This window comes from Melozone crissalis, unplaced genomic scaffold (genome assembly GCF_028551555.1).
Source record: "Melozone crissalis strain CALT ecotype California unplaced genomic scaffold, PUWL_Pcris_2 ptg000045l_1, whole genome shotgun sequence".
Classification (NCBI taxonomy): domain Eukaryota; kingdom Metazoa; phylum Chordata; class Aves; order Passeriformes; family Passerellidae; genus Melozone; species Melozone crissalis.
In genome coordinates this window covers 17,095,395-17,239,573 of record NW_026535823.1, presented here as the reverse complement: position 1 = coordinate 17,239,573, position 144,179 = coordinate 17,095,395, and the positions used below count along the sequence as shown (strand labels likewise).

General features: G+C 39.7%; 2 protein-coding genes across 8 annotated transcripts; both read right to left on the bottom strand.

Moving 5' to 3' along the window:
• Nucleotides 1-23,858: 23,858 nt before the first annotated feature.
• Nucleotides 23,859-94,935, bottom strand: ZNF644 (zinc finger protein 644). Of its 7 annotated transcripts, XM_054285578.1 has the most exons (9): nt 69,830-69,870; nt 50,497-50,552; nt 41,279-41,384; nt 38,016-40,059; nt 37,031-37,586; nt 36,254-36,859; nt 33,583-33,705; nt 26,191-26,293; nt 23,859-25,695 (listed from the first exon to the last, which is right to left on the bottom strand). In XM_054285578.1, exons 4-9 carry the CDS (start codon nt 40,026-40,028, stop codon nt 25,503-25,505), a joined length of 3,594 nt encoding a protein of 1,197 aa, XP_054141553.1. In that variant the 5' UTR covers nt 40,029-40,059; nt 41,279-41,384; nt 50,497-50,552; nt 69,830-69,870; the 3' UTR covers nt 23,859-25,502. The 7 variants fall into 7 exon arrangements, with proteins under 7 accessions (XP_054141553.1, XP_054141550.1, XP_054141547.1 ...); XM_054285575.1 differs by lacking the exons at nt 33,583-33,705; nt 69,830-69,870 and adding an exon at nt 94,865-94,935 and having other exon boundaries at nt 37,031-40,059; XM_054285572.1 differs by lacking the exon at nt 33,583-33,705 and having other exon boundaries at nt 37,031-40,059.
• A 12,410-nt stretch (nt 94,936-107,345) lies between these two features.
• Nucleotides 107,346-137,595, bottom strand: HFM1 (helicase for meiosis 1). The gene is made up of 38 exons (XM_054286031.1): nt 137,525-137,595; nt 137,105-137,226; nt 135,342-135,639; nt 134,321-134,586; nt 132,793-132,840; nt 131,573-131,643; nt 130,968-131,100; nt 129,562-129,713; nt 129,129-129,206; nt 128,824-128,985; nt 128,193-128,393; nt 128,023-128,111; nt 127,335-127,378; nt 127,143-127,244; nt 125,641-125,786; nt 125,132-125,226; nt 124,225-124,358; nt 123,270-123,317; nt 121,236-121,316; nt 120,517-120,608; nt 119,592-119,698; nt 119,457-119,504; nt 119,169-119,266; nt 118,949-119,080; nt 115,997-116,082; nt 115,014-115,097; nt 113,850-114,007; nt 113,049-113,152; nt 111,433-111,588; nt 111,094-111,189; nt 110,589-110,707; nt 109,679-109,761; nt 109,480-109,586; nt 109,274-109,372; nt 108,756-108,846; nt 108,400-108,505; nt 107,877-108,034; nt 107,346-107,613 (listed from the first exon to the last, which is right to left on the bottom strand). The coding sequence occupies exons 1-38, from the start codon at nt 137,593-137,595 to the stop codon at nt 107,547-107,549; spliced, it is 4,332 nt and encodes a 1,443-aa protein (XP_054142006.1). The 3' UTR covers nt 107,346-107,546.
• Nucleotides 137,596-144,179: the final 6,584 nt, after the last annotated feature.

Sequence of the window (144,179 nt, the reverse complement as noted above, 5' to 3'; positions counted from 1 at the left end):
CCCCATTTTATGGAAAGGTATATATCACAAGTTTGTTCATCATTAAAGATATGATTACCAGTGAAAACCCTCCGAAAGTGGCACATTTATGATTCCAGGAACAGATGGGGACATCCATTTTCCTTGCAAATACTTTTGAAATTGCTCTACTGGTAGCAGTATAAAAATGATATACAGATGCCAGTGCCAACGAAGCCGGGACAAGAGGTCCAGATTTACACAGTAAAAGCTTCACATGCGCTCTGTCAGCTTTGATTGATCTGCGCCATACCTCAGAAACTTGTTGACTGGGAAAGGAAACAGCGCAAATAATTCACTGCAACAAGGCAGATAATTCACCCGGCCAATCGCTCCGCTCCGCTCCTCCGGGCGGTGACATACGAGTCCTCCTGCCGCACAAAGAAGCATCATTCTCCAGCGTGAACAGCGTTCCGTGTCACGGGGGGGGGGGGGGGGGGGGGGGGGGGGAAAGGGGGAGGGAGAGAGAGAAAGGTGGGAGAAGTGAACACAAAAGGAGAGGCGAGAAAGGAGAAGTTGCTTTTGGGCAATGGGCACAGCCGTCTACCTTTTCCGTGCTGAGCACAGGCCGAGCCATTCAGCTCCAATTGTCATTATCATATTGATTAAGTTCATCAGAGAGCAATTTTAGGTTTAACGCCAGCGGATTGGGAGAGGGAGCAAAGAATTATCTAAGAAAAGCACAACATTCTTACCTCAGGGACGTTTCCCTGTTCCAGTTCATTGAGGGAGTTGATTAAGTTTAAATGAAGCAGACACTGGATAAAAGTAAGGGTATTGACCACTGGGCAGCGCGGTCTGCGCTTGAAAAGGCCTGATACATGCAGAAAAGCAAGATTTGCTAAATGCTCTAATCTTCAATCAAATCTTACATCAATACAGACAAAGTTTGGTAATGAGAGATTCAATGAAGCATGCGGGAGAAAGAATTAATCCTCTTGGTCTAAACTGGGTTCAACTTTGAAGCCTGCTCCGAAGGAAAGACAGTTATCTAAATGCTAAATAAGAAACTTATTGTACTTTTCATGGCATGCTAATCTTTTGTCTATTTCATCTCTATTATTTGTATGCTTATAGGCAGCAGTTGTCATGGTGATTATATCAAACCACTTCTGTGCGGATGGCTGCGAGGGATCGGGGCCTCCCTCCAGCCGTCCGCCGGGCCCGCCCGCTGCTCTGCGCGCCCGCGGCCGGCCCGCACCCGCCCGCGGGGACACGGGCGGGCAGGAACCGCTCCCTGGCACCTCCCTGCCAGCTTCTGGAAACACCGGCCCCTTCCTCCCTCCCCTGCATCACCCAAACCGCAGGGATCTCCCTCCATGAAAAGAGGTACCTTTTTCTCTCTCTCTCTTTTTTTTTTTTTTTTTTTTGTGAGCTTGCCTTGATAAGCTTTTGATGTCACAAATCAAACACTCGCCAGGAGGTAGATAATGGGGAGTGTGATCTCCTCTATTTGTACACAGACAGCGCTTTCGCACCGGCGCTGCCTTGAACCTGTGTCAAACTCCGCGGCTTTGCTGGGCCGTGCCCGCCGCCCCCGGCCCGGAGCCCCGACACGGGGAATCCGTATTCCTGTTATGCAAATACCGAGGTGAGCGCAGACACTCTGATCGCGGAAAGTCTGAAGAAAGAGAAGAGGGGCAGGGGGCGGGAAGAGCGCAAGGATTTATCTTTTTTTTTTTTTTTTTTCCCTAGCGCACGTTGCCGGCACTTGGGGCAGTAGCCGGCCCGAGGGCAGCGGCGGCCCCGCAGCCCACGCCCAGCAGAGCTATCGTGGCAGGGGGTGGGAATTCCCAGGGTATCGATCTAATTTGTCTCCCGGTACCCACGAGGCACTCACAGAGGCTTTTTGCGCAGCTCCTGAGGCGAGGGAACCAACTCAAATGCGTGGGTGCGGGATAGAGGGGGCCTTCCCCCACCTTGTTCCCCGCGACATTATAATCTGAGCGCACAAGGGTGACACCCTTGAGCTTTTATGTTTTTTACAAAAGTTGCCAAATTAAGGTCGGATTAGGGCTCCATTCAGGATTTGTGGGCTCTTTAGAGGCTGGGAGCTGCTCGTATAGCCCGCTAGTGCTTATGAAAAGCTTAAAAAGTAATAAAAGGGGGAGTGATCCCGAGAGAAAGTAACATGTATAACTCTTATTAAAGGAGCAGCGAGCGGGGCTGTGAACTTGAATAACTGTTTGAACTTTAATTTGTTCATTAACAGGATTTGCCCCTGACTGTGAATGTTATTACTTGTCTTAAAAGCGAGGTGCAAATGAAAAGCCATAATGAAAGAGCCTGGCAAAAAGTTAAACGCCTCGTAATTACACTAGCCTCATTGAAAACTTAAAGTAACACAAAAGTGAAGAAAACGGGAGCCGGGCTGATACTCTACCAGCGCCCCAGCCTTGATGTACGGTGCCGTTGAGCTCCAGGCCCCAGCTCCCGACCCTGTCAAATCCCGATAGCTCACTAAATCGGAATGCACAACAGTTGTGTTGAAACAAGTTTTAATGCCCTCAAAACATTAAAAGAAAATTCCATGTTTTCGTCGGTGGGGGAAACCCGGTTTATTGACTGTCCTGAGTGAAACACGGTGTCTGAAGTCTGATCTAATCTGCATGTTTGTATCCTAAACAGGGCACATTAGCTCCTCTCTACTCCATCACACCGATCGGAGACTGAGCTCTGGAGCACCGGAATAAAACAAACTACTCCTCCTCTCAGAAGGTGTCTGACTTTGTACCGGTGCGCTTGCCAGTTAGCTCCGCGCTGACTCTCGTTTCATCTGTCACTTATCCCTTTCCCGGGCTTGTCAACCGCGTTTTTATGGATTCGCTTGTGATCTGCATCCTTCCTCAACAGGAACATGCAGCCAGGTCGCAATTAAATATACAGATACACGAGCTGTTAGCAAGATCCCACCCTCCCATCCGCAGCCGAGCCGAGGAGATGATTGCCCTGTCACTTCTCCTTTAGACTTAAAGCGCCTTAGAAGTGGCCGGCGGAGCTCCGCGTCCGGCAGCCCGGCGCTGGCTTTGTCCGCCCCTTCTCGGCTTTGGCCGGCCCTGGGGGCTCCCCGCGCCCCGAGCGGGACAAGGATGCAGACAAGAGCCCTGGCCAGGCCCAGGGGCAGCGACACTCTGCCAACAGCGGCGGCAGCCGCACCTCCGGCCGAGCGGGCTCTGCGGGGCAGGTGCACCGGACACTCCCGACCGAACCAGGTCTGCAGTCGTGCTTAAGACCAGAGGAAAGGCAAGACGGCGCCTCGTTGAGGAAGCGAGTGTGAAAACCCCGTCTATTAGTTTAAAAAGCTTTCCTACTTCTAGAGCTGCCTGCAGCATAAGGAGATTATACTAAACACTAACAACTGGAGCTACTTCAATTAGACCACTAAAACAAGCACCCTATTTTATAAGTCTAATTTTACTTTTTATGTTTTAAGCACCATTAAATTCAAAAAACAACCCCCACAAAACTATTTAATCGAACTGGTACTCAGAAAAAAAAAATTATCATATTACTCACAAAGCAAGTAACTTCAACTCTATTTGCCAATTCCAGCGTGGACAGTCAGCACTGTCTCCCCAGAGAAGATCTCAAAACCCGGCAAACCTAGCTACCATTTGAGAAGCAATAAATACAGCCTAGGCTTCACCAAGAAGACATCAGGCAGGACGGGGATACCATTTTCTGTACTTCCAACTCATCAGAAATAATTGCATTAACTTGGAATTGGAATGAAACTTTTTAAAATAACCAGGTCTCAAGACAGTAACATCTTAACCAAAAAAACCCACCCTCCTTCTGCACCGTAGGTGAAGCAGCAGGCTGGGCAGGGCGTGAAGCATGGGTGGAGCATGTTTCCTGCAAGAAAGAGGACAAACTCACTCAGGGCCATTCAGTGCCACATTTGAGTGGCCTTCAGCTCCTATCGTTCTGCCACCGTATCACAAAAACTCTGCACGCCAGCAACAGGACAGGACAGTCTGAGAGTGTCCTTGAAAGAAGAGTCCCAGCCTTCTCCCCACGCACATGGAAAGTGTCCTTGGCAAGGGTTGCTAAGCAAAGCCTGCCCAAACTGTAATCTGTAATAGCAAACAGTGCCAGAGCGTTCTGGGCATGGGAGCCTCACCTTGGCCTGGCAATGGCCACAACCAGTGCAGGCTGCTGTGCTCCTGTGGCTGGTGTGAGGCACCCACACAGCATTCCTGCCGGGATCAGGGCAGGAACTACCGCTGTGCTGTTAGTTGAGCTGTTAGTTCCTCCCCGTCGGGGCTGTAACTGCTTTGGATTTGAAGACAATTTGATATACCACAGATAAACCCAAGGCTTCATCAGGCACTGAATAAATTGTTCAGCTTCACCAAGTAGGCTTGATTAACCACAAGCTTGGAGCTGGATGTGACCTTCCTACGGGCACCACAAGCCCACCAATGCACAGGAGAGCCCACCTGCAGGTTGGTGGGAGGGTGGCAAAGCGGAGCCTGCAGGAGCCCCCTTGGGCACAGAGGCTGCTGAAGCCTCTCAGAAAGCAACCACTTATGAGAAAGCAACACCCTCAGAGGCTCACAGGCCCGAGGATGGGTCACCTGCTGGTCCAGAGCCCGTCAAAGTCAGAAAAGATTTTTAAAAATGAGCAGGCATCTATTTGGCTCGCAGGAGATGTTTTTCACCAGGGCAGGGCAGGGTGCTTACCGCTCCCGGCAAGGCTGCACTGAGGGTTAGGTCTTGGGGTTTGTTATCGGGGTAGGGTTGCTCTGCCACAGCTTCTCCAGGCTGGGGTGGGTTGGAAGATGCTCCTTCTGGCTTCTGCTCCCGTATGTCTCTGGCACCCTCACCTTTAGAGACAACATGATGCTTTAAAATAAGCACTGGCACATTAATCCTCTATGTATTTCTGATCATATAATGCATGCAATTCGACCTGCAAGATAAACAGATTGTAACACTTTTATAAATCAGCATTTTACACAACACATCCTGCTTCTGTGAGCTAACCTTGTCTTCAGAGCTGACAATTCCCAGCACCATCGCTTTGAAGCATTGCAATGGTGAGACAGCAATCTACTAAGCCAGAATGTACCTCTGAAAATAAGTATTTTAAACTGTACATTGCATCTGGAGTTGATTTATGAAATAGTCAGGAGTTAAAATCTTGATACATTAGCAAAAATAACTAAACCTTTAAAGCCAAGAAGCCCTTAGGCTGTAGTGAAAAAATCATTGATGTAGGAAAAGCATCTGTATTTTGATGACAGTACTATCACACACAGGAAAAAAAATCATAACACTGTTTTCCCTTTCCCGTAGATAAACAATAAGAGAGAAAAACCTTGCAATTTTGCACCAGCTGCGTGAAATGCTTTCTAGTAAAGCGTTTGCATTTTAACTTCCAGTTATTAACGACCCAGCTTTACATTGCGGCATGAAAACGCCCGCTTCTTCGCAGAGAAAATAAAGAGAATAATGACAAACAAAAGCAAGTCCGCGGCCGGCAGGGTCTGCAGCCTCTGCGGGGGCTGCCCGTGCCCCTCGGAGCGGGGCCCGCGGTGCCGCTCACCTGAGGGCCAGGGCGGGACGGCGGGCCCGGCATCGCCGCTCGGCCACGGGCTCACCCCAGCGCCCTCTGCGCCTACAGCCTTTTTTTTTTTCCAAATAAAAATACTAATGCGCTCGGTTGTATCATTAAAATTATTTTTTTAATGGGAAATCTTTTATTTCCCGGCAGGAGCTGCAGTCCGCAGGTACCGGTAGCGGCAGGGTGGCACCTGCGAGCATCGCCGGCGCTACCTCGCCGTGGTGCCGGGGTCGTGTCCGCGGCCATCCGAGTCCCCGCTCTAGCTGAACAGACACACAGATTTATATATGTTTTATAAGGATAATTAATCACTCAATCTCTCTCGTTAGCGAGGCTCCCCAGCAGGTTGCGAGGGGCCGGGAAGCCTGGCGGGGCGGCGATGCCGCCTCAGCGCCGAGCGGCGGGGCGCAGGCAGGGCCGGGCCGGGCCGGGCGGGGCGGCGGGAGCGGCACTCGGTTACGGTACTTACGGTGCCTACGGTACTTACGGTGCTTGCGGTAGTTGCGGTGGTGGCTGCGGTGGTTGCGGTGCCGCCGGGCCGGGCCGGGCCGGGCCCTGCTGAGGGCCGCGCAGCGCGGGCACAGCGGGGCCGGACGCGCGGGAGCGGCGCCCCCTGGCGGCCGCGGGGGGAGGCGTCGGTGCCGGGTCCGCCGAGGCGGGTCCGTCCCGCGGCCCGGTGCCCTTCCCGCGCTCCCGGTGCCCTTCCGGGGCCGCCACTCGTGCCGCGCTGTCCGCGGGCTGTGGTGATCAATCAGCGCCGCCAGGGCAGCTGCCTCACGCCGCGTCGTGGGGGAACGCGCCCGCGAGGTGCCGAGCCCCCGGGCCCGCCGCTGTCCCCGCTCCCCGCCGGGATCCTCGCCCCGCCACGGCCCTGCTCACCCGGCCTCGGCTCGGCTCGGCTCGGCTCAGCCCGCGCAGGGAGCCGCCCGCTCCCCCACCCGCATCTGGAATCTGCAATCAAGAGCTCAATTTTGTAATTTGGAAACACTAATTATCTAATCACGCCACGCTGCAGAGCGTACTTGTCTGCCCAATTAGCTAGGACAATTATTAAAATTCGGGGCCCTAATTATGTCTCAATTTAATGCTGGCAAACTCGCGCACAGCGCAGTAATTAAAATCCTCCCCTCGCCTCTGCCTTTAGGGCAGCGGCTGATGGGACCTGTCAGGGGCCGCGCCGCGCCGAACCAGCCGAGCGGATTGTGCTACATGACCCCGCATTGTTAAGTGTGTCAACATATTAACCTGAATTCCCTTCAGCCCCCGTAATCACATTTGGAAGGAGGACGAAAAGGGGCTAAAACATGAAGCATTTTATTAAAAAAACATAAATTCTTTTTAATTAATGCTGTAAGAGATCTGACGCAGCTTGAGCTACCAAATGCTGCGAGTCATATAAGACTGGTGCTTCTAATTACCAGTAAAGGAAGGTTTGCTCTTCTCTGTTAAAAAGACTTCCCTCTCCTCTCATTTAAAGCAAATGATCTTTCTTTTGGGTAGTGTATTTTTTAAAACCCAGCTAGTTGGCTTCCAGTGATAAAGTTGATTACCAGTTTTTTGTTTGATGATGGAGCACAAGTGAATATTGACTTCTGTGAGAATCAAACAGACGGCCGGAGGCATAAATAAAACGGTCAGGATTTAACACTTGAAAGAAGTTAATAAAGTTGAAAATTAAAAATCATAATATTGGGATAATTTCCAAATATTTATTTTTGCTCTGCTCTCAAATTTGATAGGAAGTCAGTGCTAAAACATAGAGAGGCGATGGAGTTAACCCTATCATCTGCATTCCTGCCCCTGCAGCACAGGCACCTGCCAGGACAAGAAGCCCTGAGCCCACATCCCTCAGCAGTGGCCAAAGGCTGCTCCTCTGGCCTTGTGGAGCAGAGTCCCTTTTAGCATGTCTCCTTCTGGCTGGAAAAACCCAGTGCTGGGGAAGGTGGTACCTTCACCTCCCCTTGGTGAGCTCTCTGGTGTTTGGGACTCGGGAAACAAACCTTGGTTCCCTGTCTGAGCAGAGGCAGGGAGGGGGAAAGGGGCCTCTTTTCCCACAGTGCCTGCCCTACATCTCGGAAAAGGCCTGTTCCAGCCTTCTCAGATGGTAAACCGAAGTGCAAATCTGTGTTCTGGCTTGTTCCAGTGGCTGTCAGCGTGTTTTCCTTTTGTCAGCAGCAATTGACTGGTCAGGTTCACCCTTGTACAGCAATTGTAACAGCTCATTGACAGACTAGTGACCCAGCCGGACCTGATAATGGAAAACTATTGATTTCTGTGGGCTCAGCAGTTCTAAAATGAATGCCCAATATAATGTCATCAGCTGTCTTGGACTCAGATATCCCTTGGACTTGGATAAAGAGACAATTGCCCATCCTGACAATTTGCTTACAAAAAACATACTGGACACAAACAATGAAGTCTCTCTCAGTCTTCCCCCTCTCCCAATAAGCAACGAGGAATCAATGTCCAGGAAAATGTCCATTAACCAGCCCAGGTGTGGTGATGGCTCCAGCTGTCCCTTTGACCAAGGAGACCCGTGACAGCCTCTCCAGGTGTTAACCCTTGCCACTGAAGAGCAGGCATGTGGGTGAGTGACACCACATGCACACCATCCACCAGCCCCAGAGAGAGCTAACAACAGGCACAAGGCTGCCAGGAGGTGTGACCCAGCAGGGACCACAGTCAGCTCCCACCTGCAGGAAAGCAAAAAGGCCCGAACAAGTCCATGATGCTAAAGTAAATCATACCTCATTGTGTGTCACAGCAAATGCTCTGGGCTGAGGAGGATGTCAGGCAATAATAATAAATTATGACTAATAAAAATCCAGTAAGGCAAGGTGGAATTTAAAATTTGTACAGCAGCCCTCATAGAGTTCAGATGATTTGGGATAAAAAAGTACTGCAAGTCCAATTGAAATTTTGGGAGGGAGGAAATCAAAGTTTAAAGATTTGCTGAATTGGATGGACTGTTTGCCATAAGATACACCATGTATAATTTTAAAGGGGAAGAGTCATGAGTATAGCAGCCTTCCTGGAAAAGGTTTAACTCAGGGGGAAAAATCAATAGCTCAAAGATTCAAAAACACAAAGCACTTTTGGTCTGAGAGAGCCAGAGTCTGTCCTTCCTTAGTAGCTCATTGCACACAGATAAAGCAGCTGTCACTCCTGTGTCCCTGACAGAACCCAAATCTCACTGGCACACTGGCACATCAGGAAGACAGTGGGACATTTACCAGCACAAGGTCTATGGAAATTCAGATCAGAGAGATACTGGCTTTCTATAGGATAACAAGAGCTTGCAGGAGAAGTTTTACTGTGCCCCAAATCTCTTCCTCTGGGGCTTGGGGCCTTCCAGAACTTAAATTCTTCCAGATGAACCAAGCTTCCTGTAAGGGGTGGGAGGAGGAAACAAAGATACTTACCCTGGCAGATGTCAGCAGACATTTAATTCAAGCTTGAACACCAGAGGAGATTGGAACAGCTTTGTGATCCTGGCGAAAAAATTCAAGTGACCTTGGGGAAACATATTTTTAATTATGAACAACTGGTCAGTTTTATCACAAAAATACCAGCCCTTCTCGAATGCACTTTCATGTTTTGCAGCCTTTGCTCAGTGGCTGCTCCCCATGGGTGCCCCCTCCCCTGGCATCACTGCTGCTGTCCGTGACAGGCACACGAGTGTGCTTTGCTTTGCCTTCTCCTGACAACAGGCCCGGCTCTGTGATGTGCTGCATACACTCGTCAGGGGGAAATGACTGCACGGATTATGCTGACATGACTGCTGCTGAATGCCTTTCAGTTTCTGCACACTTCCATTTTCTGCACCCTTCCACTGCACAGCCGTGGCTCCTTCTCCTGAAGACAGCTCCCAAACCCACCTCTCTCCACTCGAGCTTTTGCTTCGTGTTCAATTTCCATATGTTGCTTTCAAGCATTTCTCTTCTTAGCATCCCCTCAGGGCCTGATCCTGTGAGAGTAACTGTGCTGCACCTGAGAAGTGTTAAACAAGGCTGTGTGAATTGCCAAGTATACTTTGGGGTTTGCTTTTTTAGCGATCATTTTGAATTAAATTAAATGTAAATTTTTTCATGTCTTTGTCTTGTTTATCCAAAGCAACCCCTGAACTTTTCCCATTAGCTAGAATGAGAAGACCAAATCTCTCTTAATCACCTTGGAGAAGAATTTTTCAGAGCACCAGAACCTCATGGGTGATGCTCAGACCCAGATGTCCTGTCCCTGGAGAGGCTCAGGTCTATTCTGAGCTCCTCTTCCTGCCCATTTCTTAGAACCCCAAATCTCATGTTAGGCCAAGCGTGGCTAACATCCCCACACTACTCCCTCCCTGAGTATCACAAATATGTTCAGGCCTTCAGATAAGAAGCTCCTGAGGCAGGGATTATGCTCTGTAGTATTACTGTTGTCATATTTTCCCTGTTGTAATGTTCCATGTACATTTATGTCACTTATAAAATACAATTAACAGACATAGTGGAACCCACAATGGCCCAAAGAAGGGAATAACAGACGTAGAATAAGCATGTACATTTTCTTCCTACAATTATGCTGGCTGTGGTGACTCCCAACCAGCAGATGAGTAGTAAAAATGAAACACAATTCTAAATATTTAAAAAGTATAGCAAAGTTGTCCATACTTCTTTTTCACTTAGCAGAGGCTCCATAATGATGTTCAGCTTTTCTCTGCCTGAAGACACAGAACCTCACTCTGTCCTCAAGCACACCTCACCTCCTTCCAGTGATTTATAGTAACTCAGAACTCCTGTGACCTACTGTCTTGTCCAGCCACCAAACAAGCATCCAAACAGTCATCCAAAATGAGCCACAGGAAGGATTGCACCAGGCATTATCTTTCCCCAAAAAAGACCACTCCAATGTGGTCCCTACTGTACTCCTGAATCACTATGGGACCAGCTGTCACCTGTTTTCAATTAAAGGCGTCAAGGGAAGACGTAGTGTCTCCTATTTACTAAAGTTTCTAAATCAATGTAAGTATATATTTACAGTGTGAATTGTATTTACAGTGTTCAGTATTTCAGTAGTGTGCACACAAACCCATCTACTCACAGGTTCATGCCTCTTGTGCCACCTCAGTGAGCTCTGCTCTGCTGGAAGTTGCTGTCATTGGGGTCACAGTCTGCCAGTGTAGGCTCAGATTTTGCAGGCAAATGTCCTCCAGCAAAGCCCAAATTGTGTTTTTTAACATTTACAAATTGGTTTGTGCAAATAATTGATTATGCTTTCAAGCAATGGAATGAAACTTAAGGGAGAAAAAAAACCCATAATCAGATCGATCTGAAATAGTATTTTCTGGTTTTCTTTGCTGAAGCTAAAACAAATCCCATACATTTTGCAGTGAGGGAAGTGCTTTGTTTCATCCAAAATGTTTCATTTCAGGCGCTTGAAACAGAAAGAAAAAAAATCCTCTAAGATATAAGAGGTTGGATTCACCACAGCTGCTGTCATTCCCTTCTTATCTCCTAACCCAGTAATTAGGGCAGTGACCCAGGATGTGGGAGATCCATGTTCAGTCCCTTTTCTGCCTGGAGGGATTTGAACCTCCATCTCTCTGTCTCCAAGGAGAGTTTTAGAGCCGCAGTGCTGGAGGGGCCCATCCCTGCTGTCTCCTTTGGGGCTGTCCCTGCTGCACAGGCGTTGGGCATGGCAGGACAGCGTGTATCCCTCGCTGGCTGCAGCCGGCTCACAGCCTGCCCTCCCTGCCCTGTGCCTGGGGAGCAGAGAAGCCTGTAGCAGGTGCAGGGGTTTCAGAGGCTCACACAACTCACAGCTACACCGCACCAAAATGTTTGAGGTGCATCCACAACCAGGGCACAGAGGTGATCCCAGGCCTGGGCATCAGTGCTGTATGCAGGATGCGAGCCCTTCCTTGTTCCAGACCATAATACCAGGGCCTTCCCCCAGGAAATGAGAAACAAGCCAGTATTCAAAATATTAAAAATATATCATTTACATAAATATCATATTCCTCTAAGCCTAAATCTCTTCCCACATTTCTAATCACATTTTGCTACTATTTCAATTACTGACCTAATGAATTTTTTCCCTATTATTGCAAATTGCCCATGATGACTGACCCTGACCTTAGAAGACTTCAGTAATGTGAACTTATTACTTTCTTGCACCTTTTAACCATAATTAGCTTCATAAGCAGCTTACACTCACCCAGAAATTAGTTGCAGAGTATTGAGTAAAGAACTGAACACATGAAACATTCGGCCTTATGCACATCTTGCAGGGAAGCTTTGCACATAGTAGTTCACATGCATCATTTTCATGTCACTGAGATCATCTGAAGTTCTTACTTTAATTAGGAAAAATTGGTACCTCAATGCTACAATTTTGCCAATTTTTAAATTAGAACAATTTTAATAATGGTATTTAAAAATATTTTCTACTACGTATTTCTATTGAAAAGATTATCCTCCTTTATTTAGGTTTTGCTCTATTGTTTCCAGAAGATAAATAAATTATCTGGCACTCTTAGGAGCATACTTTGATTACTGAGAAGCCTATAATTTCTTGGTATTTGATAACCTTTTATTAGGGCTGACCTCTGGGGACTCTCCAGACAAGTGACCACACAAAGTCACAGTCAGAGAAGGGGATTCACCCATCCAAGTTGAGAAGGACTCCTTTGTAATGAACATTAAAAAAACCCCTCTACTTTCATCTTGCTGTAAGAGCCTCTAGCACAGCATATTTACAGAATAATAAAACAGAGCTTCAGGCCTTTTCCTCTCATCCATCAGTAACAGGATTCTCATATCACACTCACGTGCTCTGTATGCTGCAGAGTTTTTTGCATCCCGCTTCTCATGGTGAATACTCTCAAATACACTAAATGAAATAAATGCTCTGCTACTGTTCTCACACAAGAATTAAATCAGGGCACAAAAGTGGCTGAGAATATCCCTGTGACAACTCCTGTCCCTCCTCCTCTGTGAGGTACCCAGTCCTGCCATGGCACTCCTGCTTGCGTGACTCATTTATTGTAGCCCAGAACAAACCATTGCAAGATTGCTATTTATTCATGCTATGAAGAAGAAACTTCAAATGAAATCCCCAGTATCAAAAGCTATACAGATACAAAGCTAAGATGCTTCCCCTATCAAAGAGCCAGTGCTCTAAAGAGACAGGAGGTGGGAGGAAGGAGCAGGGCGTTTTCAAGTACAGTCATCAGAGCCAACTGTGTGCACAAATAAAGGGAAACCACTGCTCCCTGAATTAATGTTTTCTCTCCTTTGCACTGATTTTAGAAATTATAAAAAACTGTGGAGTTACTAGAGTTAGAAATGAAAATAGTGAATGAATGGCTTGTTCTGGGGAAAAGCATGAATCACAGTCCATCAAGGTAAACTCAGACTTTCATCTCAAAAGCAAGAAACATCCTGGATTTTGATAACCACTTATGTTGTTGGGAAAATGCTGTTGAAAATTATCTGCATCTGATGTGCGTGTGTGAATGGGTGTGTCGGTGTGTATATATATGCTCATTGTTTCATTCAAACTTTATATCAATCAAAAATATCTTGAATGCTACAGAAAAATAACAATACTTATTCTCATCATAATTTTAATCTGAGTTTGTACAAGAGAGGAAAACCCAGAGTCTCATGCTATTTTGGATTAAATAGAGGGTGGTTTTTTGTAATGAAGGTTCAGAGAGGCTGTGAACACTAAAGGAAGTCACTGAGCTCAGGCACCCTCAAGCCCAGAGATGTAGCCCTGGCCTGCAGACACCCAAAGCCCAGATCAAGGAGGGTCAGCACCAGCTGTCAGCACAAAGCCTACAGCCCCTGCCTTCTCTGGTCTGCAGCACCAAACCTGCCCCAAACACAGCTCTGGCTCTCCTGAGCCCTCTCCAGAAAGGAGGAGTCAGGGCACAGATTCAGAGCAGCCTGCTGCCTGTGTCCCCCCTGGCCAGGAATGCTGGCCAGGCTCCTGCAGCAGGACTGGTGCTCCATTGCAAGCTGCCCTACAAACAGACTGAAAAAGGAGGGAAAGCTCCTCTCTCTCTGCTCTCTTGTGTCTCCATCCGTTAGCTCACATACAGTTCTGAAGTGATTCAGAACCATGACCAGGAGTCCATCCACAGAAGGATGGGCAATGCATTAGTGTGATCCATCCTGCTTTGCAGAGAAGTGTGAAATGAGAACACCTTCATTAGCCACTGGCAATCCCTGCCAGGAACACCCCTACTCCTAAGCAGTACAGGGCACTTTCAATTTAGTCCCACTTGGAGCACCAGATGCTCTAATTACATCATCCTGGTCTTCTGTAAGGAATTTCAGATGAACAAATGCCGTATCTGTAACAGTGACAAGTACTATTTTTAACCACATCCACGGTGGTTTTGTTTCTAAGCTCAAGAATCCTTTCCCAGCAGACCCATTTTATGTTTTTACATGACCCAGGAGTCTCAGTGAGGAACTCTTGAGATACATTCACTTGTATCTGTTTACCAAAAGTTGAAGGCACATAAGGCTATGAGCATTTCTAGCCCATCTGCTCCATAAATTTTTTTGTAAGGCTTATTGCAGAGTGCAGTAAATGAGTTATAGGCAGCCAGCTTCAGCTGCTGCTTTCCATTTTTGCTCCATTTGTTGCTCAGCAGGCTGCAGGTAAAGCCCATACCTGCATCAGCCTGCTTGATACAATCTCTGTCCCAGTGAAACTCTTAGATCCAGGATCCAAATTACTGTACCTGCATCATCTCTTAATTAGTCACCTACCCTGGTTGTATACAGCTGCTGGAAATGACCCTGAGCTCTGTAAGTTATTTTATTAGAATATTATAGAAAACAGATGTTTTCCCCCTAATCCTGATGACATGTTTAAACACAGCCTGGGACAATTAGAAATACAATGCCCTGGAGACTAATTATCCATCACTGACAATTTTCCAGATTATCCATTTTTGTTTTCACATTTGATACTTCTATCATTACCTACCTCCATCCTCTTACAGTGTAAAGAAATCTGAAAAGCAGTTCTCTCCCACATTGCTTCAACAGCAGTAACATCCAACCTGATGAGTGACTGTTCAGAAATAATGGATCAACTTAAATATTCAAATTAAAAATATGTAATTTACAGAAACTGCTTATGTAATAGTTATTCCTATAAAATATTAGTTGACATGTTTACAGAATAATTTCAACGAACAAAACCGTGTGGTCCAAGTAGAGTCCTACAAATAAGGCAACAATTATGCCTCTCTATTTATGACATGCAAGGAAAAAAACCGCCAATTTTTTACATAGTGCAATCAGAAGGAGGAGAGAGATGTAAGCAGACAATTCCCTTCCGAGCCAAGACAGAGAGAGAAGTGACTGAGATGGATTCTCACAAAAGTTGTTTCCCGGAGGAGCACAGCGCAGCTTGGGCTGGGAGCTGCCCTGCCTTCTGTTGGTGACAGCCTCTGAGGGACAGCGACAATGAATCCATGGTGCTTTAAAGGACAGTGACACGCGCCACCCCACACTCGGAACACACACAGTAGATGGCACGGGAGGTTTACAAGTGCCGTGTCCCGTGTCCCGTGTCCCCGTGTCGGGCACAGGGCTCTGCGGGGGACGCTGCCCCGCTCCGCTCGGTGACCAGCCTGTCACCGAATGCAACTCCGTCACGGTATTTAAATCACATTAAAGCTTTCTTTCATTACCTATCCCCTTGCGGTTTTGCCCGGCTGCGTTCTAATTACCGGCCCTGCTGCAGCACACGTGGGTCCCCGTGCTCGCTCCTCCTCCCATTTTATGGTCAATGGCTTCTCTTGCACAATCCTAATGGAAATATTGCAGCGAGATGACGCTCTCCTTCCATCTTGCAGTTCCCACTCTAAAGTGTAAAATGTTTTTTGTGGGGGAGAGACCACAAAATATTCAAGGTTTAATGCACTTTTAGAAATAGCAGATACATCTGTGAAGGCTCCCCAAAGTAGTTTAATAATTTACTATTCTCTTACATAATGTCTGATCTTGAAGTCTCTACATTTTTCCATATCAGATGCTAGCTGTGCCTGTTTTTTAAAGATTTGCCAATTCTTCTTTTCTTTTACTATTTTTTTTAATTTTACTTTTCTTTTACGCCATCTATTAACTTCTCAAATAAAGTATTTTAAAGGAGATGCATCTCACTAACTTCTCATGACTTATAGGTTTTTTCTGAGCGATCTTTTTAGCAGTAGGTACAAATCCTCTCTCCTATTCAATTAGCTCCCAGCACTAATCAGGTCAGAGATCATGTGAATTTTAATGGAGAACTTAATAATGTTCAGGAAAGCTTAAGAACTGGGATGTGGTTTTGTTTGGTGAGTCCATAACTGCATCCTTGTCCATGGCTCTGCCATCCCCCATTTTCCAATTACAGCACCAGCAATGCCTAAACAACACAGAGTTTTTATACTGCCTTTCTCTCGAGTAAGATCAAAACAATTTTGACTGTAATCAAGGCAAAGTACTCATATGGTGAAAGGCTACAATTATCCTTGCTATTTCATTTGATTTAGCACAGTTCCAGATACAGATCCATACTTCCTGGGTACTGGAGATGGGTCTCATTAACCTGTGTGCAGAGACCACCTTCGGGTAGGGCAGCGGTTCAGAGCTGCAGAGTGAAGAGGGGTAAAAATCTCACCTTGGCAAGTCTTCTGGAATTAAGAGAGAATTTTAACAAGAACCTTCCCGGTTAAAAACAACACAACTAACACTTTCCTGAAGGCAGGGGAAAGGAACTGAGAGAGAAAGTACATGCAAGGAAAGTTAAAAAAAAAATTGGGAATTGCTCAGGTTTGCTGTGATAATAAATGAGCTCCCTGTGACAGCAGCAAACAGCAGCTCTGGCTGCGGGCAGCACGTGCTGCTCTTCCCTGGCAGCACAGACATGAAGCACTTGAAGCTCTGAATACATCTGGTCCAATTTTCTGTAACAGCTCAATTTTTATTGTGATTCCAAACCTGTCAGGCTTTCTCTCTGTGCAACAGTGGTAACAGCAACAGCAGAACATATTTTCAGCTTTGGTCAAATTCTCAGAAACAAAAAGCTGAAATAAAGTGCCTGCATGGTGGGCTGACCCTGGCTGCACAACAGATGCCAACAAAAGCTGCTCTGTCACTTCTCAACTGGACACAGGAGAGAAATATAACAAGAGGCTCATGGGCCAGAATAAGTATAGGGAGAAATCACGGACCGATGGGCAAAAGAGACTTAACTCAGGGAAATTAGTTGAATTTATTACCAATCAAATCAGAGTAGGATCGTGAGAAATGAAAAGATAAAACTTAAAACACCTTCCCTCACACCCGCTATTTTTCCTGAGCTTACCTTTTCCCCTATGAGGACTGCAGTCAGTGCATCACAGGTTCTCTGCTTTTTCTCCCTCTGCAGAGGCAGGACTCCTCACACTCTTACCTGCTCCAGAGTGGAGTTCCTCCCCTGGGAGACAGTTCTCCGTGAACCTCTCCATCATGAGTCCTTCCCAAAGGCTGTAGTTCTTCATTCATTAACTCCTCCAGCACAAATCCTTTGTGGGGTCACAGCCTCCCTCAGGCATTCACAGGATCCAGTGTGGGGTCCCCCAGAGGCTGCAGGTGGAGCTCTGTCCCACCCTGGGCCTCCCCGGGCTGCAGGGGCACAGCTGCCCCCTTGGCCTTCACCAGGGCTGCAGGGGAACCTGCCCTGGCACCGGGCACCTCCCGCCCCTCCGGCACTGACCGTGGTGTCGGCAGAGCTGTGCCTCTCACGTACTCTCTCTCCTCCCTCAGGCTGAAGGTGCACATTTTACACCCTTGAATATGCTATCCCAGAGACACTGCCACCATCACTGACGGGCTCAGCCTTGGCCAGCAGCGGGACCATCCTGAGCCATCCAGTATGGCTCCATGGGACATAAGCGAAACTGCTAGTGCCTTCTCACAGAAACCACCCCATGACCCCTCCTGCTACCAAAAGCTTGTCCTGCAAACCCAGCACAGCACCTAAATTCAGATGCAGCCTTCACTGCTTGGGAATTCTCAGAGGCCATTCAGGAATCTCTTTCAGACCAGGACTGTAGCTCAGCGAATAGCATCACACAGCCAGGACTGACATTCCTAATCTGTTAAGGTGGGAGGGAAGTTTGAAATCTGTAAGACACAGCAAGGTAAGCATCTTCAACTTCAGAAGAGGAAAAAAAAAGCATCCACTGTAAATCTGGGTACTACAGCAGCAAGTATCACACACATCGAGATTGTAAATACTCTCCTGCAACATACACACACTGCTTTCAATTTCTAATGCAGCAAGAAGAAAGGTCTGGGCCATCATACAACTTCCACAGCCCAGCACACAACATACACTGCAGCAGGAGCAACTGGAAAGCAGGGCTGACCTCTCCTCCCCACCCTTTATGAACTGGGTGCCAACTGCTCCTCAATGCAGGAAATTACAGAAACCTGTAGGCTGCTGATTTTGCTGCTGGTAGTGGAGAGGGCTGCTCACATACTTCTTGCACAGTTCTCCACCTGAATCTGAAATCAGTTTAACTTCCTAAGAATTTGATGCCATCTATTGCATTTATGTTTTAAAGTAAATGGGCTGAGATTCTATCTCCAGTGTTTTTAACAATTTTTTATTAATACCCCTGTTTTGCTTTGCTCAAAGAACCCAGCCAGCTGTGTATTCACAAAAAATCATTCAAGCAAGTGCTCCATTTTCTAAATACTTCTGTGATTTCAGAAAGGCTGCCAGAAAAAAAAAAAAAAAAAAAAAGAAAGAAAGAAAGAAAGAAAGAAAGAAAAAAGAAAAGACAGTAAATTCAGCCCTGTGCAGACCAAACAGAAAGGTAACTTACGATTTCAGCTTCCAGCAGCAGTATCAAGGGTTGGTACTGTGTAACTTGGGATTTTTGGTTTGTGTAACCCAAAATCACCCTAAAACTCTAAACATTTCCTCCTCCATTTGGGTACAGAGGGCTACTGTCTCTGTATAAAATAAATCATAAACCAGGCCAATAGCTATGCTTTTAAGAACACTAAGCAGTACTCTGTTTTCACAGTCATATAGGACTTTCCCAAAAAGCTTCTTCACTGCAAGCCAGCAGTAAAATAAAGTCCTAAAGAAAAAGAGAGATGAAAAATGAAGACAAAAACCCAGATGTGCATATAAGCAAAAACTGAGGAAGGGGAAAACAAACCAAGCTGGGAATGAAGATAATGAAAACGGTCAGGTTAGCACCCAGTGAGACGCGGCTAAGTGCTGCTCCCAGATGGGAACCTGGGCCTGAGGGCAAAGAAATGAGTTTGGGATCCTGCAAGAACACTCACATTCTGGGTCAGGGTCTTCACTCATTTATTAGCACTCATGGTCAGCTGCAGTCAGAGAACACTGGGTTTAGCAGTGGAGGTTATTTCAGTGAGAAGAGAATGCTGCAAATTATGGATGCCAAATAGGAAAGGAGAAAATTTTTGGAGGCAATGAATGGCAATGTGTCATGAACAGAACCTGAAAAATCAGATTTCAGTAGCAAATTTGTAACTGAGGCTATACATGGGAACAGCAGTTAATGTTATTTTATGACTGGACTAAGTGTCTATGGATTTATATTTGCCCTAGCCTCCTCTGTGCCAGGAACCCAAGTGCACCCCTGAAGCTTTGGAGGCACAGCAAAGGCAGCCATCAGCTAGATTTCAAAACAGGTGCCAACCCCAGGCTCATACTGTCTTCTCCTCTTTGCAGTTTCTCTTTCAACCTATGGGGTTTTTGTTTGTTTTTAAAAGATTTTTATCTCCTGCTTTTTTATCCAAATAAGGCTGTTTTCTTTTTCCCACTTTCACACAATTAAGTTTTTTCAGGGAAAAGACAGATGAAAGAATTACTTCTTGTCAGCAAGACTTGCACCTGGGTGACACACTATTCCTTATTTGGTTAAAACACAGACTAATGGTGTGTGTTTTCCCTTTATCAGTCTACAAGTTTCCAAAGCTGTTTTAAAGAGCACAATGGGATTCAGAGCTCCAGCATTTGTTCCTACAGCAGTGAGGATGGATTTGGCTAAGTTTCACAGAGAGATAAACATGCTGCTGCTGACTTAAAGATACATAATCAAAGGTTTACATGTGAAGTTTTCAGTTTCCAATAAACTGATTTTTAAAAAGAGGTAGATAGTATTTAGGAACACTTACCATGAGTATCATCTAAGCATGTTTCATGTTGCAGGTCTCTAATACAAAAGCAGAAGGGTTATCATCACTTGGTAGACAAACCTCAGACCTTATGAGTTGAAAGTGTAGTTTTGAGTGAAAAAATAGTGCAGAAAGCCCAGAAGTGTTGTGATTTATACAACATAAGGAGTACAAGCACCTTGGAAGGTCTGAAAAGGCTCCAAGGCTCCTTTGTTCCCTAACTGTACAGTAAGAGTTGGAATTTTGGAACCTCTGGACTCACTGTTAGTGAGAATGCCATTTGCTTGGGTTTTAATTGCAGTGAAAAGAGCACGGGAGCCTGCATGAGAAAGATCTTTTAGGGCTTTTATTAAAAAGTTTGCATTTACTTAGAGAAGAACATTCCCACAGGAATGCCTTTATTCCAGGGTTTGGTTTTTTTAGCCAAAATAACTCCATGTTTGTCCTCAGGAAATGTGTGCAAACCACCCACAGTCAGTGACACACTGCCCAGATCCCTCCACTGCCATTCTGGAGCCCATGAGCCAGGGCAGCCAGGACCACTTCCCTGAGGGGTAAGCACTGCAGCCACCCACCAGCTACTGGACCACAAGGTTCCTCTACTTGATGTAGAGGAATTAGTATTACCAAGTAGTTTTATAAAAATATTCAGTATTACCAAGCAGTTTTATAAAAAGGTTGTTGGCTGACTTGTGCTCAATCTTAATAAGGGCACTAAAGTTAAGAGACTTCTTAATTGCTTTTTAAAATACAAGTTTATTAGCCTATAGTGCAACTAGAAATGAAAATGAACAGTGCCAGAGTTCAGCCTCAGCAAAACATGGAAGGGATCCCCACTCCAGCCCTTATTTAAAGCAAACAAGTCCCTCAACAGTCTCTTATGCTGTGTTTGATCAACCTCTGCATTTTTCTCTTACAGTGTGTGTGAATGGCTGTGGTATGGCAATGGATCCTCTCATGCTGCAGGAGGAGCCCAGGACTTGCAGAGCACCAGGCAGACTGGGTTATTCAGTGTGCTCTGTCCAGGTACATGTGGCAGACACTGCACAGCCAAAGCTGCAAGGAAAAACTGCTCTTAACTGTGGAGAAAGCAGCAGTGAGACCAGACTGTACAGAGTGAAAAGTGGGCAGATGGGCACAGATGAGAGCCACCATCATTTGGGACTCAGCTTCAGATTTGGGTCCCTGGCTCTGGTGGCATTCCTGGCACCGATTTTCATCCCTAGTCTCAACCACTGGCATGTAAATAGCTCCCCTTGCTTCACCTCTCTGAATTCTCAGGTGGCTACAGCCAGCAGATCTGCCCTCTGCTCTGGCTGGGGGGAACTCCCCAGTGAAGTGACACGTGCAGTGCAGCTCACCTCCGAGCAATGGGAAGAACACCAAGAAGCCTGCAGTGTTAGAAAGGAACATTTTATTGCAAGAGATTACAAACCTGGCACTATGGCCAAATGTTTCCATTACATCACAATTGCTACCCATGAATCAGGCAACAGCACCTACAAAGCACGGTGGATTGAAATATCAAATCATAATGCAGTCAGCTTTTTAAAGTAAGTACCACCCTAAAAAGTTTGGGGTTTTCTTTAAACAAACTCAAAACTATATAAATCAATTTTTAAAATATGAGACTGGTGTTTAAATATCCAGGCCACTAACTACTGTTATAAAAAGTGAAAAATTTTGTTAACCATAGTGCTGAACTAAACAGGGTTTGTTCACAGCCCATAACCATTTAGTTAAAAGCAAGTCCTTGTTATTCACTGCTAATATTTCCACATTTGTTCAGCCCAATTTATCTTCTGCAGGTTTTCAGAATCAGGTAGATTTAATGCATAACCCCTCTTTAAAGCACTGCAAGAAACCTAGAACTGTAACTAGCCCAGGAAAAGCATCACAGTCAAAATAACATTGCATCTTCCCATCTCAGCCCTGTGACACTGACCTTTAGAAACTCTGGATGCTCTTCTCTGAGCCCCAATTGATAATTCACGTTTCTCCTGTGATCACTTACCTCAAACAGCTCGCTGATTTCCCTGAGCATGGCTGGGACAGCAGGAACGAGCGCAGGCACACAGCCCGGGACTCGCTCGCTCCCCCCTCCCGGCAGCTACGGCCCCTACGGTCAGTCCTGCCCCGGCCAGTCCCTCCCCTCGGTCAGTCATTCTCCGTGTCAGTCCTGCCCCGGTCAGTCGTTCTGCATGTCAGTCCCTCCCCTTGGTCAGTCCTTCGTGTCAGTCCCTTCCCTGCTCAGTCCTGCCCCGGCCAGTCCGTCCCCTGTGGGCGGGAGGGCCCGCAGCTCCCCTCTGGCACTGCTGCCTGCAGAGGGCGGGCCCTGAGGAAGAAGTTGGATCTGCAGGCAGAGCCGGATCCCCTCGGCCCTGGGAGCAGCCCCCCTCACACAGCTCCCCAGGACACACGGACAGGACCGGGCAAACCGCAGTAAATGCCCAGCATGTGCTGCCTGCTCACCCCCATGCTCCATGCCTGAACACACCACCCCTGGGCAGCAGCTACCATGGGCGCTTGCATCACCTACCCAAGGTTCTGCAGAAACATCTCTTCAAGGAATGCAGAGTTTTACTTTTTGAAGAGGATTGATTTGGAAATATCACTGGACTAGGGAATATAGGCCATCATCTTATGAAAAGTGTATGGGGGTGGTCTACAATTTTCCTGAGGCTACTACTAAAGAGACCTTTACCAGATACTAGGATAACTTCAGAAATGAGTAGGACTGTGATAAAGAACCAAAATCAACCCAACAGAAATCACTGTGCCACTGCAGCCTTTACCCCAACCTGAACAGACTAACACTGGTGCTTAGATGAGCAGCTCTGCAGCCCTTTAGCACAGACTGCCAGAGCCCCTCAAGCCACACAACATCAGACTGGCATCACAAAGTGACCCATTTAATTTACCCTCTTCTACTACATTATTTAGAATTTTGGTAACTCCAGAGAGGGGGATTTATAGTTCCTTGTAGATAATGATAAAAAATACCTGTATTTCCACACAACAGAAACCAGGAAAACAAATAGCCCCACTTGAGGACTAGAGGCTAAGAACAGCTAATAGTACTCTATTTTTAAAAAAAGATTATTCAGCCTGTTATCAACCACATAAACAATTAATTTAATAATCAGAAGAGTTCTAGAACTCCTACTTATTTTTTTAACTATACCACAAGGATCTGATGCCAGCAGGGCACACAGTCTGTTGCTGAAAACTGTTCATCATCAATAGAATCTCATTTTGGACACTGATCAGCCTAGAGCTCACTGCTCTTCAGACACAACCTTGCATTTTTATTTTAGTATTACATAAAGTAGCTCACAACTGGGGCCTTATTAATTAAATAGAATTAACTAGGGTTTTAAAAATTATTTTTATGAATCTAGTAAGAGTCTCTTGCTAATGCAAAATTCTGCACGGTATGGCTTCACCTTACAAGCATTCTTAACAACACTAGATAAATATCATTTGCACTTAATTGATTTTTTCATTTGCTAAACAGCCATAAAATATGGTGCTCTCACAAGCACCTTTTTTGGTGAGAAGGGTAAACAAGCACTCTATTAAAGCATTATAAACATTCAAGGTGATGTGATCACTTCCCTCTGTTCTGTTTCAACACACTGCTTTAAATCTCCAGTTTTCACATCGTATAAAAAAGCTCCACATGTATCCACAAATTCAGAAATTTGTTAGTCTGCATACACTATTTGTTTGCAGTACACTTCAACATCCCAGTTATCTTTTCTAAAATCTCTAAAGTATTTATTCCTCCAGACTTTAAATGTAATGATGTAGATTTTTCCACTTACAAGAGAATAAATTTCAACAAGAAAGCTAAACTTAACTGTAGCAATTTGTACAGTTAAATGCCTGACACCACTAATTTAATGACAGCCTTGACAGAGCTAGGATGGCCTTGTCTGAGGCCTCTGTCTTGCACAGTTGTGCATTTTTAGCCCATCTATTCTATCAGAACATTAACAAGCCTCATGTGTTAACTCTGAACTCTGTGCATCCAGGAAGACAGACATTTATTCATACTTTCCACCAATCAAATGTAATGCATCTGTGAACAATTCAGTTTATTGCAAGTAAATGTACTTTTACTTAAGATCATGAGAAGGTTCTAATCTCAAGCAAGACAAACCAATTCCACAAACTTAATTCACACAATGCAAATAAATGCTTCACATTATAGACATTTATATTTTCTTTAAACCTTTTTATTTAGAGATTTTTCTGGTAAGGAGATATACCATAGGAAAGCAATTTCACTGGCAGTGAGGTATGTATATACTCTACCAAAATACTCCTCTTGCTTTAACTGCTTTTAACTTTATTTACATATAAAGAAAATATCAATGCATATCCTTGGCTTAACTACAGTATCTGTTACCCTATATGAGTAAAATGAAATGTTACTTGCATACAAAATTGATTTGTAGAGGAATCTAATTTGATTTAAACAAAAATCATGTTCTGAAGACAGTTTAAATGAACAAACACAATTCATCATGACCAAGACACCTGCACCATATTTCCATCCTCACAGCACATTTATTTTAATAATTCTGTAAGTAGGTCCTTAGCATGAGCATAGTGTTACAGTTTTCATACATATAATCACATCCAAAACAAGCTCTAAAATTTAAGTTGTAAACATTCTCTTCATATGTGGAAACATTTCAATCTGTGTTTGAATTCTCTAAAATTATCAATCTTTTAAACAGAATTATAAATGAAAAGCCTACTCTAACCGTGTAGTGAGCAATGCTTATTAGTACATTTCTACAGTGTTAAATAAAATAGTAGAGGCAAACTTCTGTAAGCAAGTCAGACTTTAAGTAAATTGTCATAAAAGTAACAAACTTGTTAACAAAAAGATGCTTTGTAATAAAGAAAGTTGGATTGAATCTACTATGATACAAAAACATAAGGGTAAATACCATCTTTGTTGACAAGTAGGAGGTAGCATGGATGCACCACTTTATTGTCAGTGAGAAATGCAACTGAAGTAAAGAATATTTCCTTACCACAAATTTCCAGTATTATGTACATATTTCTCTTAGAAATTTGTTTAAACAAGTTTCCCTCCACTTTTTAGTACAAAAAGCCTCATGTGATTTAAAAAAAACACTTACACACCTAGATAGAATAGTACTAATTGCCCTATTTGAACGAAACAGTCTCTCGAACTATGAAGTACATGGTATTTAATGCCCTAAGTTGAGTAAAATGTATTAGCAGTTCTTGGTATTATACAAAACACTACATACATACAAACAAAATATAATAGTATCTTATTTTACTATGTAATTCTTTTTGGAATAAACAGAACCTTGATTTGGGTAACACTGAAGAGAACGTGGTTTCTTTGTTTTATTAAAATCTGTCCTTTAAGTACCCATGTGCAACAATTTAAAAATGGCTGCCATACATATAATGGTCTTGTATTGATAGTGAACACAGTAACTGACAAAAACATAATAAACCTTAAAAACACATCTTCCACCCTATATAAAATATAAAGACTACTTATTGTAACTGTTAAGTATTCAATTTATTTTGATGTTACTGTAATCCACTTCCTCTATTTTCTCTCTTTAGCATTTATAAACATAATTTAGTGTAGCCATTTATTTTAAAAAATGATGAAGTATTTCAAATTTACATCCAATTAAAATTTAAAATGTTTCTGTGTTCTATGATGCTGCTTCTGCCATCAGTAAAGAAAACGAAGTTTCAGTAATTGAAGCAGGCTTTTTAAGTAGAGATGTGACCTCAACCATGCCAGCTCCAGTCCGTGGAAGATTTGCGTTGACAATGTGTCGCTGCAAGTGCTTTATCCAGTCTTCTTGAACAGACAAAGGTCCTCGAAAGACCAGACCACAAAACCTATGCAAATATTAAAATTAATCCATCAAGATACATCTATCTCTACTGAAAAATTATAAAACAAAGACAGTAAGAGGAAAAGTCTTAATTTTCTTGAAGTTTGTTTGTACATGTTTTAGCTGAAAAACTTAGTAATTGAGTTCATTAGTAGTAACTGTGAGCACAAAATCCTGCAGCTTATACAACTCACATTCTCACACTCAATACCAGTAATAACAATCTGTTTTTCTTATATAAGGTTTCTTTTGAAGGACAGAATATTACTCAGACACAACCAGCAAGATTTTAGCTGGCAGAGAAACTACTGGCAATCTAACACCCAGGTGTGACTGAATCAAATCCTCTCGTTCAAATTAATAAAAACAGGCAATTCCTTTCCCCCGTTATTATTCAATTTAATCACAAACATTTATGGATACAATAATGAAACTCTTTATGACTAACATTAGTAAGCTCTTAAGAATGTATTCTTCCAGTTAAAGCAACACTATGTACCTGCATCTGAGTATGTAAACTTCATCAGCACTATGAGGTAACGGCAGCATTTTCTTCTTGCTTCCGGATCTTGACCTTGACTTCTTTTGTTTACAGTCTAAAGCTAAGAAGAGAAATTTTCATATGTGAAAGTAATACTTCAATGAGTGTTAGTCAAACAGAGATATTCATTAAGTATTCCCTATGGCAATAATGAAAAGACATCTACCTCCTTGTTTTTCTGTAGTTAATTATAACATAAATCCAAAAGAGTTACAGTGTATTTTAAGAAATATACTGGCAGAACACATGAAGCTGTTTTTTTTAGGTTAGCATTGTGCTTGCTCTTTTAAAGACCAGATAATTGACATTCAGCATTAAACTGTTGTTTTAGTATCAGCAAGCACCTACAAACCTATTGCAGAATTATACAGAAGCAAAGCACCATTGGAAATTCCCTTTCATGCATAAAACACTGTCAAAATCTCAGAACTTGTTTTGTAGTTCAAGTCCCATCGTAAGACCACTCATGTTCAACCAAGTTACAACTTTATGAAGTTGTAGCTTCCAGCTAGTACAATCAGGAATTTCTAGTTTGAATAAAACACCTGCCATTTGTTTTCAACACAAAGCAAAAATTTGTCCTTTTGTTCTAAGAGTTTCAAAGGAAGCTTCCCTTTCACTCCTGTCTGAATTCTAATGAAGCATACAAAAACTATGTATTAGCCCTTGGTAGTGGGAGCTGGTATTAGGACAATCAACAGGGATGGCAAGGCCACTTTTTAAATTCAGTCTAAGCATTTGAAACTGTGTATGAAAGTAACGTGTGTGAACAGGAAACATAGCAAATGAGTTCAGATAGCTCTGAGGTCTGTATCTCCCATAAACAAATGTAATGGAAATCTGAAACAAAACCTGGAGGTTCTAAGAAACAGCTGAAGTGGGGGATGAGTGGATTAAACTGAATTAATATTGTTATGATGCAAACAGCTGACAAAGCTCAAGAAGTTTGTGACGGCTTGAACTGAGAAGTGTATCTAGCTACACTCTATTCCAAAACACAAGACACCAACAATGTAACTCCACACAAAAACTTTTGCAAACAACCAGTTACACCACTTCAACAAAAACTCCACAGAAACCATAAAGACAGTACCAGGTGGTATTCTTGATACCAAGAAGGCATAATGTTATGCTACTGAAGCATCTTAACAGTAAAATGGGGAAAAAATTTGTTACACTTGGCTAAAGTTTTGACTCCTAGAACATGAAACAGAAGAATTAACCTCTTAGCATTCTGAAGCATAAGACATTGTCTGGTGAGGTAAAACATGTTGATTTAAAGAACACACAGTCTTGATTGTATCCTTAATTTTTCTCATGCCCTCCAAATCAGCACCTCTCAAGCTTTTACCTTGTAGCCCAACTTTCAACTTGGTAGACATACTAGATGTTTTCCATTTCTATCCCCGACTTAAGGATTCCTACCTATCTAAAATTCAGAATGAATATCTAAGGTTTGAAGGTATCAGAGAACCAATACAATAAGTGGAAAGCAGACACCAACCTAGAGAGACTTCTTCAGATCAACATTAGGAAAATGAGGCTTAAGAGCATTTTTTTTCTGACAGCAACAACAAAACCAGTCTGCATAAAAAGGCAGTAACCCAAGGTGGCATGGGGGAGAGAGAGAGAGAGAAATGGCCAAGATGCTTCTGGAAAAGCATCAAGGGATTCTTAATACTTCATTCTCTCAAAAGAAACATATTCTTCATTTAATTAGGAAGAAAAAAGCTAACTATCATATCAGGTAGGAACTACCACATGTATAAGTGGTAGTTTTACATACCACAACTTCAGTAACACCATCAGCAACATAAGCAGATAAAACACTGGAACCCAGACACCCATGCTTTGAAGAGAACTGTTTGTAAGAGGCACAACTTATCTGCAGCAGTTACTGCAGCAAAAGCTTTGCCTTTGCCATCTCCTGGAACATCATGGGGAGAAGGGAAACAGAAGCTGGTATTACCTGAATGCAAACGTGTCCATGAGCTGCACCTGATGACAAGTTAGTTGATGTCAGTTTATATGAGTGGAAAAAAAAAGAAGCAATAGTGACAACAGACTCCTCCTAGAGAGGCCAACCTGCACTTGGAACAAGAACTTGCTGATTTCCTTGAGGTTGGCAAAGACATTCATTCTCATCAAGAAATTTGATTCTACTCACATGCATCTGGAGCATTTCAGAGAGCTTTCTCTTTCCTACAAGACCTGCGTTGGTCTTCTGCAACAGATTGCTGACGCCTGATGGGGGTGTGTGTGTGTGTATAATCTTCTAAGAAAAAAACCCCTCTGAACTACTGTGCAATCAAACAACAGCAACACTGACAGAAATTGCCATAATGAACCAGGAGAGGCAGTTTCTACTTCCTTGAAAGCTACCTTTTCTATGAACATTGAGAAAACAAGAAAAACAAAAGCAAGGGCATGTTCCTTCAGCCATTTATGATGGAGACTCCATATAAGGAAATTTTACAACAAAGAGAAGAAAATACCACAGTAAAAGATCACGAAAAAGGACTCAGATTATGCTATGAATTCTCACAGCAAGTTAGCTAAATTTGAAAGTAGATTTGCCCAAGGAAGAAGCTGTTATAAAAGACAGAAAACACTAAGAACACAAATCCTGGGTTCTGCAAGGGTCATTTTTTTTTCCCTTCATCTTCTGAGATAGTGAACATATCCTTTTACATTTTAGGGAGCTCAAAGCAGCACCAGTATGTTTTGAAGTTACTCCAGTGAAGATGGAAAGTGAGTGAAGAAGGAGGAATATCTGAGTAAAGCTCATTGAAAACTACAATTCAAACAGCAGTTATGAGGCATGTGTACCAGTAACCATCACATTAATTTCATTTTGTCTATCCAGAGAACAACAAGTTTAAATACAGTCACATGCACAGACTTGAGTACTCTGTTGATACAATGCTTACAAGAAGTTGCAAACATCAACTAAATCACACAATTGCCTCAGCCATTGCCTCCCCATAAAGTAGCCATGTTCCGACCAAAACTCAGTTCCTGCTTTTTCTATGCCTTTACTGTAACAAAACATGACCTCCTCAGAAAGTCCTTTATCATGTCTGGGAAGAGACCAAGGATAAATTAGATCTAGTACGCTGCATGGAAACTGCAGCAAATTGCTATAGAGAGGTAGGAACTACTGATCATTAACAGCTACTCTGTAGTTATAACAGCTTCCAAACTATCATTCCTCACTCTCCACAAAGGCCTACTTCTTTTTGGAAGAACTCTTTCTTTCAAGTTTGGCCACCTGGTGTTTCCTAGTTGATAACTGAAAAGCTTCTTGCAAACAACTAGTCACACAACATCCTCAAACTGCTGATACAACATGGTGGAGAAACAACCCATTTAAAACAAAAGACTATCAAACTTTGGAGCATTCTACTTGAGATACTTACGTACAATTTCAGAGCACACTACTTTGAAAAATATATGCTAGGTAAAAGCACTGCATACAAAAACCTCTGTGATGACTTATCAAGAAAGACTACAAGCAGATGGACACGGGAAGTTCCAATGAGCATGCCTAAGTGAACTAGACAGGTCACAATTAGATGCCCTTTCATGCCATGACATTTGGTCTGCAGTTCCAAATTAAAATGCTCTGCTTCCTGATGTCCCCAACAGGAAATGCTTCTTATTTCAGGAAAACTGAAGCTGGGTCTTTTATTCAGGCTTCATTACTTTTGTCAAAGTGTACATAAGCTAAAACAAGTTGAATAATTTGACACAGAAATGGAACTAAAACATTTGAAAACACTGCCAAGTAAAAAATAACGAACTATCTTTCTTGTACATTTAGTCACTAACTTTTCAAATTCAATCACTTGCTATCTATCCTCATCACTACTGCACAGTGAAGTACATTAAATAAACCCCTCCTATCATTTGCTCGCTGTAGGATTTTCTAAGATGCTGAAAATGAGCTCATCATGCCAGTTGATTAGTTATGGCTGTAACAGCACAGAACAATGACACACAAAGCCAGTGGATCTCAGATTCCTGCATACTTGATATGCTTCCACCACAAACATCCCAAAGCTATAAGTTTGACAAAACAACATTTGAAATTATCTGAACACGTAACAGCCCTCATGAACCACTACCTCAGTCACACCATTGGCTTGAAGGCCAGACTCCTTGCTCTGTACTTTACTGTTCCCTCCCAAACTTCTGACAAAGCAGTCTCCACCTATAGAAGCAGAGACCAAAGAAGAAAGCGGTGATTTCCAGAAGATGAAAGCCAGTAAGAAAAGACTGAGTATGTGAACAGGGTCAACAAAGAGAAGATGTAAAAAGCCAGGGTTCAAGAAAAGAATCAAGAGACTTGGGGAGAGCCAGGGCAGGAGGGAGCAAGAGAAGCCCAGAGAGAAAAAAAGAAAGGAAGCTGAATATACAACTGTACGAAGAAGAGTGAGATGCATTTTGAAGATTTTGTGTCGGTTTGTTCAATGCTCTGAAGATACTCAGAAGAAAGAAACAAGTTGATCACCTGCTATGAGAAACACCAATGTGTTGCTATACATCAAAATAGGCATAAAAGGAAATTTAACATCTATTCAAGATGAGCAATTACACTGTTAAAAATTGGACTGAATAACAACAACAAAAAAAATTCCAGCCAGACATCTGAAGACACAGGTATTTGTTCTACAGTGGATCTTATGCATTGGTATAGGCACAAATAAAGTTTAATAAAGATTAACCTCAAACAGCCAACAGCCTAGGAACTTGCACTTCTAGGACGTTTTTCTTCAGTCCATTCTCCAAAGCTACCATTATGCTTAACTATGTCTACTATACTGCTAAAACTGTCGAGTTGCATTTGAAAAGAAAAATAGGCTAAGATTTAACTAAATATGATGACATTGCTGACTGAAGAAGCAGGACACCTGCTGGAAGAGCAATATGGTAACAGTCAATATCAAAAACACGTGCAGACAAATGGAAAATCTGAGACTAGTACATAAGCTAATGTAATGCTGGGAAAGGCCTCACTTTGGCGGCATGCAGGGATCTTGTATTTCTCATGTTATTTCTCCTAATAAATAGTAGTGCCTAGACAGGTCCCATATCAACTGCCAGATAATCAAGTGTTCATGTTTAGACATTATTTTATTACAGCAAGAAACAGAGATAATTATTCAACTGATGTGATTTATTTTTGGTAGTTATGTTTGCTTTAGAAGACGTAAGAAAGGCTTAATGAGAAGCAACATGTATAAATATGTTCTCAATGTCTCCATACAATGGTTGAAGACCACTGAAGGTTTAGCTGTAGCTGAGGCCCAACTGAAGACATCTCAAAATTGCTCTCAACCACAACCATCTTTTAATAAGAAAACCTGAGATCTAATCAAGAGTAACACTCATAACAAGAGTGTAGTTGTGTGTGCTTTAAAACTAGTGTGTACTAGTGAAATCTTGCATTAAAATAATTCTCTTCACAAAACTTGTATTATAAAGTGGAATAGCAAACAGAAGAACTGTTTAAAGCATAGTTTTTGGTCTGCAAGCCTTGCATTAAGCTTGCCTGAGTGAGAAGTCACTGAGCAAAGCTTACAAAGTTCACAGAGTTGCAGCAGAGTAATGACTATGTTGCTGCAGATAAACATTGGTTGCATGATGTTACAGCTAGAACTCAACACTGACTCCTTAAGTCAATGGTTCCAGCGAGAGGCCTTTATCCATGGTATAAGTTATTTATCTGGCTTAGCTCCAGCTTCTGAGAGCAAAACATCTTTTCCCCCAAACTTTTGTTTCTAACCTTTTATTTAAACCTCGTTTCTAACCCCATTTTGTTTCCAACCTAATTCAAAACAAACTTCTAGGTCCAATGATAGAAGACTCATGAGTTTTCTTTCCATTCTTGTAAGAAAAGTGGCATCTGTTCCCATGACTATGCAACTACTTCACTAGCAAAATACGTTTCTTAGAGAAAACAAACAAAAATACCCTAAAGTACCTAAACCAGCTTCCTTCACTTTTCCCACTCAGCAAAAGGGAAGCTAGGTACAAAGTGCTTGTCTAGGATTCAATCTCTGTACTATCCTATTTGCCAGTGTCTCCTTCAGTGATTCACTGTTAGTAATGTGCAATTTAAATATACAGCTATTGAAAAATACTTCCTCAGGAAGTCTATAAGAAAAGGAACTTACCACAGGACTAATATAAAATCACAGCAGTGGTAAATGAAGTTCACTACTATCAGCCTTCTACTGAATAAATATGAAAATTTTCAGAATCACTGACTAAAGGCATATTCTTCTACATGTTAGGTATTACTGTATCTGCTGACTTCCTTCCAAATCTCCTTTGTTATGGCACTAATGTAAAGCAACAGAAGACCTGGCAGCCACAGGCCTGTGTTACAAAAATATTACTTTTAGCCTTTTACAGAGAAAGCCTGCTACTCAGTTTGTCATTCTTAGCATAATGAATTACATTTGCAGCTCAAAAAAGGATTACACATTTTCCAAGAGCATTATGTCAAAGTCTGTGTTTGTTGACACAGAAAACTGAGGGTTGCCCTTCTTAATTACAGAATATTTCAGGCTTCATATCTCCAAATTTTCCTCATTATATTGCATCTCTGCTCCTCAATTTGCTGTTGACCATGTGAAGTCCCACTAATCTCAGCAATAATCCAAGTAAACTCAGAAACTGCCTACAGCCAAGCAAGCTGCAGGTCTCTGAAAACAAATCAAAATATGGCATATTAGAAGAATTTCAAAATGAAGTGTGTTTTAATAAAGAATATTAATAGCAGTGCCAAATGCTACTGTACTACCCTCACTCAATGGCAGAGCAGGTAGTTTTTGGATTGTGAGCCAAACAAGATATGAAACCAACTGCATATGATATGTTGTTAGAAATATACAGAGTGTAAAATGACTTGCTTTTCCTATTTTACTGAAGTATTCTTTGTAACTGTATGTACTAGACAGTAAAAACTACTTGTTGTATCGTTGCCTTTTTCCTCCCCACTGCTCTCATTTCTGAGATACTTTGAAACGCTTCATTTGAAGGCCAACTATCTGGTTGGGAAGTTGCGATATCATAGGATAATGAATTTAAGCAACCATCTCTTAGTTTTGCTTACATACCTTAAATGTTGGATCCAAAATCAAAGACTAAGAATGAAAATCAGACATGAGAGTGGACAACAGCAACATACGTTTTCTTACAAGTTGCTGAAGTTTTATGGCAAATTAATTGTTTACCGGCAGAGGCTTCAAAATTATTTTGAATTAACATATGCTTTTGTCCAGTCTGATGAAGAAAATGTATCATAGACAGACTTGCTTTTACATCTGTAACAAAACATACCTGTCCCAGTCAAAAGTCCAGCACTCTTCTTTCGTGCATAAGCGCGTAAGTGGTTGGACAGGCTAACAGCACTTGTAAACGTCGTATTGCAATGCACACACGTTCTAAGCTTCACAGGCATACCTATCATTCAAAAGAAAACTATAATCCAGTTCTCTCTTCAAAAAATGAAATTCTCAAAGCGTTGTAAAAAGTTTTCTGCAATAAAGATGGTTTAAAATATATTCACTGCATTGACGCAATTGTTTAGTATATTAGAAGGATCCAAGTTAACCGTTATTAGTTTTCCACCTACAGCTTTAAGCCAAACCATGTTATTTGAAAAAGAACAGAAAGGAGGCAACTTGAGCCCAGTAGGCTACTCTGCATTTAATACCTACTACCAAGCTCTTACAGATCTCCACATAATGAAGCTCTAATTCCAAAATACAGTCCTGCAATTTGAATAGCACAATTCTGTTGAGAAATTTCAGAGCTTTCAGAATTTCCAATAAAGAGAATTTGAAAAGTCAAGTTGACAAAGTGGTAATTAAAGTGTTTTACCCGTAAGACTAAAGCACTCAATGCTAAAATTAGGCTGCTGTTGAAGGCTCAGAGAAAAAGGTGGTAAAACACACCAGTGAGCAGCTGTTAGGCAAAACATTTGTTCAGTGCATTTTCTATTCATTACTTTAGATGCACAATTGATAATGAAACTAAATGATTTGAATGGTTTTTTTGCCAAAATCTTTGTGCTAAATAAGTATCAACAAAGCAACATGCTATTTATCACACGAAAACAATGAAATGATACTGAATTCCTCACTTACAGACAAAGAAACCATTATAACTTATCTCCTGCTCAACTTCACCATATTTCTCCCTGCATTTTATAAAAGATACATTGTTTTGGTGAACTAATATTTCAGGTTCTCTACTAATAAATTAGAAGAATAAATGAAAAAGCTAAAACTACTCAGCTGAAAAGTCTCTGCAGGAAAGAAAGAATGCTATTCTCCAGCAGCCCACAAAAGACATGCTGTTTTTCCAGGCAAGTTACAGAAGAAGAACACCTGTTGGTAAAAGCTTTTATAAAACTAAAACCAGAATTAGGAATATTTGCCTTTTTTAGGAAAAAAAGAAGATTTTCAACTTGATGTTAAACATTTTCTTATTAACTCAACTGGCACAGTGCGTTAGTCATCAAATTCTGTTACCTCAGCCACAGAAAACTATCGGGCCCCATTCAGAACTGTTAGTACTACGCAAGCATATGTTTATTTTTACTTGGTTGTTCATCATAACCAAACAGGTTCTACCTAGTATTGAGCAGTAAATATTACACAGAAAGCAAAACACAGTGTCAGGTTTGGCAAACTAGTCTTGAGCATTATTTTTCAAATCATTAAACCTGTCAAAGATACACTTCCTTTATTAAGCAATCTCCTGTCTTAAGGGACAACCACAGACATACAGAAGACATAAAATGCAATTCTTTTCCACTTCTACTATGTCATTTTAGAAAGCCACTCTTCTTAAGAAATTTATTGCCACACACTTTTATAGCCCCTAAAAGAACTTCTGAGCACATCAGATTGTTGGGATTTTTTGTTTAAAGAAAAGAAAAGAATACAGGTGAAAAAGTAATAGGCACTGCCAGTTTTACAAACCTGGTTAATAAAAAGAAAAGAAACAGCACAAAAAAAAAAGTCAGGAGTATAAAAATAAGATCCTGCTCTCAAGTCTTGAGAATCCTGCAGCATTGGTGGTGTCCAACAAAGAAACCGGTAAATGCAAGCTCTACATACACATTAAAAGGGATGTTGTAAGAGTTCCCCAAGACTAGAAATAATTCTCATGTGACAAGTAAGTTAAAAACATCACCCTAAAAGCCTGTTCTATTAGTATACAGAGTAGCTAGGAAGTTGATTGCAGAATTGTTTCATTAGCACAGTTCTCAGTGGAGGGACAATCTAGGTCCTTATTGGTCAGAGGCCGTGCATTGGAAAACTGCTGGCTACAACTGCATACCAGCAAAGCTTGACCCAGCACAGGTTGTCACTCAGGATGGACAGGCCCTAAGCAAGCATGAGTTTCTCACAGCAGCCACAATTTGCAACAAACAAGAATCAATCTATGTTATAAGAGTATCTTTGCCTAAAACCATCAAAATTAGTTGACAGTGATTTACCAATCTGCAGTATTATGCATTTATAATGGTATCAACAGTTCTGTTAGTTTGAGCAAATGCTGCCTTGCACAAACCTTGAAGACTTAAACGCAGTATTCCTAAACCAGCTGTTTTACCACCCAAAAACAGGGTTGCAAGCCCAAACATTTCAGAACTGTTAGTCTACCAAATATGCATAGACACTTCAACTTGTTTACTGCAGGATGTGTCTTCTTCCTTTACTGAGGCTCACTTTGGGTTCACTTTCAATTTGCATGCCCAGGCATATGCAGAACAGGAACTATATTCCATGCAAAAACCCTTCAGTGCTGCTGATGGGTTTTTTCACTTTAGGAAAAACAAGTCAGAAAAATTTGCTGTGCTACCTCTCGCAGCCAAGTGTCCTCTGGAAATGAAACAAGAATTAAATGAACAGAATCCCAAATAAAATACTCTGCAGTTGTACATTTTCTATGAATTATATGACTTTTTTGGAAATGTTGTCAAGAAACACCTTCTTACCTGACTGCATAGTCAAGTCCATTTTTTGTGGCTGATACATCAATGGACTGTCTTCATTTAATGGAAGAACACATTTCTGAACAAACCTCTTTCTTGCAGTTTGATTATGAATCTTTTGAGGGGAAATATCAGGATTCCTTTCTTCTCCTAACCTCTTGTTTTTCAGGAGTTCTATCAGTGTAAGTGACTGATTTCTTTTTTCATCATGCAGTACTGCTTTTGTTTCATCACATTCATTTAGGAAACTCAGCCCTTCTTCCTCTGATGCAGACACAGATATATCTTCAGTCTTTAAGCCATTATGGTATGCTTCAAGAGGTATAACATTCTGAGATAAAAAGTCATCATTTGATGCAAATTTCTGAGCAACAAATGGTCTGGGAATAATACGGCGACTGTTCAAAGCCTTTAGGATTTTTTCATACTTCTCTTCATTTTGCATCATCTCATTCAGAACACAGATGGGAGACTTGTGTGCATCCCACTTGGTTTTGCCAAGCCTCTTCAGGTGTCCTCGCACATGATTAGACAATCCAATTTTAGTATCGAACCAGCCACCACACAGCTGACATGTATGCTCAGAGGAAGTTTCAGATTTCTCAATCGCTACAAAGAAAATAATTACAATGTTTTTTGACAATTATATACAGTTAAACATGACAACTGCAAATCACAAGAAGAGAGGCTTGACAAGAAGCTAAAGCGAGCCTTGTTCAGTGCTCAATAAATCCCTTTGTCCACCCAACTTCGTACCCACATAAAAAAACCAAATCTTACCTTTTCTAACACGTTTAACTGGAGTCCCTGTTCCAGCTCTTTTAAAATGCTGCATTTTGTCACTTGTTGCTATCTGTTCTGGTGAAACAACATGACGGGCTTCATAGCTTAGTCCAGCTCTGTGAAGATGTCCTCTTACATGATTGGACAAGCCAACACCTGTTTCAAAGGTTGCTGGACAGTATGGGCACGATTTCTTTTCAAGCGACAAATCAGTCCAGTGGAAAACTGAATTATGCTTTGGCAATGCTGATCCTACATTTTCTAAATTCTGAGGATCATGCAAATCATGCAAGAAGTTACTACCCTCAGCATCTTCGTAATACTCAAAATAAAAGCCATCATTCTGCTCATAACCAAGTGAAGATCTATCACCAGCTTCATTATCTTCCATTTTACCTTTGAATATGGGGAATAGGTTTACATGCTCCTGATTAATATCACTGTAAGATTCATCCTCCACAGACTGTGTAGTGTAATCACATAGTTCAACATTATCCCATGAACTTTCATCCTCCGTTTCATAGCTGTCTTTTTTTTCAGCAGAGTTTAGTTTCTGTAAAACAACAACAGTCATTTTATGCAGAAAATCTGGATAGCAATCCAAATCATCTCCTGTAACAGAGCCTTCCCTCTTGGATTCTTTAACCACTCTTTTTACAGCTACATGCCTATGATCTTTACAGCCTTCTGCCCTTTTGCAATCAAGGCTATTTGAATCCATGACCAAACAATTATTACTTGATGAAGAAAATAAATGCAAAGCATTGACAGATTTGGACTCTTCCTTTTTTAAATGCAAAGGGTAAGAGTCACTAGATTTTTTAATAATCCTGTAGTTTTCATATTTGTGTCTATATAAATAATTACTTTTTTTGGCACTAGCTTTCTGCTTTGCTGCTTGATGAAAACATTTACGTTTTTGGTCAATGCTATTTCTAATAAAAAAGTTCTTGTTTGTAGAATTTAGATTGCACACACTTACAGATGACTGTGAAACGCTTTTCCGAGCCTTCTGTATCCTGTAGGGTCTCTTGTGAAGTTTTGCGAAGTTACTGGATTGTGAAGTAGAGCCAAATGATCTTTTTGCATCCTGTTTTAAAGCAGAGTTCTTTGGAAAAGTAGAAGAATGTCTGATCAACTGTTTTGTCCTGCTACGAAAATCTAAAGATTCTTCTATTATACTGCCTTTTCTTTTCTCTAGTCTAAGATGGCTACCAAAGGGATCAAGGCATGATCCTGAATGCAAATATGCCATGTGTTTTTTTAAAATGCTTCTAGCTGAAGTAGCAAATGGACACAGCTTACACATATAGGTCGATGACTTTCTTGAGGATCCTAAATAAGGATCTTTCAAGGATGCCTTTTTCTGAGTTTTTCTCTGGGACAAGTCACTACCAATAATTGAACACTTGACTACTGCTCCATGAGCGATCCCTCGATGGCATTCCAGTTCATTTTCTGTCACAGCCATGAAATTGCATTCCTCACAACAGTAATATCTTTTATCTTTTTCATGGGTCTTTGCATGCTGCACAAACGTTTTGGGACAATTGGTACCAAATACACACTGTGGGCATTGTAACCGTGCACTCCTACCCTCATCCTGAAGTTCTTTCAGCTCACGGATTTCTTCCATCAGTTTCTGCCTTCTTTCCTGGTGAATTATCATATGTTTAAGAAGGGAATTACGATCTCGGAATGTCCTTCCGCATTCCCTACACGCATAGGGCCTGGGGACATTGAGATGCCGAAAATGACTGTTCCCATCTAAATGGTACATCATATGCCTATGCAGATGTTTCTTCTCTCTAAAATTCACATTGCACTTTGTACAGGGATAAAACGATGGTTCATCAGTACTGAAAGTAGATGGTGGTTCAGAATCATTCTCTTCACATTTGTTTTTCAAAGTATTGGATAGAAAAGTGCTAGTGTGAACAGGAGAAGTATCTTCTGCACAGTTACTAGTGGGACTATAAATGAGCTGCTGGATACCATCAACAGTTTCCAGCTCTTCATCTGTAGATTCGGGCTTTACTTTACTCAGTGAGTATTTCTGTGGTTCTACTATTTGTAGCTCCTCATTCTGCTCTAAGAATTCAACATTTAACAGTTTTGATTTACTAGGAATACAACTGGTATCATCAAAACAGTCTTCAGTATAGCGTGTTATTTTACTAACATCCATTTTCCTTTTTCGCTTCTTTTCTAGCCCTACCTTACAGTGAACGGGAGACTTCTCTGTTGTTTCTTCATTAGTCATAAGAAACTGTATAAACTCTTTCTGTGGATCCCAGCTGGGATCACATCCCGATCCGAAGCCACCTGTACCTGAGGAAATGCTTGTTAATGTATCGACACAATCATCTTTTAATAGTAAATTTTTATCATCCTCACAAACTTCTACTTGGTCTACTAAAGTGCTATCTACACTATTTCCTACTGTTTTCTGTGAATCACAACCAATTGAAGCAGAGGTAGGTAGATTTTTAATGGAATGAGTCAGGTTCTTAGCATGTGCTACATCAGGTAACAAAAATAAAACCTGGTGCTGATTGGATTTCTGTGTTGTAGTCTTCGCAGGCAGCTGCAGATCATGAACCATTGTCAAAGTTGAGCAGGAATCTGCAAGATGACCTCCAGGCTGTCCAGTGGTTAATGAAATGCTGCCCTTATTCATATTGGAAGTCTTTGTTGAGGTGGAGTGTGAAACTGGTCCATTAACAGCAGTTCCTCTAGACAACATAAAGTTTTCACTAGAAACAGTAGGAGCACCAGTGTGTATAAACAGAGAAGCCTGGCCTCCACTTAAGGCTTTTTCAGATCTGTCCCTTGATAGCTCCTCAGTCAGAGTCAATGTATTGTTCTGAAATGATGTGTCACTCTCTTCTGGTTTGGGAATGCCACCTTCTTCCTCAGATACAAAATTATCATCACATAGGATTTCTTCTTCTTTAGCACCAGTGACTTCGGTATTTGTCTCTAAATCATCCATATTGCTGGTCTATCCATTAAGTACATTTACACTAAAAACAAACAAGAAAAAATCAGGCAATTGCAGAAATAAATAATGACAACATTAATTTAGAGCTCTTCTTCAGGATCACTCTTCACACTGTATTCTAAAAAGATGTTTTGAACTTGTCAAAAATCTACTTTTCATTTAGGATATCCAGAATATTTATAGTGAACCAATGAAGAAAGAAAAAAACCCACTATTTTTTGCTATGCAATATGAATAACCATACAGCAAACTAGTCACTGACAAATATCCCAGTTCAAAGAAACCTGAGACCTACACACAAGCAAGATGGGGAAAATCAGATTGCCAAAACAAAAGCAAATGCATTCTATATGTACGTAAATATAGATTATCTTCAGTTGTTCTCCAGAAGTAAAAGTAAGCAGTAAAGGCTACCCAGACATCTACTAGCAATTCTGTTGTTTTTTTTTTTAACATACTTTCTTTAGGAAACTAAAAGAGTCTTTACATTTCTCAAGGTAGCACTTTTTTTGAAGTACTTCCATACAACTGACCTGATGCTGCATGGAAGCCTGCAGAAGGGAAAAACACAATGAAGCGGATTTTGAGTATCTGATTAGTGACACAGACACAGCAAAGGATCAAACTCACTGAGGAAACTAGATGTCTTCCATTTCCCTTCTTACAAAAGGACCCTCATTGCTTTAAAACAAATAAATCCCATTTGCTTAGAAGGCTATTTTAAATGATAAGCAAATTAAACAACATCTTATCAAAGGTGGGGGAAAAATACTGTAAGAACAAAACATTTCATTAGGATCTACCTACCAGAAGAAGTCACTGTGTTGAATCCAGAGCATGACACTAACAATATCTTCCAGTACAGAGAACTACTGCATATTAATTCCCCATGGGTGGTCTTGTCTTTCTACAAGTGACTCTTACTCATACATCTAATCATCTATTCAATGCTTAGTGAGCACAAAGGAGCTGCCTACACAAGAAAATCAATGTGTGACCAACAGAAATGTAAACTTTAGTCTACTCTGGCATTCACTTTTTATACAGGTCCTCAGAACACAGTGAGCATAAGGCATTACAACACCTGGGAGTCAGGACATGTATATTTTACAGAAATCACATATTTTACCCTTAGAGAGTACTACTCACTTTGATATTTTGTGAGATTTGATTCCTGCAATCACATAGTTTCAGTTACTAATTAACATTTTGAATGGAACTCAGTTAAAAGGAGTTATTACCTAGACTCTTTGAATTAAGATGTTATAACTCACAACTAATATCCATGGCTTCCTGCAATGGTCCTTTATCGAAATCCAGGAAGACCACTTTGGACATCCTTTTTTCCTAAGGAGAGAAAACAACCTAGTTAAACAATTTTCATCTCCAAACATAACATTTTAAAATATGTCCAGTATTTTAAACCCAACGGAATGACAGCTATCCACACAATTCAAAGCTAAGTACAACATCACAGAAATTCTATTTTATTGCACTTGTTTTGTTTCAAATCAGCAAAAGGACAAAACAATCACTTAACCTCTTCTGAGTTTGTAAAAAACAAACCTTAATGTAAGGTAACTTACTTTTGCAGATAAAAGTAATTCTATTTGGAGCACAAATACAATGAAAAATTAAGTAATTACAAAAGTATTTCCCTTGTTACTCCACCACTGAACTAGCCAATTTAGAAATGCAGCAATGCTCACATCAGAGGCATAATAAATGTTTGAAGTGTGTGAAATATTTCATTGTATTATTATCTATAACATACCTTTACGCAAATGTTCTACTGGACACCCAGTTCCTCATCTTGCCAAAAAATCTTCTTAGATTTTTTTTCTTTGCTTTGCTGTTTTGAGACTGGTCATTTTTCACTATAATAACGACTTCCAATAAGATCACATCCAAAGCTATCACCCTAAAATGGTGATAATGCACCACCCAGCAGGAACCTTTATATCACCTCCTTAAGTTAGAAATGGGCAATGCAAACATGTGCTAAGAATCAGTAATGCAAAAGTCAATTAAAAGAAGTGAAGCCTACAATGATGCACAACAGCTCCAGCAATTTTTCAACTCAGAAATGTAGGCTTCATATAGTATCAGGCAGCAAAGTATAAAACTGTTCACAAAACCTTGGTAAGAAATTGAGTAAGACAATTTTGCCTGGAAGATGTGCATTTTCCTTGGTTTATTGCTGCAGAAGCAGACAAAAGCCTGCTCAGTCAACCTGAGAGCCTGTATTAGCTTTGCTCAACAGGAAGCAACGTTGCTAACGAAGTGGTAAATTCAGTGTTAATGAGTGGCTTCACTGTTACCACCTCTGAGGTAAAACCTTCCATGTTCCAAGTTCCACCCATCTGTTGTGGTGTGAGGGGTTCAGAGGAAGAACAGACGCTGCCCATTTAAAGCAACTTCACTGGTACCCCTGAACAGCGGGGAGGCAGACTGAGAACACCGTGCGGCTTGGAGCCTGCAATCCTCATTATCAGAACGTCGTCTCAAAACTGCTCACAGGTTTACAAGATGAAGACAAAATTATGTTGTTCTACATACAAAATCATACTGCTAATGAATATTAGTATTAAAGCTGAAGTGAAGAAAGGGCTAAGACACCCTGTGGTCACCATTAAACTGAAATTCTCCTCAGAGTTACCAGAGATATCTAAAGCATTACCTCATGCAATCTTATAAGAGACTCCTCTCCATACTGTGTATTTATGGAGATTGGGAACTATTGATGATTAGAAGTCTTCTGTGATAAAACAGGTATCCCTACAGATTTCAGTCTTTGAATCAACCCTGAAATGCTTACTGTATCAATAATATCACTGCTACATTTTAATAATTTTCAGCTAATTATCACTTTTATTCTTATCATCATGTATTATTATTTTTCCAACTATCAAGTTGGTACAATTAACTATTTTTTGTGCAGGACAACAACAATAAAGTTAACAGTTTTAACAGTGTGGCATTAAAGAAAACAGAAAATGTACTTTTAAATTATAATAATTTGGTCTTGTGGTAACACTGAACTAAGACGCAATAATTCAGTTACATTATCTACTCCACATGCCAGAATTTATGCAGTAACAATGACAGGTATACTGAAGACACAATGCCATGTTTTTTGAGGAAATATTATCATCTAACTTGTCTCTTGAGAAAAAAAAGAAAAATCATTCATTGTAACTAAGATGTAACCAAGGCTATGCAAGACACTTCGCATGCTTCCATCAGAGTTTTAAAATTATCTTCTCTATACCATATCAGGAATACAAAATTATTAATTGTGTCAAAATATAGAGCATTTAATACTTGGTGTATTTGAAAAATTAAAAATTGAGATCAAACTTCCAATTTCTTGAAATACTGCTTATCATATCCATTACCAGGACTATAGTACCTCAACTAGACGTTTGAACTAATTTTTATTTAAGCATCTAGTGCAATATGCCTAGGAGATATATACATGTAAAAATGGTGATGGAAAGTGTATGGTAAAGCCTACACAAGTATACACAATTCCAGCTCCTACCTTTGAAACACACTTTATCTAAAGCCTAGGTTGAATTCAATTATTTAAATTCAATTATTCAGTTAAGCCTAAGAATAACTGCAATGCACTTAACAGCGTTATTCTTGGTTTACATGCTGTGCTATTTACTATACAGAAATTATTTCATATTCAAAAGTAGAAAGAAACCAATTATTTATTCAGCTAAGCCACATTCCACTCTCTATTAACTGATTTGAAATCTACCTAATTTTAAATACTGTTTTTATTCATAAAGTATCAGTTCTAAAAATCATAATGTGTTCTGCAGATATGACTGCCTGTGGCCAGACAGTCTGAGCATTAAAAAAGTGTAAGGTCAGATCTATCTTCAAGCTGACAGATCATAATTTAAATGCCTTAAGCTAATCTTATTGTCTTAAAAAATCTTGAACATCAGTATTTTTGCAAACTATCAGCACTTGCTATAACACCCTTACTACACTACATCTTGAGGTTACTACAGAAGAAATGAGGTGATAATTGCATATTAACATAATTATTTGGTAATCCCTCCAAGCAGGCTTCCTAGGTCACTCAGTAATTCAGATTAGATGCAACCCTCCTGTCATCAGATCTATGCTGTCCACTTTCTGTTCATTAATAATTCTTTTTGATAGGAATGTACTTAAATCCATTGTTCTATGTACATTATTAATTGTATTTATTACCAGTAGGTTTACGACCTTTCCAAGTTCTTATTTCATAACTACAACCTTTACTATGCAGTAGGGTCACACACCAAATTAGGAGCACTGCCTTCATGCAATGCTAGCTCAGTAAAGCTTACACCTCAGTGCAAGCCCAGTGTCATTTCATAGGGATTTACAATAAATTTGAAAGCACACTGGAGCCGAAAATTAAGACAGAAGAATTTGGCTGAGTTTGTGAAAAGCATTTAGTGCCTTTATGTGCTCTGATGTCAAGTTTCTCACTAAATTCATAACTGTGAGCCAATGAGTTAAAAGCACAGAGCAACTATTAAGCAGCACAAACACTTAGAAGCCATCTCCTAAATGGTTTGAATTTCATCAGCCTAATTAAAGAAACTGAAGAAATCCAGTGTCTTTCAGCAGTGCTGTAACAAAGGCAAAAACATACTTGTCCTGTGCTAAATAACTTCTCATAAGTCTAGTTCTTTAAGCAGATATGTGAATATTCAGGACACTCAAGGGATTGTTCAAATATTCAAGACAGAGGAAAGGTGCTTCAGGTTTGCACTGCTCCCATTTAGATTCTTCTTTGAGACTTCATTACGTAAATAGAGAAAACTAACAAAACCTACCATTTTTCCACAAGTGTCCCTGTAATAAAGCTTTCTCAAGTGATAGATTGTATTAAAGGTGATGGAACCAAAGTCACAGATTTTTAGACAACAAACAGAAGACCAGATAGAGTTTAAGTACATCATGGTACAGGACTAAAAAAGCATCTCCTTCCATTTTGCACCATCAGTCTATGCTTTAAAACCTTAATCATGGCAAACATCAAACACAGAACTTCTGCCAAAAGAGGAAGGTTTAAGAACCTCTGGAAAACAAAGGTTTGTACAGAGTAATAGAGGAACTGGTAGTGTACCAGCACAAACCAGCCACATCTTGAGAAAAAAAGAACAACTTTAGAATTCAGCTGCATAATATTTTTGCCTCCTCCATATAGTAATGCACAGAGTTTATGCCTCTGGGGCTTTGGGTATTATCTAGCAATATTAATGGCCGAAATCAATAAAATCATGATACTCTGATAATTAGAAGAATACCTATTACTTGTTTTCCAGTTTATTTTTTTTTAAAAAGCTATCGCACTCCACCCTCCAGATGGAAATAAAACCACAAAGCCTGACAACTGGAGGTGAGTCAGTGACTCACCTTGCCTTCCCTCAGCTTCCGTGTTTGCAAATTCAGTTGTTGAAAATACATTTCTTTCTGCACAGCTGAAACATTATTTGTAGATCACCTTACTTAAGCTTTGAAATCTACAAATGAACACTTCTGCATTTTTTCAAACCTCTGCAGTGAAGAGACAGCTTGTTTAATATGCCTAACACCACGAGTACTGCCCTCCCCACCTACTCTACACACAGTACACAGTTATTAATCTAACTACAACATGAAGAGTTCCATTCAAAACTAGTTATCTTCAATACAATTCAAATCCACAGCTGTTCACATAACAATACGAACACTGGAAAACTCCTATAGCTAACTAGACCGCCATATAAAATTTTTTTTAAGCAGTATGAAATATTACCAATACAACATTTGTATTATACCTAAATAAATACAAAGTTACTGCCATCCACAGTATAACCTTTTATAATACTGTTAGAAAGTTCACTGAGTTGTCAAATATCTGTGGAAAAAGGTGATCACAGAGAAATTCTCAGTTATAGAGCAGTCATGACAAAAGCAGCTTATCTTTTCAGTGAGATTATAATTGGGAAGATCAAACCCAAAGCACACTTTTTCAGAAAGTTATTTTCCTTAAGTCTAGTTCCTAATGCAACAATGTCTTCAAAAGCTGTCAGGAACAGTAAGGAAACAAAAAATTCCTTTAAAATGTCAAAATTTCAGAAAAGCGATTTCTGGTCTAAAACATCTAAGAATGATATGTTAACATCTCATGCGAAAGAAAACTGAACAAAACTTAAGAATAACCATCATACAATTAGAAATCACAAAAGAGAATTCCATTATTGCCACCAACCACTCTTAATCTTACTCCTCTAGTATTGATTTGCTTGGGGAAATAACCAGTTTTTCACAATGGGGGGCATCATGATAAAATTCAATACTGAAATCAATAATAATAAATGACAGTACAATTTAAATGTGACAAGAACCACATGTATCACTATAGAAAATACTCCTCTGGTTTTAACTGCTCATGCAGCAGTTTAAGACAGTTTAATGGGCAAGTGAAAATGAACTAGGTATTTCTAAAAGATGACTAGCCAGAACACAAAGCCAAGATGTTGAATCTGGTAACTTAAGAACAGTCACCCACTGCCTGGCAACCCTACAGGCTTTGTAACTCCTGCCCAGAATACCACAGCCCTGTTCACAGACGACAGCCAGGTACTTGTCTTCATGTTCCTGCAGCTCTCTAGTTTGGATTTTTAATAGTGCAACATAGTTTGAATTGTCCTAAATGCAGACATACATGGTAATGACTAGCAGGATTCCAATAAAGACAAAGAAGTATTAAAAATACAAAATTATTGTTCTGTGAAAACACACACTATTTCTCTTCTTAACTTCAATATAGGTATGAAAGTATTTTTAAAATGGTTTCCAACTACCAACTTTGAATTTATCATTCTGACAGCTGGAGAAAATGACACAGAAATTATTAGGAATACGGTAAAAGCATGTTCTCTCTATCCCTAGTTATGTAGAATATATTGACAGCAAATTTAATATATATAATTTAATGCTCTTCTCCCTTCTACCTCTCTTCCAAGGGATCCTGTTTTCCAGAGTTCTCTCACTAAATAAAATAACATTATTACTAAGTAGAGTGCTATAATCACACTCAAAATTATGAACACGCATTTTCCAAGTCCCACCTCATTTTCTAGTTGTATTTCTACGATTTTAGATTTTACACAGGAAGAATCCTTCTTCTTCACCACCATATACTTAAATACCTTCCTGATGTGTCACACCTCAAGAGTGGCTTCTTCTCAGTGTTGGCTCTTCAGGCAATACAATAAAAGTATTTCCTCCCTACAGAACCCACAGCCACCAGCAATGCTCCTCTCCAGTCACACCAAGTGAGACATTTCACAAAGACACCAGGTGTAGGAAAGTATCTGCACTCTTCCAGACTTCAAGATCACCACTACAGTCCTTACATGGGGCATTATACTAAAATTAAAGGACCTGCTGAGCACTGCAGATTTTGGCTTACAGAGAAGAGGAAGTATTTTCAACATGGCACCATATACTGTCAAATTACTGGGTTATTCATTGGAATTACATTGGAATTTTCTTTGAAGCAAAGCCAGTTTAAATAATTGCTTCCTTCTTCCACTCTCCCAAGTTCCTCCATTCACACTTCATCAACCATTTCACTATCCAGTTTAAAAGGCTGGGGACCCAAACACCAGTGAATCAGCACAGTCACCAGGCGACTATGGGTAAGGGCACAAGCTTTTACTAGCTTTGTTGACAGAAAAATCCACTGGGGAATCTTTTCCTAAAATTTACATGAATAAATAAAAAAGTAAAAATGTAGAGAATGTTTCATAAGGCAAAAAAGCTTTGACAGTTCTCTATTAAACTGGAGAATGCAGCACTATAAAGAATTCTACCATGAAGCAAATTTTATGTTCTAAAATTATTTGAACGAAACTACTCAACTGAAGCAAAATGCTAGAAGTAAATGCTAAAATAATTCAACTGGGGAACATTAAATACATCTTCTGAGAATACTATTAACACAAGCAATACTCTTAAATTGTGTATTAGACATGATAGCTAGATTTTCCATAGAGACATACAAATGCAAATCCTTCCAGTGGGTTAAATAAAAAGTATTTTCATTTCTAAAACACATAACTAACTTTCAGAAATTTAAAAACTAATCTACCCCTCATTAACCTATAGTTTTACGGGATCAGCCACCTTATCTGATCAGAGACAAGTCCTTTTGAAGCCAGGTACTGCCACCAAGTGGTGGTGAAATTTGGATTTGCAAATCCAGTTATTCCCCACGTGTCTAACATACAGACTGAAAAACGTTCCTGCAGCTGCCAAATATGAGCAATGCTTGGGTAACACAAGACAAACTCTTTCAGACATCCCCGCTGCCCCTCTCTGAACCTTTTTCAGCTCTTCTATTCTATGGGTTTTTTTCAGTCACCTGACTAGAAGAAGCAATACACATTGCAATGCAACGCAGCTGTGGTACACTACAAATTCACAGAACTGGATCTGGGTTGTGTTCTGCTCCCTAATAAAGCACAATAATTTCACTGACTTACAGACTATTCAGTTGTCATTTTTACTGAACTCTGGGAACCTCAAGATCTCTTCCAAGCAATAGCAATACTGATCAAACATCATTACACTGTTTCCACTTATTCTTTTACACATTTTTCTGCCCTCTTGCTGTGAATGCAATCCTACAGGTGTTCTCCTCAGAGACCAGCTTTTCCCTACCAAACACAGATAACCACCATTAAGATGAAAGGGCTTCAGAGTTTCATTCAGAGGACTTCATGCTTAAAACACACACTCAGTTATTTATACATCACACTTTTAAACTAATTTTTTGTATTTAAATGAGCAATTAGATAACCACACAAATTAAAAAGAAACAGAGCATAAACGGCAAGCTTTAAGTACTGAAAGCATTAGAAGGCACAAGGAACAGTTTACTGAACTGAACTTTATTGAATTTTACTATCAATTCAAGTCTCTTTTCTAGCCATAATTCTGTTTTACACTCATCCTTAGATGAAGTATTTCCTTTTGCAGAGTTACATTCATTTGTTTTCTCAAAGCAGCACATTTCAGAAGCCAGCAAAGTCAGGCTAAGGCAGAAAACATCTTCTACACGTAAGTATATGCATAACACAGTGGTAGAGCTTATTTTTAATTGTTCATAGATCAGAAGACAATTCACAATAAAAGTCCTGAATCAGTTATACATTATACAAAAGATCAGCACTCAATAGAAGCTATTTTAAATTCCCCACAAAGCACTCTTCTATAATCAGTATTTTAAAGTTGACAGCAACAGCTCTGAAGAAGTCTTAGTGGAACAGAAGATATGAACAAAGCAGTTCATGTCTATTTTAATATGTACATACTACAATTTCAAGGCAATATTAAGTCTACATAATAATTGAAGCTTGGAATTGAGGAACAAACTCATTTAAGCAAATGGGATCTCCCTCTCACCTCTTCAAAATATCAAGTCACTGCAAGCAGCTGCATTCTGAGACGGCACATAAGTCAAACAGCAAGCAGGACACTTGAGGAGACAGCTTTGGTTTGTTACAGAGATCTCTGCAGCTGAGTCCATCATGCCATGTCTCCAAAGGAGAGAACTTACTGACCTGTGGGGCCTTACCTAAAGATTCTCTTGAAAGACTCAAGTTAAAATGGATTAGAGTTCATTGTTACATGTTTCACATAATTATACGGAGACAAGATTAATTTTATAGTTCTAATTATTCCTGGAGTAGCAAGTAAATGGGAGAGAAAAAGATAAGCCTCTTAATTCTTTTTCTCAAAATAACAGAGAAAGGTGGTGGGGGGAAGGAGGAAAATGCTAGTTACAAGAAATTTTTCCTAAATGGACACTTTGCAATTGCAAATGAACACTTAAGTTCTACCAGGAGTAAATCTCCATAAACTTTGTCTTTCAAATAGCTTGCAAATGGGTTCCTAAAGACAGGAAGGGAGGACAAAATTCCAACACAATTTCATTGTTTGAAACTTGAAATGCTATTCTGATAGTTGGTCAAATTTCCCACGCAGTTATTTATTAATACATTAAGTGCAAGTTTAACAGGCTGCTTTTACAGTGCAAAGTACACTTTCAGTACTTTGAAACGAGGATAGTATGTCGAGAACTAATTATTTAAAGTGCTCATAATTTTGTCTCAACAGCTAGCAGAACATCTTGATAGCTTTTTAACTATAATAATTTATGGAAGGAAAACATTATTATCATCATAATATTAAACAATGGGGGAAATGTCTTTTGTTCCTCTTTCAGTTTTGTAGAAGTAACACTGCACCATTACAGCACATACACATACATTATATTAATCAAGATACAAATTTCAAGAGAATTGTCACTGACCACTTTTCTGCAGGTTTAGCAGTATATGCAAATGGCATTTTTGGGGAAAAAACCCACCAACACAAAACTCCTACTCACCTTTGCTTGTTTGATTTACATTATGCTGTAGGATCCACTTCCACATTAAAACAAACCTGCAAAATAAAACAAGAACTTACTGTACAACTGTCATTGTTTTCTGCTTATGTCCTACGCTATGAGACAAGACAGGCAAAGCAGGGAGGTAAAAACATCCCCAGCAATAAATGTATTCTATCTTTTTTATCTCAGGGTGAAAGTATCAACATTCCAGTGGTCTTCTCTCAAACATGTGTAAATTCCAAATAACATAGCTACTGGCATTTTAATTTTAAAAATCTACCAGGAAGTTGTATCAAATATACACTTGCTATTAAATTAAGTGGCCAGAACAGGGGAAAAGGAAGTTGAATGGGAAGAAAAGCTCTGAATTTGCTGATAGCGCCTTCAAAGTCAGCTATCTCAAGGTCCTTGAATAAGGAATGATGCATAGAAGGGGAATTGTTACAAATGAATGCTTTAAAAAAATCTTTTTAGCAAAAATGATCAACATATCTGAGATTAAGTATTGGAGGACTTGAAGCCTGGGCCTTTCTAATCTCTCACCTTTTCTAAGGCAAAGCTGCATTTGTGATTCTAAGGTTAGCTAGCCCACTTAAAAATTATCATTTATTTGTCTGCATGAAAGCTGATCAATGTCAGATGAACTTGTTTTGCTCATGTATCTTTAGAACTAACTATACAAGGTCATTTTTCACTTCCTATTCAGAAATTTTGAAGAGACTCCAAAAGCAACTGAAGCTGCACAAAAGCAAGAATGGATTTGGGTATGGTATCTCTACAGAACTGGGTCTACTAATGAAGACACAACTACCAGCACAGAGCTTTACAGAAAGGGTAGGTTGTTCTTATCTAGACTGAATGTTTAGGGCATCATCAGAACTGACTCTGAATGAAGTAACTACTGTCACACACCGTCCTTATTTTATTCACACACAGCTTTTTGATTCAGAGTTACCCAATCAATCTGCAACTCTCTCAAAGCCTCTCGCCTAAATTACAAAGACAGAGAGTAAGGGAGGACAGACCTTTCAAAAAAGCCTGACTGGAAAATATAAAGCAACAGAAGATAAGTGAGCTCCTCTTCCTAGCCCCAGGATTGTGTCCCAACTATCACATTAAACTGTAGCTTTATGCATGAATGTTACTCAATATACATGCTCATTTCTCAAATAAGATTTATTACAGAAAAAATACAATTCTTTGGTCAGATTTTAAAGCAATATTTATTCACCTAGAGAAGCAAAGTGTTACTTCCAAACAGCACTGTAGCTCCACTGTGTGTTACAGAAAGTAAATGTAAAGCTATAGTTATATTCCCACAAAAATAACAGCCTCCATACACGAAGAGCCAAAACACCTTTCAAAAAATGAGGAAAACAGTCAATGGTCATGGCTTTACATGATCAAACATTATGATGAGCACTAAACCAGACATCTCAGTAAGCCTGTGCTGGGGAGTGACAACCCCAGTCTAACACTTCTTTAATTAAGAACTACAATGATTCTGCCCCCATGCAAAATCGCCTTAACACCTACATCTTCTAAACTTTGCAATGAATTAAACATTAGTAATAACTGTTCTCAACATAGATTTCATGGCTTGTGACTCCAGTGCAGACAGAATCTTTCAGTCAAAGGAGTGAGCCCAGACAACTGCAGATCACTGGGGTGATACAGCAGCGCAGTGTCACACCACCCCCTACTCTGTGGGAGCCCTTCAATAGGAACACTTTACTCTGGATCAATCAATTGACTTAGCACAGGCTATTTTATGTGAACAATCTATCTAGAGGATACTCTTATACTCACTGAAGGTGCACTTGGCAGAAAACTCAAATGCAAGTATTCTTGCATGTCAGTATTCTTTGGATGACAGGGAGCTCACAAACCACACTGGGGATAAATCTGGGGTTATTCTACATCTGCCACAGAGGGAAAGAGAAGGAAAAAGAGAAGATGGGCCATCATAATTTGGATATCGTTCAGCTGAAGAAGAGGTGACAAGTTTCACAAAGAGATCACCAGCAAGTAAAGTGCTGAAGGACCAAAGGGCTGGTCACTGTAGCCCTGCAGCAAAAGCTTCAAAGGGCCCTGGAGAATTAACTCCCCTTTTTGGGATTTCCAAGCCTCTGATGCACAAAGCTCCACCCAATGCAAGACGGTACTTGCAGTGTCATGCAAACATCTTTGTGAAGGCAACACAATCCACAGGACACCAGATCTCAGCCCAAACTATTGACAGCATGAGACTGTTTAAAGCCACCCACCTACAGTAACCAGCACTCACATCTCCTCTCAAAGGTCTTTCTGCAGTCAAATAAGATTTCTCTCACTCCACTACAAACTCTAACACCTACTATTAATTTCAAGGGTGATGACATTTGAAATAACTGAGCACCTGACATTCTTTACCAGCAGATTTGAGAAAGGTAGTTCTCCAAAAATTTCCTTAAGGAAAGGCAAAGATTTCAACATCATAAATGCTTTTGCTTCAATTTGCCTGTCTTAATTCTCATTATCAGGAAAGGAAGTGGGAATGAAAGTCACTCTCTCATACCAGGTAATAGAAGGCGGCACGAAAAGGGTGACAGAACTGAGTAAGAAATGTAGTTACAGAGCATTCACCTGAAGGCCCTGATATTCAGAGTGAGAAGGGGGACCACAGCAGGGAAAAAGAACTGCTGTAAAATGGTCAGGCTTCTGATAAGCAGCTTCCTGTTCTGATATGGGCAGTGAACAGGAAGTGGAAGAAAACCGAAATGGTGGAGATGAGAGATCACAAATGCACCCCCAGTGATACTAACCAAAAAAAGATGGACTGAAAACTCTTGCTACAATATCTCCTAACAGCACATCCCCTCTCTCTCTGAGGAAAAAGTTTAAGAAATACTAGAATGCAAAGGTGTACAATGACTAAGTAAAGTTTGTTTTAATCATAACAAGAGTTTTGACCCATTTGTTTACTACGCAGCCCTTATTTCGTAACAGATCTGCATTGTAACTGACATTTCCACATCCATCTGGGAAAAGACACCATCACCTTTAACTACCACCTTCTCCTGGGATGACTGCAGCTAGGAATGTCATTCATATGGAAGCCTCTTAGGTGGTTTATTCAACAGGTTTTGTTTTGCTGTGTGTTGCTGTTTAACACAAAACCAGTTCTGCCCCTATAGCTGATTATGCCTGTGCAGGAAGAAATCAAGAGGAAAAAAAAAAGAGTAGAATAACTACACTACACAAACTACTGTTGTTATAAACTGTGGCTAAACAGTCAATTCCACCAGCTTGACATAACATAGCAAAAGGCCTGCAATTGTAGACTTGACTTCATGGCTTAGAAAATTTGATAATTAGTCCAGAGTGACAGCTACATTTACTAGGGTATGATCATCCCAGCATTAAATTCAAATGCAGGGTGTGGGCTGTGGAACAAATTTCATTCTAATATCTGTTGCAGCTCTGGAAAAAAATCTATATTCTTACAAAAAATCTAAGAATCCTAAATATCAATGCAGGAAAAAACAGCCAGCAGAAAGCAGAGATTACTAAGAAAAGGCCATTACAAGAAAGCCAGAAGTTCCTGCCACAATTGTACATGCAGTATCAGGGATAAAGTAATTTCAGAAGATGACTGAAAGGCAAAACCTCAGCTGATGGGAGTTCCTACATCAGTTGATACAGCTGAAAAGCTCTTTAAATACAAGCCTATACTGCCATTTTCCAGACAAGCAGTCAGCAATGACCTTGTCTGTACAAAAATGTAGTTTCCTGTTTTCTATTTGCAGGAGCTTCGATTGTCTTTGATTTCTATTTAAAAAGTATAAAAGCAACTTAATCTACATTCTGTACCCACAAATATCTAGAACTAACAGCCAGTGTAGACTACATAATAATTTGAATTTAAACATGAGGTTTTCTAAAACCACAAAATTAATCCCTTTCGAGAATTTGTAGAACCTCTCAATCTATGCTATTCCAACTGTAGTTTAACCAACTGAATGATCTATGCCACAATCCCGTTCACCGAAATTAAATTTGTAAAGAAAAAATAATAATCACTCTTCTTAAAATAGTTAATGAAGAGCAATACTTAAGAACAGGCACTATACCAGAGTCTGAATTACCCAGAAGCCAAATTAAGCAAAAGCTTAACATTTTATAACCTGAAGAGACAAAATATTAAGTCTTTACTGGAGATGCTCCTGACTTCAAAGAATCTGCAGTGAGTGAACAAAAAGCAAGCAAGAAACTGCAAGAGAGAAGACTGCCTCTTGCATTTTGAATCTCCTGCTAGATTTTGAGAGTTATCTGAAAAGTAGTTCAAAGAAGTTACAGTTCTTCCTTTGTCTGTTCATCACAGTAAAAGCCACACGCACAGTTCCCAAAGCTGTGGTAGGGCTTTCACGTGGAAATGTTGAAATCTCTCATTTTTCTACTTGTAGAAAGTTTTGCTTCTTGACAACACTCCATATGGGACAGTGAAGCACTTCAAGGGAATGTGTGACAGCATAGGAAATGAACACAACTGATCATACCTCAGACTGGGAAGCTCTTTCAGTCTAAACAACATTACAAGTACTTGGATGCAACATTAATAGGAATATCACAGTAGGAAAAAAAGTAGTCTCATAGAGTAGCTTGAATGGGAAAAAAGGAACCTCTGTTTATATCATCAATTAGGTCTAACGAGTGATTTAATTATTATTTCAAAAATGGGCATGCCATAAATTTAAAAAAATTGAAAAGTCATCACAGCAGAAAGCATTCTGGCAAGAAGGAGTTTGGACTACCAAAACATACTGGCTGAAAAGGTTATTTTTCCCCTCTATCAGTAAAGAGAGCAGATGCAAACACTCAAAGATGTACACAACAGACACACAATAAAGATGCAAAGATGTCTACAGAGAATCAAGGGGAAACAAACAATTTGAGAGCTATCTACTTTGAGCATACATTATCCAGTAAGCAAATATGTAACAATGAACGCACAAATGAAAGCATCATAAAAGCACTAAACTGAAGCATCAGTTTGAAGATGTGAGTCCTGAAAACACTTAGAATTTCAAGACCTTATGAGAAAATACTACTGTGTTGTTTCTGAAGGTTACTTACCAATGCAGTTTCTCCCCTCAGCTAAGATGGGTGCAACATTCTAAGTATCACAGATATTAAAAAGTTTACAGTCCATCAATACCCTACTAAATTGAATGGCATTCTTCACAATGAGATTTACCATAAGCAATAAACTACAGGGAAATAATTCACCATCTTCATAATTTCTCTGCCCATTTAAGCTACAGATCAATTTACCACTTGCATAATAAACATCCACACATTTTCAGTTACCCTTCAGCCTATTCATTTTGACCACATGAACTAGCTCTTCATTCACTGCACTTATATACCTTAAATATAACAGATTTTCTTAAATGGGGAAGCCTAAAGTCCAGAATGACATCATCTCTCCGCTCCACTCCAAACTACTAATGGCACTGTACACATCCTTGGCATCATCCTTGTCTCTGAACTCATCTCTGTTCATTTTGCTAGCAGCAAAATCTCGTCAATACGTTACCTGTACAGGAACTGCCTCTACCCTTCTATACAATCACTCTGTGCCCAGTAATATACATATATATATGTATATATTCCTTCACCATGCATCATCATGTAATCTCTACACAGAGCACCTAAAATACAGTGACATACCCTAGGACTATAAGCACTGCAAAAAAGCATTCCAGTAGATATTTACACAAAATCTTCCTTACCTCATAAGAAATTGGATTATGGTTCCTTAATAACTTTTAGTCCAAGTTTGCATCTCCCATTTCTCAGCTGAAAAGTAACTGAAAATGCAAACCAGGAAAGTCTGATCACTGAAGTGCTTTCAAAGGAACCAACAGCTTTAAGCAAAAAACATGCATTTTGTGTCATAAACAAAAAAGCAAGCTTTTAGAAACATCTGAGGCAACCTCTTATATTTCAAGGTTTGTTTGCACAGTGATGTTACACATTTGTAGTCTTGTCCTCTCCTTTCTCCAGAACTCAGAATTTTAATAAAAACGTGAAGTTTTTATTAAAGTTAAGCATAAAAGTAAAAAAAAAGTTTAAACTAAGATTGTGTCCATCAAATTAGTGCATCCCCGTTAGTGTACCACTAAGCAATACCATTCTACAGTCCAAACATCTGTCTTCACATACTACTCATTTTTCTACAACTTCCAAGATTTCTCTTACACATATTTGGCACACATTACTGTAAACAGTTTATCAGCCACACCTCTTACTGAATCAATCCAGTGCCTTTTCAGTCAAACAAGTCTGAGAGAGAACCAAAACCCCAAAAATGAAAAAAGTACAGAAAAATGGGATCTTCTCTAGGTATAAAACACATCACATCTATGGGACTCTGAAGAAGAGCAGACACAGTTTACTGTCAGACCATACCTGTCTGGCACCTGTGGAATCCTGATAGAGACAGAAATTATCATTCACACATTCACTGAACTTGACATATCCCTTTCCTGATGTAATGCATAAAATAACTCTGAAATCCCTCAATGTAACTGCAACCTATTAATCAAAAACCTGCAAGAAGTTTATGACACAATGCATACACTGATGTCCTTATCAAACAAAGTACAATACCATTTCCCAAGTGGATTCCAGTTTATAATCTGACCCTTATTTATATATCTTGAACCTTATTTATAAACCTTCAAACAGAATTTAGGTTGGGCATTTTTATTTCAAACTCAAAATATAAAAAATCTTTAAAAAAAAAAGCTTTGCACATGCTGAAAAAACACTCAGGGCTTAATTTTAGAAAGCCAGAATTATGTTACCATATACAACATATTTTGTGAAATAGTATCTCGTTACTGTGTTTTTTCCGGCAAGTTGTTTTATAAGGATATTATGTTTATTATTAAAATTTAAAACCGTTAAGCAATTTTTTTAGTGTAGAAAAGGCAGTAATGAGGTTTTAAAAGATATTTACTAGAAATTAGTTTCTCCACTAAGCAGACTGGCATTCTAAAATAAGAATGCCTGATGATATCCATTATATCTAAATGGATTAAAAGATCTGCTCCCTTTAATGACATTTTTACTTCAAGGCAGTATCTCACACAACATTTCTAACAGCAGTTAAAGCAGCACATTAATAATCACGCCATGTTCTTACAGTAGAAACAATAATTTCTGGTAGCCATTTTCTCTCCAGCTTTAGCAGTGTCTCAAAGCCAAGAGTCCTTCCTGCAAGCTCAGTACCAACCCAGAGGCAGCAAACTGCTCTGCGGTCTGCCCTGGCTGCACTCTCACTGCCTCCCTGCAGGCACCTCCAGCGCGGGGCACTCACCCAGCAGCATTCTCTAGCGCTGCACCCCACTCAATTGCAGTTTACACCAATGGAAATGTGACAGCATGGCAGTTCCCTCTGTAAAAACCCCAAACGACCCAAGCCCCACGTTTAGGGGATGGAGCAGTGGGCTACTGAAGGATACTTTGAGGGGAGGGCAGCGCTGTAGTCCATGACTGTCACCGCAGGCGCTGAGAACAGAGCCCAGCACAGAGCACCAAGCCGCAGGCAGCGCCCCGGTCACCGCTCCACTGCAGCCAGCAACCCCCGCAGATCACAGATAACCACACCAAAGCCGGCGCTGCAGCCAAAAACAATTTCTTCATAGACTTATTCTGAATAGCTCTGAATTTTCTACGTTGTAAGGCAGACTAGTGCACACGTTCATTTCCAAATCTTCTCTGCGTTTCTAAAGTCTTAAAAATGACAAAACTGGAAACACTTTCTTGAATTAAGACTGCAATGCAGATTTCAAAAAAAGGTAGAGCCTAAAGTCCTACAGCTCAAAATTAGTGATAAATTACTATTTTCCTCTTTCCTTAAAAAAAACAAAAACCAAAAAACCTCCTCTTCTTGCTATCATGACAGTTTGAAAAAAAGCAGTAGAGAGCAGAAAGTAAATTACATAAACATTTGTAACAGCAATGGCAGGAAATAGTGAGCCGGTATTAGCACATAAGTACCCCCAACAGAACAGGATCCTAAGCCCAAATTCAGTTCCTCACAAGTTTGTTCCAGTTGAAAGGGCAGCTATGCTGGGATCACGAGCTCTAATGCCTGCTGTTGTCTGTCTAGACAGCATTTCTGACAGTTCCTGACCATAGCAGGAAAGGGAATCTCCTGTTCCTAGCCTCAGAGGAAGTCTATTTTCTGGGCCCATGAAAATGTAAAATCTAACAAAAATTTCCTAAAGATTTCATGCACACTTTCCATAAGTATTCATAAAGATTTGCTCATTAAGTGCTGAGAAATATCTCATTAAGGGCTTACACTAAAATGAAGGAAGGCTTATGGTGAACTCTGAATTGGTGCAGCAGAGATTTTATTCTGATATCCCTATGACAGTACCTTCCAGCAGAGGACAGAGCAGACACTCAGGAGTATCACTCCCTGTAAACAGCACTGCTAACTCTCCAGCAGCCTTCTTCCTTATCAGAGGACTAAGCTGTGACTACAATGAATGTTCCAAGATGAAGAAAATAACCATATAAAACAATTCCTAAAAAATGCAAATTCCAAACCAATCACCTACAAATACAAATTTCAGCACCGCCATTCTTCTAGAAAAATCTTATTCCAAATAAAATGTACGCATATTTCATACAACAGGATTCAGCCACTGCTTATCAGATTTGAAGTGAAGCGACAAAATGCTTCCTAATTGGGTTGATATATAAGGTATAATCTTTACAATCTATGAAAAAGCACTTTGGGGAGCCACACATACTTAGCCAGTAACATAAGGACTTCCCTTCATTTGGCTGGAGCCTGCTTTTTGGTAACACAGGAATGGTTTTGGTGAAGGAAAGTTATAATATGTTCTCAACACCTTAATAGCCAATGAAAACACAAAAAATCCATTCCTCACTGAGCTGCTCAGTGTTCATTTTTGGTTTGGTAACACTCTAAGTTTTCAGCATTGTCTGTGGCCTACATAAATAGGTAAAAACTATTTCCTACCTTAGATAAGCTGTAGCAATGCAACATAATTGAGCCAGTTGTGTTTTATTTTACACCTTCAGGTCAGCTGCATTAGTGTTTTTGGAATAGGAACAACAGTCATTTTACAACTGAGGTTATTCTACCAGACCTGGCAAGCAAACTGGGACAAATGCTTCCATATCCCTCTTTGAAATGTAGTTTGTGACAACTGTCATGAACACTCAATCGAGACAGTCACACACCATCAGCACCACAACCACAGCTCAGGTCTGACACAGCATCCACATCTCTTTAGTAAGCTCCTATTCATGGTCCCTGTGTTCAACTGGACAGGGTCCACAAGCTTTATTACTAATATACTCATCATACAGGAGTGCTTCCTGCCGTGAAATGTCACAGAGTTTACTAAAGTTACTGCCTTTGCTACAAAATTATTCCATGAAAAGCATTTTGCTGTGAAGCAAGTGTTTTCAAGATCTACCCCAAGGACTCTAATCAAGTTATGCAGTACCTTGAGGTCTACTTTCTAAACTGTTTAATACACATCCATGGAGTCTCCATGCAAGATTGCAAGAAGATGCAGCAGTTCTATGCAGGCTTCACTTCAAGTTCAGGGTTTAATTAATATTTTTCTCCTCAGCATTGAACCCTTTCAATGCTTGTGGACTTATTCAATTCCTTTTGTTTCAGGGAAAAGTTTAAAATCTTTGATTCTTTTGCTATTTTAATTAAGTTCTTCCAAACACATGAAAGCAAATGGCAAAACTTGGTATTTCCAGCATGCCACACCAGTTATCCTCACCTGTGCATATCCAGGCCATTGGCTGTCCTTGATTTGTCAGTTTTCCTAACCAGAGCAGGTTTGCCAACCAAACTTGCAAAAGTAGCTCAAGAAACAGGAGAGACAAGACAGATACTCTAAGCCTATTTCATGTGCTTTACAGTAGCATATGTACAGTAGGATAGCACCAAAAAACTGGATCTGCATGGGCTAAGACTGCATAAAATCCAAAAGTATAAATGGAACAAGTCATTCACATCACTATTCAGTTTCAGAATACAGACATGGTTTTTAAATTGAGGCAAAGAAACCTGTATGTTTCCCACTCTAAACATGACATAACCCCAAGACAGAAATATTTTCTTCTAGCAAGTAAACAGCTTATGTTATTTGCAGTAATAACAAAGCTTCTTAAACCAAAGTCAGCACCAAAGATAAAGGAAACTTTGCCATTGTCTTGGACATTCCATTCACAGTTAAAATAAAAAACCTCTGAATACCTTGTTCAAAGGCTTCATGATTTCCCAATGAGTAATATGTCCCAAAAGCTTAGTGTTGTACATCAGCAGAGGTTCTGTGCCTTCTTTTGGGCCCCTAAGCACAGCTGACTATTTCCCTACTGCCTGGCCCCAGAGCTCCTATGTTTCATCATCACCAGGAGTTTCGTAAGCATACAAGTCACATTTCAAGACCTCCTGTTTGTTTGCCACTGAAACACTGAAGAAAATATAACCAATACTTAAATGCTGAGAGAATATGTATGAATATGAAATCTGGTTTAAATGGACAAAAGGAGCAAGAGTAACTTTTCCTCAAGTTCAAGGACAACATATGGAAGAACACTAAATTAAAGCAATTCTGATAAAAAAGTTCAGAACTTACTTAATACTTACTTAACTTCTAACAGCTTCAGAGAAAACAAGAGCCATGAATGACACTGCAGAACTCTGATAAAAGTACAGAAATACATAAGGGATTGTTAAAAATATAAGAAATAACCTGTCTTTATCCTCAGATTCACAAAACTAAAGAAATTCCAAGAACAAATAAAACAGAAAACAAAGGAAGCTACAGAACAGGTCAACTTCTCCAAAATTAAGCCTTCAGAATGTCCTAACCAAAGCTCTTCCTTGAATCAGAAAGCTCTTTGGAATTTACGATATTTAGAAGAAAACAGAAATATTTGTATCCTTGATTTTTTAATGAGGTATAGGCAGCCACAAAGCACTCAGATTTGTACTTTGGTCTTAAAAAGCCAAGAGGGTTTTGAGGTGGAGTTTTTTTTTTTCTGGTCAGGTTTTTTTTGTGGGGGAGGGCTGAGAAGTGAGGTGGGTTTTTTACACTAATAGGATTGTCCTGTGGAAAAGTACTGGTAACTTTAACAGTTTTGCATTCTTTCAAATAGCTGCCGATTTAACATCACACAGGTTTGGGTTTTATTTCTGAATGCTAAAATCTCCTTTAAGGACAGGAAGAAAGCTAATGAATCTACAGTGGCAGAAAACATGAAGAAAAAGAACACCCTCAAGCAGGTAAAAACCAGAGCACTCTTTCCTGCTGAAAATGGTATTCTGGAAAATTACTTTAAAAAATGGAAGGAAAGTTAAGGTAAAACTGTCTGTCATAACAAAAGTGAAATCACAGAGGTATTTCTTTGAACAAAAGCACCCTAGCTCCTAGTATTAGTATCACTAAGTTGGAAGAAAACTTTGATCAAAGATGATCATGGAAACCACAACCCTGGTGATCTCTAATTAATCCTCCCTCCTTTATATTTACATCCTTTGAAAACAGTATGCATCAGCACGCTTCAGGAGCAGCTTACTAGATGGACCTAAAGCCAAGTTACTAGAAATATATTAAATAGAACTTTATTTAAGACAGCACCCAGTATCCTAAAGATCAAAGCAATCCCTCGCAGAAGTCAAACAAACCTACTTTTCTTTAAATGGCTCCACAAGAAAAAAAAACCCAAAACAACCAAAACTCAAAAACCAACTCATCCATATGACATGAAGGAAGGTCCTGCTGTGATGCTGCAGTACTTCTTATGCAAAACTATCAACTCATCTCTCTAATTTCCTTATGGACATAGCTGAACTTCTGAAAAGACTAAAGAATCTGGATGCCTTCAGTTTTACTCAATGTGAGTACATTATCCTAAATACTGCCTTCATTTAGAACTTTGTATGATGTTCCAAACCACAATATTCCAACTCTAAATTGTTTGTCTATATACAAATATTGATAAATATCTGTAAAGATATACAAACAAAGAAACACAACTGCTTATTTGTTCTTGACATAACTCCTTACTAGACAAGTCACCATCTCTGCTCACCTCTGGTACTATTTCACTGGACTAAAAAAATGGAAGGCAAATTCCAAAGTTGTTTTTAGTGTCTAAAAGACATTTCTAAAAATGAATTATCACAGTACCTGTAGGGTATTTTTAGAAATACTGTGACATTTCAGCTATATAGGAACCTGGATGGCTTCTCCCAAGCATAACTTCTATTTTTTGCACTCTCCTTTGTGCAAAAATACATTATACCTTTTAGTGCTCATTACTGCTCGTAAAACATTGAAAAGCAGTAGCACTCTTACCACTGTAGTAGAGAGAGATACCTGGAGAACAATTTTTTTCAGGACAAGCTCTTCTTCCTCCTCTCCAATTCTTACACATGCCAGGAAAGAAACAATTTCTCTCATTCACCAGCTCTTTCAGCCACATGGACAGCACTGAATCACAGTGAACATCCTCAGCAAGGATCCTCACCACCTCCAAAGCCTGGGAACAAGGGCCTGGCACTTGGGGGAACATGGCACAGACCACTAGTGATGTACTTATTCCAAAACAGCAACAAGAGGAAAGGTCTCTAAGAATCCCTGCTAAAGCAGCTCACCAACAAGTCAACGACTTTTCATCACCTGAGTCACTACTGTCCAACACAAAAGGACACAGGAAAAGCCAATCACTATCCTAAACCACTTCTGTAAGAAAACAAGTTAAATAAAACAAATATTCAATCCTTTCCCCAAAACAAAGACCTAGAAAGACCATGGACAGTACCTACTATTGGTTTATGTAACACACGAGCAACCTTTCTACCTCTGTTTCTGCAGCATTTCAGCTCAACTTGCATTCCAGACATTCAAGTTCTACTCCCTCCCGTTCTGTAATTGCTCCAAACCCTTCCAATTTTTTCACTGTGGCTTATCTAGGTTAATTCACCATCACATGTCTCCCCAACTTATTTTCTCCCTTTCACCCCAGCAAAAAAACTGTCACAACCTAATATATTTTGTTTTGTTAATAACTACCTGATTAGGGAGTTCTAAGTGCCATTTTGTTTTCAACTTTCTACAAGATGAGAAACTGTTTAAAAGTAATTTCAGAATACTAATATTCACTACAATTCATACATAGTGCAGTTATTTTCATTACATGCCACAGATTCTCAAAGTTTTGCCCAGGAACACAAAAGATCAGGTGATTTCAGTAGGTCAGCATGCTATGAAAAAGGAAGCAAAGAGGGCAGAGTACTTACTTCAGTGTGGGAGAGAACTGTGAGGAGCCAGCTGCAGAACTGACACTTCCCCCTCCCTGTGATAGCACACACAATCAAGAATTTCTCACAGAGGATACACTCACAGCTATGGTATTAAAACAAAAAACCCAGCACTTCTGTGTGAAGGAAAAAAGTTATTTATATTGGAACTTTGCAGGCAGAGCCTGTCCTCTGTTGAAAATATTGTTTCTAATACCAAGCTGACTGGGTAGCAACAACAAAAATACAGCTGTTGGAAAAAACCACTCCCCTCCTCTGCCCTCCCTACCAGTTATCACTGGGAGAACACAGAATCTGGTGGTTTTGGTGAAGGCTCCTAAGAACATTCATAAGAATACACAATATTCTTATATGCACAAATACAATGACCTACATAAGAATAAACACAATAATAAATACAACAACCTGCAGCCACTGTTTTGGTTGTTGGGAGCCTAATTTTAGGATACAAATTCTATAGATTTCCAAACTCTTCTGACTGAAAAGGATAATTTCAGAAAACTAAGTTAGTATCAAAGACAGTTCCTGAACCTCAACAGGCACAAAACTGTTGTATATGTGCACGTTTGAAGATGAAGAAGGGTATCAGCAACAAACATTATACAACAAACATTGAGGGCCTTTAAAAGTAAGCATCAAAAATTACATCACATAGTGCTTCTAGGAGGGCTGAGTAGAACCAAACAGCAGAAATATACAGAGGACAACCACTCCAGAAAATAAAAACTGAAGCTAAAATAGAAAAAAACCCAAACCATCAGCCTGAACAGCCCAACCAAACCAATGAAAACCCTAAACCAAAACCAGTGCCCATCACCCACTGACTGCAGCCAGGCCAGCAGCAGCCACAGCCACTTCCCACCAGCAGCAGCAAGGAGCAGCTTCAGAGCTGCCACACTCTACCAGCTCACAGAAAAGGATCAGTTTTCCAAAAGCAGTCACCTGACCTCCTGCTGTATGCCTTTTCTGGAAAACTCAGCCCTGTCCCTACCAAAGAGCCACGCTGGGAAAGTAGATGGGATAAAGCACAATCCAATGCCATCAGTGTACTAAAATATTATTCTGTGAAAAAGCAGGCAGAAGGGACTCATTACTACATGTCAATGATTACATTTGCTAAGGAATTCCTTGTCTTTCACTCAAACTAAAAATGGATGCATCAGGTGAAAGGCTGTAAATAAAGGTAAATTACACAAGAGATACTTTGCTGTGAAAAGTATTTTTACAAATGAGTGCAACAGTTGGTCCAGAGAACAGGGAAGGTACAATGATCTCGATTAATGACTTCAGCTACAATTGGACCAATCAATAAGGCACCTGCAATTCCTCCCATCCTGTTCCCCAAAATGCACCCTCTCCTGTTCTACTGCTTTGTAAAAATGAATGTTACCAAGTAGCCATTTAAGGCAAGCAAAAAATACAAGCATTCAAATAGTTCCAAAATAGTGTCCCTTTATGAAGAAAAAAAAAATCCAATTAAGTATGAAAAGTTACAACACACTAACAAGGGGCCTGAAATATTCCTAAACCCAGCCATCTGACCTTTATTCTGATTTAAGCATGAACTTCACATAAACTGGATTAAGTTTCAAGAAACACTGAATTACTAAACAGCCCATCATCCTTAAACTAGTTAATTATTTGTAAGACAAAGCACTCAATATCAATCAATAAAGATCAGCTAGAGAATTCCATTTCCAGTATCTGGATTTAGTATGAACCATCAGTGCCCATTCCAAGAGCATTACAATTACTTCTCCTGGAGTGAGAGTCCTCTGCAATCCAGGTTTGCCCAGAACTGTTATGTCAGTTAACATTTAGTGCAACCAGAACACACACACACGCTGTTTAGCCACTGTCTTCCCCCATTTAACCTCACTGGCAATGGAAGGGCCTGGCTTTTGTGAACCTAACAGCTGCTGAGTACAGCTGAACAGTGACAGGAAGGCAGCACAACTGGATTTAAAATAAATGATTTTATATGAAATTATTATACAATATATTTGATTTTAAAAAGCTTGCTCTCCTCTTCCTCTACCACTAAATCCTATAGATTCTGGGTAGACTTTGTACCAAGATGAAATATTCACTACATGACACTGAACTGCAGACTAGGTAAGTAACAGAGCCTATTGTGCTTTTTCAAATCTTGAAAACAATGCATATCAGAAGTTTATGCAAACTCATTACATGCTCTTTCTTGATGGTAAACTTGTGATTTGAGCATCAAATTACATCCCATAGGATGACTGCACTACAGAGGTGCACAGTATTTGCATCTGGTCTTACATGGCCATTTCACATCCTTGCTATCCAAGAGCTTTTCTACAATTCTGTGAACAATGTGGGCTATCACTGCTTGCACAAAAGGTTCTTATTAATTGACCTAAGGGACACGATGTATACAGGCTTTAACGCTTATGTGAGCTGTCTGGGTTTTTTGGGATTTTTTTTTTTGATTAGGCATAAAAAGAATACTTTTTCATGATACTATAAACTTAGGAAATCCTTTAACTCATTCTGACAGTATCTTTATCAGCCAGAGTGACCAACAACCACAATTTCCACAGGTAACTTAAGCTCTTTATGCAGTGCCAATATGAAATTTACATCTACCTTGGTAAAACTGCAGCAAGGAAAAGTCAATTAATTAATTAACAAAAATCAGATTATAGATTTGGCTTATAGGCAGAGTGCTCAAGGAAACAAACAAATACATTTTCAGAGAAGACAAACTGGTTTTGATTCATTTCACCAGGGATTCCTTTACACTCTGAAGCAGGGTGGACATTATTTTCATCTGAACAAATCCGGTTTTGGAGGTTATGCCAAGTTTACTCAGTCTCAAAATCAATTTAAATGAGTGCAACATTGTTTAATTTTATTGTCATTTTCCCAATCTCTGAATACATAATACAAAATGCTGTGCAATCCAGAGCACAAAGGAAACTAATTGAATGTGTCTTGTAGTAACTAACACTGGAGCAATGCATTTGGAACTAAAAGAATAAGGGCATAAAACAAGTATCTTAAGGCAGCCCCCTGACAGCCACATCACTTGGACTTCGCTAAAGATAAAAAGTTGCTTGAAAATGTAAAAAATATGAGGACAGTGAATCAGCAGCTGTTCAAAAACCTTTAATTCAAACCAACTTCAGGTGAAGCTGCTGAGCAAGTGACATGACCACTCTGTACTTTCTCCAGTTTTAAGTTCTCAGAGCTTTTAAAAACCTGAAGGAGTTTGAAACTTATAACTGTGCGTGAACTTGTGTGTGCTTTATTACTATTGAGAATTTTATTCATTTTTTAGTTCCATTTACACCATAAATGACTTGAAAAGGCATGAATTTAAAAAGTATACACACAGGTAGGCTGTGCTAATACTTGCAAGCTTAAGCACAAACTACTGCTCAAAAAACTTCATTAATAACCCTTGACTTCAGTGTCCATATGAAACTCAGTTTAAGTCAAAGGCAATGCCATTCTTGTTTAATGTAATGTTTATTCAGCTGCTGATGCTCCTACTTCAGTCAACCTTTTCTGCATTAAATAACATCACAAAGATGCCCCAAGTGGTCAGTGCCTTTTTCTCCTACTAGCCAGGTCACCTGTTGAGAGTTCAACTACCTTTTTGCATTAAGAACTTTCATACTTTCCTAGGCATACTCCTCCTAGTGCTACTAAGCATAAATGAGACACTGGACTCAAAAAAAAAAAAGGTCAGAGTAGTACACCTCGGTTGTTTGGTAGGTTTTGGGGGATTTTTTTTACAGTGATATTTGCCCAGAGCCTTTTTTTAAATTTAAAAAAAAATCATGCAGACTGAACAAAAGAAAAAAAATGTATAAAAAGACAAGTCAAGTCTCTTTAGTGACATTATGGGTGTTTTCCTGTACAAAATTTCTCTTCCTTGGATAGGTCTTTTTATTAATAATTAAATCTGTAGGAATGAATATTAGACATCAGAAGAAACTATTCCAAGAAGATATTATGAAGATTATTAATTTCAATTCTCACTGTATTTCCTGTATAACTCTGCACCATATTCCTCTGCAGTTACTTTAAGCAGGTTTGCAACATCAGCTCTGACTCCAAGTCAGTGTAACAGGATTGTCACACTGCACTGCTCTTTGATGCACCCTGCTTAAACTCCTCTCCAATAAGAAAACTGCTGCATTTTCTCTGCACCTAAGTGACCCACTAAAACCTTCCCCAGATTTATCCTGCATTGTCTAATCAGTCAATTTATTCTGTCCTCAAATCATCAACCTTGCACAAGTCAGGTAGTACAGAATTCTACATAGAAGAATCACATGAAGTTACCAAAACTCTGAAGCACTTGGCTGTCCACTATGAAGAATCTTCTCTTTAAAATTTGTTTGATGTTTTGAATCAAAAATTATGTTGCAACTTGTATTAAAAACCCTGTCAAGTAATTAATATGTTAATCCATTACTCTATACAAGATGAAATGACTTCTCACTCTCAAATCTGGTACACATTCATTCTTCATATGAAAAGTAAAGTTCCATGACACAATCTTCATAATTAAATTATGCACTGGAAAGGGAGGCAGGAATCAGAATACCACTGCAAATGAGGTTTTGCTAAAAGGGCTACAGCTGTACAGCACTGATGGAAGCCTATTTTGATGTATCATACTGGTTTTCCATGACCACTTGACTTGTCAGTTTACAGACCACACGACCACGACAGAGGTACTGCCAACAGACTGAAGGTTACACATAAGCCATAAGAAGAAATAAAACTTTCTACATTTCACACCCGTTCCATTTGTCAAGATGATGCTCATCACTACAAACTGGTAACACAAACTTTGTCAGAGAAACCACCAGCTCCTGAAGCTGTTGGGAGCCCGAACACACGGCTTTGGTACCCGAACTGGTAACTTTTCCCTCGCTGTTGCAAACCATCTCTGCGCCGGGTGCTCTACCCCCGCTCCCGGAGGGCACACGGCGGCGGGCCGGGGACTCGCCAGCCCTTCGTACCGACACCGGGCGTTTCAGAGCCTGCCCGCTCCACGCCAAGAAGGGAAGAGAGCGAAGGGGACGGTGAGGAGCGCACGCTCCCCCTGTCCCAGGACGGCAGCGCAACCTTTCCCGGGCGGGCCGCCAGCAGAGGGGGGCAGCGCGGGCGGGACCCGCACCGAGAGACGCGCGGCGGAGCACAAGCGGCCCTGCGGGACCCGCCGGGGCGGGCGGCGGCAGGGCACGGACGCCTGCGGGCCCCCAGAGTGACCCCGGCCACCCTCGAGCGTCGGCGCTGTCCCGGCCGGCCGCCCCCGCCCGCGGGGCATTACCTGGCTCCCGCTGCCGCCGGCCCGGCCCCAGGCCCCGAGCGGCGGCCCCGGGCTGCCCAGCTCCTCCGCGCCTGGCAATGGCGGCGGCCCGGCTCCCCCTCCCCTCTCCGCGCTCACTGGCTGCGCCGCTTCATGTGACCGAACAAAACCCTCCTCGACACAGCCCTTTGTGTCCCGCCCGGCCGGGGCACCGGGAACGCCGCTCGTCGGCTCGGGGAGGTGGCGAGGGGCGCTTGTCGGGGCGGAGAGAGGCCACAAGGCGGGCTGGAGAAGGAAGGGCCGAGGAGGTCGGCGCCTGCCGCGGCCGCTCGGCCTCCGCCACGCCACCGCCGCCCCGGCCCGGCCACTTACCGCGGCGCGGGCAGCTGCGGCCGAGCCGCGGTGCCGCACCAGGTCGGAGGCGGCCGCCATGTTCCCGATGCGGCAGGATGGGGCAGAGCCGCCCGCTCCGCCACCCGCCGCTAGGGCGGGCGGCCGGCCCGGCCCGGATCGGGTGGGCTCCGCTCGGCCCCGGCCCGCGTCCCCCGGCCCGCGGGGCCCTGCGCCTCCCGCTCTCCCCCTTCACTCCGCGGCCGGGCGGGGGTGGCGGGGGCGCGATACAAAAAACTAAATCGTAACGGGAAACTCACGGGCTCGCCGGGCTGTGCGTCACGCCGGGGTTACGTCCTGCGCGCGCCGTCGTGACGTCATCGCGCAAGCCTCCCGACCGCCCCGCCGCTCCGCGAGCGGCTGCACGCACACGCACACACGCGCGCACGCGCCCCGCCGTGGTAAAGGGCGCACGCGCACGGCATCCCCTGCCTGCCCCCGCCGGGAGCGCGCCCCCGCCGTGCCCGGTGCCGGGAGCGGCCCCGCCCGCTCGGAGAGAATGCCCGTCCCCCTAAGGCTCAGAGGGAATGTCCCCCCGGGGCTGCTCCCCAAACGGGACGGGCGCACAGCGTCGGCTGCCAGCGCGGCCGCCGTCCGCCCTGCGGGCTGCCCTTCGCACAGGCCTGGGAAAGCGGGTCAGGTGCGGCAGGATGTGCGCGGGGCGCTCCCGAGGCAGCGGGGAGGCAGAGCCCGACTTGGGCTCGGCCTCGGGGAACCTGAGCGCAGCGGGCACTGCCCGGGGAGCGAGAACCCATGAGGTGACAAAAAGACTCGTTCGGTGCCATTCTCTCCTCAGACTAAGGCTGCTGAAGTGAGCCCCGGCTCACAGAGGGAATTCTCCCGGAGTCAGGGGAGAATGTTAAGTGCATAGAGACTGCTTAGATGAGTTAATTTTTTCCCTTCAGACTTGCCGGGCCCGGGGGATTTCACACTCGAGTGAGAAGCTGATAAAGGCAACATGAGAGGTGTGAGCGGTGGTCAGTGTGCTCAGGGACACGACAGATGTCGGGAGAGAGGAAGAGGAAAAACACGGCGCATATAATTCAAAAGAGGGGAATAGGTAGAGCCAAGCACTGTCAATCATTCCCGCCTCTATTCCCAGAAAAGTACTGAAGCAAATAATCACACATCTTTAGGTACATGATATCTAATGAAGTGGTAAGCTACAGCCAACATAGATTCGTCAAAAAAATCACATCGAGCCAAACTCGTCCCAAGCTGTGACAGAATAACAGGCTTTGGATGTGAGTAGTGCCCGATCGGTTATGGCTTAAGTCAGGTTTTTGACACCATCTCAGAGAAGTCTTCATTGAGCAAGCAAAAGACATAACATAATGAACTGACTGCAGTGGTGCAAAATTACATCAGCGACGTTTCACTGTGACAAATAGCAGGACAGCAAGTGCGGTTCCCTGGAGGTGGGTATGTCATGCCTGTGGTCCCAAGTCTAATTATGCATGTGACAGAATACAGTTTACATGGATTGGATTTGCCAACAATGCCAAACTGGCAGAGCTGGAAGCATGTTACAGCACAAGAAAAGAATTCAAAACTTTCCTGAAAAAAGAGTTGCAGAATATGATGCAATTGAATAAATACAAGTGCCAACTTCAACATTTAAGCAGGAAAATAACAATTGCACAATTGCAAGACTGGGAACAGATGAATAAACACCAGGTTTACAGAAAAGGGGCTGGGGATCAGAGTAAATCACAAACTGAACATGCATCAACAATGTCACAGCGTTGTGAAAAAAGCTGCAGTACAGAGAGATGCGTAAACAGAACTGTCATATCTAGGACATAGGAAGAATTCCTCATCTTTACTACTGATGAAGCCTCATCTGTGTGTTCAGATTTGGCCTCTGCATTTCAAGAAAAATTTCTTTCAAAAACTCCTAGTAGAAGACAGTACAAGGAAGGAAGGGTGAAAAAGTCACTATTTTAAAAGATGTGACCCTAATTGAAACTAGGAATGTGTGGGATTTTTTAGTCTAGAGAATAAAAGACCACGGGGAGAAAAATCCATTGTTGCACAAGGCTAAACGTAACAGCTTTAAACTGTACTGAGAAATTTCAGTTAGAAATTAGGAAGAGTTCTATTGCAATATGGATAAGTAAAACTGGCATATCTACAGGATCCTGGAAATGGTATTTGTATTTTTTTAATATTAATTTAATTATCTATAAGGAAAATATAGAAGAATTTGACTGCTGTGAAGTAATGGAGGCACACTAGGTTATAATTGCTTTCAGCATAATTTTCTGTAGCTGCAGTTACTATCCAGATATCTGTTCTGATCCTATTTTTCCCTGACAAAAGTGAATCCCAGAGGCATTTAAACATTTAATGTGTTGTCATGATCTTATGCACAGGTGTAGATATCCCCTTTGGGAGTCTTTGTCATGTTACAATCAGAATAGTTGTGTGGCAACATATGTCACATGCTCAGCTAATTTGCTAATTTATAAACTTTATGTATCATTATAAATTCCACATTTAAAAACAATGTGTGTGTTAGTGCTCATGTAACCATTGTCTATCACAGCTTTTGCTTTTCTTTGCTTTTTCTCCATGGTACCAGAGGCTTATTTTCCCCCAAATCCATTAAATTCAGGGGTTTCTCTGGAGCTTGCCAGTTAGGAGAAGGCAGTGTGAGTGGTTTATGTTGCAGGACTGAGACCCACCAAACTCAACTCATTAGAGATGACTAAAAGGCCATTAAATAGGCCAATTTTCAATCTCCACTGAGTCAGACTGAATTCAAACTGATAGCCCACAGGCAAAAGACTATGAATTTCATTAACAGTACCCCAAAGCATTCAGTCCCCTAATGAGTGCTAATATTATTCTTCTGAGAATTAAGCTTGTTTTCTGAAAATATACATTTATAAAATTGAGTTCTAATTATTTTGGAGCTTGTAAGGACAGTTTTTCCACTGCTCTTAAACAAAAGAAACATTATCATCTTGTGCAATCCACAGATTCCTTCTAAGATTCTTACATGATATGTGCTCCACATTAACCAAAATACAAACAATAAAAATGTGAAAAGCAAATATTAATACTATCCCTATGCTTCTCGCTGAAAATCATATATTTTATTGCAAACAATCATTTTAAGGTCATCACACTTATTTAATTTAAATATATGTTGCCTAATAGAAGGTAAGATTTAAGGAACAGCAATTCTTGCTTCAATTCTGCAATTAATAACTGAAGGAAATCCCCAAATTCCATAAAAGTATTAACTTATAGAAGATGAAATGTTTTATTAGATTTCACATCTATTTGTGAACAAGTAAAATGCTTAGCTTAACAAAACCTGAACTTCAGTTCTAATGCTGCCAAATCCCACAACTTATTAATAGTTTAAAGATATCTAGCAATTCTTTAATCTCTCAATACTTGAACTAAGAGGCCCAATTCCATTAGCACTAGTGGATTCTTAAAAACGCTTACGATTCACACAATCTGTGGATCAAAAAATCCACATTTGGTGTGAATGAATAAAGAACATAAATTCAGTATTTCATTAAAATGGCAGTGTGGTAAAAGGTTATGTCCAGTGGGGTCAGAAGTCTTTTTTGATTTCTAATTCCACTTCTGTTGCCATTTTAGTATGTTAAAAGTAGTAGATGATCTTAAAGGTTGCCTGATGGATTAAGAAGACTTGAGAAACAGACACCAAATGACACAAAATTGGGATTGCATGTCTGCACAAAATAGAAACTTTAGGACCAGTGAAGCATTCTAATGTCAGTAAAGGAACATGTAATGGCCAGCAGAGAACAACACAATAGGATCCTTGAAAATCAAGCCAGATCCTGCACAGCTGGCTTGCTGTTTGCAGGAATTCTGGCTGTGGCCTGGATTATTTCTCCACCAATGCAGACAAAGCCTAATAATGGTTAAAACAGCATTTGAAAATCTCTTGAGAGAATGATGCTCCTAGTTCCTCCTGATCTTCAACATGGCTATAAAAAGCTTAAACCAAGGCAGGTTCTTTCAAGTTAGCAGCAAAGTATGATTAACTGGAACCAATTTAGTAACTGTTTCTTCATATAAACGTTTTTGTAGCTGAAGCTGCAGAGGGAGAGTTGGAAAATGTTTAAGCTGAAGCATTTTGAATGAAAGAAGACTGCAAATGCCTCCTTGTAACACATAGCAAAATCCCAAATGCCTGGAGGGAAAAACTTTTTAATGATAATTTCTTACATTTATATAGCACCTTTAATTCCCTAGGACCCCAAGCACTTCATTAACTCTATGCAAAAAGCTTTACCATGGAAATACAGCCACTATATGCATCATTCCTTGAACATTTCATATTCAGTTGACATATATTCTGGTTATCCTGTGTACAGCAAACAAAATAACAACAGATAAAATATTAAGCTACGTAATTTTGAGTTATAGAACAATTTAGGGCTGTATGGTTTACAAAATGCTGTCATGTAATGGATACGTTACATTTAGCCCATTAATTTTCCTTCTCCATTTACTATTTCAATCTCATCTTTATACCATAGCCCTTGGTAGAAAATTTTGTCTTCCATAACATCTTCAAAATTGAAATGATTCTTGATGTCTGATTTTCAGACAAAAAAGGTCTCTTTAGGAAAAAGTAGCATCTTTTATGAAATACACTACTACAGCCTGAAAAAGCAGAGTTTTTGAGTACCTGAGATATAGTGATGGGATTTTTTTAAGGTGAGATGGTTGTACTAATAAAATCCCTTATCTTTATGTATAAAGTTTGTCTTGTCTTTGCCTTTAGACCCTTGTAACTACAAAAAGAAGCACACAGAAACATGATATGAAAGATATCTGTGTTTCATTGCTCAACTTGCCACTGAGTTTTTCTTTACACGCTCCTGAGATGTTTCTGGTTTCTTGGCCTTTCTTACAATGACATAATGCAGATTTCACTAATATCCATGCATTTAGGAACTCAATGTACTGGTTGTTTCAACAAAGAGTAATCAACATTATTTCAAGTGAAATATTAGAAGAACTAATAAAAGAATTATATGGAGCAGTTTAATTTATTTCAACATTGTAAAAACAAAAAGTGGAAGGTGACTTTTCCTAATATTTTTTTTTTCTGCTTGAGCTGTTGATTCATGTTTTGCTGGCTTGCTTCTTTCACAGGCCCTTTGGAGTTACAGTTGTCATGTTAATTAAAGAGGATTGTCTCGTCTATTTTTCAGACAGAAAAAAAAAGTATTTTATTTATAAATTTAGTCTCTGCCATAAATCAAGATATTCTAGTCATCTTTGTCAATATGAATTAAACTTTTAAAATTACCAGTAAAATAATAAGAGAGCAGTAAGAACATATAGATAAAATGAAAACCATTAAGCATTAAACCTATGTCTCTCTTAACAGTGATCCCAAGATAAGATTAGTCCTGAAATATTTAAATATTTTGCAACAGAAGGGTGTTTAGACAGCGTGCCTAGGGAAACATTACTGCTGTGCACTGTGGATTGCCTTTAGAACTGTCCTACTGTTGTGTGTGTTTGAAATCTCAGAGAAGATTGCTCAGATTACATAATAAAGACAACTGCCACTGTTTTCTCACTGCTCAGCCTCTGTCCATAGGCAATGGTACGAAAATTTCCATGGCTGTTGCTCAGACCTGCTCCCCTTGGCTAGGCCTGTGCTTGCAATTACAAACCAGCTTTTGTCAGGACAGCAGCTCGTGCCCAGCTTGCCACAGTCGTCTCCTGTTCTCAGTCTCACCACTATGGAGTGTTCCTGTCATCTGCCACCCATCCGAGGGGAGCAGCTGCTGGGGCAGCACTGCCTGCCTGGCACACCAGGCTCCATTCTTATCTGTTCTACAGGTACCACCACTGTAAACATTACAAATCCTGGATTAATTATCAATAGTCATTGTCTAACCTTAGCCCTTATGCTCATTTTATTTCATCACATGTTATATTCTAATTGGTCTTCCATTAAAAAGACAATAGCTAAGCCTACATCTGTGTTCCTTTCAGGAGGATCTGCCATCTCTCTTCTCACATTTGAGTTACTGAGCTCAAGTTTCACAGAATTCAAAGATCACAAGAAAGCAGATTAGCGTAGGAAAATACCACCATACATTATAACACTGACCTTCTTAAAAACAATGCATTGCCTTGGAGAGTTGCCATTTGCATCACACACAGGAAGCATTAATATATGAAAATATGCTATGAGCAACGAAACCATAACAGGTTGCTTCCCGAATCTGTTGATTAATAATAATTTACTGTGAGGGGAAGAAAGCAGTGGCAATAAACTGGCCTTCAATAGATGATGGAAAAGGACCTAGATCTAATAGGTATAAATTATCATAGCTCTGCTTACCTGATGATTCAGTTCACATTATAGTGCCAAAATGATACTCAGGGAGAAGACAGACATAGTGATTTCAAGATCCTTGTTTCAAGTGTCACACTGATAGCCTCAACATCCCCCTGCAGAGGTCATAGCATGAGGGAATCCAGCTCCTACCACTTTGGGCCAGACCTTTGTCACGACTGTGCGATGCTGGCAGAGTGCTACTGACGAGAGGGAAACTGCACTAGGCCTGAGAGTGTCACGTTCTGTCTCCTTCAGGGTGTGTCACCCCACGTCCCACATCCACCTGTGACTAGCATCGGGGTCACACCCGGGGCTGCAGCATGCATCAGAGACCAGAGCAATGTCAGTGTGGAGAATTGTGACAAGAATCCTTTCAGGCACACTCCATATCCAAAGTTGTGACTTTTCTATGTCCAGTGAGGGACGCAGGTGGCACAACATGGGGAAGTCACCTCCCTCAGACAAAGATCATTTCCACACCCTCCCCAAAAGGAAAAGGCATTGCCAGCCAACCCCCACCACTTCCGTACTTCAAAGTCATCTGGCCAGATGGAAGCCAGGACAAAGATCCAAGTGAAGACATCTTCACCAAAACCCTTTGCCTTAAGAAGCAAGTTCCATATGTTTTAGCAGCACTTGAAAAATGAACAGTGTCTCTCAGTCGTCAAAATCATTGCCAGGCAGGATTTCAAACTGCCTTCTTTTCCCTGCAATTTCCTACTCCTCTGCCTGGTAGGCAATTGCTACATCAGCAATTCTGATTCCTCTCACCATTCCATGGACATCCACACCTTCCTCTCCTTATGCTTGACACAATTGCAAAAAGCTTTATTACTGTTTGTTTGTAAAGTGCTAAAGGTTTGTGTATGGGAAGACATAGCAATTGCTTTTAAAGAAGAAAGCAAAAAAACATCCATTTTACTATTATTAATGTGGAAGTACTGCGGATCTTATTTTGTGTTTAGGTAAGATCACAGCAGCAGAAAGTCTGTTTGATATGCCATACCTTCTGTTTGTTTCTTAATTGTAAGGAGTTTGGTTTTGATCAAGACAATTAATTATGAATATACCTGAGTTTTCTAACATCAGGGATAAAGCTTAAAAAAAAAAACTACAAAAGCTTTTTTAGACTATATTGTAGTGTATAGATAAGTATATATCTTCAGGGCATAAAACCAGACATCTTTGTAATTGATTCCTGAAAAGAAGGGGGGGGAGGGAAACTACATAAAATTGTGATAGTTCTACACAGTCTTAGAGTTAATATGCAATTGTGAAAAATGATTTATTAAATTTTGTTGTTGCACAGAATCAGTATATGGCATGGTTTGTTAACAAAAAAGACCAAGGTACAACCTAGGGTTATTATAATGACAGCATTGTTACCCAGGAACTTTTTCCTTTCCAACTTCCCTGCAAACCCCTTTTTATGCCAAAGGAAGAGGAGCATCTCTTAGCTCCTCACTTTGACCCACATCCATTACCACTCATCTGCTAAAACATATCTTCAGTGCAATGATCAAAAGCTATATTAAAACTTTTGCTTCTCTCTTGTCCAGCCAGTATTTCCATATCACATCCCACTTAAACTCTCAGGTGAATTATTTTGAACAGCAGTTCATTTGCCATTATCTCATTCAGGAAATACTGTCAGGTTTGGGATTTGCAGGCAGATCTTGTATTATACCACTCACTACTGGTTTTAGTGTGAAGCTCATATGAACATAAAGTGTCTCGTTATAAGCTCATTGAAATAACTGCTCATTGAAAGACTTTAATGAGCTTTCAACCAGGCTCTGGTTGAAAATTCTAGCACTAATTTTCCTACTAACAAAAATCTATGTATTTAAAATAACTGCAAAATACTTACTTCAGTATCCTGGAATGCATGCTAAGTAGAGGTTTCTCACACAAAAGAATGAGTGAGGAAACTTAGAAGAACAGTCAGGTTCAATTTTAAAATTTGTCCCAGTTTCACAGGCCTTGGCTCTGGGTTCCAACAAAGTGTGTGGAAAGGGACTCAGATAAAGCTTTGGAAGTGTATTTTTAGTTAGATTGTGCAGATAATTCACAGAGTAAAAATGGGGTATCTGTAAAAGCAGAAATAGCCAGCAGTGTAATTTTGGGAATTTCAGCAGAAGAAGCTATAGCTGAACATTCAGGAAGCACTCAAATCTGTCTATTAGTGTGTCAAACGTGTCCTTCTAATTTCATCCCAAGCACATTAGAATTTCTTCTTAAGACATTATGTGTGAATTGTCATTCAAATATACCTCTAGCTTTTACTTACTACATTTATATTGTACTCTAAAACAGCATAGAAGTTTTTACTTAATCTGCACAAAAGAGAATCCTGATTTTCAATTTTAACAGGAGCCAGATAATGGCAGTTTAATATTTCATGCAGATGTCTTAATCAGCAAGTCATTTAACCCAATCCATGTAAGAGAGTACTTTTTAAAGGATCCCACTTACAAATAAGCAATAATCATGTTTTGTCACATTTTATCAATTATGCTTTCCAAAAGAGGAGGGTGTCATCTCATTTTTGATAGTTTTAGGAAGCAGAGCTCTCCACAGTGACTGTTAAAATGGCACATGCTGGGGGAAACAGTGCTTATTAAGACAATGGGTACTCACTAAGCCTGACATGTATATGATCAATTCCACCATTAATGCATTACAGTTTATCTTGTCCTTTAAAAAGAAGTAATTCTATATTGAGAATTCCTTTTTTTCCCTGACAGAGCTGACAGGATTTAAATCTCAGGCCCAAAGGAGGAGAGCAGTGGCTTGAGGCGTGCAGCCCTCCTGTGCTGCAGCAGGACAGTGCAGAGGGCAGTTCAGGCCAGCAAGGGCTGCAAGGAACAGTGACAGCCCATCCTTTCAGGAGTTTCAAGCAGTAGGTTGTGGAAAATTAATGATGCCTGACTGTCAAAGCTTGTGTTGATCAAACAGCTCTGCAGCCTGCTGAGAGCAGAGGTGGAAAACGCCCTCTGAGAACACATCCTGCTTTTGCTGCACAGGACCCAGAAACAGGAGATACAGGTGCTTCAGAGCAGGTCAGGGAGCTGATACCTGCTGTTAACAAGAGGCCCAGGCTGCAAACAAGGGTGAGCATTCAGGACACAGAGCCACAATTTCTAACCCTAGGCATATGTGAACTCTGCCCCTTGTACCTCTTGTGCCAGAAAGGCTCACTGTGAAGCACAGCCTGGGGAGCTCCTGAATGCAGAGGTGTTGGGAATCAAGGCAGGACAACCATGACACGTGCACAGGGGCTGGCTATAGGTACCCCTATCCCACAGCAGCAGCACACCACGTGAAGCCTTTCCAGTACTCATGTGACACCAGAACACACGTACCACATACAACCCACAACCTACACAGCCCTACCTTTGTGTTCAAAACCTCATCCATGACCAGCCTTCTGATCCTGCTGCAGCAGCCACTTGCTGTCCTCCCTGGGATGGCGAGCACTGCTCTGGTCCTTCAGTCCATTCTGAGACAACCACTCAGGCCTTCACTTCACAAACAAAATCTGTAGTGCTCCCTCCTTTTGCTTTGCAAACAATTTAGAGAAAGAGGTGGGGGGGGGAGGTCACTCTTCCTTCAGGGAAGGACGATAGCTGATCCTCCTCTGGGTTAAGAGATGCAGAAAAGGCCTGGCATGTAGCTGTGGCCTCCCAAACGTGGAAGAAGACTGCGAGAAGCCCAGAGTGTTTGCAGATGGCAGCCAGGGCCAGCTGGAGGGGTAATGAAGAACACAGCACTGTTAAGCAGAGGGCCACGTGGCCAGCTGGTGCTGCACAGGTGTGGGCAGGCATGGCACACACAGGTGCAGAGCTCAGTGTAAAGACTAAGCCACATGGCTCTGTTGGACAGGTATGGGGGTGCTCCAGGGAAAGTCACTTAGTGGAGATGATCCACATTCTATGCATGTGTGGGGCAAACTGAGAAGGTTTCTGAGCAATTTTCCAGTAACATCCCAGCTGGAGCACTCCCAGGGAGTCTCAGAGGGCACATCATGCTCAGGCAACACAGCCTTACTGGTAACTCAGGAGCACTTTTACTGGACAGAAGGACAAAACTATTTGGTCTGCCTACACCTGGCAGTTCTTTCGTTCTGAGAAGGATGAGGATATTTTACTTGCAGGGAGGGGAGGCTGACTGAACAATTTTCCAGCAGGAGCAGGAAAATTAAATGGCTTGGGGAATACCCCACTGGAAATGTCATGTGAGTGATTACCTGTGCATCTAAAAGGAAAAACAGCCTAGTATAAAATGTAGTATGTATCAACCTCAACTTAAAATGCCTCCTAGATAGGGGACCTCAAAAAAACCCCACAAATTCAAGCCTTGAGTTTCATTTAATTTAGAAATTAAAATTTTGATTTTTTTTTTTCTTACACTGGACTGAGTTTGAAAAGAGACTAGAAAAAGCACCTACCACAAAAGAACTTGTAGAAGACCCCAAAATTTTTCCTTATTTTGTATTTTACTTCAATGGAACTGTAAGTATAAGAAGACTGGCCTGGTCCAGATTTGATCATTCTTTTCCAGAGCCTGGGAGACTCGCAGGAGTGCCTGTGCTTTACATTCTGCTTCATGGGAATGTTATTGTGATTTTTATTTTACTAGTATTTAAAAGCACTCACTAGAAGTTCCTGCAGCTGTTTGGCCACATAATAACAGACAGCCTCTAACTCCTCATGCATGGCACTCAGCATGGTGTAATCAGAAAAAAGGCCCCAAACCTGTTTCTGCATTCTAATAAGTGTGTGTGTCACTTTGCAGGAGATCAGAATCCTGTCCAAATTCTGCAAAGTCTAACAGAACAACAGTTGCCAAATGACAAAACCTATCAGAAGACAGAGTAAAAAGGCACATCTTTGTTTCTGATCCTCACAGCACCAGTACTGGCAAGAGAAACATCAAAGTTTCCAAAATAAAGCCAGTTAACCACTGTAACTGCTATTAAATGTAAACAAAGACATAAAAGTAGGGTCCTTGGAAGCCAGTATATGAATGTTTGAAACAGTGGCTATGTATACAATTAGTGCTTTGTTAACATTACGTACTCCTGGAGCTGTGCAGCTCCACTGCTGTGCTGGGAACACAGGCACAGAGTTCTGGGGCCTGCAGCAGCAATCCCGAGAGCAGAATATTTGTGCAGCCACACTGTGGAGTGGTGGGAGGAGAACAGGCACTGCAGAGAGCTGCAGCTTCTTCCCCTTTCCTGTCAGGCAGGACACACTGCACAAGGCAGCAGCAAGAGTACCTTCACTGTCCTTCTCCCCAGTAACTCCCTTCATCAGCCAGCCAAATTCCTGACAGCAGCTAGTTGTTTTAAAGGCTCTGCCACTGTGGTAGTAAGAAAGTATGTGCTGGCAGCCTAAACCAGGTAAAATTACTTGGAAGATAACATAACAGTGAGAACTTAATGGGTATTAATTAGTATGTTAAAAATACAGCCATTTTTCTTGCATTGACACAAAACCTGTATCCATTTAATTTAATCAGTAAAGAAATGGATGCAGTACCATCAACATGTAGACAAAATGCAGGCGGTAAAATGACATTGTATGGGTCTATTCAATACTTACAATTTCAGTAACCTTGTTTTCTGCAGGTACAATGCTGGAATTTTTCATCTGAGCACAATCTATAATGATCCAGATTCTGGATGTGAGGAACAAGATTCTGATCCACTATCCACCGGAGTAAAAGCTGGTCTTTTGGGGAACTGCTAGAAGATTCCAAACAGAACTCTTTGTGCAGAATTGGACTGAACTGCTGTCTGAGACATGGCCATTAATTGCAGCATTCCCGGTGCTTCATTATTATAAAAGAAATACACTAAAATAATTAATAGATGTCATTAAACTGCTGTGGTGTTGAACACGTATTGCACTCAAACATACCGAATGTTGACAATTTATTATTTCAGTTTTCATGACAACACCTCTGTGGTAATATTTCTGCAAAATCTGTAATATATAGGAAGGGGAAGTCTGCACACTATAAAGTGCCACAGAACTGAAGACTTGTCAAAACAAAATGAGCTATAAAAACAATAATATTCAAGCAACATCACTCTCATTAAACACCTAATGATGCCACAGGCATATTAGTGGGGAAATGCTCATGAGGCTCATGAAGAATTAGGAGAAAAAAAAATAAATAAAACCCCTTCTCCTAAAACTGCTTGCCAAGCTGTTTGAACATTCTGCCGCAGGCAGTTTCTTGAAAAAGATGGAGATGTGAATGGAGACAGGCAGCGACTATCAGATGCTGATGATGGTGAGGGCAAGCAGAAGTGATGCTAGAGATTAAGGGCTGCATTTTGCTTTCAGTTGTCTCGCCTGTCCCAACATTTCACAGTATTTAAATGAATCTGTTACATAAGGCATTTCTCCTGTCTAAGCTGCTCAGCAGCCATATTCTCCTTTCTGGTATGGATTGTCTTGGGAAACTTGCCAAGCTGTGACAGAGCAGTGCATAAAAGGAAATCATGCTCATAAGCTGGGGGTGGGGAGAGCTGCAGGTGAACAGATTCAGCGCAGCAATATATATACACTCTCCTGTCTCAGAAACTGAGGGCTTAAATGAAAGGGGACCCACAGTGCTGCTTTAAAAAAGTGCATAGGGCTGCTAAAGACCCCAAATATCCCATTCATTTGCTCCAGGGAGGGTGTGAGCATAGTGGAGCAGAATTGCTCAGAACTTCATTGGCTGTTGCTTTGGCAGATTGGAAGAACAAATAAGTACTTTCTCTTAAGACACCAAAAAAGCCACATCTAGTTTTGGAGCACATTCATGATACACAATACCTCCTTTACACTAAGGAAGGCGCTAGATCTTTTAATTAAAGACAGGGAATCACAGGTGGACACTGTCTCTTGTAGGAGTAAGTTATTACCTGCCTGCCAGGACCTGTCTGCAAGGTTTGGCATTTCCTATAGAATGCAGGAAATGCACTCGAGTTTAATACTGATTATTTATTAATAGTCAAGCTCTCAGGTAGCTGCTGGCTTTTTATCTCCATTCCTCAAAATGCTTTATAAAGGAGATCATTACCAACAAAAGAACACAGACATCTACATTTGGGCTTTGGCATGGAAAGAGTGTCACAGTTCACCTGTAAAGCAGATTTGCCAGCTCAGCTTCACTCTGGCCACCTGCCCTGGAAACAATTAAATTATTGGGGGCAGGTGGAAGGATTCATAGCTGAACTTCAGTGACACAAACATCTACAGGAGATAAGGCAACCCTACACAGTGTTGTGCCTGGCTGGAAGATGTGGAGTTCAAGGAGACTCAGCTTGAAGTCTGCAACACCGCAGCAATCTCCAGGCATCTCCAGGTCAAATTCACTAGATTACTGCAAGGTACTGCTGTGGATTACTACACTGAACACTTTCAACTGCTCCGTCCCCGACAAAGATTTACTGTCCTTTCACCATCTTCACTTGTTATAGTAAAAGACAGGTAAAGAAATGTGTTTGAGCTGATAAAAGTTTGGCGGTTTTGCACTGCACACAGACTAGGGTTTTTTATCTTAATGACCTGCAGCTGAAACAGATGTTTTGCTTTAGTGTTTTAAAGAACTTCACAAAACTTAACACTAATTTATTCTTTCACAGTGTGTGTGTGTGGGGGGGAAGCTTGATATCATTACTCACATAACAGAACAATGTGAAAAATGGAAACAGATGTGTCTCATTTAAGCATGAATAAGAAGGAAGTGAAAGATTAAGAGAAATACCATGGCTTGGTAAAGTCAAGACAATTTCTTATGGATATCCAGTAAGTCCAGAAAGATCTTCCTAACAACTTGGTCCCTGATTCAGCAAGCACATGGAAGTGCTTAACTCCAGCTGTGGAGGTTGTCTCACGTGATTCATTTATAATACTTTTAAAAGCTGTATAGTGAAATGAATGCTTTACAGTAAGGAGTTGAGGGATCAATGACATTTTTCCTGAAGACAGTAAGGCACTTAGTGTTTTCACAAACTGCAGACATCAGAATAGAAATAAAGTCAAACTCAAAATACATTGTTGCTGAAACAAGAGTGCTTTGATTTTCTGCAGCACCGACAGAGAATTGCAAGATCCATAAACAGCAGCCAGGGATCTGCTGAGAGCTCCAGCCTTCCCCCAAGGGGTGCAGCTCCTGGCAGCAGGCATCTGATCTGCTTTGGCAACTGCCTCTCACCAGAGACTGTCCCTGGTCCAATTTCAGCTGCAGGGACTTTCCCTTAAAAAAATCTTTTGTACACCTTCAGTGACGTGAGTTTAACTGAGGAAAATGCAACCCTTTAACAATCCACCCCTGAGAAAAACATTACTTGCAGGGAAGCACTGAACCTGGGCAAGGGGTGTATGTAACAGTGCTCCTCTATTTGGGAGTCTGGTGGGATTTGGGTGCACACAAAGAACCCATCTTTCATTGTTGCTACTATTTTGTCTTAAGCCTGCCTTGGACAGTGAAGGATCAGACAAGTTTGTTCCCTCCCTCTTTCCAGAGTAAAACCCAGGCCTAGAAATGTGTCCTTGTTCCAGAGGCATTGCCAGGCTCCCAGGGGCCTCCAAGGTGCCCTAGGGCTCTCACCCCTGTCAAAGGCAGGACAACCCCACCTGTGCTCACAGCCAGGAGTGAGGTGCAAAGATTTATTCCACCACAGGAGATCCTCCTGCTATTTCCATTTCATCAAATGCCTGCTCAGACAGTTTTCACTCTTTGTCACCCCAGAGCAAATGATCCTCTCTCCAGCCTAACTGAATTATTTTGGTCCATCTGCAACTGTACGTCCTACTCCAAATTGGAAGAGGTGTTGCTACTCTTGATGTTCCCAACAGGGAAGAAACGCAAAATAAATGTTTAGATACTCCATGAATTACAGCACTGTTAAAAAAATTAAATCCTTTTGTTTCTAGACTGTACCAATTTATTAGGAACCACAGGGTAGAAACATGGAGCAGCATAAAATTCCTTTTACAAAGGAATTCTTAAAAGGAACAATTGAAAATAAAGCTTCAAATATTCTTGTTTGACTTTTCAGGACAATATTTCAGTTCTAGGAAACTGTCACCTTCCACTCAGTATTTTTAATATGAAAATAATGTTTCTTAATTTGTCACTGATTTCAGCACAGTTGCCGAGAGAGATTTGGCCCTGTGTGCAGTCCACAGACTGTGCATGCAGAATTAATACTCTCGTTAACATTACTATATGCAAATGCTCCCAGGATGCAGAGAGAGATTTGTATTTCAGATTAATATTTTATGGGAGTTTTGTGGTACATGATAAATGAATAAATGGAGGGACACAAGGGGACATGAAGAACATGTGCATCATGTGTGAGAACTGCATTAATTCTTAAATGTTTGCAATGGCCACAAGATGGTTAAGGAACAACAAAGATTTATTATTGCAATTACATAGGCGGAGAGAATAAGGGAAGAAAGATGAGAGATCAAGGGAGTTGTTTCATGTTACAGTTTCTCCAGCTGCAGAGCTGCCTTCAGAGGTTCTCCAGACCCTTCTGCCCCCACCCTCTCCACCCTGTGTGCCTTCCCTGTCTACAGATCACCATGCCTTCAGTTCTGCCAATTCCACCATCTGCACAATCAAGCTTTAAAACAGCTCTTATGGAATCACACCTTTCATTTACTTGGTCTCTCCTTCTTTTCCATATAGAGGACCGGTAGCATATGAAATCTCAGCACTAATACAATGCTGTGGATATGAAAAAAAAAGGCATGTCAAGGAGACTGAGAAGAGATCTCAGAATTTGTGGGTTAAAAAGGAGAGTTATGTGGAAAAACTGTCACTGATTTCCTGCTGTTTCAACTTCTGGGTCACCCCTTCCCTACCGTTCCAGCTGTCCTTATTCCACTGAAGCTTTACTGCTGCTCTAGAATGACATGAAGCTCCCTCGCACTTTAACTATAAAAAATGTAATATTGTATTTGTCCAAAAACCTACATGAGTAAAAGAAGATCCCTGAGGGGATATTATTAACTGCCTGCTACTTATCATTGATGGTTATTCTCTGAGACAACTCTCCTGTTTAATCTTTATGCTCTCGACAATAACCCTTCTCTCTTTTTGATCAAGTGTTTAATTTTCTTGAAAGATTTTCTCCGACTTTAGTTATTATTGAAGGGGATTTTAATTTTACCCCAACTCTTTAATGGCTAAATCTTGCATATCCACTATTTCAAATAGGGGTATTTCAGTTACTCTAAGTAAATAGTTCAAGGATTTGGTCTTGATAGGTAGCTGGAAAATTTCAAATCAAAACAAAATTGAAAATGCAGTTACTTTTCCAGTTTAGAAAAGCGTTTTTTGTCTCCCTGAATGACCTGTCAGTGTATTGGAATAAGAAATGGATACTGCTAGACTGCTACAGAGCATACTCCCATGTCAGCACAGTTTCATCAGCAAGAATGGCAGCCCTGTATGGGAAATCAGTTAGCTGGTTATTTCATCTGCAGCTGATCAAAGATAAACAAGATAAAAAAGACAAACAAAGGAAAACAACGATGTAGAATGTATTCTTACCTTCCTAGCCTCCACAGACAATATTATTGCTAAATTTCCTCTAATTGTTTATAGTAGAACTTTATAGCAAAAAAGATGAGAAAAATAAAGAAAAAAAAAAAAAAACAAACCAAAACCAAAAGAGGTTCAGAAGAAAGCAAAGCCAGAAACCCTTGAAACTTTCTTGTTGCCCCTTCTAACAAGTATTCTCAATCCTTCCCCATTGTCACTGCATTCCACAGTACAGTTTAAGTCCAGATCATTGGTAAATATCTAATATCAGTTAAATTTAGAGCAGCCCATTGAGCATGGAAATATTGCACCATAGGACTGAGAAATCTTTTTGGGAGACTTGTTTTGTTATCCTGGATACTCCTGTTTCCAAAGACCTTGTTGTCTGTCATAATTACAGTTTACAACATACTCCTGTTCCTGGAGCCAGTAAATTATTACAGGGTCCATGATTTTGTCTGTATTCCCAGTGTTGTTTCATTGTCTTCTCTTGTCTGACCTGGATCTCTGGGAATGGAAGCGCAGAGCCTCAGTCTGCTCCCTCCCGTGCAGCCACTCTCCTTCCCTGGTTCCCATGCTCAAAATGGGTGCTTGATACATCATTCTTAGGGCAAGACAGTAATTCATTTTTCTTCCTTTCCCCTTTCCCACAATAACCCATCCTCACTGCTAACCTCCCTCCAGCACGGACTTGCTCACAGGCTGCAACCAGAGAGGTGCCAGGACGCTCTGGTTGCAGGACACAGGATACAGCTGCTCCATGACCAGGAGTTCAGGTGAGGAAAGACTTGAGTGGAAGTAAGCAGGGCCAAATGCTAGTCAGCAGACACTAGAACATATGGATCTAAATCTATACATCTGAGCCTTACGTATCCCAGTCTGTAAAAACAATGTTGAAATACTTCCCTATTTCTCAAGGAAGTTACTAGGGTTAATAAATGAATGCTTACATAACACTGTACTGTCAGAAAAATACTTTTCCTGAATCAACATGTTTTCAAATATTTCAACTGATGAAATTAATTTTACAAACAGCTACAACACAGACTATAAATGGTGGCTAATAATCTCAAAATAATCCCCTTAAGATTCTTCGAATATTGCAAAATCTTTCAGACTGAGTATTCAATTCCCCTGTTGCATTTCTGTGGAGGCAGTTGGACTCAGCAGCCCCATTTGCTTTCTCAGCATTAGATGCCAGAGTACACAACAGTATGGGTGGAAAGGACACAGCAAGAGCAAGGTGGCATCACCAAAGAAATGGAGCAACAGATTTAAGAAGGGCATGATTCCCACAGCAGGTCAGCACAAGTGGCAGCTGTGTGTTTCTGGGGTAGCAGCAAGTGTCTGCTACCACCTTACAGCAGCATTGTGGCTTTAAATTTTATCCTGGTTGACTCAAATACATACATATTTTCTAACAGTACCACTGCTCTTCATGAAGCACTGCCCCAGCCCAGGACAAACTTCTCCAATGTTTCATTTTCCTACCCTCTAAGGCTCAAACAAGAGATGAGTGGAGAATCTTTGTGTGCTGCCCTTCACACTTGCAATCAAATCTTCCCTGCTTAATGAGCCATGGGCTGTTGCTCTGAAACAGAGGACATTAACAGTTCAGAAAAAATAAACCCCTGCAGATTAATCACCTGGCTTCTTCATGGGCCCAACTGCAATGAGCAGACACTGTGAAAGCAGAGCATCTCCACGTACACTGCCTGACTGATAAGCATATTAGTTGATCCCCCTGCCTGCCTTTGACACACATATAGCACATGAGCCTTATTTCATTGCTTGTTTCAAATATATACCAGAGGTCTCCCAATGTCACTATAGCCACAGAAATTAACATTATGCAGCCATTTCATGATTCTCCTAGTGTTCCCCCTTTCCTGCCCCAGTAAAATAGTATCTATTTCATGCTTCTTGATTTTTGAAGTGAGTGTTTTATTGCTTTCTGAGCAGCACTAACTGCTAGGTTATCATTTCTGCATCCACCATGCAGTAATTCCTGCAAAGACAAGGAGCTCAATTCATCTTGAGAACTACACTTTGCCAGAAACTGCCCCCTAACTAAGGGTTTTCCTGCTCCATGGTAAATCACCAATAGTTTTATTGTTACTCAGTCTGATCACTGCATTTTGGTACAGGAGCCATAGTAAAAGGAAGCAGGATTAGGTGCTGGGCAAACCCATCAAAAGCCCTTTGCCAAACCTTGAACATAGCACAGGCAGGACACAGTGCTTAATTTGCTGGAAACACAGAGAAAAGAAACAAACAACCAGTTGTGCAATCAGCACAGCTTCCCCCATTCCACTGCAAGGTAAGCTCAGAAAAGACTAACAGGATATAGCACCAAACAGTTAAACAGCCTTGAAATGCTCCAATTTATGTAATGACAATACCCTTCCATCACCATAACCCACCTCTCCACCCTTGCCTGCTCCAGCTCTCTGTGGTTCAGGAGCTTTTTTGAACAGTGTGATTCTAGCATAAGACCAGCTTTAACTTTTCATAATTTTCATCATTCCTCCTTTCTCTTGCTGGCTGAAGTGTCAGTCTCATTCAACTCCTGATTTAGCCTATAGCAGGTAACAGTGAACCCTCACCCTATTTCATGTATCTATGAGCTTGTTTTCCATGTTTCCATTTTTACAGCCCTTAGAGGCTACAGGAAAATGATGCTTTGATTGCCTTTACCTTATCCTTCCTATGGGTCATGTGGGTCACTGGCATACCTGAAATAAACTGGGCCTGCTGTTTCAACCATCAGTCACTCCTCAGCTGGAAGGCAGAGTCCTGTTGGCAGGGAGACTCCAGAGCAAAGCAGAGGACAGTGGTGTCTTTGATGGTAACTGTGTACTTGAGCTCCCACCTGTGAACAGGTATCCATGGGCACCACTCCTCCCCTGGCTGTTCCCATTTGATCATGCTGTGTTGCTATTGGAGCATTTCAGCAAACAGGACCCAGAGCAGGGTGTCTGCCTCTGTGACCACGCACCAAGGCTAAATCCTCCACAGATTACATGTCAGAAAAAGCTGTGGTGTTTACCTGAGCTGAGGATTTGGCCCTACAGTATTAAGGTAAATAAAAGCCACCAAGCAGGGCTCTTCCCAGGTGAGACACTGAGCAGCATTTGATTAAGGCCAATGTGAGTGGAGTCTGCACAGCATGCAGAAATTCCCCAGAAATAGTCCTTTAGAAAGAACCACCTGGATGCTACAAAATGAGCCATAAATGTGGAGAACTCATAAATATAACAGCACTTCAAACTGGACATCTTTGTAGCCCTTCAGCATCTGCTGGGGTCACAAACCCTGGAGTTGGGAATATTAATTCACCACATCTTCAAGGAGGCAAAAACACTGCTGAGAGGGATGCAAACATGTTTGCTTTATAATGACGCATAAGGACTCTGCCTGGAGTCTCCCAAACAAGCCTTCCCCTTCCTTTAGTGGCACAAGAACAGTGCACACTACATGCTTTAAATGGGATTCAAGTCACTTTTTCATTGCTACTAGAGCAGGTACTGCTGGAGATAAAAGCAACTGTCTCAGAAGAGCAGGTATGACATCTGGTACATAGCACCAAAAATAAATCTTTAACTTCCTCTCATACCTGCCAAACCTGTTCCAAGGAAACAAGCCTAGGAAATATTACAAATACACACTTCTCTCTGATTTCAAAGGAAGAACTGACCTATTTTTTCTTTGCCCATTTAAAATATTTCCTAGGAGAAGATCAGTTTGCTAAAACAATAGGCTGTGTTTGGAATAATCCCAATCATAAACCAAAACTGCATGCATATGAAAAGGGCAAGTGGCCTGATGTTTGCACTGGAGGTAATTCACGCTAACACTCCTATTTATAGTGCAGCAGCACCTTAGGGACACAGTCATGCTCAGCACACCCACTCGGTACACACTATACAAACATGAAACCTGATCGTCTCTCCCCTGCAGTGCTGATTTATGGAAACTGGCTCTGTAATGCCACACAGTTTGGGAGTGGTCCTTTGTGAAATCAATTTCTCTGGTCATATTTGTGTAGTAAGTATTTTCCATATCCTTTTCAACAGCTGACCTGGCTTACCAGAAGACAAGAGGTTTGTGTATTGGAGACAATGACCTACTTAAATCAGGAACAATTAAAGACCCAGTTCCTATTTACATGCTTGTAAGGAACCACATACACACACACACACACACACACACACAAAAATCACAATGAAGATGCCAGGAAATGTTTTTCAGTGCTACAATTCTGGTCATACAGGAGGGTCTAAGACAGGGGGAAACAATAAAAGGAAGTCTTGTGATTCATTATTAGCAATGTAAATAGGACACATTTGGAGCCTGTCATCATCCTGATCGCTCATCTGCTTTTATTAGTCCTCCTTCTTTATTCTTATTGTCTTGTTTTCTGTGCTTGTCGTTAAAGTTAGTTATATTACAGGCATCTGTTTAGCATATTCTATATGAAAATGCAAATAGAGATGAAAACCACCCGTTAAATAAATATATGCAGCTTCCATGACATGTACATATTTGACTGCAGCATGTCAAACACAAAAGAATTATCACTTCCTAAGTCTGCATGTTCATTACGTGCATTACTTTTCTACCAGCAGATGGCAGTTTACTATTGCTTCAAATAGGTTATTTTGTTAATGTCAGATGTTTCAAAGTCCTGCGTGGTTAGTAAAAAAACTTTCAGCTCATTTCACAGCTAATTTTTAACTCCATTTTCTTCTGCATCATCCCCTCCAGAAAATGTAATCAGGACCAAGCTATTTACTTCAGTTTACAGTCCTGCCACTGAGCAATGCTAATCACTATCAAAACAGTTCCCTGACAGCAAGTTCATGCAAACCAGTGGGTATTATCCAGCTCCAAACACTCACTGCTGCCACCAGCCCCTTAAGGCACACCTCACACTCCCCAACTCCCAGTCTGTGCTCGGGAAATTATGCACATTATTAACACGGGTGGCAGGGACAACGTGAGAGATGAGACTGTACAAAGGGGCCAGTGGTTTATTTACTTTGAAACTGCCTGAATTTCAGGTAACAAAGAGTTAAAACTACCACCCGGGCAATGCTGGCAGCCTCCTGCACTGCAGGAGGTCCACGGGCAGCAGGGAGTCTGTGCCAGGAGATGCAGCCTACAGGGGCTTTCAGAAATCCTGCTGCTGCCCGAGGCCATCCTTCAACCCAGTCAGAGCTCAGCTATGAGCCCATCTTGTCCTCCCTCACAGGGCTGAATGTGAGTTTTCCTAGTGAAACACTCCAGCAGGGAGCACAAGCAAAATGAAGGGATAGGTCAGTCCAATGCTGCTGTAACACCTGGGCAGGGATTGACCCTGGACATCAGCTGACACGTACAGACCCCACAGGCACAGCAGTGCCTTCCACATCCTAAAACCAGGCACCGGGAGAGACTCAGGCTCCAAGAGCCTCTCTCTCCACTGACCATGTGGTGATATTGCTCATCTTCTCTTCCTGCCCAAAAACTCCCTCCTTTGAGTCAAAACCAGCATTCAGGTTGGCCCCATGAGGCAACGTAGCCCACAGTTGGATTTGTTCCCTCATCCAACTCTGCCACCCACCACAGCAAACAAATGCTCCTTTTGGCTGCATCAGCCACAGAGATCTGTGCTGCATTAAAGCAATCACACGACTCCTGGCTTCCCAGGGGAGCAGAACTTCTTTCTCAGCACAGGTGTGGCCCTTCAGTACTTGGTATTTCAGGCACACATCCATTCCTGCCAGCTCGCCAGCCACTGACCACAATGGTGGGCTGAAACAGCCTGTACAGAGGGCAGGAAGGAAGAAAGGACTCCTGCAATGTGCCCATGGGCTGAGGACAGATTAGTTTTGTGGCTGGACTGGGATTTTGTTAATTTGATTTTTTGCTCTGCTTCACACAGGAAACTGCCCTTTTCCTAGGGCGGCACAGGTCCTTTCAAGTCCTGCAGCTCTTGAATTCGTTCCTTGTGTTCTCATGCTAGAGTGGCAAACAAGAGATCCAGAGATCTCTTTGCATCTACTAAAGAACTAAACAAAGCTAGAAGTTCCAAAAGAGAGTATTGACACACACCGCTTTGTAACCTGTCTTGGGAATGCAGTGTTTTCTTTTACAAGTAGTCCCACATAGCCCCTTTTTAATGATCTGCAGAGAGACACAAATTCACTGGTGGTATTAAATTAGAAGTGAAAAACAACAAAGACAGCTGATGCATTACAAATGGGAAAGAGAACTGAAAAATAGAGGAGGAGAAAGGAAATGTAACAACATTTGGAAAAAACAGGAGCCATTACACTGTGGGGAACAGGACACGTATACACGGTATCAGGCACAGACTGACCAAGGGAGATCAAAAACGTGCCAAGAGGAACAGGTCAGCAGTACGAGGGGAAAGACTAACAATTTTTTTCTCCTCAATGCTGAAGACTCCTGCAGTCTTTCCTTTCACTGGAAACCCTTTGTGGTGAAGTCCTCATGCATAGAGCTGTGCTTGTAAAAACACATGGATATGGTTCCAACAGCCTTTTGTTGGAACAAAGAGCAAATGGAAGTATTTAAGAATCACATAATGACTTTTGATAATTCCTAAACAATCACTTAACCAGAAAATACATGCTGATCAACCTCTCTTCTTCATGTGGACAACTGTGTAAGTAAAGGTGATGTTCATTTGAGCATGACTCCATCCTATCAACTTTTGTTTCCATCTGAGAAATCCTTTAAATAACATTCAGAGTAGGTTTAACATCCATTATCACTCTGATTATTTCACTCCTAAGAGAATGGATTTCAAAATTGTATTTTCCAGTTGAAGATTAAAGAGCTAGCTACTTCTAGGTTTCCTTAACCTTCTTTAACAAAGTAAAATTCTGTTCCGTCTCAAAAGGTAAACATTAATACAGACGGGATTTGCTGTCATTTTTGTAAATGTTAGCAGCAAACATTAAGCATTCCCATTACTTTCCCACCCAAACCTCATCTACTCACGTTGAGAAGCAAACTGGATTTCTTATATGCTCATGCTGCCTTGTCTTGTGCTCAGGGATACCTGCCACTGTTGGACCCCAGCTTTTCTGCTCGGCTTCACAAAGTGAAAGCAGGTTGTTGCCTCAGGGCCTAAAGAGGGCAGCTTTTCACGCCTGTGATGCACAGGTACCCCGCTGACCTTTTAAGCAGCCTGCTGCCCTCCAGGGAGGCTGCTGGAACAGGGGAATGCTGCTAGCTCACCGCATGGCACACGTGCAAACAGCAGCTCCCCACATCTGATGCTGTGGGATGTACTTGGCACTGGAAAGCAACACACATTGCTGCAGAGTGCAAGGCAAGACGGGATTCTTTTCACTGCACATCAGCAAGCAGTGGAGTCCATTTAGCTAGCCTTGCATTTCTTATAGTCACAGCACTTGCGTCTGACTACAGCATACATCTCCGGAAACAGGGGTGGTGGGGAGACAAGACAAATGTCATAGTAAGGGACAGAGCTGGGCGCTCTCAATCTTACCCTGCAGAGCCACAAACTCCTGGCCCTGCTGCTGGGGAAAACAGAGGGAAAATCCCACATCCTGATAAGAGCAAAACTATGCCCTGTGGAATTTGTCCAAGGTATAGCACTGCCTAAATCAGGTCTAATTGCCTTGCAAGATAGGATGAAGAACATCTTAATTCCCCAGACTCTGTCCCAAAGGCTGAGCACTCTTAGAGCTCATAATCTTGTGCACTGAGTCATATTAAATAAGTTGCAGAACTCAGCCTAGGTTTGCCACACTTCCTCCAGTGCACTGCTTTAGAGGGAAGGGTGAGTTGCCTAAAAACCAGAGCCTAAAAACCAGAGTGTGCATTCCTTTTCTCCACTTTCCCCAGGCTTTATACCTAAAGCAGAGCAGGAACTAGGTGACTTACCTGCTGTCAGCACCTTTCATGTTTTAAAGTTTTCTATGGGCATGCAAGAGCCATAGTAATGAAGAACTACATTATCTCACTTGCATCAGATTTTCCACCTTCCTCTGTGATTTACCATGCCAAAATCTCTGCTATTTGAGTGATATGGAAAGTGGCAGATGAAGGCTCAAAACCTGTAATGCTGCCTAGAATATGAAGCAAATAGAGTCTAATTAGAAATTAATATTTATGAGCTGTGTTCCTCTAACATAATTCGTTCTGCCCCAAAGTATCACTAGAGTATCACTTAGAAGACGAGAAGGTTTGAGGTGAAGTTTCTTAGTAGAGAAACACAGCAGATGCCATGTGGGGAGCAGCAGCCTGCAGGCTGACAGGACCTGGCTCTGCAGAGATGCCGGCCTGCAGGACAGAGGCAGAGGAGCCCACGGACAGGAGGGCTCCAGAAATTAAATACCTGCTGGCTGAGAGCCGGTAGAGCTGCAACAACCAAGAGGGGCTGGTCCTCATCAGCCGTGCAGAGCTGCGGGCTCCTTCCCGGCGGAGGCGGACGTGGGCGCGTCACGTGCAGCCGTGCCCCCGCAGCCCCGCTTCCTGCGGCCGCGTCCCTGAGGCCGGGCCCCTCAGCCCCGCTTCCTGCGGCCGTGGCCCCTCAGCCGTGTCCCCTCAGCCCCGCTTCCTGCGGCCGTGGCCCCTCAGCCGTGTCCCCGCAGCCCCGCTTCCTGCGGCCGTGGCCCCTCAGCCGTGTCCCCGCAGCCCCGCTTCCTGCGGCCGTGGCCCCGCGGACGGCAGTGGCTTGGCCAGCGCAGCGACTGCGGCCAGCGGGGAAACGCCGCTGTCTCGACAGGGCTCACTGGGAGAATGTCCCGGAACAACATCCCTGCCTTTGTCCGCCGGTCTGTAGAGCTAAGTCCTAGAAATGAGTGTCCCCCAAAACGGGGCTTCCACACAACGGAATGCATAAAGAAACTGCACCACAATGTGTATACTGAAGTTGGGAATTAAACACTGGGAAGAGATTCAGGATTTGACTGTGTCAAAGGAGGCCTTGTCCCATCAAAAGTCAACCGATGACTAAAGCCAGGAACAAAGCAAACCTGGAGCACCTCAGAACAAAGAATATCATCGAATGAAGCAAACAGCTGAAAAAAAAGAGAACCATTAGAGTTACACCCCCTTTCACCTCCTAGAAGTATGTAAACACAATAAGGTCAAACCTAGACAGAACTGTTGAGTGTGTGACAAGTTTTCACCAAGAACCTGTGTTTTTAATCCAGCATGTGAGATCTTTGCACAAGCTCCACACTCCTGCATACTCCACAGTTCTCCTTGGCTGGGGTGTGGGACAAACACAAGAGCAATTCTTCAGCCAAGACTCATCTCTATGGCAAAAACAATGAACTAAGAATACACTCACTGAGTCAGCAGGTCCTATACATTAGAAGCACTGCAAGGGTTAATAACAAAAGAAATGGCAGGATATATTGAGTTTCAATTACAGCTTGTATACTGAAAGTAAGGATCCTTATTCAGGAGTGAATCCTACTCAATGAAACATGAATTTTAAGTAAATGCAAATAGCCTGCACTGAAAATGTGAAAAATAAACAAAATATCATTTAATTTAATTTGAGTGCCCAAGCAAGTAATTTTCAAGTCTGTTTAATGTTTAGGAAGAAAAAGCCTTAGTTCAGTCTCTGCAAATGGTTTTAGTTACTTCTGTGACTTTCCATCTCTTGAGGATAATCTACTCCTAATAAGGACAATTGCTTAGATTTATTACCCCACTGAGGTCTTGTTAAAGATCTAACAAAAATCCTATTTAAATGAAAAGGACAATAGAATTTAAAGTCAGTGTAGAGTTTAATTAAAACCTGAAACAATGTCTTCATGCATTAGAAAAGCAAAAACAGATTTCAAAGCTGTTAAACTACGTGTAATTGGCATAAACTATCCATTGAGCCAAAGTTAAAAAGAAAAGCCAGACTATCGTATGGAAATTGAAGTCTATTAATAAATAAGAAACCTGATACATGTGCATAGCACCATATTTTTGCATGCATTTTTTTATTTGCCTAATTTGCTAAGCATATTTTAGAGCAAACATGAAACAAGCTAGCTGTTAAGTTGAACAAATCCAAAAGGGACAAAAAGAGACTGATTGAAATCAATGCATTAACATGAACCAGCATTTAAAAACGTTTCATAATGTTCCCAAAGAGAGCATGTAAACTGCAGCAGTCTCAGTGCAAAACTGCTGTAATCTGTGTTCCCATGTAGTCATTATTCATACATGGGAGTATACAGCTCCTAAGTAATTTTTCATGCATGAATAGTTTAAAACCCAAAATCACTGACATGAATCCACTAGGGAGGCCTCCCATTTGAAAGTTAACGTCTCGAGAACTCTGGGAAGGAATGTGAAGCCAGATACCAGTCCATGTGCTGACAAAACTTTTCTGAGGGGAAGGATCTGCGTGGAGCCCCACTGCGACCGCAGGCACACCCAGGCCTTCCCCAGCCCCAGAGCCACCGCCGGCCCCCTGGGTCCATCTGCAGAGCCAAAGCCTGCACGGCTGCAGAGCCAAGCCAGGTCTTGCCACCTCTCCCTTCCCCTACCGACATGCAACAGGGACCTCGCACACAGGGAAGGCAGGTCAGCACCACAGCTGCTTTGGGCACGCACTTTCCTTTTCAGGAGAAAATAAATTCTGAGACAAAAACTATCCCATAACCCATTTCTGCATTAAGGAAAAGGCTCTTTTCTTTCTATTCCTTCCCACAGGAAGGGTGACGGGCTGGTTGGGGCGGGCAGACGCGGATGGGCTCGGTGCAGAGGAACTGCACACCGAGGCGCTCCACGCAGCAGTGCCTGGAAATGGTGCCCCGGCTCGGCCGTCCGCTCTGGCTGGCCCAGCTGTCACCCGAGAGTGACAAAGTAAGAGTCAGGAGGGAACTGCGGTGCTGAAGTGGGTCACACGACTCCCTCGTTTGGAAAAAATCCCGAAAGGATGATACGTCACCTTCCCTCTGCAGCACATCAGTCCCTTGTTAACCATTTAACCAGCCTGGTTACAATACACTGCAAGTCCACAGAACTGGCCATCTTACGTAGGCCTCTCCCTGTTTAAAATTACAACTCTTACTCTACGGTACAGTCGGCGCCCTTTCTTTTAGCTTGCATTTTGCATGGGTGTTCAGTATTTAGGGCTCCCTTTAAGTCCGGAAACACCTGCCCGAGCAAGGCCAGCTGCGAGCCCTGCCACCAAGTCCCTGCGGGGCGCGGGTGGGCGGCGGTGGCGGCCGGGTCCCTCCCGCCGTCCCTGCCCGCGGCTCTGTGTGTCACCTACCCGGCAGTGCCGAGACGCGAGAGCTCTCAGGACAAGCACGGTGGAACACACCATGGGGTGCCTGCAGCACAAGCAGTGCCATACCACGGTCTCACCCTGAGCCTGGTGCCAGCACCGAGGGGTAGCGCACGGTGACACTCGAGTGCCACCGGCTAAAGCACCCGGAGGGCGGCAATCCCGGCCGTCCCGGGCCGCCTCCACGCACGGCCAGCGAGGCGGTGGCCTCCGTGCCGCAGGGCCCGCGGGCTGCAGGGAGCGGGCGCGGAGCCAACGCCCCCGCGCTGTCCCCCCGCGCTGCGCCGGGGGCGCGGAGCTGCCGCGGGTGCGCAGTGAACGAGGGCTCGTCCACGCACGGTTCCTGCACGGCGGACAGGCGATTCCTCAATGCCCCTCAGGCCGGCGATTGTGAGCGCAGTAAGGGAGGGGAAATGTCCCATGTCAGCCCTGTGTGAAACATTAAAACACTGAAGTGTGCGGTGCGTCCTGGGGGTTGTATTCCTCAATGACCTTTTTAAAGAAATATGGTCTGAAATCTCTTGTCAGGGTCTGCAGGAAAGACACAGCTGTTTACAAATGGTAGCTAGTACTTGGAATTACCCATTGCACTTGGAGACAAAGAGCTCCTCATCTCCCATTCCATCCACACAAGGAGTGGAAATGTCAATTTAGTGCTGCTCTATTTTTAGCTCTTTCACTACAGATACAAAGCCTAGCACAGTTTCAAGACAATGAGGAATGCTATGAAGCTGGGATGAAATCTTGGAGCATCCCAAGCCCTTCCAACCACCTCTATAGCTAACAAGCAGAACTACATCTTGGTAAATTATGACTAAGCTCCAAATAAAAAATACTCTTGAAAATAAACTAATAGCTGCCAATGACAATTCTAAGCAGGATTTAGGATCCTTGTTTCGTTAATGTTATGTAGTTCACTTGCCACATACATGAAACAAAGGCTACTTTCCAATTCAAGGATGAGTGAAATAAAACCGTGGAAGGTAACATTTGAGTCTCCTTTGCTCTTTGTACACATGCACTTTCTTCTGACAATAACAGCACTGCCAAGGGATAAGAGACAGGCTTCTCAAAAGATAATTCACAAAACAACCTTACAGAAAAACTGGCCTGGTACAACAGCTGAATGGCACGGGGCAAGAGTGGAGCTCCACAGCGTCAACAAGTTTTTCTGACAGAACACAGATTTACACTCAGTAACTATTTTCATTACTGATTAGGTTTCCACATCTTCACAAGCACATTCCAGTCATACTTCCAAAAGTATCTGGCCAGTTAGCACAACCTTGTATAGCAGTAGACAAAATGGCATCTGCATAAAGTTTGCCTACAGGGGAGAAAAGGCAAAATTCAGGCATGAAGGTGAGGTTTGTTCCAAACTCAGCATTACACACAAAGACTCAGTGCTTCCTGTAAGAAACAGGTGGTTCCTAAAGCTGTGCCTCTGAAGGAGGCAATACTTTGTCCACTATTTTTTCTCCCGTTTTGCTTTTTAGTCATGCTATGTCCTAAATTCAGTCTTAGAACAGATACCCCACTCCTGCATTAAAAGTTATGGGGGAGACTTTTTTATAAAACCACATCTATCCAATGTTTCTTTAGTAAACTTATTCTGTTGGGGTAACAGATTGTTGTCCCTGTCCTGGAGGGAGCTGATGCTGGGCTTGTGGCTGCTCTGTGTCCTCCCTGATGCAGAGCTCTGGGACTCTCCTTCTAGGGCTGGATCATGATGTTTACATGTCTGACACCAACTCTACCTATGGCTGCACTCACAGATTTTTCAGTAAACACTTACACAGCTACAGTACCTGACACTATATCAGTCCAGCATTTCCCAAATATTAGGGGTAAATGTTTCAGCGCTAACATCTGAAAGCTTGAAATTTGGTGACATATTTTCAAACCAGCCTCAGAGTGCCAAACAACCCAGAGGAATAGATATAGCTACTCTGGAAAGTGTTAATGCAGATTAAATCCAGTCAATAGCAGAAGTCAGAGTTATTCATAAATTCTGGTTTCTCAGATCTACTCTTCCAGAAGAAAAGCACTTTATGAATGCAACAGATGCTTTGCTTTTGAACACACTTCAGTAGATCTCAGTACTGCTCATGCACACCTGAACAAGCAGGAGTTCATTCAAGGGAGGGAGCCAGCCTGTCCCACATCTGTTATAACTTACCCACTTGCAGGACTAACACCCAGTTATCTCTATAAAGCTCAACCAGACAAAACCAGGAAGAGGTAAAGGTGTTAGAGCAGTTAGTTCTTTTTCATCCTGTCCACAAGGACCCCAAACTAGCAATTGTGTTTAGGTAGATATTTTCCTGTTTGATAAGCACACACAAAATCCTGATTTACAAATGCAAATGTTACTGGAATGACAGGATAGAATTGTTCTTTAAATCATGACAAGTATGAACTGTTGGAGACCTAGAATTAATAAAAAAGCTTAAAAATTAATGTTTCCATTGTGTCACTGCAGGGCAAATCTTTCTCTCCAGTCCTTCTAATCTGAAATGGTTCACGGAGGTGCCACAGACACCTGCTCTAAGAAACTCACCTTTCTCCTGTTACTTCTAAAGCTTGCTCTGTCCCACAACCAAAATCCCAGATCCTCTGTAACACTGCCAACAAGATCTCAGATTTCCCTTCTCTACCCAACTTGGGAGCATCAGGTGTCTTCACCCCTGAGCACTGCTCAGTTCCTCTTAGAGGAGAAGATGTCTGCCCCTTCCAGAACACAGGAGGCAAATGGGTGCCCTCTGTATAACTTTCCTCACACCTGCAAAAGTTGCAGCAAGAGAGTATAACAGTACTTCTGCAGTGAGCTCAATGTTCACCACCCACACAGGAAGGGGAAGTACAGGAACATCACAACCAACTGAGGAGGGACTTGGGTTTTGCTTTGAGACAATCCTTTTTATATAGAAAGATTGTAGAAAGTCATTTTCTTGAGCACAGTTGCTTTTTAAAAGCAGGAGGATTTTTTTCTCAAAATTCAAAGAGGCACTCAAATGCACTAAGCATAAACACGCTTTAAGCATTTTATTAAGCAAGCTGCTTCTAACTGTCACAATGACTGGTCCTATCTTACTGGCAGCTTTTCCCAGTCACTAATGCTGCATGAACATGCAGATACACCCATCTACTAGAACAAAATGCAACGAAGCCTCTACCCAACTTTGGATCTGCTTAAACTGACAGTAAAGTCACAAGTTACAGCAGGAACTATTTTTAAATATTCTCAAGAAAATACAATTAAATAATAGAACTAGAAAAAAAAAATCACAGCAGGTCCTATACAAGTGTTCAGACGAGAACTTAAAATAACACCTTATTTCTTTTCAGGTTACCATTTGTTTTGCACTACATTTAAATATCCTACTGTGTCTCTAGGCAGCGTGAGGCAGTCATTCTGCAGCAAAACTTCTGCCAAAGTAGGCTCTGGTGGTGGAATGCATTTAGAAATGATGGCCAGATGATGGCACGGTAAACGTCCTTCTTTTGACAGGCCATCCATGTCTATTAGAAATATTCCTTGTTCCATATGCAGGTGAAGGATCAGACACATACACTCCTCACTCAGAACAACTACCTCCTGGAACACATCAGCAGAGTATTTACTGCCAAATCCAGAAGGAGTTTGTGATTCTTACATTGTCCCCATTAATGAGAAAAATGTCACTACACAAAAGCTCTCTCTTTTTTTCCCCTTCTTATCAAATCCTTCAAACAGCTGATAACTAGCTTTTATAGATTGGAGAGTCAGATGGAATTCTGAACCTATTATTTTACTAAAACCCCAGGGGTCAACTTATCACCCGAAAACCATTTTACATGGACAATTTGACTTTCATGTGGAGTGTCAGAACATACCCTAGATGGAAATCTAAAATAAATTATATGGAGTAGTGCCTTCTTTGTGCTGAAATTTATCGGTCCCACACTACAATAATTTTGAAAATTGTATCCCTTAAGCTACAGTGCTGAGATATTATTAACTGCTTGAACTGAAAGAGCAGGTCTGATCGGCTGCTATAAAGTCTATGAACAGAGACTAATTTCTATTGAACCACATGCTTATCTGAAGCTGTGTTTCACCATTGCAAGCTGCCAACTTTATTTTCTTCCAGAATACACTGCCCATCTTTTTGCCATCATCCTCAGTATGCACTGTCACTTCAGCAAATCCATTCCAGGAGCTAAGAATGTATCTAAGCTTCTGCTAATACGGTTGTCTGAGACAATCACACCCAGGAGACAGGGAGGGAGATCCATCCACTTGTACCTCTTATCTTCCTAACACAGGTTATTTTCTTCACAAGCAAGCCTCCAGTGTCTGAAATGCATCTCTGGGATGTATCACAAGATAAGCATATCTATTTCATGGCTGACAATTTCTTTATTGCTTCTGCTGCCATACTTAAGAACTAACATTATTTGATGATGTGCTGATGCTCTGGTCAATACACCTTTTACATCTGTTAGTACAATTTTTAGAAACCAAATTGACCTCAGAGCCTGAAATCTTTATAATTGAGAAGATACCGAAAATGATAAATGATACAGCTGCTGAGTGACTATTCTTTGAGGGGAAATTCCCAACTAGACAGAAAAACCTTCTCCAGACATACCACATAAGACACAAGGATAGAGTTCTGGGATCAAAGAAGTGTAGTTTCTACACACAGGAACCTAACAAGTCTGGAATAAAACAGCTAAAATATTACTCCACACCAGGAAAAATAGTAATAAATTGTACTGCCTCATTTTCATTCAGATAATTTAATGGCCTTTATAAACTGAAAGAAATTGCCTAAAAGGAGGTTCTGATTTGCACATCCAAGTTTCTAGACAGCACTACTTTCACTTTTTCTTTACTAGACAGTGTCAAGCTCTCCATGAGGCATTCAAAACTAATGACTATTTACTGTGGCAAATCAATCTCTCTAAGCAGAGAACCTATTGCTTCCAACAATGGCATTCAGGTCACTAAGACCTTTGCCAGGCAGGAATTTGAAAACCAAGGCATGGCAGTTCTCTTCCAAACCTTTTAATGCCTGTCTGTCCAACATCTTTCTTTTATTTTAGGATGGATCTAAGAAGCAGTAGGAGCCTGTCAGTAAGTGGACACTTGTCTGAATGAGTGGCTTGGCTGTTTAAAGAAACTCCATCAAAGGTATTGGCAAAGCAGGATATAAGAATCTGTGAAAATACACAGAGTTCAATGGCAAGGTTCGCTGTATTACTTATTGTATTATACAGATTAAAGCATTAAAAAAGAGTAATATTTCTGTGTCTACTTTCATTACATCCTACCATTTATTAAAGTGACTAGAGCAAGTTAGCAGTCTTTTTCTGTCTCACTCAAACAGCAGGAATTCTCTCACATCACAAATTCACAGTACTGGGGATAAGGAAAAGTGCCAAGTTAGGAGTTTTCCACTTGCACTGATGAATATTCTGAGTACTTTTAATTGCTTAAACTGATGAGATAAATGTTTTGGAATTAGATCAAAATAAGAAATTTATAATTTCAAAGGATAAAGCCTGAATCTAGCTGGAAGTATGATCAGGTATCAACATGCAGCAGCTTAAAACAAGTTATGCAAGCTGACCTTAAGATGTGTGAATATCAGGTTTCCAATGCAGAAAGATGTATTTTTCAATATAGTTTTCTGAGCAGAAATCATGAGATGTCATTTATATGCAAATCAGACTATATTCTGCAGAAGCCATGGGAATTATTTGCACTTAATAAAGCCTCATAAATAGGTTTTGTCTCTAAGTGGGTGGGGGAACAGCAAATATATCATAGCCATTTACAGTTACAAACGTCTTTTTATTTTGAAAGCTATATGCATCCTTTAATAGGAAGTTTCACAGTTACAAAAGAAACATTGTTTCCTTTATATAAACAAAATATCCTTACAGTTTTCAAAACAAAATGTTTTGCCTTATTCCCTATGCTCAGCTATCTAAAATATAGAAATTGCCATGTAGGCCCAGTCAAAAAGACATGCTGGTTCCATGCAGTATATGTTAAATACAGGAAGAAATTACTTGTTATTATATCTAGGCAATTTTATTATATTTGAAAGGACATATACCTTCTTTATGTGGTTTGTCCACCCAGTACCATCTACTGCATTTCTGCAAAACATGTTAACATTTTCACACATCACCAATTACATGTGCCCCTTAAGTCCTGGCACATGGAAATAATCCATTTAAAAAGCACAAGAGGACAGACTCAGGACACTCAAAGCACATTCCCCACAGTGTAGTGTTTCAGTGTGGTAGGTAGCATACAAAGCAAACTGGGAACCAACTCTCCCTGACTGGTATAAACAGTCTGAACTGGGGCTCCTGTTAAGGGCAGGACTGCAAGTCAACAGTAGCACATCCTTTCCAGTCTCTTCACAACCAGAGGGAAGAGCAACAGTGATAGCATTGCCTAGAGACAGACAGACCTAGTGCTTACAGAGGTGCACTCCTTACCCCAGCCCATTCCATCTGAAACGCCCATCGGGCACATGGAGACCAGGAATTACAACACTGGGAGAAAGTGAAGGCTAAACTGATACCATTTAATGTCACACAGACTTCAAGAACAAATACAGAATCATGGCTAAGCCAGGTTTATCTCAACTGAACAGTGGCAGCCAATAAACACCTGTCCTTTTTCTATCTGATTGTTTTCAGTCAAGCTGAATTAATCACTGAAAGCACTGCATGTGCCTCAGTTAATTCTCATGGAAGTCTTCCAAAAATTCAGTGTGTCATTAGTCCTCTACAGGAAGAGAATTTTACCCTGATTAGTATCTTCTTTTCTATTTCCTTGTTAAGCAAAGGAGCTTGGAAAAAACCCAGGCATTCACAGATCTCATTTTAGAGATATAATTAAGGATTCTGGCAGTAAAACAATTGACATGATATGACTCTTTTGCTCACCTACATAACATGCAGACAAAGTGACATAAAGAGCTAATGCAAGACACCCTTTCTTTCAGAAGAGGTACCATCAATACTGTCATAATGATGTATTAGAATGGTATCATCTGTGCTCTGCAAAATTACTAATTTCAAATATTTTGTGCGTGTTGGTTTCATACAGAGACTTCTGTTAATTCTTTACCATTATTCTGACTGCCTTTAAGAGCACCAACTTTTATACATCACATAACTATTCTGTGAAGGTATATCTAAGTAAAAATACACCCAAATAACAAGAGTCCCACTTGTTGCAACTGCTCTTATTTTGACAATTACTGTGATGTTTAACTCATTAAAACCTTCAAATACAGGAATAAAAGTTATATAATTAAAATGTGCTCAAGACAGGCACCACACAATGAAAATTGTTACAATACATTTGTAGTATTCTGTATGCTGTAACTTACCTTATACACAAAGATGTCTCGCAACATGTTTAAACACTATACTTCTTTTCCCACTACTATTGAAGATTATAGGTTTTGAGTGCATATTGCATTTTCTTCAGGCACAGATATGGTTGACCTCAGTTTATATTTTGAAATCAGTATGTGTGATAGGACAAGGAAGCATATAAGGAAGTTGAAGTTAAATTAAAAGCAGGTATAAGCATGTATTTTATTATGGGGAATCACACAAGTAAGATAGTAAAATCTGACTTCTCATCACATTGAATTTTCTTTCACTTCTCCATTATAGAAAACAGTATTTTTTATAATGTAAATTTTGTAGAATCACCCCCAGACTAAAGTCTGTGGCATCCTGCTGTATCCCCAGAGAATTACTTACACAATCCCAGTGATTGAAACTCGAGCCACTCATTTAATGTTTCAAGTCTATGTAGAATTAAAATAAGGATCAGTTTAGACTCTAACAAATTTTTTACGTACTTTAGTCTGTATTTTACTCATTGTCAGTAGCTTAGTGAAAATGTCTGATAACATCCTGTTGAATTTGTCTTTTTTAGCATTTGGTCAGCACCTGAAACAAAGCATAGCCATCTCTTGCCCTTTTATTCACCTTAGGAAAGTTAGATCCTTACATGCATAAAGGAATTCAGTGTCTCACATGCACAAGCAAAGCAATATTCAGTGAGCCTCTCTGTGAAATTACAGCAGCCAGCTTCTCCATGTCACTCTCCACACAGGTAATTGGACAATTGCACCGGAGAGCAAGTCAGCCCACTTACAATCTAAAACATCTTCTGACAGTGTCTGCCTCTTTCTGGACTCCTAGACAGGGAATCCAGGTGAATTAGGTTTATCTCTTAATAGGATTCAATTAAACAGTGGCAATTACAGCTCTCCATAGCTATGTCAACACTTACCTTCTGGGGTGTGACCTGGGGTTTTGGTCTCCTGATCATTTATATGAGGCATCTTTTGAGAAACACCACTGTGTCTGCCTAGGAGCCACCTGTTTCACATGGAAATCAGAAGATGGTGAAGTGCAGGAGATGAAATCTGCATTCTTAAATCTTACCCTGACACAGAACTGGAATGTGTACATGACTAGGATTGCTGGGCTAAATGTAGCAGTAGTACAGTAATTCTGACTTACATCAGCTTGGAAGCTTAATTTTAAAAAATCTGACAAAAAGAGATCTGACATACTAATAACTTTGAGATGTAATAAAATACTTGAGGCGTAGAAAAGTGAATTAAACTGGGGCCTGCTGGCATTTGCATAGTCAAAAACATGTTGAGGGGTGAGTATTGAGGCTGCTTAGATTAGGCCATTCTTTCATGCAGAGAAAGAGTTATATTAAGTCAAAAGTGTAGGAAACACTGGAGTCAAGCAAAATGTTAATAGTTGAGAAAATTACAATCTGGTAGTGGAGAAAAACATGGCTGCATTTAGTTGCACCACAATGTTGAAAGAACAGACAGCTAATGTTTCACATGTGATTATAACATTTTAATTCCTCACATTTTAAATAATTACAGTAAAATTTAACATTCTCTTGGATTTTAGGCAATATCATAAATTCTACTAACTGTTGAACTTGCAAAGTCTACTATTCAAACACTAAAGCTACAAGAAAATATCCAAATGCAATACCTGGTGCCTAAACCTGTATTAGGACACATGAATGTCCATTTTATGACCTTGGGTAGGAAACTGAACAGGGAAGAGAGTTTTAGAGTATTTTTACAGACATTTAACAACTGGTTTGCTGAGAATCTGGAAACATATCTGCTTAAGTTGCTTTTTTTTATTAACACATTCATAGCACTGTCAAAAGGAATATCTAGAATCTAGGATAATCTATCATCCTATTACTTCTGTTTATAAATCTAATTATTTTACAGCACTATGAAAAATTCAACTTTAGAGAAACTGAAAGAAAAACCTGAAAAATATTACAAAATTTCCAAGGAAAGAGTCTTTCATTCACTTAAAGATTATTTGAGAAGCAGGACATGTTATAAACACTTAAACCTTTACTTTCTCTAATGGGATTTTCTGTTATCTATTAAAGTACCCTCAAATTATGAACTATTCTCCTTTGACACATTTCAATATTTTTCTTTATAATCCTGAAAACAGCAAGGTCAACAAAAAATACTTTAATACTTGTAAAACAAGATATTATTTCTTACATTCCATAAATTCTACAACAAAACTGGTGTCTAATTTATTGTATATTCTATGCAGCAATCCAGCTATTAGTAAATAGGTATACAACAGGAATCAAACTCTCTTGACTGGAGCCTTCACTGTAAAATTGACTGTAAGTTCTTTCCCCAGCACTTACAATGTATTTTGTTTACATGTTTTACAAAATACCATCAAATATTCCAAGAAAGGGCTTGACATCATTGGTTTCATCATCAAGAAGAAATCTAAAGATTAAGCAAACAAACAAAATAAGGTATAGCACATCAAAACCTATGGAATCAGGAACACTATAGAGTCAAGAGAAACCAAGACAAGCAATTTTAAGTAATGTGTCTTAAGAAAAATTATTTGTTACTATTATTGAGAAAACTAAACTTTTTAGCAATGAATATTAGAAACTAACACATTCGCCAAAAGTCTCTGTTCCATGAAGAACTAAGCACTGAAACACTGAAGAAACAGAAAAACATATGTAAGTTTTTCTTACCTTGGATCTACTTCTTTTTCCTGCCCTTTTGTGAAAATAAAAAAATCTTCTTTCCTAGTGAATTTAGAAGAGTCTGAGATTATTTCTGGGATGGAAGAACACTGTAAACTTTTTTGCTCTTGAGAAGAACTTGAATGTGTTTTTTCTTGAAAACTGAACTGCAACACAAAAGTTTAAAAGTATACATGGTTAAACCAACTGAAACTCCTAGATTGTTGTACAATATAGTACTGGTATTTAATCGATATTATGATATTTGACAAGGACCAAGCATGTGATGAATCCAAATATATACTGGACAGAGAAATGATCAAATTGAGTAAATAGCTTTGAGATCATGCTATATAAAGTAAATTCATATCCTATTTCTTTGTATCAGGAATATCCCAATGAACAGAGAATGATTTGGACAATTTGAAATTCATGATATCCTAACTGATTCATCAGTCAGATATGGCAGATATATTTACACAATAAGTACTCAAATGATAGAAAATTCAGCTGTCAATATATTCTTACTCACCAAGGTTCTATTTCTAATCTGTGCAGATAAATTCACTTTTGATGTGCTATTGACCACAGAAACATCCGAGTTGTGAATCCTGGACTCATCTTGTACCATGCATGAACTGAAAATACCAAGTTGAATAATTTCAGTATTTTTACAGAAGGGAAAAATTATTTTCTGTTCAATTCAGGTTTTTCTACTTATTTCTCTGCACACTTAAATAAAAAGCAAATTAAAATAATGCAACAAGTCATGCCTTTTAAACACTGAAATTTCACTCACTTTTATGAGTGAACAACATTCTATACATTACACAGATACAAGTGAAATACAGACAATATTTTAATAGCAGTAAATTATGTAAGTCTTACTCTTTTGAAATGTTATTTGTGGCTTTGCTTGATGTATACTGGCAGAGGGGTTGACATTCATCTGGACTTTGAAGGCAGATATTTCCATGCTCTGCAAAAGAATGAAAGCTTTAAAAAAGGGTTGAGAAGAAGCCACAACCCCTTCTAAATATTTCCCATGTTATGATAAATAGCACTTTGAAGATTATGAAAGTGTCTTAACACTTGAAATATTTCTTTGGGTTTTGGGCTAATATAAAGATAAGCAGAGATATACAGTCAATATACATTGTGAAACAACAATTATGCAGTTGCAGGCCATCAAAAAACTTTAATTGTGAGTTTTTCAACTGTCCCTTCTGTATTGGATTTGTCACAATATACGTGACATTCAAGGCAGAATAATAAATCTGTCAGTCTAGTCAATTAACCAAAAATTTCAGGTAGTTCTATTCATTGTATATTATTATAATTTATTCTCAAATAATAGTCTGTAGAATAATTTTAGGAAAGGAAAAAGTTTGTTGAAATTACCTTACCTAATTCTCTACTGACAAAATTACTGGCAAATACCAATTTCTCATCATCAATATCATCCCAAATATCATCTCTCAGTTCAAAGTCCACATTCAAAGCATCTGAAAAACAGTATCTGCTTTTATCTGTGGTAGAAAAATATGAAGCATTAATTTAAATATCAAAACAGTGAACACTGCAATTTTAAACATTAGCAATAACTTACTACTCTTTCCACAATTCCAGGATTGCAGTTGTTTCTGAGATACTTCTAAGGTATTAATATTATCCTCCTGGTCCACTGAAGGTGACAAAGATGACAGTTTATTGCTAGACCTATTTAAAAACAATAAATCAATGACATGTCTGCAAAACAATTACAGAAAGTTGCAAAATAAATTTATTCAGAAAGCAATTCTTAGTAATACCTTGGCAAGGCTGGCAATGAAGACTTAGGTGTAAAAACAAATTGTTTGAGATCCACATTTTCAGCTTGATTTAACATCTGCATCTAAAGAAAGCAAAATATTTTAACTCATAAGATATAAACATACTAAGAGCTATTATTTTTTAACAGGGTTAATGGCATCATTAATATTCTAAGTTAGCACAATATTTAAATGTCATAAAACCTTTCTGATGTCTGTCTATCTAATGCATTCAGTTAAAAAGGTTTGAGTTATGTGCTTCTGGTGGAGGTATGCAAGCACCCCAGCAAAGCCAGACTGGTTGACTCTCATCTGTGTTAGCTGTAGGCTAAATAGTCCTCTACTACAAACAAACAAGCAAACAAAACTGTGAGGTAGAAATAAAACCCTCCAATACCTCAAATGTCATTCTTGCTGCAAGAAAGACCTAGTTTACCACTACATTCAGAGGAATAAAGTGCAAGCCATGAAATGTTTCAGAAGTTTAAAACCAATAGGGATAGTTTTCTTATAAACAAGTGGATCTACTTGCCAGTGAAAAAAGGACTCTTAGTAGCATGACTAATAAATACCACAATTTCATTCGGGGTCATATTTTGCCAAACCAAGTCACAGTGCAGGTACCTTCCAACAATGCCTCTGAACCTCACCAACCACAACCTATCAAATGCCATAAAAGAAAAAATATAGAGGATGTGCACAAAAGTGGACCAATGGAAATGTCCCAAAGAACAGCAGAACCTCTCAAAGATTCCTGGACCTTTGTACTTCCTTACTTTTTGCACTCCACACAGAAAAGTCAAACTTGGATGTTCAAATTTAGATATAAAATTCTCTCTGCAAACAATGCCTACAAATATGTAACAGATTAAAATAAACCTATGAAATGGCTGACTGCATTCAAGCGAACCTTTAGACGTTTTACTGGGGGTATAGATGAAACTGAGTTCCTGCTCCTTAAATCAGCTAGGTACAAAGAAAAGTTTGTGTCTCCATTCATCTGTGACTTTGGAGCTACTCCAGTTTTACCTGAGAAAATGAAGTAAAATAATCTTTAGATTAGTTATAAGGGATAAATCCTAATTGTTTTCAAATTACTTTGAAAAACTTTGCCACTAAGCTTAATATCTTCTGTTAAAAGATATCACATGCTAACTACAAGATCTAACACAGTATTTATATAAAAGCATAACAACTTTGACATTTTTTAAGATCATATGCTAAGTACAAAAAGTGTTATTAATCATTGTAGTACCTATAAAAGTGCTATTGCCAAAGCTACTTATAATTGCTTTTATGACTGCCAATTCTCTTGCTGGTATTGTTTCTGCTAACGTAGACATTGGCATGATGGGAGCTGTTCTAAATTGCATTTCTCTAAAAGTATCAGAAGTAGTACATTTAATGAAACTCACAGCAGTCATGCCCACACACATCTTTATTTTTACAGCGGTGGTTGCATTCTCTGTTGCCATATTTCTTGTAAGCCATCTCCTGTTTAGATCTGCCTCCTAGATAAATATAATGCAGAAATTCGAACAGTAATATTGGATACCAAACACCCATGATTTTTCCTACTTTCGAAATCAAAGAACTGCAGTGTAGTACTTTACAAGTAGAAGCAGCAGTTGTATTTTTATTACCTTTGAGAAAGAAACAGCAGGGATGAATAAAGATTTAGTTCCCTAGTGAAAGCAAAATTCAATTTTCTGTTGACTTTAGTATCAGCCAGATACTGTCATCTGACCATTTACCTGTATCTACTTTTGCTGCTGGCAAGCTTTGAGGTGAGCTATAACATTTATCAAGTGTAGATTCAGCTTTCAATTTTTGATTTGTAACCACCTTACGTCCCTCTGGTTTTGGTGTTAAGTAGAAGGCTGTATATGCTCGCTGTATATCAAGGCCAACTTGGAAAATAAAAAGACAAAACTATTAAAACAGCTTTAAACTGTTTCTATACTACAATTATCTTCAGTTACTCAAAGATCATGGAAATTTAAAAAAGTAATTTGCCCTTAGAGCACACTCTTGTATGACCAGATTGTTTAGGATTGAGATTAAAAACCCCAAACATTTTTTAGAATTAAAGACATAGTTACTAGAAGAAAAATGAAATTCGTTCCTTTAACCAAATGTTCTTGTATTGATCAAGCTTACTTTTGTTAAAACTAAATTTACCAATGACTTTGCACAGCTGATAAAATTTTAACTTTTAAACTCTACTCCAGTCTGTGTTCAGGAGTATCAGCAGCTCTGTACTGGCAAAGGCAAAAAATGAACATGTTTATAATGCTTCTCAAGTTGAAGGCCAATATTCATGACAGACTGAGAGACACCCTTTGTAAAGAGAGCAATTTTGTCTTTTATTAGGGAAATAAAATTTGCTGGAAAACCAGACAGGCTTTTAAAAAATGTGAGATTTCCTTGAAGTCTGAAATAGGAACAGACTTAAAAATAAGTAGAGACTAGGAAGACCTGGTTTTAGTATAATTTCACCGTTACCAGTTTCAGAAAAATTAACTGTTGTGCTGAGTTTTTCTGAACTCAGTACTGAGTACTTTATCTACTGTACCTGTAGATAAAAGGACAATTTTCATTTCTGTGTGGTTAGAAAACCCTTTTTCCCAGAGCCACAGGTCTAGCTATAGAAATACAGATTATTCCAGGCTTGATTATTGTAATAATCTCAATGTCAATATTTATCATGGAAGCATCAACTACACTTCAGTTAACCTAACACACATCACTCTTTTTTACTGGTGGGGCATGATGACAGAATTGAATGGAGCCAGTTTATCTTTAAATTGTTTTTTGAAGTTTTGTGTTTCAAGGTCATAAGGTGCTCCTTTACTGCTATAGTTCCAATTGTATGGAAGTTGTTACTGAGGGGACTCATGTTTAAATCTGCACATAGTAAGGCACAACTATTTCCAGCTGTAGGAATTTCTTGTTACCAAAGTGGAGATGACCACATCCAACACCTCTTCACTACATTGCAAAACCTAACCATTCACAAAGACAGCTCAGCTCAGCATAAAAAACCTGTCAGGCTGATAGGTTATCTCTGCTGAAAGTTAACCCACTTGAAGGAGAAGGACAAAAGAGAATCCCAATGTGTATCAACAGAGCTAAATATTGTCTCCTAGTAACAGTTTTGATGCTTCGCAGCTCTTTATGTGGTAGTAAATTAAATAACCAGATAAGTAATTGTGAGAGGTAGTATGGAACCCAGTAAAATACATGTTATAGAGGTTTGTTTCCAGACCAGCTCACTTTATTATACTTTGGCTTAACAGAAAGTGTTTTAGCAATTTGTTCCAAAATCTTATGCATATTGGTTTTTAATTCAAAGAATACCTTAACCTACCATAATCAGAACTAATTAAATTTATACTAATGTCTTCTGATTTGACAGCTCTTTTAACTTCAATTTTCTTCATCCAATGTCCAGTTTTCAGGAGCACAGAATCCCTGTAATGCATCAGCAAAGTTGTCAGACAAGGACAACATACTATGGTATCTGTAACCAAGTGAAAGAGCCTGAATTTGGTTCTACTTCTTTCGTTTTGCTTGATAATTGGCCTAAGAATAACTTTTCAATCATGTATGATTTATAGCCATAAGAGGGCCAGGATCCTGCAGATCAGTTTCAATTTTGCCCAAAGTGCCAGACTTTGGTCAGAATTGTCATGAAGGTCAAGCAGTTGGAAAAGATTCTGTTTCTCTTTTCCCATTTGCTCCAAGCATCTCTTAGCCAACTGGAGAATTTAAATCCATCTCTGAGGGGAAAAAATATTTCTAAAATATAATTAAAGAAATACAGCTAACAGGAGTAAGTAACAACTGGTTTATCCATAATTTTAAAAGGTATTTTACTTGTTTTATATTTATGGGGAAATTATTATGACTTTTCCATAATATGACATTGATGTTTAACAGATATTTACACGTGTTTTCTTCACTGACAAGCACACTGGCATGTTTTGGGGGTTGCTGAATTTTGTGTAGCATTTTAACTGACAACAGTGACTAGAAAATGCTGTAGGATAAAGAATAATTTTGTACTATTAGACATCAGTAGGAAGTATTGAAATTCTGCCTGAAAGTCACAAAATGAAAAATCAACACCATAAAACTATGTGAGGCAAAAAAACCTGATCATACATACATAATTTTGTGATTAATAATGACTTGGTTGTCAGCATCTCCTATGACCAATGTAGCATAGTGAAAGTCTGGCGCTGTTCTCTTGGTCTGGAGCTGCTCATAGTTTGTTAATTTGATGGTTACTAAGATTTCTGCCAACGTGTCACTGTATTTGGGAAGCTAGGGAAAATGATACAGAAGACAGAACTGCTAAAATATGCAGAGGAAAATATATGCCCCCCATAAATTTCTATCTGTTGATACAAGCACAAAAACTCAACTTAAGCACTTTGAATTTGTGGTACAATTTTTTTTGTTCCTCTGAGACACTGATTTTCAGCACTAACTTGGTGATAAGCTGAATACCCTAAGTTTGATTCAGTACTGAGAATCAAGGACAAATGCAAAGAGAAATACACAAGAATATGATTTGTTATATAGAAATTATATTTTGGCATCCCAACATTCCTCTAGAAGATTTTATAATTGTTAAATCTTCATTCTGAGAATTGAGCTACTTATCTGGTATTATATCAAGGGAAAAGTAAACTAGAACTGATTGTTATACCAAGAGAATTTCACACATCTATTGAGCTTTTAACTTCAAAAGTGTCTTCATTTCTATCAACTTTAAGGTCACTTTTCAAATTTTGCATTTTAGAAAGCTAGAGTGTCTTTGTGATCCATACAAAGACGAAATGCATATCAGAACCTCAAAGCTCTTGATTACACATAGAACTGTACCCTTCTCTTGAAAGGGCACCAGCTAGGTTAATGTACTAACTTGTTGTTTCTCTATATTCCTAAGTGTGCTGTAGAAAATAAACATGCATTAATAATATTTTAGTTAGCTGTATTTGGATGTTTTGCTGTCTCTAGGGTTTGCTTAAATTCAAGATAGAAGAGACCTCTCAGACTCACATATAATGGTAGAATGTGAATGTACTGGTATACATCTGTAACATAAAATGCTATCAACAAGAGAGGCCAATTTTTTATGGGGAATGTCTGTTCCAAGGCTCTCCTTTGAGATTTGGGAGTTTCATTCTACCTGCTAAGCTGGAAGGAGGCCAAATATTGTGTGATCTTCCATCTGGGAAGACTCAGAACTGCTTTAAGTCAGTACTTGCTTTTTTATTTTTATAATACAAGCATAAAAACATAAAATAAATATGAAAGAATGTACCTGTTCAATTTCAAGTTCATATTTTGGAAGGTGCAAAACAGACTCTTTTATCTGGTTTCCAAAAGGAGGATGTCTGTTTAAAATCTGCAAAGATATAAATCCAAGGAATCAAAGTCACCTGAGTAATTATGTTAACAACAAAAGCCCTTTCACTCTTGGTTCTCTACTGTCAGTGATGCCCAGAATAGCAACATTACCAAAAGGAAATTCCAACACTTGTAAAAGTTGCTGCTGCTTCAGTTCAGATAACTCAATCACCTACCAATGACTACTCAGGTTTTATATGAGATGACTCTTCTATGCTGCACAAGCTTTAACTAAAACAGAACAAATTACAAGAAAAAATACAAAAGGAGCCAGAAATGAAAAATCAAATTTCCAAAGTCAAAACAGAAAAATCAAAGTAAGATTTAGAAGTCTGTTATATCTTCCAGAACATTGGAAAAACAGCTTGCACAGAAAAGAAGCCAAAAGCCAAAGAACCAGTCCTAGGGCAACATTTACCTTTCCTAAAATAACAAGTGCTTTGTAGATGATTAAGAAGATTTTTATTCTACTCCTATCTCAAATTTGCAATAATGGAAATTTGGGATTTTCATAATTAAGATACACTAAGAGAAACTGTAAATACATATTCCCTTTTATATTTTTCCAACACTCCTAATAGAGAACGTTTCAAACCATGTTAATGATGAAATTCTACATATTTAAGCATCTGCTTTCCACAGCCAACCAAATCAGTGAAATCATCATTCACATTAAATTTGCTACAACAAAACATCATACACATTTTCAAGGAAAACCAGCAGCAGCTACACAGTTTTTAAAATTCTACTAGCTAAAATTAATAAATCACCTAAACATCTAAATTTTGCTATGACCATACAGCAAATATATATTAACTATACTGCTTTTACTGCTAACAGTATTAATCCTCAGTATTTTCCCTATCGTATTTATCTATGTACAAAATAATAAGTTACCAATTCAAGCTCTCTTGCATTTATGTCTTCAATTTTTTTAAATGATGTCAGCCCAGCATTTACCATAGCATTTGACAATGATACACCTGTGAAAAACATGTATACAAGTTTTATGCTGTTAAAGGACAATGAATAACCTCAAATTATTCTAACAACTGCATTACAGCAGGTAAACCCAAAGCATAAATAACTCTGTTACATTTGATGCAGCTTTATGCTCAGCAAATCACTAAACTTATTTTCACTTAAGTATTTCAGTAGTAATTAATTTCTCCATTAGTAAAGAGAAAAAGAAATGCAATACAAACAAAACATGAAAATATACAATATTTCAATGATGACAACTTTTGCATTTTCTACAATAAAACAGATTTTAAATCACTTTCTGCAGGAGTCAAGAAATGTGTTCTGTATATATATGATAAAAAAGCATGCCATGCAGTATTCTTTGTCTCAGAATGTTTTCCCTATTCAAGAAATTTTTTAATTATGTTAAAATCATAAAGGCCTCAATGTTTTTGAACAAGTTAATAATGAAATTCACTGAAAAAAGAAGTATTTATTATTATCTTCTACGAGTTATTCCAGCTTTAGCAAAAAACTTTCCCATGGGCATGTAAGCCACAAAAGCAGAGAATTCCACATACACTTTTATTTCTCTTTGTGATTCACTATACTTCCAGTGAGATTTAGACTTATCACAGTGTATGAAAAGGCATTTAACTGACCTGGCATTACAGCCTATTATAACAACTGCAATGATTGTATGTAAAAAATAGTACCAAATACTTAGAATGAGTATTTGGATCCTTCTCACACAGTTCTGCTAAAGAGCTCTGCTAAAGAACGAGTGTAAGAAATCTGAAAATTAAGTGGGAAAACTCTTAAAATACTTTTAGATTGCTTCTTGGAAGACATTACTGTAATCTTATAAGAAAATACTTAACTCAAGAATTTAATACTTTAGAGAAACAGAACACCTTTTTTCTTTTCATGTGTATTTGAACATAATACACATGGGTCTGACTTGGGGAAAACATCTTTTACCATCTTCCTGCTCCTTTGCAGAAGCTCTGCAGTCTGAATACTGAGAATTCTCATATATTACTTCTTCTGCTAGAGCTGCTGCTCTGTTTCTTTATAACTGAAGCTGAAGATTAACTCTTTTACCCTAATTCCTAAAAGGGTAGAAGGATTTCTGCCAGTGAAGAGAATACCAGATGTAAATAAGATTCTTTTCTCTTTATTTTCACCTACACTTCTGAGCAAAATGAATAAATGGGGGTGGAAATAAAATTGAACAAGTAGTAAACGTCATAAATCCTGTATGACAACTGATCATTATCCTGTCTGTCAGAACAAGCAAACAGAAATCAAACCTACCATTCAGTAACAAGGGGGAGTATCATTATTGGACAGGAGCTGTAGAAATGCAGCAAGAATTCAACTGAAGTATCAGTCTCAGTAAGGCCAAGTGTCAGTCAAAGAACTGTCACTCTAAGAATGGAAATACTGACTAAAAAGGCATTTTTAAGGTTCAAAAACAGCACACTGAGCTAAGAGTTTAAAAATTAAGGATTTCTGAATATGCTACATGGTATCAGCAAGTTTCTGGGAACTTAATTAATTTAACTCCAGAAAGAAACAGAAGATTAGTAGCCATAGGCAGAGGTTAAAAAATCGTATCATACTACAGGCATCAATTCAGTGTTTGATTCAGGAAAAGAGTGAACTGTCAGAAGAATGTTCAAAAGAAGCTTGTGAGGGGAACAAATGACACTTTGGAAGTTAGCAGCTCTTTGTAACATATGCTGCAAGAGCAATGACAGCATAAGAAAAAAGTACCCAGAAAAAGGAAAATTGGACAGAGATGTCTGTATATACACCTCTTATTAAAAAACTAAACGTGACTTTATTCTAGTGAATATAGTGCACAGGGAAGAATTTGTCTACACTGCAAGTGCCATATTTATCCCACTCATCCTAACTCCACAGAAATGCTGAACAAGAGGCAGATTCCTCAGATGATCGTGTCAACATTGCCACAGGTGTGGGGTAGTGGGAATGTGTTCCCAGCACTGTGCACTGTGCTGTGCACAGGCTAACAAGCCCTGCCCTTGCTTTGAATCCCCATGAATGAAGCATTACAGCCTCTGCCCTTGAGCAGGAAAGCCTGTAAGGTACTGGACCCCATGGACCTCTGGGTTTAGCCATTCTCTAATTTGCAGATCTCTGTACTACACTCCTCAGTGCAGAGCTGATGTATCTCTAAAGAAGAAATACAGAGAATGCTGCAGTGAATTTTGAAAGCATGAAGGTATGATAAGACCAGACATCAAAGCAGGAAGATACACTACTACCTCAAACAAGTATGACTACATTTTTATAAAACAGAAGACTCAAAATTTTCTGAACTTCTTTTCAAATAATTATGACAAGCCTGTACTTCCAGCCAGAAGTTCATTCAATAACAGGATACAGTGAAAGGAAGATCATTAGAAACTTTTGATCATCATGTGTATAAGAACCTCATGCATAATAAATTGATTTATATTTCATGATTCCTATCCTTTTCAATGTGAATTAAAAGGTTTTAATGCGTACAAGTAAGAGGACCTACAGCAACTGCTGCCTGGAAAGGAAGACATAGTCTAGTCAGGGACATGCAATCACATCAATGTGGAATATGCCTGGGATACTGAGAGGAATAGAGAGGAATAAGAACAATTCTGAAATACTTTGAAAGCCTTAAGAAAGCTACTAAAGAGCTACTAAAGAGCTTGCTTTTGCAATGGCAGATTCTTCTGGCAACTGTGGTACTCAATTGTGGCAAATAAGTAATTAGCAGACTAATTCAATTATGTACATAGATACCACAGAAATCAGCGGGCTACTTATGAGTTGTGATTCTTTGTCAAGATTACACTTTTATAATTTTTAACTAGTACCTACCAATTTTTTCCAATTGTTTAGACACATGAAGTGAATTTTCCCAAAGTTTGCACCTGAAACACTTTGCTAAAATCAAAGAGTTTAATAAAGCAGAGAAGTTGTTCTTAGATGATGCCAGAAAGTCAGATAGCCCTGTAAAAAGAAGATTGACTTATGTTAATAAACTTAATGTAGCTTACTAGGAGATGTACAAGAAAAAAAAAATTAAATTTTACCATACATCTAGTAACTCTCAAGCCATTTCTAAATATTCTGCCAGTATCTTGTGTCAAAGTAAAGTCTTGAATAGGAATACATCCCAGCTGAGCCTGAATGAGACTGGAAAAACAATGGGTTTGTAAACAAAGAACGTCAGAGTTTTTCATGGGAAAAAAAAGGAAATTCAGAATAGAAACAACAAAATACAAGATCTGGCCCTCTGCAAAATGACAAAAAATTTAGCAGGGACTTCAACAGCCATAAAATGGCAGGTTTTCAATAAAAAATAAAAAGGCAATATAATATTTACCAGTTTACTTTCATTTCTCTTGTTTTTATCTTTCCCTCCATTGGAAACCTACGCATGAAAACATAAATATTTTCTAAATTCATTTTATTTATTGTTAAAAAGGTACTTTCAATTTTCAATGTATTTTTTAAATACCTGATTGTTATTTTGTCTTTGTCTTTATTCAAAGTGTTCAATATTTTCTTTTCATTTGTTCTTAACTTCACATCCACAAATTCTGTGCAGTTGGAGATCATTGTAATCTGTAATAATTAAATGTTTTTAGTAATTGTTTTAATTTGCCATTTTTTCTATTACTTCTTCTAATTTTTTTTAGAAGAACATTTAAAAAAATTTATTGCCTCAGCAGTATGACCATGAAGACACAGTCCATCAGTTCTTTTTGATACTGACCAACTTTCTTTCCTCTTCCTATAAAGGCTATTAATGAAAGGGGAAAATTTTTCTTTCAGCTTTTTGATTACTATTTCAGTTGAGGTTATCTAAAATTAACCCCACACCTTAATAACACTTTATACAACGCAAATACAAACAACTTTTTCTGTTATGTATTTCACCTTGCTTTCTTCACACTTTAACAACAAAGACAGTCACAGGAGAACAAGTGTTCCGTTTTTTTCACTGTTTTACCATAATATTTGCTTGAAAACAAAATTTCTTGTGCTTCAGATAACAACTCATTAGCTGAAAGAGGAAAGTTACTTAAAACAGAAAGACAATTCCCTTAAAAGTAAAACCTGCTCTTGATGCAGCTGTTTTTTCAACAAATAAAACCTACTACAGCAGAAAATATTAAGGCTTTTAGTACATAAACAGAACAGCTTCAGCAACTTTGCATCTTCATAAGCAAGGTTAGTGAGTGAAGAAAGAGTTGGAAATCAAAAGATCTCAAAGTACAAAGTCTCAAAAATACTCCATATAGAATTTAATTAGATGTATTCTCTAAAACTTTATACAAACAAAGCCTGAGCTCTTTAAAATAAATAACACCTTACACTTCTTTTCTCAGACTGTTTAAAAATAATTGAACATATGTAATTAAAAAAACCCCTCAAATTACCAATTCATTTAGTGTCTCAGTTCCCTTCATTGTGAAAAACTGCTTCACTGTATCAAATGCAATGTAATACCACGCCATTAATCTTCCAGTCTCTGTAAAAGAAGAATATACCATAAAAAAATAAGTATGTCAAGTATATTTTAGTGGCTTAGAGTTTTTAAAGCCACAAAATTAAATTCATTTTCTTATTCCAGGCCTCTGTGAGATTTACCCCCACTACTCAGTATGTCATTGTCCCCAGCTGTGAGATGGACATGACTGATCCAATCACAGAGTGGCAGAAAGAACCATGTGCCAGTGGCAATTCTCTCCAATAGAGATGAAGTCCCACACACACCAGGCAGGGAACTGTGGTTGCCAAGAAGCCAAACACCTCTAGCAGAGGAGTCCAGAGAAGAGCAGGTATTGATAAAACCTGTCCTTCCTTGCACTGTGCCACAACCAATTATCCTGACACAGTGTTCTGCAATCTTCTAATCTGCAACAAATTTTCAGCAACAAGAGAAGATCTATTCATAAAACAAGATTAAGAGAGTGAACATCCACGACTTGGTCAAGAAACTTGTCCAAATATTCCACTCAAAAAGTCCCTCAGATTTTACTCTCTACTACATTTATGTACTCTTACTAATGAGTCACAAGGGTAGCTGAGATCCTTCACAGTTCACTACTATCTCTACATCACTCCTGAAAATTAGTTTATTTGAAAAAAGTATTACCTGTTGGTTTGAAATTATTTGCTTCATCCATCCTGATCAAATCAAAAGCTGATAAGTCATTTAAGTTCTTCAGACACAGTTCTGTCAAAAATGTGAAAAATGTTTTCTGCATGTACTAAAAATACCTTATCCATGTACAAACCACAAACATCATCATCAAATGGTATGAATGTATACCCAAGTAATTCCACTGAACACAAGTAAAGGTTTTGGAATCCTCCTATTAAAGTTGGTGGTTAACGTTAACTTTTCTCTGGGGAAACTCACTGAAAGATAACTGATAAGGACAAGCCAACTCTTTTTCAGTAAGGCAAAAGTTGTAAAGGAAAAGAAACTAGATGCTGGAACGTAGGTTGCCATATTCAATTCTGAATGACAGATCAGAGAACCCACAAGCACTTACACAAAAGACTTTTGCTACAGAGTTAACACTGAAATGGTCCAAATTTCAAATACCCACAAGTATTCATGAATCCTTCATTAGAAATTTTCATGCTGCATTTGTATTTATTTCACTAAACCTGTTGTGTCAGGTATCTGCATAAGAATGACCAAAGTGCTTTTGGTCTCTCTTTTTCAAGACCAGGGCAACATTCAGAATTTAAAAGTCAGTTAGAACAGCACTCAAAGAGACAGTTCCCCAGGCAATCATTCACTTTACACATGAAATATATGAAAACATTATATACATTACTACAAAATATTTCATATTGTAAGGAAGAGGAGCTAGTTTTTAACATCAGAATTGCCACACTAAAAAAGCATTAATTGAATTCTTCTAGCAGTATCTGTACATTTTAAACCATGCCTTCTCCCATAAAGGCTTGTTTAGGTAGTATCACACTTCATTCCCTCTATTCCTTTCAACCTACATGGCAAGAACAGAAAACTCCTGATGTAAAAACCAGAAAAATACAGAAAACTACTGAAAAGGCAAAATTTCTTACTGATAAGTACTCCTCTTTTCACTGTCTGCAAGTCAGAGTCAATATCTCTCACATTTGGGGACCTCAAGTAGCAAAATGTAGCAAATGCACTGTGTTCCTGAAGGCCCTCGAAACCCTTACCCAATGAACAGCCTCAGCATCATTCTATGAAGCCCAAAATCAATCACAAATGTTTCCTACACAGTTATGTTAAAAATGTGTAAGTGGAGTCCAAGTACAAGCTATACAAATTTCTGGGCATTTTATCTGTCCATGTTTTCATGGACCAGACCATTCTGCAGATATTTTAGCTCCAAATGGTCTGGATGGACATGAGGAGTTTCACTGAAGAAAGAAAATTGTATTTGTAGATTTGAAGAACTTGATAGCAAGTACTGTTTTATAAATATACTAACATTTAAAGTACCAGAAAACTTACATTAAAACAAATTAACAAAACAAAACCACCTGAAGAGTTGTATAATATTTCTGTATTTAAAGTTAATAAGCACCAATTCCCAGATGATTTTGTCTACTGTATATTTTCGAATGGAATTGCAAATAGCTAAAATGCAGTATTTTTTAAAAAAGGTTAATAACTGGGTTTTATTCAAGTGTTAGCAAAAAAAAGCCTCTTAAATTTATGCAATTTTAAATTGTTTCTGGACAGGGCAAAGAGGTTTACATTTTATATCCTTTGTTTTCAAGGCTAAATTTATGAACGGAAGATGACATTTTCTGAAAAGAACTTTTTTGAAAGTATAGTAACAGAAATTAATGAAAGCAATTGAGATCATTGAAAGGAAAATTAGGAAGAATGATAATCAAAATTAAAGTGTTCTGCTTCATATTTCTGAGTATGTATATGGAGATGAGGTAGGTAAAGGCATTTAATGATTTTCCTCTCCCCAAGAAAATTTCTTCTACCAGTTAAAAGGTACTGATAGTATTTCAAAAACATTAATAACAAAATAGAATTAATAACATACAGTAAACTACATTTGTCCTGCAAATAGCTCCATTGAAATAAATGGACATAGATAATAAACATGGGTGAACCTGCCCTAAATTGTAACATTTTACTGAAAAAAGCTAAGAAGCCACTTACCTTGTAATTTTGCTTCAATTCCAACTTTATCTAATCCAGATGAAAAACCTTAATGGCAAAGACAAAAGTTTTAACCTAACATATCATAACCTAGTACTATCATACACTTCCTCCTCAATGTCATCACCCATTAAAACTGATTTGCTGAATTTTAGGAAGCAGATAAATACCCCAAAGTGTAATATGTGGGAATATTTATTATACTGCAGACAAGTCAGAAGTCTTACAAGGTGTAACTCTCTAAGTTTCAGTAAGAGACTTGTAGAACAGCTGTGCAAAGGTAAAAGCTGCAAACATTCCCCCATGTAAAATATCAAGAGTCCTAAAAGTTTCAGAAATGTCAGTAGAAACTTCCAGGTACAGTTTTCTTATTTTGGAATATAGGAAGCCACCTAAATTGTAACACCCATTCAAGTACTGGATGTGCTATGTTCCAGCTATAAATCATTATAAAAATTGTCTACAGCAATTACCCAATGACTTCAAAATCAGGGGTAGAGCAAGTGGGCAAGAACAAAGATATGGTCAGGGCTGGGGACTGGGATAATGTTCTGGACAAGACAAACTGAAGACACTGGAATTAAGATAACTAGAATTTTATTCTAGAAAAAATGATCAAATACTAGACTAGTCTTTTTCTTAGCAGATTACATATTCAGCAGTGCAAAATACATTATGGCTTGATATTGTATTAATACATGGTCCAGCATATTAAGATAAAAAGAAACGGATTATGAAGTTGTAAATGGCTTCTTCACAGTTTTAAAATGTTATACCATGCTGAAACTCCCACTGCTTATGCTAAAGAACAAAATGTTACAGGCCACATTGCACATCTTGTTTTCATCATATTATGAAATAACAGTCCCTAAGAAAATTATAGAAACAAGTAATATGGACATAACACATCCTAATGCCAGACTTAGATGAATTAAAGAAATAAAACCAAACAAACCATAGTGAGTTGGATTTTTTAAGGCTCTAATGTACAAGAATGTTGATCGTATCCATTCCAAGGCTACGCTGACATCCGTGACAGTACGTAGCACTATTTCTGCATTTAAGTGTTCAACAAGGTGCCTGTGCAAGCTAGTGCAAAAAAGCAACAGTTAAGGACATTTTCCAATGAGCAATACAAAAAGTGCTACAACTAATTTTTGGGAATAAACAAAATCAAACAAACCCCTCCTCCCAAACCACAACTGTTCACTGTAATCAATGAAATTGATGGAACACAGTAAAGATTATGTAAGTAATCAACAATGTAATTTGTTTATTATGGCCTAATGCCTAGCAAGCAAAAATAAACTGTCAACTGTGAAGTTCCACATTTACTAGAAAACAAAGTTACATACATATAAAAATTACAGCACAGACATTCTGTGCTGTTGATATTCTAAATATATTTGAAAAATTAAATGTTAACAAAATTAAATGAGTAAAATTTCTTATTTTACCTTTTAACATCCTAACTTTCCCACATATTTCTCATGAGAATCTGTTAACAGCAAATATAGGTCTAGTACTTCCCAGACTCTATAATCTAGAAATTCAGATTGGGCTGCATTAAATTCCTGTTCTTTGTCTTTGTAATAAATACTCTTTCAGCTTCCTCAGTTTTCCAGCAGGAATCTAATTTTTCTTTTGAGCTTAAGATGTCCTAAAGATTCTTTTGGCTGATAAAACAAGAGACCACTAACTACTGAACAGCTTGGCTTTATTTTCCTTAATTCTTTCTTAACTTCTTCTAAATGGACAAAAGCAGAGCCCAAAACTGAAAGAATGTGAAGAAAAACACATTCTGTAGAAACTCTGAAGTTTAGCTACTATCTACAGAGTTTCATTAAAACATACTTAGTTACCTGCTCTCTATTATATCAGCACCATTTAACATCTGCACATATCTCTCCCTGGTACTGCAACGAGTCATGATAACTGCAGTGGCGGTAGTGTCAAACTGGAAAATAAAACCCCACATAAAAGCTGCTCTTTAGTTCTTAGAAAAAAACCACAGTTGAATATGCATCATATACCTGCTGAATCCACTAAAACTCTTTTCTCAAAACCCTGTCTGAAATGTTACTGTATGCCAGTTTTCTACTTTTTCTCTAATCCTCATTCACTATGTAACCCAAATGTAATCTTCAGATCTTTTTCTACTGCAAGGTGAAGCAGTGATTTTTGATGGACAATACAAAAGTAAACAGATTTCTTTCTCAACAGAAAAGTTACCTAGGAGTAATTTAAGTATTAATAACCCTTTAAAAACCAAATGCTGCAGTAAAATTCCTGGCATTGTACTTTCTTCTGTGAGAATAGCTTCTATTAATATGCCTATAGACAGCATCAATACAATAAAACATTCACTTACCTGAGGCCTTCCAGCTCTCCCAATCATTTGCAGAATATCAGTTTCACTGTACTCTTGAAACACTCCTCCAACATAATGCATTGTGGATTTTATAACCACCAGGTGTGCAGGCAGATTGACTCCCATAGCTAAGGTGCTAGTAGTAACTACATCAGATCAAAGTATATGAACACCATCAAAATTTCTGGCAGACTCCAATCAAGCAGCAAATAGGTAACTTAACTCTCGATGCCCAAGAGTTCTTAGTTTCTAGTGGAATCAGTGGGCACCACAAAGAAATGATGTAGATTACAGACAAGTACTTACATAACAGTTTCTGTGTATCTGATCATCAGCATTCATTCGTTCTCATGTTCTTTAACAAATTACATCCCAGATACTTTTACTTAAACATTCCTTTATACTTGGAGATAATCCAGAATATGATCCATGTTCAATATAACAGACACACAATGCAGAAACTTAACTCTGATTTCTTCAAGGGTATGTATTTGAATAGAGCCATGGCTTCATCTTGCCTAGTAGTGGTCAATATTAAGATATATTTTTTAAATCATCAGTCATTAGCATTGTTTATACCCATGGCACCAAACCAGAACCATCACCAATACTATCACAGCATTTTACCAATACACACTCTCACACAGAAAACATCAGTCAAGTATACGGCAAGTAATCTTACACTCGTGTTTCCTAATTCACTTTCTCCAGAGAATATACGGAGTGGCAAGAATTCAACATAGAAAGCCAGTCATATGGGCCAGCTGATATTACTATTCTGCTAGGAAAATAAAGGATTATTGAAATTTCCAATTCTTTTGGAAATGAAATGAAAATTAAAATTAGTAATTACATTATTTTTTCTTATGATCATTGTAACCGGAAAGAAAAAAAATCCACAAATCATTTAGTGTTGTATATGAGCCACACAGACAATTCCCCACAGGATCTGGATGGTTTTTTTACAGGAAAAGAAAGCCCAGATGAGATGAGACAATCATACCTAAGATCTCTTCTCATTTCACATAACAACAGATGGAATACTTCTTAGGGACCTCCCCATCAGTCACAACACCTTGCATGGGAGTTTGAAAATAGCATCCTGCCCACCTAAGATGCATAAATGTAGATGATTACCTTCAGGGAAGCCACAGGTGCAAAGAAAACCTCTTGGAAACTCAGAGGAAAGATTCACTAGCACAGAACCCTCCATCTCAATGGGAGGGCTCAATGGTAGGAAAAGGAAACAGACATGGCCAGACCTACATGGACATAGGATGGGGATGACCCCCACGTGTGGTGAAAAGAAGTTCAATGGTCTTTAGTAACAGTGCATATGTAGGCTCACAAGGTAAAAGTACATGGGAAACACAAAAACACCTTCACCTGGATTTCACAACTTCCAAAGGCTAAGCAAACTACAGAACCATAAAATATTACTTCCAAACTGCAATCTTTCCAGGATACAAAAACAAAATTTTGGCTAAGTTAATTTTACTTACAAAGTACTGGCAAGTCTCCTACAGTAAAAGCTCCTTCAATTATTTTTCTGTCTGATATCTCCATACCCGCATGATGATAAGCCACACCATAGGTCAAAAGCTCTGATAATGAAATTATATATGCATCATTTGACTAGGTTTTCTCAAGCAAATATTCAATCACAAAACAGAGAAGTTGTAAGTTATATTTACCTCTCAGTTTGGAGTCCTTCAATGAATTTGCAAACCCCTGTAATCTATGCAACATATACAAACAACAACAACAAAAAAACAAATTAAAAAATATACCTTCTTTGGTTATTTTCAACCACCCTTCCCATCCTCAGAGAGAACAGATTGACTCTCTGGGGCAGCTGTTGCAGCTTTTCGAGCCTGGCCATCTTTCCAAGTGACAATCAACAATCTTTATGTGTTGTTCACATAAAGCAAATTAGATCATATTTTAGTCCCAAAGCCAGGAGTAGCTTCTGCAGCTGCCATGACTAGGCAACTCTGAAGTAAATAATAATTAATATGGCTGTATTTATTAACAGTATCTGAAAAAATAAAGACAACTTAAAAAATTACTAAAGTCACACCCAATTCAACTATTCATATGCTTAATATTTGCATTACAAGGACTCGAGGGCCATAAGAATTAGCATTTTTACATTCAGAAAGCAGCTTTGAGAAACAACATTTGTGAAAGGTATCCTAAAATTCTGAGAAGCAAATAAAACTTCCCAAAAAGAGCACCAATTTTCAAAAAGGATGTCAACTGTGATGATTTTGTTGCACACTCCTCTTCTAGAAACTGTATTAGCTCAACAGCTTTCTTCACAGATACCACAGGTTTACTAAAATGTACAAACACTTATTTCCAATTTAAATAGAAAAATACCTTTGTTTCTGTTCTATACTCAGTAGAAATTTAGCATCTTTTGCAAGAACAGAAGCAGCCTGCTGTACTCCTTTTCTTGTGGCACAAAACTATAAATAAAAGATATTTTTTTGAATCAAAACTTTCAAGAAAGAAATAATTTCAAACATGATTAAAAAAAGCTGCTGTACCACAAGTGCTGGTTTTTGCTCCGAGTATGTTTGTATAATGCTAGCAATCTTGTAGTTCAGAGTTAAGTCAAATTTGAATTCTGTCTGATTGTCACTGCAAGGAAAACCAAGCACAATTTTGCGTAGCTTCACTGGTCGCTGATCCTCATCTATTTTCAGGCACACAGCAGGCATCTTACTATCTGAAAGCCATTCTGCAATCTTTAAAAAAAGTAGAACAGAAAACATAAATGTCTTCTTTTAATTGTGCTCCAGCTCTAATAGCATCACAGAAAAATTAACTTAGCTTTTTCATGTCTAAACTACTAACACATTTTTTTATCTTTTAAAATCACAGGTGAGGGTCTGCTTTTTGCAGGACCAATATAATTTGGACTGAAATCTCTAGTCTGTTGTGATTTGCACGTAAGAGGCAAAAATCACAAGTAGAAATCTAAAACTGAAGCATGTCCATACATGGCTGAAATTTCCACATGGTTGAAGGCAATCTTACATTAGCAGCAGCCTCATAGCTGTCTTCAGATGACAGCTTAGAAATTACTATTTTGCTATCAATCTAAAATTGTAATTCCCGACAAATTTTATAAAACACAACTCCATTGATCAAAATACATTAAAAGGTAACTCTTACATCTTGAGTATTTGGGATTGTTGCAGAAACAGCTACAAATCTCAAGGGAGGAACAGTGTCATGTTTCTCTAAGTGACGCCAAAGAGAAGACTGAATAGTTTTCATCCGACTGACTACAACTTCCAAAGTTGCGCCGCGGCTTTCATCCTTTATAACGTGTACCTATCAGGAATTTTAAAAGATGTGCTAAATATTTTCCAGTTACAATCTAGACATGTGCTAAATACATTTAATATTTTCTAAGATTCCTTTTTATCTTCACAAAAGATAAAAAGTAGTGCATAAATCCTCATTCATTTTCTTACCTCATCGATGAGAAACAGTCGCACAAGCTGGACTATAGAGTTGTCTCTCCACCTTCTAGTCATGCTATCCCACTTTTCCTTGGAGGAAAAAAACAACACATCAAAACAACAACAGAAGCTGAAAGATGTTTTAAATGCCAACACAAGCCACAACTATAGTACATGAAGATATGCCTAAACTGATTAAATCTTTAAACAGAAACAGATTAATTCAAGCTAATGCCATCTATGTTTCATCTGGCACATTATTATATTACTAACTTTTGTTTATATGAACTGAGAGTGTGTACAGCAGTGTGCAGACAAACGAAAGGATCATAAAATCACCGTCTATTGCCAAAAAAAAAAAAGAGCAGTCCTTGCAGCATCCAATTAGAAGACCACTAATGTCTGTTTATTCTAAGTTCCTGTAAGAACTGGGAATGAAACCTACAGGAGTAGTGATGATAATGTCAGCATGATGTATTTCAAATAAATCATCCATCAGTGTATCTCCTGTCAACTCCTTGCAGGTGAGTCCTATAGGTCCAAATTTTTCTTTCCAGTCATCAAAACGCTGACTGCATAGAGCTTTTATTGGAGCCACTAAAAACAACACCAAATAATGAGAATTAAATCAGGAAAACGAAATCTTCAACTGTATTAGAAATGTATGCATTAAGTTTCTTTAGTGAGATGCCTTCTTGAATTTAATTTCCCTAATTTTCTGCTTTGCTTCCAGAATCATAAAATCTGTAACTGGTGTTCCTGTTCTTATTATCCTGCTCCATGTGCACAACCAATGTTGAGCTTTGGGCCCTGGTTCTTCCCATTAGCAGGCAGAAACAAAACCCTTTAATTAAGATTATTTATGCTCTCTCTTAATCCTTTATCCTGTTGGGTTTGTTTTTTTTTTTGCAGTACCACATGGAAACAATCATTCAGCTATCAAAATTTTTCTCACAGATGGAAGAAACCACAGGAAATTAATCCTTTCTAATGGAACATCATACAAATACAACCTTTTCCCAGTTAAGAATGATTTGAATACTTTGTATTCAGAGAACAAAGTATAAGTGAGAAACCATCCAAGAGCAAGAGACAGAGCTTTATTTCTTCTGGTTTTCTATCAAAATCAAATGGACAGTTAGGTGTAGGGTCATACGAAGCAGCTAACACAGCAGGTAGCAGTTCTCATGAACAGAGTCCTAAAACAATCTACTTATATTTTTTTTTTTCCTGAGAATACACACTGTACTTTTGCAGACTCTTTTTTTCCCAGAAATTAGACATCATTCTCAATAAGGACTGATATTAATAATACATGTAACTGGTGTGAGTATCTCCAAGTATTTTCATATTTCCTCACAGATCAGTTAAATTCACGAAGATCACGGTTCTGGTGCCTCTGAGGTAGAATCCAGAAAATAGCAGGAAACTTTGCCAGGTAAGTGAATACTGAAAAATTTAAACCTCATCTCAGAGCAACTGCCAGCCATACAAAAGATAGTGTCAGCCAGAAACCATGCATTAAGAATTTGTTTTAATTTCCTTTGCCTCCTCCTTACCTTTTCGTGTACATCTCGCCTTCTTGGAGGACAAACTTATACAGGACTTCCTAATTTTTATTTGTATAAGCAATGCTGAACACTACAATTACACAGTGCTGTTAAATACTAATAATAATTACAATGGTACCACAAATAAACACTAAATCAACTTTTTAAAGAATGAAGCAGGTTGCAATATCTTAATGTATTTAATCTCAATGTTATTCCTGGACTCACTCCAGATCTCTGCATTCCCAGAATGACATTTTCTGTTGTGTCACCAAAATATTTAAAGCTGCATAATACTTACTGTAAACAACTTTAATGTTTAACCAAGGCAGTGGGGCTTCCATGAGTAATCTGGTAATAGCTAGTTCGAACATTACAGTCTTTCCAGAGCCAGTTGGAGCACAAATCACAAAGTTCCTATCTGTATATAAAAGCTAGGAAAGAATTGTCCTTTTAAGTTTTCAATAATGACAAATGAAAGATTTCATGACTGTGCTTCCTTTTCACATATTTTATCCTTCATCACCTTAGAAGCCAAGTGTGTCCAAGTCAAGCTCCCTCATTTTCCTCTGACAAGACTGATTCCTCCCTCTTTCCTCCTCTGCACTGTCACTCACCCATGTCACTCATTTACAACCCTTCCTCCTCCTTGCAAATATATAACCAATCTGTACGCATAAAAGTACTTTTATGTTAAGATGAGAATTATTTTAAACTGAGAAAAACACTTTTTAAAGTTCTTCTGGTCTCTTCTCCCAGCTAAGCACAACTCTGATAAACTATTCCAGGAAGAGGTTCTAGATATAGTATAGTTTTCTAATCTCTTTTATGTTCTGAATATCAAAGTCCCACTTAAATTTATCTACAAAGCACTACTTGCAGCTGCAGTTTATGTTCCATACTTACATCATCCAAAGCTTTTGACTGTGCATAGTTAAAATATGGGAACTCCTTAAAAACACTTCTAAATTGGGTTGCTTGAGAGCATTAAGAAATTTAAAACACTAGAGCATAAATTATAAAATTCTAGGAATGTAAATGCATCTTGTCCTTGCAATCTAAATGCAAACTTAAAACATACCACGATATTACACAGGCTTGTAAAAAGTTATCCAAAAGTAACCTATTAAATGATTCAGTAGTTTTAGATTCTTGGTGTGCCATATACAAAGTAAGAAACAGTTTTCCGTATCACTGAAAAAACCTCAACTTATTTGAACCAAAGCAGTTAAAAATGGGGAAAGAAAAGCAAGTAACATATAATAAAGAAAATAGGGATTTAAAAAAAATACTTATTTAAAATCCCTGCTCTAAATAAGTGATTTATTTTCAAACTACAAAGCATTAATGATCCTTAATTGGTAAATTCAAAACAATGGAATCCTTACTAATTTTGACAACTGTGACTTTCTAAACTATTTATATGAATTTAAGGTGCCTAAATTTAGACATTTCCTCTTCCTGATATTTAACCTACCATTTGACAGGTTCCTAAAAACAAAATATTGAAAAGAGTGTGCTAAAAACCCAGAAGTTTGATAGATATAGATGAATACTTGATTATATTTCATGTTCAAGGTAGAAAGAAAATTGTGGTAAAATCTGCTTAAAGAATGGAAATACAGTGTAGGCACACTACAACATAGGGACGAGACCAACAAGGAATATGTTAAATTATTTTTCTTCAAAGAAAATGGGACAGAAAGTAAGATACAGTTTTCCTAAAAAGTCTACATAATAATTAATTTTTCCTTTACTTAAAGTGTATGGAGATATATGTGTATATGTGTGCTTGCATAGAAAATGTCTGAAATATATATTATGCAAATTAAAATTTTACATTTTATATTTTAAAAAGAAAGTTTTGAGGATGAAATTTGAATGCTTGAAATAAGAACAAGCTTTCTTAGGAATGAATGATCTGCAAGTTGTCTTAATTCAGTCTTGCTTTGGAAATCAAAAGAAACATCTATTCAACATTTGATTCCCAGCATTATGCTATGAATTGAAACTGTTACAATGTAATGCATTAGTTTCTATGCCTACAAATCAAACACAATAATTTTGCAAATGTAAAAGCACTGTAATAAAATCAGGAAAACCAGACCCAGCAAATACAAGGATACGTATTTCTGTAACAGCCCTCAAAATTTCCAGTTTTCTTCCTGTAGTTCCTAAAGAAGTAAAAAACAGTACATTTATAAAATAAGACTCATTTTCAGCCAATAACCATGAAAAGTATTTTCCTGACCCCAAGCTGTGTTCTGTAAGGAACTTCAAGGCTGCAAGAAGATCCAGGTGATAGAAAGGAGAAGATGGGATAGGACAGGGAGGTCACTAGCTCGTCATTTAAAAAGGCCATAGTGGTGGCCCTTTCATGAACTCACTCCAGTTTAAGGGTATCTTGCATGTACCAGAGACTCAAAACTTGATGCAGTATCCAGTTGTGGTGTCAGAAGTGCCAAGAAAGGGATAATCACTTCTCTAAACCTCCTAGCTAAGTTAAAGCCCAAGATGCTGGTGCCTTTGTTACTGCAGGGACACACTGCCCACTCAAGTTCAGCAAGCTGCTCGCCAGGCCCTGGGCACTTTTCCACGAGCTGCCCTCAGTCACACCTTCCCAGAGGAACCCGGGGGTTCTTCTCTTTCCCTGGGGCAGGACTGTGGATTTGTTCCTGCTGAATTTGATGAGATTGCTGTCAGCCCCTGCTGCAGAGCACACCCCTGCAGTACTGCCCTTGGCACTGGGGCAGTGTGACCCATTCACCACCCCCCTGAGCCTGGCCAGCCACTCTGACACCAGGCAGTGGCTGATGCACTCCCAGTGCCCCATGTGGGTACTAGAATGCTGTGGGAGTGCTTTCCAACCTCTCTGTGGGATGAAACCCTTGCTGAAGGCAAAGTGAACGGTACCCACTGCTGTCCCCTCACCCACAAATCCAATCACCCCCGCTCATATGGCAATGAGACAGGAATCTCACTTTCCATTCCTGACCTTCCAAATCCCATCCTAAGCCACTGCTCTGCCCTACATTTTTCTGCTAGAACTCATTTTCTATCCATATTTCTGTAGTAGTCAGGCATATAAGGTACTTTCCACAGGCGTCTCATGTCCTAAAAAGTTTAAAATCTAGAAATAAACTGCACTTACTTAAAAACTATTAAAAGACAAAAATAATTTCTAAACCACATATTTTTTCATCAAAATCTCACCATGTCCCTCCATTTTCTAGATATCTCCTACTTAAAATACATTTCTACAAAGATACAGATATGAGCCACACCACAAATAAACATTTAATTTTCAATTTCTATTTTCAAATGAAGATGCAACTCTTTACCACACAAAGTGACAAGGCTGGTTTTTTTCAAATTGCTGAGGGGATGTGAAATGACATTTTCAAACAGGTTTACATGACTTAGCACTTCTGAAAATGTGAATCTTCTTCATAAATTGTTTAGCCAGTTCATATTAAACAACAATGCAATCAAGTTCCACAGGACTGCAATACATTCTATCAATTTTACTCAATTATCTCACTTTGAGCTGGTGGGAAAATGTTCTTCACTCTTCCTCAGATCTTGGATACCCTTTATTATATACCAAAGACAGACAATGGACTATTTTTCTTGAAATAGAGTAAAAATAATTACCTGTCACATCCAGAATCTCTGAAGCATTAGAAAATGATTGAATTTTAATTCCATTTTCAGACACAATCTCCTCATTATTTACCCTATGCAAAGTAAAATCTGAGTCTTTAGTTATTGGAGCATGATGATTATTCCTCAAAAAACCTTCTTTTGTCACTTCTTTCATGTTTTCACTTGTATTTAGGTAAGTACCAATTTCTTTCACATCAACAGAACCAGTTTTAAATTCTGTATTTTTATGCACATTGCCAGACTTTTTAAATAAGCTGTAAAAGACCCAAAATTTTAATTAGCTCATTGTAATGTTACAATTTATCTAATATTTGAAAAATACTAGATATACAATTGTATTAGCAGCAGAACTAGTAAGATAAATAGTAAAATTTTATCTAACTTTATGTAATCTGACCTAAAGACTCCTTTCAAGATACATTTTAACTTCACTTTCATTGCAGAAAGAACATGAAAGAACAAATTGCTTGTGCAGATGGGCTCTGACTCCTAATAGCAGATTAATTCTGAGTTTTTGCATCATTAAAACCAATAGAGACATCCAGGTTCTGAGGAATGGGAGGAGCTGGACACAGAAGAGCAGTTTATTGATAAAATCTCTCCTCCCAGGAACACTGAAATCACACTGAGAACTGCCCAAGGTATTCCTGACTAGCTGACCTCTGCTCAGCAAAGCAAATGATCTCAGCCTTCCTCGTCACCAGGCAGATAAAGAATTCAGAGCAGTATTTTCCAAAAGCTTTGTTATCTAAAGACTTATTTAAAATTTAAGCAACAAACCAATGCTTACTTTTCTCATGAATGAGGCTGAGCTCAGGACACATTTAATTAAATTACTAAAATATTGCCAAAAAGAAACTTTTTTTTTCTCTTACACTGAAGAATTAGCATCTGCAGCCTGCTAAAGTAGCTTCAATTGATGGATCCCAAACTTGTGTTCAAGACGTTTATCTAAAATAATCATATGATTCTGGCAGTGATAAATTGTATGAGTTGACTAGACACATACCTTTTTCTTAACGTTGAATGGACACTCTCATCATCACTGTTTTCACTTAATGCTTTATTTTGTGGTTGCTGAGAAAAATCTATTACTCTTTTAGATTTATTTTCATCAAAGGAAAGAAAAGATGAAACCACTTTCAGATTTTCATGCTGAAAACTAATTTTATCTCTTTCTCCTAGACTTAATTGTAGGACTTCCTTTTCAGGGGCTATGCCAAAATGAATAGGTGCTGATGATTTATCTTCCACTTTCTCTGTGTTACTCTTACATTGCTGTATAAACTTCTCATGCTTGCTCCCCCCTACAAAAATGATAAATTATTATTTCATTAATATTCATATTCTTATTCACAGTTATCTAATCAAGTACCTTTCTCACAGAACCGGCCAAATTCACATCTATTATACAAACTGATGTTTCTATCTTACTGCAAGAATTTTAGTGTGTATTTTATGACTTATGCTAATGAATGCAATGCATGCATTGTCAATAAAAAGTTATAAAAATAAGGTCCCTTTCTTTCCTTCCTATGCAAAATAAAGGAAAAAAACTATTCTTCAGAACTACAAAATAGTTTGTATGACAGAACTCTCCACCCTGTCCCAGAATAAAGATGGTCCTTTAAAAAATGACACAATGACCAAGCTTGAAGTTCCTGCTACAAACAGGTGAGATAACCACTGCAATCTCAGCAGTCAGAGCTGGTGCTGATGTTGGTGACAGGCTGGTTTCATAACCTTCTTGGTTAATTAGCACACTTTGCAGGGTTAATTCTCAGTAGAATCAGTGTCCTGATCTGGCTGACCAGATCAACAAGCCTTGCTGCTGGCAACAGGAAGGGAAAGGGACAAACAGAAACAAGCAACGAAATGCAACAAGATAACAACAGCTCTATTTTGCTGTCTTAATTTCAATGTAATCCATCTAGAAACTCAAAACTGCAATGCCCTGTTTGTAGCATAACCCCAGCAGTTCTAATTCTACAAAAATCAAAAAGCTTGTTTGAATAAGTAGCTCTTAATGGAATTATTTTTGCATAAAGCAGAAAAAACCTCTCCTATTTTACTAAAATTCCTAAATAGAGCATATTATAAATCAGCACAACAGCTAATAAATGCACAGATCTAGCTGACGTAGATAAAGAAATGGCATTCTTTAAAATAAATTTCTTTAATGTAATCCTGAATGTCTAGGAATATGCCTCTTAGCTGTGTGGCATAATGACCAGATTCAAATTTGGCCACCTGATCTATTTGATTAAAGCCCCAAGAAAGGGAAGAAAAAAGTGAGTTTCATATAAACTCTCTGTTCCTTGGGTGGCAGACGGGCCATCAGATCCATGTGGCAACATTATGCTCTTACAGCCACTTCCCACTGTGTTACAGTGCTTCGTGAAACAATGTGCAGGAACTGAAATTTTGATTATACTTCTTACCTTGCACACTTCTGCACAGCAAACTTGTGGCATGTTTATGCCTAAAGAGGACTGCTATTGCTCCTGGCACATCTAACACCACCATTCTCAACTCAAATACATTCTGTTCTCTACTTGCATACCTAGAATATTTCATATTTCACAGTAAAAGAGGAATGATCTGTCACACTAATTGTTTTTTGAGTAATGTAATATCAATGTCAAGTAATACTTGACATTGTCTGACACTAGTTGGACCTTGCAGTGCTGGGTTTATGGGTGCACTCGATCATCCCAAACATCTTTTCCAACGGTTGCAATGATTCTGTGATTCTATTGTCTAATACCTTACCCATGTGAGTGTGAGCTGAGCTTTTTTCCAGTTCCCTCTGTAACTCCTCTGCAGCTGGAATTTCAGCAATAGCTGGAGCAGGTGCAATAAACCAACTATTACGATCTTGATTTTCCAGACACCTATTTTTGACACAGAAATGTGAGGTAAAAGCATTTTTTAAGCACCCTCCATAACAATTAGCACAAAATCACTAGTCATAAATAACCTAACTTCTGCTAACCCTTATTTCTCATAGCCCTAAGATACACTTGCATCATTGAATGTGCTTGGAGAAACATTTCAAAGTATGGGTTATGGAACCAGAGATGTCTAGCCCCACATTTCTATCAGTGGACAAAAAAGTGAGTCATAAAAAACCCTACTGTTGCAAAATTATTCCATCTGAAAACCAATATATATATAATAATAAAGATTTACCTTTGTCTCATATCTGGTTTTTCATAAAATAAATTATCCAGTGAAAAGACCATGTCTGCAGAGTTGAACATTTTTAGAGCAAATGTGAAGTCTCTTAGTCTGCAAAGGACAGCACAAGAAAATGTAAAACTGAAATTACTAGACTTGAACCTGTCTAAAGCAATACAAAGTTTATTGGTTGTAAGTGCCAATATTTAATTTCTATATTGTTTTCTTTTAGAGCTCTTGACTGCATTCTTAATACTTCTTCAAACAGAGAATCTCTCTCCTGATAAAATGTGGTTCCTATTGCTTATGCTGAAAAGGCCCCATAGTGCAGCACTTGCAGCAACGTTTTACTATCATGACATATCTGGGAAGAAAAAGTGGGTAGGAATGAAGATTCAGATAAAGATTATGTTAAAGTATTTAAATTCTAGTAACAATGCTAAAATTCAGCCTAGAGAAGGCTAGAGAAGAGGAGACTGAGGGGACACACCACATTCTTCAACTTCCTCATGAGGGGAAGAGATGGGCAGGCACTGATCTCTTCTCTACAGTGACCAGTGACACGACCCAAGAGAGCAGCCTGAAATTGTGTCAGGGGTGGTTTAGGATGGACCTTAGAGAAGGGTTCTTCCCCCAGAGGGTGTTTGGGCACTGGGACAGGCTCCCCAGGGCAGGGGTCACAGCAGCAGCCTGGCAGAGTTCAAGAAGCCTTTGGACAATGCTCTCAGGCACAGGGTGCGACCCTTGAGGTGTCTTGTGCAGGGCCAGGAGTTGGACTCGATGATCTTTGAGTCCCCTCCAGCCCAGCATATTCTCCAATTATTTTATACAACTGCAGCCAATATTCTTTTTCTCCAATTGTTTTGATCACAGTCTGTCTAGCTTTTGCAAAACAAAATTATACTGTTATTTAAAAAAATAAAGTTATACTGCTACCCCAAAAAATATTTTAATTGACAATTAAAAGAAGAAAGAAAAAAAGGCGGGTGTGGGAGTGGTGGGGAGGAGCCCAAAACGCTTCCCAGATAGCCACGAAACAAAGCGTCTTTTCCACACGCTCAGTGCTGTTGGATTCCACAGGGAAAATGCATATTCCAGATGGCAGAATGAGAGAGTAGGTGTTCGCAGGAACAGCACAGACCACTGAATCACATTTACTGAGAGGTGTTTGCCAAATCCTGGGAGCAAAGAACTCCCTCATGTATCTGCTTTAACAAACACCTTACTACAAACACTGCAGGCCACGAGGGAGTTTGCTCAGTTTTGAAGCCACTTTACTTTTCGCCTTCCCCCTAAAACAAATCCTTTCCTCAGCACACTTATTTAATCACAGTGCACTCTCCAGGGGGCCCAAAGGGAAGGTCACAACCTCTAAGGGCGCTGACCCAAACAAACCGCAAGTGCCCGGTGCCCCGGCGGCGCAGAGCGCATCCCCGCCTCACTGCGCTGCTCTTCGGGCCTGCGAGGCCCTGAGGTCCCTCACGGCCAGGCCTCCGCTCCCTCCACCGAGGAACGAGAACGCAGCGCCTCCCGCCGCTTCCACCGCGCAAAATGGCGGCCGCGGGGCGCCGCGCGCTGCAGCCGCCTCGGCGGGGCCGGCGGGAAGCGGCGATGGCGGCCGTGCCCCCCCGCACTGTGCGCGCCCGGCGCTCCCTCAGGGGCTCCCACGCTCCCCTCAGGGGCCCGGCCCTCCCTCAGGGGCCCCAGCGCCGCTCCGGGGCTCGGCGCTTCCGCCGAAGAGAAATGGAGGGCGCGGGGCCGCCTCACGCCCGCTGCCTGCCCTGTGAGGGGAGGCCCGGGAGCAGCACCTGACAAACCCCTACTCGGAGATCCTCTAATGGGAAAGAATTGGCCTAAATTCCCCATAAAATCTGCCAGAGAGGAATGTGCAGACACTCCACTGGTGCTGGATTTAGAGCTTGTCCAAGCATGGATTTATTGTGAATTACTCTCCTGAGAAGTCCTTACTCACTTCAACCCGGATGGAAATTAGAAAAGGCAGCTGATTCCTGAGCCATACAACTCAGTTAGGAAAATTATTCCTGGAGAAAGAAATAAAGATTGCAAAAATATTGATCCTTTTAGTGGATTTTTGAAAATACAAAGGTTTTTTCCTTGCTGTTCAAATGGTACAACAAAATTCTTCAAGTTCTATGAAGTGAAACAATATGACAGAGTATTTGCAACATGCAGAATTAGGTCACTTGCCTCGCTCCTCCCTGAAATACTGCGATATAAAATTCTGGACTTGCCATTAGAACATAGCTTTTGAACTAGCAAATTTTAAATAAATGGCACAACCGTCTAAGAAAGTCTAAATTTTAAGCTGGTTCAAAGCTTCATGACATTCAAGAAATACTATAGAGGCAGCTACTGTAAATATGTATTTCCTCATACATAAATAGATGAAAAGGAGAATATTTTCTCAAATATTGATTGATTTTAACATAAATAATTTTTATTTAATCAACTTTTTTGTTTTTCTTTCTTGAAAATATTAATTTTTAACTTTCCATTTCAAATTCTTAGACATTGTGTATATTTACTTAACGTCTGTTCACTCAAGTTGTCCAAGCCCTGGTCAATAAAGACCCAGGTCAATGCAAGAAATATTATGTTTATTTTTACTATCTAGTATATATTCATGTCTTTCTTTTAATTTATTCTTCCTTTTAAAAGACTTGCATCTGAATTGTGTCATATTACAATATTCCAATTTTTATACCACACATTTAAGATGCTTTAACCCACTTCCCCATCTAATTACTGGGCAGACAGCCAAAGGTGAGAAGCGCTTCATTCCTACTTCCAACATGACAGGATCTTGGCCAGCACAGAATAACAAAGGATTTTATAAGGAGCTTAGAACACAATCAGGATTGATAATGAACACATTGTGTGAAATTAGATTCTGAAACCATCAATTTTATTCAGTGATCTGAATAAAAGTGGGAAAATGTTTGTGCATAAGCATGCAGTAAAGCATTCATTTTTTTGCTTACAATAAACTCTGAAACCAGAAAGCATTTTTCCTTCTTACTATTAGTGAATGCCTTCTTTGATTCTGGCCTCAGGCAAGTTTCCATCTTAGTTCACAACATCTGCTTTTAGCTGACCAGACTTTAATGTTTAAAGCCATAATACAAACAGTTCATTTTTTAAAGCTATTTTTTTCTTCGATTCCTTTCCCTAGGTGACATCTCCCTCAACACACACACAAATCACATAAAATATATAGCAAAGCAGTCTCTCAACTGTTCTGAGACAGTTTAATTTTTGATTTTCCCCAAGCCTAACATCTGATCTGCCATATGTTTTGAGTCTTTCCAGCTCATGGAGATCACATACTAAGTCATAAACTTGCATGTTCTGGAACAACACAACTAGAAAATCATGAACACCAGACATTGGTCAGTGATCCATATGAGAACAGAATAATTCTCATACTTGCTAAAGACAGGGCTGTTAGAACATTCAGTTTTCTCCAGAACTTACAAACTGAACAAATCAACGATAAATTAAGTTCAGAAAAGTAGGAAGATGTAAGCGAGCTCACAATCGGTGGTGACTTCTCTCAGCTTCCTTTGCTGAGCTTTATCCACAATTTCAGAGACATGACAACACCACTGGTCCCTAAAAAGCCTGAGGTCTCTAAAAAGCCGTGAGGAAGTCTCTGCCTTCCTCGTGGTAGAAATCTCTGGGAAATATTAGACAGCACGAAATCACAGGCAACCCCTGAACTGCATGACTTTTATCAGCGTGTGAGGTGGTTGCAATCATTCATTTATTAAAGAAATTGTAAGACTCAATAATTAAAAAAATATTTTCACCTGTAACCTTTTCCAGTAAAATACAAATGGAAATACGGCAAAAATGGAGTTACCTATTTAGGTGAGGAAAAGGGAAAATCCTTCCATTTTATCAAGTTGGCTTTGATGGATTTACGCCAACGTTTTTAAACGCAGGATTTACAGATGTGGGCCGGATGTTGCACCGCCCCTCCAAACCCCGGACCAGGTGACCCAGTGGGTTTGTGCAGCTGCAGTGGCTGCCGTGCCCGGGCGTTTCGAGGCCGGGCGCTGGCGGAGCTGAGCGCGCTCCCGCGGGGCCCCGCAGTCCCGCCGCGCGTGTCCGCCCGGGGCTGGCCCGGCGCTGCGGCGAGCGCGGCTCCCAGGGCGCTGCCGCCGGCCCCTGGCACATGCTGCTCCCTGCTAGCTCTGATTTTTGTGTGCCTAAACTACAATATTTTTAGCACTGGGGTTTTTTTTCCCTGTATTTTTTTACCTTTGTTTCCTTTTTCAATTTCTTACCCATACACGTTTTGGGGTTCTTTTTAACACCTTCAAGAGATGAACCTTCCGGTACAGGCTAGCCAAGAACTATTTTCATTATGTATAGTATCAGACTCGTACTTCAAATTAACCAAACAAGCACATTCCACATTTACAACCCCACCCTGAACAAATCTTGTCACATACACACACTTACTTTATGTCCTATACTGATTAGAGACAATGGCAATTTTGCACATAGACAAAGGGGATATCACGGTGAGTATAGACTTAATAGTTCACATAGCTGATACTTGACAATTCCTGCACATCCAAATCAAATGCTCAGCTGATAAAATAAGACATACACAGAAGGAAAGAAAATGAGATTAATGCTGTAGTGATATTTGCTCTTTTGCAATGCACCTCCTAGAAGCCAAGTCATTGCTGCTTCCCATAAAAATGAAACAAAAATGTCTCACTGAAAAGTGTCCGTGGAGTCTGCTTTTGCACAGATGACAAACCTGAAAGTTATATCTGCAACCTCTGGTTTGGAAAATATCTGCCTACTTTCATCTTATCAATTCCAACAATATACTTTTTAAAGGTAGGGATGGAATGGATTTTTTTAAGCTAGAACTATTTTGTTGAAGCCAGTTCTCAACAGAAATACAACAAATGCTCTTATTTTTTAAGCTTTTTGTTTTAAATTATTATGAATCAATTCTGCTTGCAGCTATACAGCTAACATCTGGATTTCAGATCATCTAATGGTTCATGCCCTTTGAAAATGTTTCCTGTCAGCAAGATTTCTTACTTTGGATTGGAAATTATAAGTCTATAATTTCAAAATATTCAAAACTCCTGAAAAGCAACATTTTTTAGAGTTCTTCCTTTAAACAGATAAGTGTGCTAAATATTTTCTCAGAATAATTTTTTCATTTGTAAAAAAAATATTTGTCTGTAGTCAAGGAACAGATAAAAATTTGTGAATTTTGAAAAAATGGGTCTGATATATTATGAATTTTTAGAGTACATTTTGTTTTACACATAGCTTTTTTATTCACCAAGAAAGTTTATATTTTTCAAATGTGGTTTATTACTCTGGCAAGCAATGATTTGAGGAAACCATGATACTATGGCCACTTACCAACTATGTGTCTGATTCCTCCTCAAGGGAACGTATTTTCTCAGCTTTGTGTCCGCTTCATTTTGTTTGGAAGAAAAAAAACGAAACAAATATTTTAGGTACTGTTCACTTTGAAATTCTCATCCAAGTTTTTCTAGAAAACCTAATCTTCACTTTCTGCCTTCCCTGGTCACATCCTAACTAATAAATTTATACCGATTAGGGTGGAATAAAACAACTCAACCACAAACAGTGTTTAAAGCAGCAGTGTGATCCATATGCAAAGTGTGGGGGGTCCAGCCAGTATGATTAACAGCTTGATGTAGTCAGGGCTAAGACACATATGTATTCCAAAGATAATTCTGTTAATTTGAAACTGTCTTTCCTAGAATGACAGCCTACTTACTCAGTTATTTCTAATAATCCTCCATACTGTAACTATGCAGTGCATTTTAAGTTAAACAGCAACAATATGCCAATTAAATTTCTGCAGACTATATGATCTGAACACCCTACAGATCCTTCACTCTTTCAAAGTAGGTCCGTGTATACAGATTTTGTTTGATCTCTGGTTCATGTCAACCTGGTTTTGAAACATACCATAACTAGAAAATGTTTCTTTATGATATGTTAGTTATCAGGAATGTGATCTATACTGATAGAGGAGGAAACAAGTTCATGCACTGATCTTTCTTTAAAAATGAAGTTTATTCTCCTTGCATTAAAGGAGAAAGCATACATTCTTCAAAGTTTATATTTTCTCCCTGTTTCAACTTTTATGATCATTTTCTTAAACCTTATGATTTTAAATTTACTAATTCACTGCTGGATAATATATTTACTGATACATCATAAGAAGGTTAAGTGCAAAACTGTGTGTCTTGTACACAGGTATGAGACAAGGTGATCTAGTCCTGAGGAGATCATTGGGATATTATTGCAGTGCAAGTAATGCACAACAGAAAGTACAAGTGCAGAAGTATTGTGCATCCTTGCAGATGATGGAATGAAGACAAGTCAACCCTCCTGACTCATATCAGATACTAGGAAATTGTATTTTACAGCACTGGAACCAAATCGATGTAGGAACTTGACCTTTGAAACTGTACTCTTGTAGATGCAGCAAGATCCAAGAACACACAAGAATGACAGAAGTATCTGATATCAGGATAAGAAGAAATGGCCTCAAGCTGCACCAGACAGGATGTAGATCGGATATTCTTCATGGGAAGGGTTAGCAGGCATTGGAACAGGCTGCCCAGGGAAG

Coding starts and splice junctions, on each gene's coding strand:
- HFM1 (XM_054286031.1), bottom strand. CDS start 137,595: ATGTTCAACTCTGCAGACATGGTCTTTTCACTGGATAATTTATTTTAT. Junction 119,267..119,456: donor AGAGAAATGAAAGTAAACTG/GTAAATATTATA, acceptor TTGTTTTTCCAG/TCTCATTCAGGCTCAGCTGG. Junction 108,506..108,755: donor ACAAATAACATTTCAAAAGA/GTAAGACTTACA, acceptor TGGTATTTTCAG/TTCATGCATGGTACAAGATG.
- ZNF644 (XM_054285575.1), bottom strand. CDS start 40,028: ATGGATGATTTAGAGACAAATACCGAAGTCACTGGTGCTAAAGAAGAA. Junction 36,860..37,030: donor AGTTAAACGTGTTAGAAAAG/GTAAGATTTGGT, acceptor TTTTCTTTGTAG/CGATTGAGAAATCTGAAACT. Junction 26,294..36,253: donor GGACTTGACTATGCAGTCAG/GTAAGAAGGTGT, acceptor TTCTCTTCTTAG/CTTTAGACTGTAAACAAAAG.